The sequence below is a fragment of the Cheilinus undulatus genome, linkage group 16 (assembly GCF_018320785.1).
Source record: "Cheilinus undulatus linkage group 16, ASM1832078v1, whole genome shotgun sequence".
Taxonomy (NCBI): Eukaryota; Metazoa; Chordata; class Actinopteri; order Labriformes; family Labridae; genus Cheilinus; species Cheilinus undulatus.
This window is the reverse complement of record NC_054880.1, coordinates 18,557,216-18,679,111: the sequence shown is the minus strand read 5'-3', so window position 1 is coordinate 18,679,111 and position 121,896 is coordinate 18,557,216. Positions and strand designations below refer to the sequence as shown.

The 121,896-nt window shown below is 39.5% G+C and overlaps 9 protein-coding genes across 24 annotated transcripts in view; 5 read left to right on the top strand and 4 right to left on the bottom strand.

Moving 5' to 3' along the window:
- Positions 1–2,074: 2,074 nt before the first annotated feature.
- Positions 2,075–11,587, top strand: LOC121524281 (histone-lysine N-methyltransferase SETDB1-B-like). The gene is made up of 8 exons (XM_041809599.1): positions 2,075–2,397; positions 3,342–3,404; positions 3,847–4,182; positions 4,326–4,499; positions 4,626–4,830; positions 7,190–7,263; positions 9,486–9,676; positions 9,785–11,587. The coding sequence occupies exons 2-8, from the start codon at positions 3,347–3,349 to the stop codon at positions 9,890–9,892; spliced, it is 1,146 nt and encodes a 381-aa protein (XP_041665533.1). The 5' UTR covers positions 2,075–2,397; positions 3,342–3,346; the 3' UTR covers positions 9,893–11,587.
- Positions 11,588–15,874: 4,287 nt separating this feature from the next.
- LOC121523237 (histone-lysine N-methyltransferase SETDB1-A-like) lies at positions 15,875–23,173 on the top strand. Of its 2 annotated transcripts, none has more exons than XM_041808034.1 (9): positions 15,875–15,986; positions 16,689–16,860; positions 18,174–18,322; positions 18,448–19,281; positions 20,213–20,386; positions 20,509–20,716; positions 20,824–20,897; positions 22,636–22,826; positions 22,933–23,173. In XM_041808034.1, the coding sequence occupies exons 2-9, from the start codon at positions 16,691–16,693 to the stop codon at positions 23,038–23,040; spliced, it is 1,908 nt and encodes a 635-aa protein (XP_041663968.1). In that variant the 5' UTR covers positions 15,875–15,986; positions 16,689–16,690; the 3' UTR covers positions 23,041–23,173. The 2 variants fall into 2 exon arrangements, with proteins under 2 accessions (XP_041663968.1, XP_041663967.1); XM_041808033.1 differs by having other exon boundaries at positions 15,928–16,055.
- A 1,129-nt stretch (positions 23,174–24,302) lies between these two features.
- LOC121523246 (histone-lysine N-methyltransferase SETDB1-A-like) lies at positions 24,303–31,893 on the top strand. 2 transcript variants are annotated; one of them, XM_041808046.1, is made up of 10 exons: positions 24,303–24,434; positions 25,086–25,257; positions 25,571–25,719; positions 25,844–26,977; positions 27,440–27,607; positions 28,530–28,725; positions 28,846–28,919; positions 31,043–31,233; positions 31,341–31,452; positions 31,538–31,893. In XM_041808046.1, the coding sequence occupies exons 2-10, from the start codon at positions 25,091–25,093 to the stop codon at positions 31,540–31,542; spliced, it is 2,196 nt and encodes a 731-aa protein (XP_041663980.1). In that variant the 5' UTR covers positions 24,303–24,434; positions 25,086–25,090; the 3' UTR covers positions 31,543–31,893. The 2 variants fall into 2 exon arrangements, with proteins under 2 accessions (XP_041663980.1, XP_041663979.1); XM_041808045.1 differs by lacking the exon at positions 24,303–24,434 and adding an exon at positions 24,624–24,801.
- Positions 31,894–34,583: 2,690 nt separating this feature from the next.
- clk2a (CDC-like kinase 2a) lies at positions 34,584–47,166 on the top strand. 2 transcript variants are annotated; one of them, XM_041807950.1, is made up of 13 exons: positions 34,584–34,816; positions 36,617–36,810; positions 36,949–37,234; positions 38,333–38,423; positions 39,268–39,334; positions 40,657–40,773; positions 40,957–41,123; positions 41,626–41,720; positions 41,911–42,040; positions 42,756–42,838; positions 45,330–45,409; positions 45,532–45,622; positions 45,790–47,166. In XM_041807950.1, exons 2-13 carry the CDS (start codon positions 36,617–36,619, stop codon positions 45,976–45,978), a joined length of 1,590 nt encoding a protein of 529 aa, XP_041663884.1. In that variant the 5' UTR covers positions 34,584–34,816; the 3' UTR covers positions 45,979–47,166. The 2 variants fall into 2 exon arrangements, with proteins under 2 accessions (XP_041663884.1, XP_041663885.1); XM_041807951.1 differs by lacking the exons at positions 34,584–34,816; positions 36,617–36,810; positions 38,333–38,423 and having other exon boundaries at positions 37,096–37,234.
- A 146-nt stretch (positions 47,167–47,312) lies between these two features.
- On the top strand, positions 47,313–51,374 carry si:ch211-81a5.8 (uncharacterized protein LOC560648 homolog). 2 transcript variants are annotated; one of them, XM_041807954.1, is made up of 4 exons: positions 47,313–49,585; positions 49,738–50,009; positions 50,230–50,317; positions 50,409–51,374. In XM_041807954.1, exons 2-4 carry the CDS (start codon positions 49,798–49,800, stop codon positions 50,562–50,564), a joined length of 456 nt encoding a protein of 151 aa, XP_041663888.1. In that variant the 5' UTR covers positions 47,313–49,585; positions 49,738–49,797; the 3' UTR covers positions 50,565–51,374. The 2 variants fall into 2 exon arrangements, with proteins under 2 accessions (XP_041663888.1, XP_041663887.1); XM_041807953.1 differs by having other exon boundaries at positions 50,406–51,374.
- A 336-nt stretch (positions 51,375–51,710) lies between these two features.
- On the bottom strand, positions 51,711–57,357 carry dnajc8 (DnaJ (Hsp40) homolog, subfamily C, member 8). The gene is made up of 9 exons (XM_041807952.1): positions 57,276–57,357; positions 56,794–56,895; positions 55,014–55,070; positions 54,849–54,915; positions 54,661–54,755; positions 54,467–54,538; positions 52,744–52,835; positions 52,496–52,571; positions 51,711–52,382 (listed from the first exon to the last, which is right to left on the bottom strand). Exons 1-9 carry the CDS (start codon positions 57,345–57,347, stop codon positions 52,260–52,262), a joined length of 756 nt encoding a protein of 251 aa, XP_041663886.1. The 5' UTR covers positions 57,348–57,357; the 3' UTR covers positions 51,711–52,259.
- Positions 57,358–60,092: 2,735 nt separating this feature from the next.
- LOC121523758 (heterogeneous nuclear ribonucleoprotein R) lies at positions 60,093–68,374 on the bottom strand. Of its 10 annotated transcripts, none has more exons than XM_041808787.1 (16): positions 68,201–68,374; positions 67,389–67,549; positions 67,191–67,309; positions 66,982–67,089; positions 66,773–66,886; positions 66,393–66,569; positions 66,099–66,234; positions 65,776–65,981; positions 65,502–65,651; positions 65,290–65,411; positions 64,663–65,201; positions 61,848–61,908; positions 60,864–60,927; positions 60,731–60,762; positions 60,396–60,524; positions 60,093–60,245 (listed from the first exon to the last, which is right to left on the bottom strand). In XM_041808787.1, the coding sequence occupies exons 2-12, from the start codon at positions 67,543–67,545 to the stop codon at positions 61,874–61,876; spliced, it is 1,863 nt and encodes a 620-aa protein (XP_041664721.1). In that variant the 5' UTR covers positions 67,546–67,549; positions 68,201–68,374; the 3' UTR covers positions 60,093–60,245; positions 60,396–60,524; positions 60,731–60,762; positions 60,864–60,927; positions 61,848–61,873. The 10 variants fall into 10 exon arrangements, with proteins under 10 accessions (XP_041664721.1, XP_041664719.1, XP_041664720.1 ...); XM_041808785.1 differs by having other exon boundaries at positions 60,864–60,924; XM_041808786.1 differs by lacking the exon at positions 60,731–60,762.
- Positions 68,375–70,593: 2,219 nt separating this feature from the next.
- On the bottom strand, positions 70,594–74,540 carry LOC121524175 (ATPase inhibitor A, mitochondrial-like). The gene is made up of 3 exons (XM_041809441.1): positions 74,363–74,540; positions 72,153–72,265; positions 70,594–70,909 (listed from the first exon to the last, which is right to left on the bottom strand). The coding sequence occupies exons 1-3, from the start codon at positions 74,432–74,434 to the stop codon at positions 70,768–70,770; spliced, it is 327 nt and encodes a 108-aa protein (XP_041665375.1). The 5' UTR covers positions 74,435–74,540; the 3' UTR covers positions 70,594–70,767.
- A 26,559-nt stretch (positions 74,541–101,099) lies between these two features.
- Positions 101,100–121,896, bottom strand: part of LOC121523173 (adhesion G protein-coupled receptor B1-like) — a 22,566-nt gene continuing 1,769 nt past the window's right edge. Inside the window, exons 2-32 of one of the 3 annotated variants that reach the window (XM_041807944.1) lie at positions 119,755–120,636; positions 118,744–118,893; positions 118,557–118,649; positions 118,291–118,455; positions 117,763–117,927; positions 116,505–116,669; positions 116,266–116,430; positions 116,071–116,172; positions 115,862–115,968; positions 115,566–115,760; positions 115,352–115,420; positions 114,148–114,256; positions 113,524–113,667; positions 113,371–113,440; positions 113,123–113,225; positions 112,699–112,742; positions 110,529–110,655; positions 107,144–107,247; positions 106,939–107,041; positions 106,684–106,834; positions 106,504–106,573; positions 106,349–106,415; positions 106,151–106,236; positions 105,791–105,962; positions 105,592–105,687; positions 105,436–105,475; positions 104,656–105,278; positions 103,834–103,869; positions 103,637–103,741; positions 103,374–103,424; positions 101,100–103,146 (exon numbers count right to left, since the gene is read on the bottom strand). In XM_041807944.1, the coding sequence (XP_041663878.1) occupies positions 102,949–103,146; positions 103,374–103,424; positions 103,637–103,741; positions 103,834–103,869; positions 104,656–105,278; positions 105,436–105,475; positions 105,592–105,687; positions 105,791–105,962; positions 106,151–106,236; positions 106,349–106,415; positions 106,504–106,573; positions 106,684–106,834; positions 106,939–107,041; positions 107,144–107,247; positions 110,529–110,655; positions 112,699–112,742; positions 113,123–113,225; positions 113,371–113,440; positions 113,524–113,667; positions 114,148–114,256; positions 115,352–115,420; positions 115,566–115,760; positions 115,862–115,968; positions 116,071–116,172; positions 116,266–116,430; positions 116,505–116,669; positions 117,763–117,927; positions 118,291–118,455; positions 118,557–118,649; positions 118,744–118,893; positions 119,755–120,460 (4,581 nt within the window). In that variant the 5' untranslated portion in view covers positions 120,461–120,636 and the 3' untranslated portion in view covers positions 101,100–102,948. The remainder of the gene's footprint in view (positions 103,147–103,373; positions 103,425–103,636; positions 103,742–103,833; positions 103,870–104,655; positions 105,279–105,435; positions 105,476–105,591; positions 105,688–105,790; positions 105,963–106,150; positions 106,237–106,348; positions 106,416–106,503; positions 106,574–106,683; positions 106,835–106,938; positions 107,042–107,143; positions 107,248–110,528; positions 110,656–112,698; positions 112,743–113,122; positions 113,226–113,370; positions 113,441–113,523; positions 113,668–114,147; positions 114,257–115,351; positions 115,421–115,565; positions 115,761–115,861; positions 115,969–116,070; positions 116,173–116,265; positions 116,431–116,504; positions 116,670–117,762; positions 117,928–118,290; positions 118,456–118,556; positions 118,650–118,743; positions 118,894–119,754; positions 120,637–121,896) is intronic. The other 2 variants (XM_041807945.1, XM_041807946.1) reach the window with 2 other exon arrangements.

Genomic DNA, 121,896 nt, shown 5'->3' with positions numbered 1-121,896 from the left:
GACAAAGGTCCACACAAAACTCTGCAGTGTAAACAAGCTAAGTTGTGTCATTGTTTGGTCACACCATGAAGATTTGAGACTCATCCTAACTGGTAGAGCCAACCATGCAAACTTACCAAAATATTGTCACAGATATATTTTTTCACCTCATTTGACCAGTCAGTGAAAATCATGTTAACTTTTCTTTGCTTTTATGTGTCCTAAGAGGCTTTCCATAACTTCATCTTCTCAATTTCTGCCATCAAGGTATCATCATCTCAAGAGCACACGCCTGTCTCAACTTTGAAGAACTGCTGCTGAACTGGAAAGGAGGAAAAAACAGTTTAAGCAGGATCAGCACTCCTCTATAGTCCTTATGGATCAGACTTCTCACCCTGTGGTACAGTTTGAGGTGGATGTGGATCTGGGCTTTGCTCTCTTCTTCCTCTTCCTCCTTTGTTTTTTCCTGCTGGTGACGGTGGTGCGGTGCGCTCAGACTGTGGTGGATCCTTATGGCTCCATCTCTACCTCCACCTACCAGGAGGAGCAGATCACCTGACAAAGAGGACACACTCTCATCACTTTATAAACACTCATATTTTACATCATGCAGTCTGAAATGGAAATGAAGTCCACATCATATAAGACCACTTTGTAACAAACAGTCAACATTACACTCTCAGGATGCATTTAGCGAGCTATATGAAATATTTCTCAAAGGGACACGATACTGCAGAGCTTAAGTGATGAGAGATCTTAAAGATCCTCTTCATGAGAGGAAACATTGGGACTGTGGTGCTCAGACGGAGCACTCAACTTGTTCTTTTGCACGTCACATGAAAGTTGTTACAGTTTGACTATTATGATTTTAAACCAAGATCATGCTCTTGTTAAATAAACACTTTTTAAATGACATTGACTTGGTTATTGTGTGCAACAGTATCTTTATATGTTCTTAAAATTATTTTTCAGTGTTCATTTTATTTTCATCAGAAGTTCTCCTCCTGGCAATTTATCAGATCATGGTTTTTATTCTCCTCTACTTTTGTTATCTTCATTTTTGAGAAAATATCAACAAACTGCAGACATAAAATGGATCCAAAAATGTCCAAGGAACTTAACATCCCTCAAAGCTCTGTCAAATCCATCATCAAAGTGGCAAAGAGAAAGCTACTGTTAATGAAAACTCATTAAGTCTTGACTAGAGTTCACCAAAAGGCATGTGGAACACTCCATGGTGAAGTGGAAAAAAAAGTTTATTGGTCTTATGAGACCAGAATGTTGCTTTTTGGCCATCAGACAACACAAACTGTACATCAACACAAACACAATATCCCCACTGTGAAGCATGGTGGTGGCAGCATCAGGCTGTGGGGATACTTGTCTGCAACTGGCCCAGGAAGGTTCGTAAAGGTAGAAGGGTCAATGAATGCGGCAAAATATAGGATCATCCAGCTACTGAATACTGACTTGGAGGGGGAGAAAATTTTTGCTGTCACTTGTTTTAGCTTGTATATTGTTTAAGTTACATGACTTTGCAGACATCTGTTCTCACTTTGACATTACAGAGTTTTTTTCATCAAAAAAGCCTAATTATATTGACCAAGACTGGTTTATAAAGTCAGTGAAAGGGTAAAACATGTGAGGGGTGAATACTTTTCATAGGCCCTATAAAGGTCAGAGGAGATGTTTTGAATTGCTATTCATCTCCGACAAAGCCATTTGGATTTAGAGTGAAACCTCTTTGATAAATCATGTTTCAAAAGGTAGGTGGCTAAAAGCTTCTGATGGGCTGTTAAATGAAAAATAAAAGGAGTAATGCAATACACAATTCACATAATGGCCAATGCAAACATGTGACTGGACTCGGCTCATTACAGTGTAGGGAAAAGGAAAAGACAGGGACTGAAACAAACGTTTAAGCAGCAAAAAAAACAAACAAAAAAAAACCAGAAAGGTTAGGAAATATGGACAAACACACAAACACAGTCAACAAGAACAGAGTTAACTGACGTATTTTCTCCAGACTTCATATCACTCCCGCTCAGCAAGCGGCGGTAATGAGCAAATAAGCTCCTTTGCAAACCGCCACAACCCTCACAGGAAAGAGGAAGATGAAGAAGGAGGGATATAATACTAAAATGGTGGCTGTAGCTGACGCTAGTTTGGCTGAAAATCATTGTTAGCCAGTTATATAATTGCACACTGTTTGCATTATATTTTTAACCAAACGAAAAACCAAGACCACGGTCAAACTTTAATCGTCTGGAATTGTTCTGTTTCGCTATTAGCTACCTTGTTGCTATTTCGGCTAGTTGCATTAGCTTCATCTGCCAATTACACGACGTACCCTAAAAACAACAACTTAGTTGTGCGGTCAAACGTCTGCTTTTCAAACGGATAACATACACATAACAGGTAAGTACCGCAATGTTTAAGTTAATAAATGATTTAGTTTCGCAAGTTTCAAATTAAATATCATAAATACGCTATCTGTCCGCTTGTTCGTGTTGATGCCTCGCGAGCATTCTTCCGTTGAAAAGACGGGTTTTGCTAATCGAGACAAATGTTTAAAACGGTTAATGAGTGAAAATGTTTCCTATTCATTTATCTGGAGAAGTCGTTTCAACATTTATGCTCCCATTGTAGCTAAAATGCAAGAGAGCTTGTTTCCCTCCGTTAGCATTGTCGGCATCCCTGTCTTTATGCGGGTGTTGTGGTTCATTAGGTGACCATGCTAACTGGCGCCATGATGCGCCTTTGGTACCGTAGTTAGAGCAGATAGGCAAGAGTGTTTGAGGGCTGGAAGACGCCTATTAACGTCGCTTCTCTGTTGACCAAGACACAGAACTAGAGACAGGTAATCTCAAATTTCCTTCCATGGAGGCTCTAAATAACTCTGTTTTCATCAACGAAAGGCTTAACGATTGTGCAAGTAGTTGCTCTGTCTGTTAAATGTAAAACAGTTAAATTGCAGATATTTCTTTGCTCAATTAAATGGATGTATTCACGCTACTTTTATGGCCAAAAATGGTCCAAAACTTGGGATATCATTGTTGAAATAATTTCTAAAACAGGAAATTATTAAACCATTTATTGAGATGTTAAAACTTAAGTATCTTGTCTGTTTATAATTGCATCTCATACATAATGCCACAGGGAGACTCATTGTTTTTGTTAGAAAAGAACAACATCATATTTCCTGAAGATGCTGGATCCTATAATTTGACTTACAAGTCATATTATTATTATAATATATATAGCTTGCTGTCTCTGTAATATGTTTACATGAAGTTTAAATTGTGAAATATTTGCTTGAGTTCATAACTTTATATAAAACTTTTTTTTTCTTTTTGTTGCAGAGGTCATGGAGGAGGGGGAGATGGAGATACGAATTACTGACGTCAGAGGAGGACTTAAAGAAGGTGGTAGGCTTGTTTTTGTCTTAACTGTAAAATAAACAGCAGTTATTTTTTTTTTTAAATCTAAGTTTGAAACATAACTTTCCAAAAAGTAGATTATTTTCAGCAAACTAACAAAATAATATGCTGTTTTAAAAAATCTGTTGATATACTCTGACACTGATAATTATGACCTTAACTCAATAGAAACACTCAAAACTTCACATTATTTGGTATATTTCAATATATGAAAGATAAAACAACCCAGACATATGCTTAAATATACTTAAACTAGCTGTTTGTGTTTGTTTTGCTTTGAAAAGTAATCAAACAATATGTAACACAGTGGTTGCATTTGATTACATCTGACATAGCCTATGTTATCCATCTATCATTGCAGTTTTCTGTCTGCCATAATTAGTTATTATTAATTGCAAACCACAACTAATCCAGTATTTATTTACAGAAAATGTGTCATGTGAGACTTCTCCTTCATCAAATGAAACTCTCTGCAAGAAAAGACAATGGGAGGACCTTTCTGACACTCCAGGATTTGTAAAGAAACCAGTGGTGGTCTTGACCAGACTCCCCGACTATAAGATCAGTGCCCTGCGACCACCAACGCCTCCACAGTTCTACAGTGAAGATGAATCACTCAGCAGCTCTGAGTCCGATGTGCAATGGGAGCCAGGAAATGATTCAAGCAGCTCTGATAACCCGAGGCCAAAGAGCAAAGTGAAAAATGGACAACACGCAAATAATTCAACAAAAGCAACAGTCACACAACAAAGAGCTAACAATGGTAATTCCACAAATGTGTCTGGGTTTCCCTGATTGGGTTATAAAACATTGCTCTTTAGTTTGAGAAAAACACTTTGACCTACTCCACATTTGTAAATGAAAGGATGCTCATATTTTTCTCTCCTTGGTCTGTCTTTCCCACAGTGCCAGAAGCATCCCCTATCATCATATCAACAGCTTTTGCTCTTTCCCCTGATGAAACCAGAAATGTCAGACCAGCTTTACCTGAAGTAGAGCTCACAGTTGGCATGACTGTCCTGGCACGGAAGAAGCAGATGCGATGGCAACGGGGGGAAATAGTGGAGATATTAACAAGAGGTGAGGAAATTAATACACAACAAAAACTGTAACACCAGCAGGGTTAAAAGCCCCTCAAGTCCATGCTCTGATTCCCATCTTTTGGTGTATTTAAACAGTAAAATGTTCCCTTTTTTTAAATTTCAGAAGAGGACGGGCGAGTGAAGTACAAAGTGAATTTTGAAGAAAAGGGGAAAAGTCTTGTGTCTGGTCATCACATCGCCTTCAACAACCCACCGAAGCTGGAGGAGCTGTATGTCGGGGCTCGTGTGGTGGTCAATTGTCCCGATAGCAAGTCCCGGTTCCAGACTGCCATTTTGGCAGAACTTCCCAGCAGACGGAACCGATTAAGGTGTGCTTTTAAATTAGCATCCATCACTACATGTTATAACAAACAGATTTTTAAAAACTTTTTTTATTTTTATTTTTTTTTAACAGAGAACCCAAAATTGTCATGGGTGTTACAATAACAATCCCAGTTCTTTTCCATACATTCTGGAGTACATGGTCGTATTTTCTCAGTGTTGTTTATACATATCCATTTTTTCCAAAGTGCTATAAACTTTTCCAACTCAAGCCTTACAATGAAAGTAAGTCTTTCCAGACATTATATATTTCATCTATTGTCTCCAGCCACTGAGCTGATGTTGGAGGATCAACCTGCAACCACTTGCAGGTGATAGCTTTCCTGCTGCTTGCCAAAATAGTTTTTAATGAGTATTTATCTTTATGTGGAACAGCCTCAGGTTTTTTACTAAGGAATAGTGTGAGAAATCGTTAGTCTAGCTCCACCCCATTATCTTATGAATCTGTGTTATGACCAGTGTTAGAAGTATCACATTACAGTAACTCCATTACTTTTTATGGTTACTAGCAGTGTAACGCGTTTCTTTTTTAAAATCATTAACGCCGTTACAACTACAGGGAATTAAAGTCCCACATTACTCATTACTTTTACAGCCGACAACTCGTTGATGAAGGTTAGAAAACATCCGGTTTGGCGGACGACGTGACAGGACGTAAGCACATCAGCATCCTGTGACAGAGCCTCTGCGGACACACACAAACAAACACAGGCACTGAAGCGTGCACGCACATCATGGCTGAGCACTCGAGCATGAGCTCTCTGTCTTGGAAACACCAGCATTACCTTTCCCTCCTTGGGATAAAGGATGAAAAAGAACAGGGGAAGTAAACTTTCCCAGCGCCAAGAACAGTTATTCCAACCTTACAAAGTACTGAGTTAAACACACGCAACAGCTAAGCTAGTTTCCAGAGAGCTGGATACTACAAACACCACTAATCCAGGTACAGCTCATGTTAGCCCGGCAGACAAGCAGGGAGGAATCACTTCATGTAAGCAACCACGGCTGGATTTTAAATCCCTGCCAGCTGCAGAGTGTGTCACCAAGGTAGCACTAATGAACCAATAGCAAGGTATGTTGTTAAAGACATGCTGATATAAGATGGAGTGTCCACTGCCTTCAGAAAAATAATGAGAAAGATAAAACATAAGATGAGAGAGGCCTGTGATGCAGAGAGAAATTTAGAGAGCAGCTGGGATTTAATCTGTACTCTGTCAATAGAGTACAGCTGTTTTAGGCTTTCTAAACAGTGTGCAAATGCTCTAGTAGTGTCAGAAGTTGAGAAACATTTCTATTGAGTTCTGTTGTTTCACCACTTTACAACATAATGATAATGGCTAAAATGTTATATGAAAATAGTTATTTCATCTCACATGACCACAACAACACACATGAATGTGATGTGTAGGCTACAGTGAGAGTTGAAGTAAAAAAAGTAACGCCTGAGTTACTTTTCAAAGTAACTATTTACTTTTACAAAGCAGTAACTCAGTTACTAACTCAGTTACTTTTTGCAAGCAGTAACTAGTAACTGTAACTATTTATTATTTTTCAGTAAATTGCCCAACGCTGGTTATGACCCCCTGCCAGTATAGTTCCATTTTTGGACATTGCCAGTATATATGAAAATTATTGGCAAGGGAGGTTCCACATAGTCTCCAACAAAAGCCTTGGCTCTGTAGGCCTGTTTGTACTGCAGTCATCTTTGGAGTGATTAAAAAAGTACACAAGGTTCTTCCAGCCAAATTCCCTCAATGACCTGGAGTTTGCAGCGGCTGCCTGAGTCTCACACTTCTCCAACTAATCTCCCTCTGTTACCTGCATGCTAGATTCTTTCTCCCATTTGTGTTTAATGTAGAATGAACCTTTGAGGCCTTTGAGTACAACCTTGTGATCAACTTTTTATGTAATCCCTTTGCATAGGGCTTTGAGACTGCTAAAATGATGTTATGTTCATTTAATGTGTTTTGGAATTTTTTAATGAAGACGTCCCTTATTGCAGGTTTCTGTAGAAATCCAGTTTTTCTAGTCTGAATGCCTCTCTTAGGTCCTAAAATCTCTGTAGTTTTCCATTTGAGGTGTTGTAAGAGAGGGCTGTGATACCTTGGGCTGTGATAAGGTCTGTATTGGTAATTTCCTGTGATTTCCATTTGGGCTCACAGTTAGACGCACACAAATAAACTAAAGGTTTCAGTTGTGCAGCATTATAATAATAATATTGTAAATCCCATACCATTAAGGAAATTGTTTCTGGGGTATTTCCAGAGGTAATGGTTGGAAAAGAGTATTTGTGGTAGCAGGTTCATTTTAATGATTATTACTCTATTCTATGTTTCAACTTTCCAGGTTCCTGGTGTTTACTGATGATCACGTGCCCATCTATGTCGGTCTACCTTTACTACACCTTGTGTGCAGACCATGTAAGTTTAGCTGTTGTGTTTGAGTTCATCTTGATTCTCAATGCTCTGGGCATTTGGTTATCCCATCTATACAGAAAACCAAGTCTTTATTTGAAACACCCCTATTATTGGGCTCTCCTTTAATAAAAACTCTCATTGTTATATATTAAGTAAAAAGGAGAAGTTCAGATTTATATCTTAACTAATATTTGTGGTGTGCAGTAGTAGTGTATATGCTACACTAGCTGTTGCTTAAGTGCAACCCTTAAGTATTCACAGTGCTTCACTTTTTCCACATTACAGCCTTATTCCAAAATTGACTACATTTATTGTTTTACCTCAGAATTCCACACACAATACCCCATAATGACAAAGTGAAAAATGTTTTTTTGAAATATTTATATATATATCTTCTAAAAAAATCATATTTTCATAAGCGTTGACAGCCTTTGCCATGGCATTCAGCTCAGGTGTATCCTGTTTCCACTGATCATCCTTCCGTTGTTTCTACAACTTGATCGCTTGAGTCCGCCTGTGGTAAATTCAGTTAATTGGACATGATTTGGAAAGGCACACACTATATAACGTCCCATAGTTGACAGTACATGTCAGCACAAACCAAGCCATGAAGTCAATGAATTGTCCATAGACCTCCGAGAAAGGATTTAATTGAGGCAAAGATCTGGGCAGGGCTATAGAACAATGTCTGCAGCATTGGACATCCCAATGAGCACATTGGCCTCCATCGTCCGTAAATGGAAGAAGTTTGGAACCACCTGGACTCTTCCTAGAGCTGACTGCATGGCCAGTCTGAGCGATCAGGGTAGAGGGCCTTAGTCATGGAGGTTACCAAGAACCCGATGGTCAGTCTGACAGAGCTCCAGTGTTGATCGGTGGAGAGAGAGGAACCCACCAATCAGGCCTGTATGGTAGAGTGGCCAGACAGAAGCCACATGACAGCTCACCTGGAGTTTGACAAATGGTACCTGAAGGACTCTTAGACCATGAGAAAGGAATTCTCTGGTCTGATGAAACAAGATTGAACTCTTTAGCCTGAAAACCAAGTGCAATGTCTGGAGGAAACCAGGTACCACTTATCACCTGGCTTATACCATCCTTGCGATGAAGCATGGTGGTGGCAGCATCATGCCGTGGAGATGTTTTTCAGCAGTATGACCTGGGAGACTAGTCAGGGTTGAGGGAAAGACGAATGCAGCAATGTACAGAGACATCCTTGATTATAACCTGCTCCAGAGGGCTCTGGGCTTTGGACTGGGGCGAAGTTACATCCTCCAATGGGACAATGACCCCTAAGTACACAGCCAAAATAACAAAGGAGTGGCTTCAGGACAATTCTGTGAATGCCCTCGAGTGGCCCAGCCAGAGCTCAGACTTGAACCTGATTGAACATCTCTGGAGAGATCTGAAAATGGCTGTGCGCCGACGCTCTCCATCCATCCTGGTGGAGCATGAGAGGTTCTGCAAAGAAGAATGGAAGAAACTGCCCAAACGTAGGAGTGCCAAGTTTGTAGCATCATACTTAAAAAGACTTGAGGCTGTAATTGCTGCTCAAGGTGCTTCAACAAAATATTGAGCAAAGGCTGTAAATACTTAAGTACATGTTGTTTTGTTTTTTCTTTTTAATGAATTTGGAAAAGTTTCAAACAAACTTTTCACATCGTCATTAAGGAGTCTTATGTGTGGAATTTTGCGGTAGATATGAATTTAATCCATAAAGGAATACACATGTAACATAACAATGTGTAAAAAGTGAAGTGCTGTGAAAACCTTCTGGATGCACTGTATACAAATCTGATGGTGCTTATTATACTGCATAGCAAGGAGTGAACATTTCACAATATCTCTATCACAAATCCATGCTAAAGACTAACTTTGTACATCATTTATTACATACTTTATTTCTTTGTAGAAAACTGTTCAACATTTAACTTTTGTGCAGTGCATAGCGGAGAGTAGTGTTTACTAAATGCACTCAATAGAATAGCCCTAATTCTAATTGCTGGCCAACTAGCTCTAATTTCTCTTAGCCATCTAATTAATTTTCCAGTGCAAACCTGCAAAGGAATAGCATATAGTACAAACATGTTAAGACACTAAATGCAAACTGCAAACACACATTGTGTTTTGTGGACATCTAATGTGTTTTGAAGTGTCTCTCAATAAAGAAATGTGATGCCAGATATGAGAAGACTGACAGACTATTTCTTTGTTTTTACTGAAAGTGGAAAACGCTTTAGATGACCTTCCAGCTGGTCCACACAAGTCCTTTATGACCCGGTACCTGAGGGACTGGCCGTACCCACATTTAACTCTGTACAAGGCGGGACAGAACATCGCAGTCGAATTAGAAGGAGCCCAGCAGAGGTGTGATGTGGTGGAGATCGACTCCAGCTTGATGCAGGTCCTTTTTGTGGTCAGTATCATTTGGCACTACTTTAAAAAAAAACACTACGATGGATTTCCTTGAATATTTTCTCTGTTTTTTTTTGTTATTGATTGGATTTTTTTTGTCACTTTGCAGGAAAGCCAGAAAAAAGAGTGGATCTATCGGGGCTCCACACGACTTGAACACATGATACGAATCTTAAGATTAAGAGAAATGGAGGAGTCAAGGGATGACTCTGGCTGAAAGCCCACTGAAAACATGTAACATTTATTGCCATTATGAGGAAGACAGGAAACATCTTATTCATTTACAAAACCCACCTTTTGTTGAAGACTGGTTTTCTCATTGTGTAAATACTTTCCTTTATTTTTTTAGTGTATATAAAGTGAAACATCACCCCTTGGTCTGAGCCTAATTCCATTACATGATATGAGGAGTAGGTTCCAACCCATGTAATCCAGAGGAGTGTACTACAAAGTGAGCTCAGTATACCCAGGGTTTCTGCTACATTGCTTATAGCTCTAGTTAGAGGTATTGTGCATGATGAAGCTGAACTTTGTTCAGGTTGTGTGTGCATTAAATAAAGGGGGCAATTTGAGTTTCATTCAGCACTTTAGAAGAGAGACATTGCAGAAGACTGTTTTGATCTGTTAATGATTTTTGCTTTCCAACAAACTTTCAGTGTTTCTTGTTTGTTTCTGATGTAAAATCTTCCCTCAGCACTACTCTTAAACAATATTGATTCCAGCAGTATAAACAGGCGCTATAATTAGGTCGGACAGCTTTAATACCATAAAAACATGAATATTTGGGTTTGTTAAAGTCGAATAAGTTTACTGAAGTTATTGGAAACATGATCGTGTAATAGAGGCCACAGTCTGTGGATGATATCTTAAGACTATTCAGTTCTATTGTTTTTTTTTCTGTTAAACAGTCTGTGTCAAGCAAACTTTTCCAAATATTAATAAACATTATAACGCTTGTTTCTTAAGATGCTGGACCCTCCTTAAGCTGTCAGGGCGATTTGCTAGAATTAACTGCGTGAACACAAATGCATAGTTTTCCTCTGTACCATTACAAACAACTTTATCACTCAAAAAGTGCATAGTAACATTTTTTAAAATGATTCCACCACTGAAGAATTTTCTTATGTCAGAGCTACAGCACTTTAAAACAAATTTTAAGCTGTAACTCTAGACATACTGTTACCAGTCAGGCTATTACTCTAGAGAAAGTTACAGTGGTGATCTACTTGGGTCTGAAGAGAGCGAGCTTGGTGACAGACAACTCTGAGAGAAGGCCCATTAGACCAGGCTTGCCTTCTGACCTCACTTTGTGGTACACCCCCTGTTTTTTTATTATCATTCTTTAGAAATGAAGGAAACACCAGCATTATTGATGTTTCTTCATACTGCAGTCAATCCAAGTGATTGTCTAGATTTTCTTTCTTTTTTTGTTTGCATGTAAAGTATTTAGCCATTTCTATCCTTGCTTTTAAGTTCATGTGTCTTTTTTTTTTTTCTTTTTTTACTGGTAAACACTGAAATTGACTCCAGTGTGTCTACGTAACCATCAAATCCTACAGAATTAGGATAAACAAGACTGTTTTCTTTATAATACCCAAATCTGCTTCCCCTGGATGGACATTGAAAGGGGAGGTTCAGCCAAATTTCTTTAATTTACATTTTTCATGGCAAAGATTCACGTAGAGTCATAGTTTGGCTGCTTAAACACACCAGGATGAGATGGCCCCATTTACATGAGAGACCAAATCAGCAGAGAATAGGAAGAGGCTGAAATCACCTGTAAGTGAATGTACCTCACAGAAGCTCTAAACAGTGTATAAATCTTTTCCCTTATTTCCTTATAGTGTTCAGATTTCACTGATACTCGTATGTACAGGTTGCTCTTTGAATAAATCCCAAGTTTCAAACTGAATCAGATGTTATTTTAATGTGTAATAGTTTTTGTGTATCAAGCACACATTTTAAAACCTTTTTCTACTGTCATGGAGTCAGTATGTTAGTATACATGTAGCCAAGAGTGCACTAGTGGTGGGTGCATCGATACTAAATTATCGATATTAAATATAGATATTTATAAAGTATTAATTTGGTATCGAGTACTTTTTGAAAGTATCGATATTAAATGAGTACTTTAATAAAACTTCTAACCATGCACCACATCTGTTTGTTTGTAGTCATTCTCCTCTGTCTGTTGTCTGCTGCTGCCTTTCGTGTCACGTGACTGTAGACCATTTAGATGGAGCAGACATGAACATGCACTCAAAGCATCAGCACACACACATACATGGTTATTCAGTCCTCATTTCTGTATCAAACTGGAGAGAATGGCAGAAAAAAGCTGCTGCAGCTTTTTGGGATAACTTCACAAAAGGCGAGTCAGTATTTCCAGTGTCTTAACAACTTTTAGAAGTTAAAAAATTAATGCAAGAATAGAATGTTAGATTCACGTCTAATCTGCACTGCTCACATTCTGACTAAAGACATTGATGGCATTTTTCAGTGAGCCAAAGCCACAGCTCTTAGTCATAAAACCCAGAAGAGAAATAAGTTCTGTATCTGACTTTATTCATCCCCAAAGGACAGTTCAGTTTACAGTTTACCCTGCCTCATTACAGCTCTTTAACAGGATTAGTGCCCGTAGGCAAAGAGGCTAGTGTGCAGCCCAAGCAGACAGAGGCAGGGAAGCCAACTGAGCATGATAAGTCCAGCGAACCGAACTCTCCTGCCTTTCCATGTGACAGTTAAATCCGTTACGTTTTTTTTTGAAGTGTGGAGAATGTAACATTTGCCGCAACACAGGCCCACACCCAAATTTGAGCCGGCTCACTGGGCTTCTCTGAGAAATCAGAAATCAATCAAGCATAACATTCAAGCACTAAAACGAATTTTTCTGTTCAGGAATGCAAGTAAATAACTATAAGAAATAATAATAATGTGCTTTACTATTTTTTTTTTTCATTTTTTTTGTAAATCAGTAAATTTGAAATTTCATGGATAACAATAAAATCATATTTTAGCATTAAAAATATCATTTGGGTTAAAGAGCTTCTACATATTGGTGTATTGCAGAAACATAAAAAATGATTTTGGTAATTACCAATGATGTTAATTTAGGGCAGCTGTGGCATAAACCTTACTTTGGTTAGGGTTAGGGTGGTCTAATAAATTTGTTAAGCACTTTGGCTTAACCAACATCTCTGGTAAGTTGGGGGTGAGTGGAAATGGCAGCATCGTTCAAATTCATTGTGTCCTGGTCACTTGTGTTTGTGGTCCTTCTAATAGCCACTAACAGAATAGCAAGAGTGTTTCCAGCCTGAGCAGAATTGTAGGCCTTACAAATCAAGCTGTCTGTCTTATCAAACTCCATCTAAGGGGCAATGAGGGTCAGCTCTTACCCAATCAGGGCCAAGAGAAGTCAAAGATGCCATTTCCTTAACCACTGGTGGCATATCACCCAGTCCAGTCTCAGGTGGTTACTGAGCTTTAGCCAGCTTCCTGCAACCTGCAGTAAACTGCACCGCTAGGCGCATTCCAAGCCCGCTTCACCATCAGACAGTAGTCCTCTGCTGCCATAATCGCCACTGAGGGCCTGGCCTGAGAAATTCCTGTCCAGACACTCTGCTGGACTTGGGGATTCCACTGGGGTTGTCTATCCCACAATCTTAGCAGCCTCAGAACCCTCAAAACCATATTAATGGTACTAGATTCTTCAGTAACATTATCCACAGACAGATACCCTTCCTGGTGAGATGAGCTAAGACCCTGCATCCATGCATCTTGTGCAATGAAGTGTGTCTGATCACTCCATTAGTGAGACCTTTACCCTGCAGGACTTTAAGGAGTCAGTGTCAAGCATGCAGTGATATTCCATTATCCAGATGTTAAAATGGTTTTGTATTGTCCTATAAAGGACAAAAGGGGGAATTATGGAAGTGGAACTTTATGTCTCATTGAATGAACCCATGTATCACCTTGTCAGTTTTAAGAAAACCAAATGTTCTCTGATGACTTTCCTCTGAGCATTTTTCACACCTCTTGGTTAGCCTAGTCTCCCAGCCACCTCTCCAAGGAAACAACATAGAAATTCAAATGCTGGGTGCCAGTTGTATATCTTCCCATTGACTGCATCCCATGCTGTATGTAACCACATGTTGTCTTGTCAGTCTCTTTTGATCCTGTCAGTTTCTTCTGATTAGCCTTTTGTTATATCCATACCTGCTTAAAAACCTCCTCTCAAACCAGCCCAGCAGAGGAGAACCTTACCAGCCATGCCATGAGCTTCCTTCTCTCCACTGCGCAGTGAATAAAACTCACTTAAACCAGCCACAGAATTTGGATATTAGTTATTTCTCCATGACACCTACACAACAATGTGACAGATTACTGGTCTGAAAATCAACTTTACGGTCTCAGATAAGGCGAGAAAGGCAAAGAGGAAGAGGCGTCGGCCCCGGATGCACTATATGCTCTTGGGCCAGCCTCATAAGGTCAGTCACGTGACTTTTTTGCTATGGTCTCAAAGATAGGTAGTGCTTTATTGGTAGAAACTAATGAGTAACCTTTGTATTTGAGTTGTTTGAAGTTGTCTCTGGCTTACTGCACCAAGCTGAAAGGATGTGGACAGGAACAACCAGTAACAAATGTGTTAAAAGACTGCTGGGATACTCTGAGCAAAGTAAATGCTGGAACATTAATTCAGAAGCTGAAAAGCTTTAATTAAATTGGATAAAATATGTAGCTAATGTTGTATGGGGTAATGTCTGCGTTAATAGCAGAATTAACTGCTATTATTTTTAGATTGCAGTGGATTGAAGAGCTGAGACCAGAACGAGTGGTCATCTGCTCAGACTCAGCAGCAGCTCTCAAAAGTCTAAACTCTAAAGAAATTGCTAGAGAGGACTTACAAACGGAAATATTTATGATACTGTTAAGACTTCAAAGAAGTGGAATAAATGTACAATTTTGTTGGGCACCAGCTCACACTGGGGTAGAAGGCAATGAGAAAGCAGATGCAACTTGCAAAAAGAGTATTAAAAGAAAATGACAATGACATTGTGCAAGTTCCATTTGGAAAAGGTGAAGCAAAATCATTGAGTAAAAAGAGGGTTGAGAATTTATGGCAGAGGAGATGGAATGAAGATACTAAAGGAAAACGCTACTATAATATTCAGAAACCAGTTAACATAAAAGAAGGACATACAGGACTAAAATCAACTCTTTATTTGATGGGAAAGTGTGTATCAGGAAAATGTGATGTTTGTGAAATGAATGAAAATATTGAACATATTGTTTTAAAGTGTAGAACGTATGAAACAGAAAGAAATGCATTTAAAAACAGGATATATATAAATTAGAACAACCTTGGTGTCACAGTGGGATTTTAGGAAGAAATGATAAAATGAGAGACTGTGTATTTTACCTTTTTAAGACAACTTTAAATTGTTCTCAGAGGTCCCCAAAACATGCCTGTGAAGTTTATTGCTGAAAAAACACTCCATTATTGGATTTTTGCATGTCTGGAAACCCCTCTGTTTCAGCCCTTCTCAGAACGAGCTGTTTCTGTGGCTTTAAATGGTAATTAGCGGTATGACTCCGCCCCTGACCACACCCCTCTCAGGAAATGGATGCAGCACTCATGATATTACAGACACTTTTTTTTCAAATGTTTAGACTGGGATTCACCAATCTCCTGGATCGTAGTCAGCAGGGTAACCCACTGAGCTATCCAGCATCTCAGCTTGGTAGCTGAGAGGATCAGTAGAGGAGGGCGGAACTTTCCTCCAAGTGGGGGAGGGCCCACCAAACCTGGGGGCGGGTGCTTAGGCCCCCTGGTGAGGTCACTAGATGTAAAATCTAGGAACGGCTTGTTTTACAGCACACATTTTCTGGAAGGTGGAGAAAGAGAGGGGGAGAGGGAATGGATTTTTCTGGTACTTGAGGGGATTGTGGACAGGCCAGGGACACATATTTGTGTCAGAAAAACCTGAAAAAAAGTGATTTTTGCTTAATACGTCCCCTTTAAGCCTCTTTTAGTCTTTCTGAAAGACACAGGATTAGAGCGGAGAATATAACTGTCATTCTTTCATTATTATCTATTACGACTTTAGAAGGTAACTCGAAGTATCTGTAACCCTAAAGTTGAACACTCATGTACAGTAGGTGGCGATATGCACCTGTACAAGTTGGTAGCAAACCGCCACAAGCTTAGAGAAGAAGGAGAATAACAGGAATAAGGAGTAGACGAAGAAGACGGTAGAAGGACTACTGCTTGGTAAGGCGGTGGTGACGGTCCAAGCTAACGGCTAGGCAGGGTAAGGCTGAGGATAAATGCCCTGTTTAAATGCATGTTTCTTAGATGCTGTTGTTCCTGGATCATGGTGGTAAGTTTCAGTTTCTATTCGGCTAAAATCAGCTAACCCAAGTTTTGTTTACGAGCACCCTGAAGGTGGGGGTAAGGGGGTAGTAAAACCACAGTGTTTGTGCAGAGTTTGAAGAAAAATGTAATGTTGACAGATCATGAAACTTGTTATAATTGTGAAGCAACTGTTATTCTTTAGAAACAGTGACATGATGCACATTTTTGACAACGACATTAAATCTTGTGATGAACAGTCCTAAATAAATCCCCCAAATCGGTGGAATTCTAACTGGATATGTTACCAGTCAAAACATTGTTTAAATATGCTTCAATAACATGGCAACAGAAATACAAGTCTTTGATGCCTAATTTTGGCTAATTTCTTGGCTGTTATGCCAGAAAACGCGAGCAAGCTCCTATACCTTGACTTAATCGTACTTTGGCATTTTTTTCATGTTGAAGCTTTTGGTTAAATGTTTTAAATATCTGGTGTTCTTATAAAACTGTTGGTACTTTAATGAATACTTCAATATTCGATATCAGATACTATATCAATTCAAACCCAACAAGCTACACACTATCAGTAACTCAATGCATTTCAAACTTCCTCATTAACTGTAAACTCAATAGGATTTCAAATACTTTTGTTTTGCAGCCATGATGGAGACAGATGAGTTTGAGATGTGCAAAGATGATCTTCAAAAGTGGATCCGTGAGAGGGTGAAAAAGCAGCTGGTCTCTACAGGCTTGTCAGAGAAATACAGGTTGGTGCAATCTCTGCTGAAGAGAAGAAAAGAACAGACTACCCAACTCCTGAAGCTTTGCAAGTGAGTGTCAATCTCCATGTTCCCCTCTTCTGCTACTGGGACTGTAATCCCATTAATGTGTAATGTGCTCTTTCTCATTACAACTGAGGATCACAGATTTACATGTTGAGCTTTTTACCTTACCTATCCACTCTCCTGTCCTCTGCCTTTGTAGAGGACAGGAGAGTGGATAGTGTAAGAAATTGGGAAGAGAGAGTGGGAATGACACAGGTCAGATTTAAACCTGTGCTGCCCACTTGGAAGACTACGACTGTACATGGGACGCCACCTGACCATTAGACCATCTACGCCTGAATGTTCAAATGTTATAACAGCTGTATGTTCATTGCTTTCACTTACTGTAGAGTGATCTATATGTGAAAGGAAAATACAGATGTGGTAAAGGACTGATTTACATGCGACTGATTTAGGTACATAGATAAGACAACAGCATCTGATCCCAAACAAGTAAACAAACAAAAAAAGGACCAATCTTGACTGAGTGAATTTATGATTAGCAAAAATGTCAAACAATTCTTTTTTTTTTTTTTCTGAACCCCATAGATTTAATATTAGCCTGTACATATATTAAAACAGAAGTTTAGTTTATTTATGAATTTTATGAGATAATGCAGTGGTATTGATCATTCATATATGCCAAGTGAAAATACTTGCACCTCATTTGTATCTGTAATCCAAAATAGATTGACATACATAAAACTCCAAAATAGCAAGGACAAAACATCTAACAAGACACATTTTGATCATTATATAATATGATAAATAAATCCTACTCAGTACAAATAAAAGTAAAAGTCATCCAAAATGTTCAACAAATATAATTTTATGGATCAGTTTCAGGTGCTGAGGACTAACACAATAAATGAACAGAAGATGACCCATACTCTTGTTATAAGAAGTGCAAAAGCATGATCATAACGCAACCAGGATGCAGTAGCAGCTAAAAAGAACTACTGTGCCTTCATTTATTAAACAAAAAGTATGTCAACAATTTCTTGAATCAAAGAGAGATGGCTTCTTGTCAGCTTCCTATTTAACTCCTCTGCAATCACACCCAAAGTTAAGTAATTATCATCCTAAAACAGAATAAATTGTTTTGTTGACCATACTGTTAGAATTCAAAATGTGAAGCAAAATTAGTATTGAAAACCAAGTCCAGTCATGTCAAATGTTTTATAAAAGATTGTTTTGTAGCAAAGCTTTTGACTAGATTACTTGTATTTATTTATGTGACAAGTGCATCACTTACTGAAGTTTACATTATTTTTAAGATATTTCTTTGCTTCACTCTCTCTGTTTTTGTTTTTGTTCAGTTCTGTGGCAGCTTTTGAAGCAGTGGTAAAGAAGCAATACTCTTTGCTGGGATGGGAGTACAGAGACACAGATTCTGAAGATGACAACCGTGATGACGATGACGATGATGACAATTTTGATGATGATCATGATAAAGCCAAAAACTTTGGTAAGATGCAATTATTGGCATGCTGTACATATTTGTAAAGTTGTTTTCAAGCATGCATGGCATTCTTGCTTTTTTTAGTTTGTGTGCAAAACTCAATTTAACCTGTGCTTTTATTTCTTTTGCAGGAAATGCTTCTCCACTCCAAACCCCCAGCCCTGCATCTACTAAACTTTTATCACCAAAACTTAAATGCAATGAGAACCCAACAGTTGATATTGTTACAGGTCTCAAGAACAAACCAGTGGTGGTTTTAAAAAAACTTCCTGATTGTAAGGCCAAAACTACATGTCCACCATCTCCTCAGAGTCTCTGCAGTGAGACAGACTCCTTAATTGATGCTGATTCTGATACACATTGGGAACCAGAGGATAACTTGAGTGACTCTGATTATTCAGTATCAGGTTTCACCAGTGGAACACAGAAGAGAAGGAATGTAGAGCGAAGAAATATAAAACCTACTAAGAGATATGCAGAATTCCGAGCAAGCTCAATGACAGCTGTCAAGAGAGTCAGAAAATCTCCACCTCGAGCTTGTACAGATAGTAAGGACACAGAGAAATCCTCAGCATCTCAGTCAGCTGGAGCAAAATTCAATGCCAAGTGTGTCAGAAAATCTTCAACCCAAGCCAGTACAGATAGCAATGCTAAGGACAACAGAGAGAAATCAACAGCATCTCAATCAGCGGGTGCAAAAATCAAGGCTAAGACTGACACTAAATCTTCAGTCCAAACCAGTATGGATAGCAAAGCTAAGGATGAAAAACAGAAATCCCCAGCATCTCAGTCAGCTGGTGCAAAAACCGATCCCAAGAGTGACAGAAAATCTCCAACCCAGGCCAGTACGGATAGCAGTGCTAAGGACAAAGGAGAGAAATCATCAGCATCTCAGTCAGCTGGTACAAAAACCATCATCCAGATTAACACAGAGAAAGCATCGAAAACCCCATCAAACACAAATGGTAAAAGGCTCGAAGAACACACCTTAACATCATGAAAGCCCAGAGCATTTAGAAACTCTAACTAGTTTGGCTTGTCTTTATCTCTGCTGATTTTAAAAAACACTGGCATTTTTGCATCAAAATGTAAGATTTGTATTAAGATTTAGACTGCAGTTTTAACGAGTTACCACCATCTTCTGTCTGCCTTCAAATACCATCATAAGCATTAACATGAGTTTATTTGATGTACTTTGCTGATCTAACAATCAAACTTTTCCTTTTGCAAAAATGTGACTTTAAGGTTTAGGACCATGTTGTCTGTAACAGCTGAGCTTGCTGTTTTAATCTTGTATGCTTAGTAGGAAGCAACATGATCCTTTTATGACACATAACACTTAAGCATAAACCTTATACCTCATGACAGTTTGTCTCATCAGACATGTAGATAACTTATTTTGAAAAAAAGGAGGTATTTTCATCTGAAAAAAAAAAAAAAATCATTATAAAGGTATTGTGATAAACATAACCAGAAATTTTGGTAAAAAAAAAAAAAACTCTGTGTTTTGGTTTAAAATTGATTGGTTTACATCTGAACATACTGCTTATCATTTTTGTACAACTTTGGCCTTAAAATGTTGTACAATACATCAAATAAATCTTTGTCATTTTATGCAAGGCAGAATGTGAAAAAAATTAAATGGCAATCTCATATGAAATAATACAGTGCCTAGCAATGCAGCATAAATGAATCAGAACAAAGCAATAAAAAAATGGAAAACATGCAAATGATTCAACAAAAGCAGCTATCACACAACAAAACGAGGTCTGGATTTCCCTGATGTTGTATTAAAACATTGCTCTATAGTTTATGGGAAAAACATTTTGACCTACTCCACATGTATAAATGACCAGATGCTCTTATTTTGCTCTCCTTGGTCTATCTTTCCCACAGTGCCAGAAGCATCCCCTATCATCATATCAACAGCTTTTGCCATTTCCCCTGATGAAACCAGAAATGCCAGACCTGCTTTACCTGAAGTAGAGCTCACAGTTGGCATGACTGTCCTGGCACGGAAGAAGCAGATGCGATGGCAACGGGGGGAAATAGTGGAGATATTAACAAGAGGTGAGGAAATTAATACACAAAAAAACTGTAACACCAGTAGTGTTAAAGCCCCTCAAGTCCATGCTCTGATTCCCATCTTTTGGTGTATTTAAACTAAATAATCTACCCATTTTTGATTGTAGAAGAAGAAGATGTACGAGTGAAGTATAAAGTGAATTTTGAAGAAAAGGGGAAAAGTCTTGTGTCTGGTCATCACATGGCCTTCAACAACCAAGCGAAGCTGGAGGAGCTGTATGTTGGGGCTCGTGTGGTGATCAATTGTCCAGATAGCACGTCCCGGTTCCAGACTGCCATTTTGGCAGAACTTCCCAGCAGACGGAACCGACTAAGGTGTGTTTTTAAATTAGCATCCATCACTACATGTTATAACAAACAGATTTTTTAAAGTACTATTACACAAGGATGGAATTGAAATAAAATATGTTTCAACTTTCCAGGTTCCTGGTCTTTACTGACGATCACGTGCCCATCTATGTTGGTTTACCTTTACTCCACCTTGTGTGCAGACCATGTAAGTTTAGCTGTTGTGTTTGAGTTCATCTTGATTCTTAATGCTCTGGGCATTTGGTTTTCTCAGCTATTTACTTATTTTATTTAACCTTTATGTAACTAAGTTGGTCCTATTGAGATTAAAAACCTCTTTTTCAAGGGAGACCTGGCCAAGACAGGCAGCAGCAAAAAACACAAAGTTACAGACGGAAATACAAAAAGAGACTAAGTACAATTTACAAAGCACAACGTTTTGGATTAAAACCATCTATGAGTCATATCTGGGAATCAATTGTTCAAACAGCCGAGTTAAAACATCGACATCCTATAGAATCTGCTTCCATGTCTTTCATTTTAGATTTAAAAACATTTAAGGACACCAGTTTCTTGAGCTTTAAGTCATTCTGCAACTGATTCCAGGCTGAGGGTGCAGAGTACCCAAAGGCCCTTTTCCCAATTTCTGTCTGAGCGTTTGGGACGGAGACTATACAGAAAACCAAGTTGTTATTTGAAACACCCCTATTATTGGGCTCTCTTTAATTAAAACTCTCATTGTATATATTAAGTAAAAAGGAGAAGTTCATGTTTATATTTTAACTGAAATGTGTGGTGTGCAGTAGTAGTGTATATGCTACACTAGCTGTTACTTACAGTGCATCCCTAAGTATTCACAGTGCTTCACTTTTTCCACATTACAGCCTTATTCCAAAATTGACTAAATTCATTCTTTTACCTCAGAATTCCACACACAATACCCCATAATGACAAAGAGAAAGATGTTGTTTGAAATGGCTATATAATATACAGTGCCATGAAAAAGTATTTGACCAGACTTGTATCAGTATCAGCCAAGACTTGAATCCAATTGAACATCTGTGGAGAGATCTAAAAATGGCTGTGCACTGACGCTCCCCATCCATCCTGGTGGAGAATCAGAGGTTCTGCAAAGAAGAATGGGAGAAACTGCCCAAATGTAGAAGTGCCAAGCTTGTAGCATCATACTCGAAAAGACTTGAGGCTGTAATTGCTGCCCAAGGTGCTTCAACAAAGTATTGAACAAAGGCTGTGAATTCTTTTTGTTCATGTTGTTTCATTGTTTTTTTTTTCTTTTTTAATGAATTTGCATGTTTCAAGCAAACGTTTTACTTTATCATTACGGGGTATTGTGTGTAACATTTTGAAGTAGAAATGAATTCAATTCATTTTAGAATACGGCTGTAACATAACAAAATGTGTAAAAAGTGAAGTGCTGTGAAAACCTTCTGGATGCACTGTATACAAATCTGATGGTGCTTGTTAATGTACATGGAGATATTTTTACTATTTTACTGCATAGCAAAGAGTGAGCATTTCACAATCTTTATCACAAATCCATGCTGAAGGCTAACTTTGAACATTATCTACTACATGTTTTATTAATTTATAGAAAACTTTATAACATTTAAGTTTTGTGCAATGCATTGTGGGAAGAAGTTTTTACTAAATGCACTCAATAGAATAGCCTTAATTCTAATTGCTGGCCAAGCTAGCTCTAGTTTCTCTCAGCCATCTAATTAATTTTCCAGTGAAACCTACAAAGGAATAGCATCAAGTACAAATATGTTAAGACACTAAGTTTAAACTGCAAACACACATTGTGTTTTGTGAACATCTAATGTGTTTTGCAGTGTCTTTCAATAAAGAATGGCTTACTTTGAAAGAGGAAATATGATGCCAGATATGAGAAGACTGACAGACTATTTCTTTGTTTTTACTGAAAGTGGAAAACGCTTTAGATGACCTTCCAGCTGGTCCACACAAGTCCTTTATGACCCGGTACCTGAGGGACTGGCCGTACCCACATTTAACTCTGTACAAGGTGGGACAGAACATCACAGTCGAATTAGAAGGAGCCCAGCAGAGGTGTGATGTGGTGGAGATCGACTCCAGCTTGATGCAGGTCCTTTTTGTGGTCAGTATCATTTGGCACTACTTTAAAAAAAAAACACTACGATGGATTTTCCTGAATTTTTTTCTCTGTTTCTTGTTATTGATTGGATTTTTTTGTCACTTTGCAGGAAAGCCAGAAAAAAGAGTGGATCTATCGGGGCTCCACACGACTTGAACACATGATACGAATCTTAAGATTAAGAGAAATGGAGGGTTCAAAGGATGACTCTGGCTGAAAGCCCACTGAAAACATGTAACAGAGCGAACTTTTCCAAGTATTCATAGACATAATGCTTGTTTCTTAAGATGCTGTTCCCCCATGCCTAAGCTGTCAGAATGATTTGCTGAAATTAAATGTGTGACCACAAATGCATAGTATTCCTCTGTGCCATTACAAACACCTTTATGACTCCAAAAGTGCATAATAGCATATTCTTTAAAATGTTATATAATACCAATGAAGAACTTCTCATATAAGAGTTACGGCACTTTAAAACCAATTTTAAGCTGTAACTCTATACATACTGTTACTAAACAGGTTATTACTTTAGAGTAAGTTTCAGTGATGTTCATAAAGCAAGAATGGAAAATAATTGACCTTTCAATGTTTCAATCAGTGTCTTTAGTCCCCAGACACTTGGAGAGTGTTGTTAGAAGGAAAATTGATGTAACACAGTGGTAAACATGCTCCTGTACCAACTTTTTTGGAAGATGCTGCAGGTCTCAAATTCAGAATGTGTATATATAGTTAAAAAAAACCACACATATTAGTTGGAACATTGAATATATTGTCTCTGGGCTGTATCTTAATATAGGTTGAAAGGGATTTGCAAATTATATTCACATGTCACACATTGTCCCAACTTTTTTGGATCTTGGGTTTGTAAATGCTCATATGGAGCTCCTTCAGTTAGTGTGTTTTTAAGGGGAACCCTGCATATTATGGCTTAACAGTGTCAATGATTAATTACAATAATTCTATTATACTTCATCTTTATATGCTATGTATAATGAGATATTTTGTTTTTGATTTTAAATGTTCACAACCTGTTAGCAGTACATCTGCACTGGCACTTCAACCTCATAGGAGGAAGTCCATTTATAGTTGAGTACTCCAAATCTTTACAGTAAGCAGTAAGTCAATAACCTGACAGGCCAGATGGATTTGTTTCAGTGAAAAACAAGGAAACGGGCGTATCCATCTGCTTTGCAAGGTTAGTAAGTAGATGTTTTTACATCTACTAATACTATTTTCCCCATCTTTGGTGGTGATTGACTTCCATTGTCAGTTTTGGGTTTATAATGTGATTTATTGCAAGGAAAAATTACAAACTGTTGTCCTTAATACACAGGCAACAAGTGTGATTTCAAAAATGTGATCTCTATTATTATTCATACAAATATTTTATTTTTTAGCAAACCCCTTTTTTTCGAAAGGGTTAAATATAATCCAAAAAGCAACAGTTCCTATCTGCAGGCTCGCAGGCAAAGGCTAAAAATTGAACGGCCACAGGGGCAGCAATGAGACACGGCTCAGCGCAGCCGCGAGACACGAAGAAGTATCCATATCAACAGTCATCAACTCAACCTGGATGAGCTAATCAGAGATCATACTTACGCCGTACTGAAGGTATTTACCGGCTCAGTTTTGCAATAGAAAGACTCAGTAACTGATGAGAATAGTTTATGAGAGAAGCTAATATATAACGTATATTCTTTGCTGCCTTGCCATATGACCGTTAAATCTGTTACTTTTTTTATCAGTTCGGCTAATATGATGTTAGCCGCAACTCGAGCATAGACGCTTAATTATACAGTGGTGTAAACAACCGATTTTAGCGGTTAGGCAGGGTAAATGTTAGGATAATTGTCCCGTTTACATGCATGTTTCTCAGATTCTGTTGTTCTTGGATGGAGTCGGCTAACTTTGACATCAACTTTCAAGCTTTGTTTACGAGCATTCCGAGGGGGCGCGTTGTCATAGTGAACCCACGGAGGTTTGTGCAGAGTATTAAGACAAATGTAAGGTCGTGAAAGTTGTACATTTTTAACAACGACAGTAAATCTTTTGATGAAAGATCCTTTAAAAAGTTCCCTTACACTGGTATAAATATCTAATGGTTTTAGAAAGCTGTTGGTACTTTAATATCTTTCCTTATTTGACATCAGATGATGTATCAAATCAAACACAACAAGCTACGCACTATCAGTAACTGAATGCATTTCAAACTGCCCCATAAGCTGAAAACTTAATAGAATTTCAAATGCTTCTATTTCACAGCAACGATGGAGACAGATGAGTTCGAGATGTGCAAGGATGATCTTCAAAAGTGGATCCGTGAGAGGGTAAAAAAGCAGCTGATCTCTACAGGCGTGCCAGAGAAATACAGGTTGGTGCAATCTCTGCTGAAGAGAAGAAAAGAACAGACTACCCAACTCCTGAGGCTTTGCAAGTGAGTGTCAATATTCATGTTCCCCTTGTTTGCTACTGGGACTGTAATCCCATTAATGTGTAATGTGCTCTTTCTCATTACAACTGAGGATCACAGATTTATTTATTTATTTTTTTACAATTTTACTTTGATTTGTAGAGGACAGGCCAGTGGATAGTGTAAGAAATTGGGAAGAGAGAGTGGGGAATGACAGGCTTTTGACTCGATTACTTATATTTATTTATGTGACAAGAGCATCACTTTCTTCAGTTTACATTATTTTTAAGATTTTTATTTGCTTCACTTTCTCTGTTTTTGTTTTTGTTTTTTTTAGTTCTGTGGCAGCTTTTGAAGCAGTGGTAAAAAAGCAATACTCTTTGCTGGGATGGGAGTACAGAGACACAGATTCTGAAGATGACAACCGTGATGGCGATGATGATGATGACAATTTTGATGATGATCATGATAAAACCAAAAACTTTGGTAAGATGCAAATATTGGCATGCTGTACATGTTTGTAAGGTTGTTTTCAAGCATGCATGGCATTCTTGCTTTTTTAGTTTGTGTGCAAAACTCAATTTAACCTGTGCTTTTATTTCTTTTGCAGGAAATGCTTCTCCACTCCAAACCCCCAGCCCTCCATCTACTAAACTTTTATCACCAAAACTTGAATGCAATGAGAACCCAACAGTTGATATCGTTACAGGTCTCAAGAGGAAACCAGTGGTGGTCTTAAAAAAACTTCCTAATCGTAAGGCAAAAACTACATGTCCACCATCTCCTCAGGGTCCCTGCAGTGAGACAGACTCCTTAACAGATGCTGATTCTGATACACACTGGGAACCAGAGGATAACTTGAGTGACTCTGATTATTCAGTATCAAGTTTTACCAGTGGAACACAGAAGAGAAGGAATGTAGAGCGAAGGAATACAAAACCTACTAAGAGACATGCAGAATTCCAAGCAAGCTCAATGACAGCTGTCAAGAGAGTCAGAAAATCTCCACCTCAAGCTTGTACAGATAGTAAGGACACAGAGAAATCCTCGGCATTTCAGTCAGCTGGAGCAAAAATTAATGCCAAAAGTGACAGAAAATCTCCAACCCAAGCCAGTACGGATAAATATACTGAAAACAACAGAGAGAAATCAACAGCCTCCTTGTTAGCTGGTGCAAAAACCAATGCTAAGTGTGTCAGAAAATCTTCAACCCAAGCAAGTACGGATAGCAATGCTCAGGACAACAGAGAGAAATCATCAGCATCTCAATCAGCTGGTGCGAAAATCAAGGCTAAAACTGACAAAAAATCTTCATTTCAAACCAGTATGGATAGCAATGCTAAGGAAGAAAAACAGAAATCCCCAGCATCTCATTCAGCTGGTGCAAAATTCAATGCCAAGAGTGACAGGAAATCTCCAACCCAGGCCTGTAAGGATAAAAACACTAAGGACAAGGAAGAGAATTCATCGGCATCCTTGTCAGCTGGTGCAAAAACCGATGCCCAGAGTGACAGAAAATCTCCAACCCATGCCTGTAAGGATAAAAATACTAAGGACAAAGGAGAGAAATCATCAGCATCCTTGTCAGCTGGTGCAAAAACTGATTCCAAGAGTGTCAGAAAATCTCCAACCCAGGCCTGTAAGGATAAAAATACTAAGGACAAGGAAGAGAAATCATCAGCATCCTTGTCAGCTGGTGCAAAAACCGATGCCCAGAGTGACAGAAAATCTCCAACCCATGCCTGTAAGGATAAAAATACCAAGGACAAAGGAGAGAAATCATCAGCATCCCAGATTTGTTTTAAGATTTAGACTGCAGTTTTGATGATTTACCACCATCTTCTGTCTGCCTTCAAATACCATCATTAGCATTAACATGAGTTTATTTAATGTTCTTTGCTGCTATAAAACAATCAGTTTTATAACAGTTTTATTACAAAAACGTGCCATTAAGGTTCAGGATAACACTTTTGTGACAGCTGAGCTTGCTGAGCAATATATTCTTTTTATGACACATAACACTTGACCATGAACCTTATACCTCATGACAACTTGAGGGGTCTCATTAGACATTTTGATACCTTACTTTGAAAAATTAAAAGGTATTTTAATCTGAAAATAATCACTATAAAGGTATTGTAATGAACATAACCAGGCCTGAACTGTAATTAGGTATTTAAAAAATATTTTTCTTTTCCACACCCAGGTGCAACTTCATCAAACCAAAAAGGTGTGTGTCAGCAGTCATCAGCTGTGGCCAAAATAACTCCTGCAGACGTGCCAGAAGTGGAGCTCAGTGTCAACATGGATGTCTATGCTCGATGGAAAGCCATGAGATGGCTAAAGGGGAAAATCATGGAGATAATATCAAGAGGTAAATTGTAAAAACACTGCACAATGCGAGCCTGCCATTAATATATCAACTTAACTGGTAGGTCAAGGTAAAGACAGATTTTGAAAATTAAAAAAAACTCTGCGTTTTTGATTAAAATGGATTGAGTTCACATCTGACCATACTCTTGCAAAGCAGATGGATACTCCTGTTCTTGTGTTTCTCACTGGCAAATCCATCTTGCAAAGCTCCCATCTGAACCGTTTCGGCCTGGTTAGAAAGTGACAGGACCAATCAATATCGAGAGGCAGTACTTTGGGGCGCCAGAGTCGTGACGTAAGCAAGCAGGAACAAGACGCTGTTGCAATTATGGTGGTAGACTTTAGTGTGGATGCTTCCAGCGCCAGTTTTATTAGAACTTGACAACATTTCTTTTTTAAAAGAAGAACAAGGAACGGCATTGAGTTGTTTTCTTTTCAAAACCGACAATGATCACATACTGACATGTCTACAGTCGTCATGGTTCGTGTTATGCAGTTCTCTATTGAGTTTACTCTTTCGGTAGGGATGCAGGCGCAGCTTGTTGGCGGCTACGTCACGTTTTGTTGCTCTGATTGGCCCGTAAAGATGTGACAGACTGAATGTTCATCCCATCACCCTCTGAGTTTTTTTTTTAAAGGCATATCCCTGCTGTGTATGTATCTGGGATGGGCTGTAGAAATGCAACAACACACTTTTGGATTATCTAATGATCCTTCACAAGGCTGCACCCAAGTGAACAGCCATCTTACAAATGTTTTCCAATATCTTTTAAGCATGACATTCTTGAAATATATCTTGAGACTGTACTGGTAAAAGTAAGTGGCAGGTTTTTGTGTCAGGACAAAGAAACTGAGTTTACTTTTGTAATGTCACCTGAGATTTTACATGATCTAAAAACCATTTTGCTTGTTTGATGCCGCAGATGATCGACTGAGATACAAGATCAGTTTTGAAATGGGGAAGAAAATTCTCTCTGGTCACCACATTGCCTTGACCTCCCTGCCAAAAGTGGATCAGCTTGACATTGGTTCTCGTGTTGTGGTCTCATATTCCAAAGACCCTCCCCAGTTCTGCCCTGGTATCATAGCAGAGTTACCCAGCAGAAAAAACAGATCCAGGTTTGTGTGTAATAGATACATTTTACTGACAGGATGAGATGAATTAAATCTTTATTTTTAACAACATTAGATGTTATTTCTTTGGCCTGATGTGGTAGTAAATGTGTTTTTATTTTCCAGGTTTCTCATCTTTTGTGATGATCAAACGCCTCACTATGTCGCCTTACCTTTCTTACGCCCGGTGTCCAAACCATGTAGGTTTAGGTGTTTTCATTCACTCTCTCTCTCCAACACACACAGACATACACTTTTTGCTAAAAAATCTGCAGTCGCAAGGTTTTCTTTTCTGAAAAAATAGATATTTTGGTTGCTTCACCTGCTGCTGAGCACTACTGGCAGTTCTGTGCAGCACACACTATTTGAAATAAGCACTGCTTCCTTGTTTTGCAATTTAAAACCATTTTGTAGGCTTTGTTTTCATGTACTGATACATGTAAAATTGTCTCGTTTGGGCAAAACCATCCCTGCAAAAGCAGTATGCACAATACATTAAGAACACAAGCTTGAGGACAATAGCCTTTTTGCAGCCACGATGTATCTGAGAGGCAAAACCCATAACATAGGCTCAATCCCAATTCACCCCTTTCCCCTACCACTTAGCCCTATGCTTATGTTTCCTGATTGTCATTGGGATGGAGGGGCAGGATGAAGTAGACGGCCTTTACAGTGGAGATTTTCCAGGGGCAAACCTAGTGTTATGACTTGAAAATTGCAACAGCAATATAATATCACCATTTAATGTTTCAATGGATTGTGTCCCTTTTGACTTTGAAAAAGTATTTTTTAAAAACACCTGTAGTAGAAATTTCAGGTATTGTTGCTGTGACTGTTAACGTGATATTGTCAGTGGCCACTGATGACATATTCCATCACTAGCCCTTACTACTCTGTTTCAAGAACAGCTGTGCAGTGTCCACTTAAAAGCAGACATGATGTTTTTTACATGGATGTACACTCACTGACGACTTTATTAGGTACACCTTGCTAGTACTGGGTTGGACCCCTTTTAGCCTTTAGAACTGCCTTAATTCTTCATGGCATAGTTTCAACAAGGTGTGGAAACATTCCTCAGAGATTTTGGTCCATATTGACATCATAGCATCATGCCGTTGCTGCAGATTTGTTGGCTGCACATCCATGATGCTGATCTCCTGTTCCACCACATCCCAAAGGTGCTCTACTGGGTTGAGATCTGTCACTATGGAGGCCACTTGAGGACAGTGAACTCATGTTATGTTCACGGAACCAGTCTGAGATGATTTGAGCTTTGTGACATGATGCATTGCCCTGCTGGAAGTAGCCATCAGAAGATAGGTACACTGAGGTCACAAAGAGATTGACATGGTCGGCAACAATACTGAGGTAGGCTGTGGGATTTAAACAATGCTCAGTTGGTACTCAGGGACCCAAAATGTGCCAAGAAAATCTTCCCCACACCATTACACCACCAGCCTAAACTGTTGATACAATGATGGGTCCATGCTTTCATGTCGTTTACACCAAACTCTGACCCTACCATTTGAATGTCACAGCTGTTATCAAGATTCATCAGACCAGACAACGTTTTTGCAATCTTCTGTTGTCCAATATTGGTGAGCCCATGTGAATTGTAGCCTCAGTTTCCTGTTCTTAGCTGACAGGAATGGTTTGGTCTTCTGCTGCTGGAGCCCATCTGCTTCAAGGTTCGATGTGTTGTGCATTCAGAGATGGTATTCTGCATACCTTGGATGTACTGAGTGGTTAACTGAGTTACTGATGCCTTTCTATCATCTCAAACCATCCTCCTCTGACCTCTGACATCAGCAAGACATTTTCATTCACACAACTGCTGCTCACTGAATATTTTCCCTTTTTTGGACCATTCCCTGTAAACCCTAGAGATGATTGTGTGTGAAAATCCTAGTAGATCAGCGGTTTCTGAAAAAGTCAGACCAGGCCATCTGGCACCAACAACAAAGTCACTAAAATACCCTTTCTTCACGATTCTGATGCTTGGTTTGAAATTCAGCAAGTTGTCTTGACTATGTCTACATACTTACATGCATTGAGTTGCTGCCATGTAATTGGGCGATTAGCTATTTGTGTTAAGCAGTTTCACAGGTGTACCTAATAAAGTGGGGGTGAGTATATAAAAGAAATATTTTTAAAGAAGGGATTTTCACTTCGATCTTGAACTGGCAACAGGATACACCAGCAGCAAATTATCACACTGTCAAATACATTTTTATCATCTGAATGAACCTATTACAGGAGCATGACCTAAAGGTCAGCAACGGGCAATCATTATTAATTTTTCTCACCTTTTTTCCTGTTCTAGTGAAAGACTCCTTGGATGATATTCCAGATGGTGTCTACAAGGATTTCATGAGAGAATATTTCAGGTTGTGGCCTTTCCCGCCTCAGACTTCATACAGGGTTGGACAGACCCTAAATGTTGAGTTTGAAGGAGTCCAGCAGAAGTGTGAGGTGCTTGCGCTTGACAGCAGTTTGATAACGATTGTTTTTCAGGTCTGTACCCATACATTTTGAACCATTTTCAGCTGGATTCTTTATATTTTTTCCTTGATGTTTTTATTTAGATACTTAATGTACTTTGTGTGTGCCATCTTTCTCAGAGTGATCAACATAAGGAGAAGGTCTATCGAGGCTCCTGGCGCCTGGAACACATGGTGCATATGAAAAAGGAACAGGCAGAACGGGTGGAGAAAAAATGTGCTTCTAAAAAAGGTAAAATTAATTTGGAAGCTTATAAAAATACAAAGTTTTTCTAGTTGTTCCTGAAATACTGCTTTTCTTTATCTTTGTACTTCAGACTAATCAAAATCTTCAAATTGATGGGACCCCGGGTATGTAAGGAAGACTGGCTGCTGTGTTCCAAGCGAGGGCCAAAATGTAGCTTTTAGAGGAAGCTGTTCACCAGGTCCATGTACCTCAAGGTTTTTCAAGGTTTCTTTGTTTTTGGACCAAGTGCCTTTACAGTATCCAGCCATTGATGCTAAAGCTCACCTCTCAGTTCACCATCAGTGAGATTCACGTGGCAGCTTCAGATGATTTTACCTCATGAATTTCCTCAATGCTGTCTGTAAAGACTGAGATGCATAATTTTATAACTGTATATTATTTGTAGATATGTGTTCTTAAATGAAAATAAATATTTTTTTCTTCAAGTTTAATTTAACTCACTTAAGAAAAACTTGTGTTTCTTCATATAGTTAGTAATGAGGGTTGAAATGTCATATTATTTTCATGTTGATTAATGCTTTTTGTTAATTAATCTAACCAATTGCTTGGCTGTCGAAAGTCCAAAAATCGAATTGAAACTACTCAAAAAATACAGGAAAAATTGAAATAAGTGGTTTCCACCTGGGGGTTCAGCACCCAGAAGCAGGTTGCCTGGGATAAAAAATGTGGCATTAAGTTAATGGAGTTATGAGGCAGTCTCTCTCAACTGGTCTTTCATCTGGACCTACCACTAACTCCTTAAGAGACTGAAGAAAATACCCCAAAGCCATTTGGAAAGACTGGGATTGGAGAAAAGTTAGTACTTAACAGCTCTAAATGGACCTTTACACTACACTTATCATCTGAAGAGTTTGACATACAGTACATTAAGTATGATTCCTACACTAAACAAAACAGATTTTTTACCACAGTTTAACAGATTTACCTGACAATGAGGTGATCAAGATCACAAATTACTCAGTCCTGCAGACCTCATTGTGTCTCCCTCTAGCCAGATGAAGGGAAACGAGGGTCTTGAGGAGTCCAAGAAACTGAGCCCCTTTAACATATACAAAGCCTCTTTTTGTCAGAAACATGCTTTCAGTTAAAACGGTGATATACTGTCAACCAAATAAACCTTGTGGGGTCAGAGACCGAGTTATGACGTGCCATTCACAAATGAGCCTGTGCTACGAAACGGCTCTTTTATGTTAGCCACGGTAACTGACTCCCGTCTGAGTGCCTGTTGTCTTTCCTCCTTCCTTTGTCATTATTTAATCCACATTTAAAAAGCCAAACTGGTACCAAATGAAGAGCAGTTTGGTACACAAAAACAGCTCTGTTGTGCTCAGCCAAATGTTATGGATCTCTAAAAAGAGTTGGATTTCATATCACAACAAGCAAGGCTGGAGGTTGGTGAGACAGACCTATGCTGAGGAAACGCAGGTAAAATTGAATGTGCTAAACCATGACATAACTGTGCTGAACCAAACTGGACTGCTCTGTGGAAACAGACCATATACTGCAGCGGCTCGTCCAGGCTTTGGACAGAGTTTTTAAAAAATTCCTGCCAGCTGCTGTTTCTTTGACTTTTTGAAAATTTTTAACCCTATATTTCACTATTTTCTGGACACAAGAGTAGCTTAAGAATATAATAATAATAATAATAATAATAATAATAACTTTATTTATATAGCACCTTTAAAAACAAATGTTTACAAAGTGCTTTAACAGACAGCAAAAGCAAGAACTCAGAAATTTCACAAAAAAACAGAACAAATTAGCAATAAACTAGACAAAGTCTTGATAATCAAACAGAAAGTCAAAACAAACTGAGATACAGATGTCTAATTGCATAGTTAAAGGAAAAGGAAGGACATAGATGATGATGAATGCAGTTAAAATACTGAAAAATGAAAATATTTAGGAAAAGATGGTGATATTATATGACGGTAAAATCATGAACACACATAGGAGATGGCATATAAGAAGACGACATCACATCATTAGCAATAAAACAAGAATAAGAAAATTTATAGCAGGTAAAAAGAGAGGGAAAGGAAGGAAACTTAAAAAGAAATAAAGGAAAAATAAAATGAAATGAGAATAAATGTCAGATGATATTTAGATGGCAATGGAAGGAAAAGTCAAGGTTAATAAAAGTGATAATAAAATAGATTAAAGGAAGTGTCACATAAAAGCAATTCTGTAAAAGAGAATTTTAAGGAGTGATTTGAAAGATGTTACTGAATCTGCTAGCCTTGTCTCCTTGGGCAGGAATATAAATAATATTTTTATTTTCACGCTTTGAACATTTAGCATAGTTGTAAACAGCTCAAAACATGGCCTTTTTGGTAGGGTTTCTTTATGTTGAAATCACTCCTTGCTCCCAAGGGGTGTTCTTTGCAGCTGCCTGACGTCATCTGCAAAGAACCTATAATAACGAAAATAATAGGAAAAAGTCGAACACTTTTTCAGTTTCCTTTCTGCTGTCAAGAACTTAAAGTTCAGAAAAGTAAACATCTGAAAACATTTCATGCAGTCTGACATTTTTGATTTCCTGGTGCACATTTAGGACCCACAGAAAACAGCTCTGTGACCCACTTATGGGTTGCAACCCACCAGTTGAGAACCACTGCTCTAAGGGTACATCCATACATTTATTTTCTCTCTTTCTCATAAGTAGATTCTGATTGTTGGTAGGCTAAATCTTTTAACCGACTCTTTTTTTCCCTTGATAATGAGTTAATCATACTGCGCATGTACCACCAGAAAATGTAAAATAAAACGTATGCTGTCCTCAGTTTATACGTAATTGCCTTTTATATGTTTTAAATTATTTTGCTCAATGTCATGAAGTCTCAGGCTTGTTTGAACTTCGATCCAAACTTTTTTTTTTCCAATTACACATGTTTGAGTGGTTGCAAACAAAAATGGGTTACAATTTCTCATTGAGGAATTAATGGGGCGTCCTTGGGCTAGACCAGTTGAGAGCCACGGTTTTTCATCAACCACTCCTAAAATAAACATTGATCCTGACATATATGTCATAACATCTATTAAATGTGTTATCAATACGCCTTGGCTGCGTCTAGTCTGCCGGAAATTCAATAGAAGAAGAAGAAATGTGTTGGTGGCTCATAGCGGCTCGGGCTCTGTTGCGCTGACAGATCTGCGCTGGATGTTTTACACACTCCTCAGGCGCAGGGAGGCGTTAGCAGCGCCAGTCTGAACCAGAACTAGCTGTGCGAGGAAGGCAGCAAGCAACAGAGCCTTTACCATTGGGCTAACGAGTCGATAAAGAACGGAAAACTGGAACGCCACGACGGATTTCTTGTGGGACAAGCGTACAGGCCTCGCTGCTAAAACGGTATACATTACGAGTGTCACTTCGTTTTGTTTCCTGAGCTGTAGTCTGACCAAACTGTTATTACGAATGCTAGTGAAAGTAGCCGTTAAGCTAGCTGGTGAACGCAGCTAAGCTAAGATGGCGGCCAAATTATTTACATTAGCTAATGTTGCTAGCTAGGCATGCTAGTTGGCATTACGTCGCTCGTTGACAAAACAGTTGGATGGCTTGAGTTAAGAGCTATTTTTAAACATTTATGTACGCCAAAGCTTGGAAGGGGAGGGAAAATTGATGATAACAGCTCTAAAAACAGTCTTCATTAATATTAACCGCCTTAACGGCAGTGTCACTATCGTCTTACATGGTAGGAAAAAAACATCAGCAACGAACAGGGAACGAAGCACATTATGAACTTGGAAAGATGTGTTACAGAAGTCTAATTATCATAGTTATTATACCGTCACAAATTAATTGACAATAAGATAGAGATACAAGTATTATATTACAGCCTGAAAGCATAATTTTCTGTATAATTCGATGCAGCACTATGGTTATTTTCAGTGGGCTGTAAACTGTTAAGTAGGAACATGCAGCACAGCTACTAAAACGCACCCCTACCCCGGACCACCATTCATCTAACTCGTAGTGTTATTTCTAGGGCTGCTTCAACAGTTGTCTTATAGCTGTGCCTATTTTTGTACGAGTTCATGAGCTGCATGTTTCTTCCTGATGAAAAATGCAGTGTTGCACAGTGTGTGTCTTTGGCTGTGTACATTCAAATAAACACAACCACTGTTGTTTTTGTTTTGAACATTTCGAACTATCCTGTCCTCTTCAAATAGCTTATTTGACGCAGTTTACAGAGCAATGTATCCTATCATCAGAAGGAGTTTTTATAATTTCACAAATGTAAACATACAGTGCAACTTACTGGGAAATACCTTAGTAGTCTTTTTACTCAGGGTTCCTGCAGATCCTTGAAGTCTTAGAATATCTCAAACTGCACAACTGAAATTTAAGGACATAAAAGGTATGTTTTTAACAAATGACTCTTAAATTTTAGAAGGCACTTTGACTAGGACATGTCCTTATTCAGTATTTTCTTTCAGGCCAATCTTACCTAATTTTAATTGTATTCTTCCACTAATTGCTGTGTAAGCATTCTTCACAATTCAGAGAATTTAGTGTTTGATTTTCCAAATTTCCCAGGGGAAGACCCCAGACCTCTCTCTGATTTTATCTGATTCATTTTGATTTAATAAACTCTGTAATGTAGTGAAACACTAGTCCAGTTCTCTGATATCTAGGCTACTAGGTTGCCCACTTAAAAATCCTTGCAGCCCATCCTTATTTCAATAGGTCTTCCCAGACAAAAAGCCTTATTCTGCTTTTCATTGGTTTTAAATGTTTAGAATCAGCTCAGCACACCTGCAAAAATGTGTTATGATAGACATCAAAATACTGTATATCGATAGAATAGAGATATTAAATGTACCAGATATCATCAGATTTGGGCGGTTTTGACCAAAATCATTCTTTTGCCTTATATCTTTTTACCTTTCATAAAAAGTTCATTAAATCAGAAAACTCAGCCTTAGTACAGTATGCTGAAAAATCTCCTGTCTTTCATTTTTTGACAGCTTACTTTGCAGCAAGTTGTAACAATTTCTCTCAGTTCAGGTAGAAAAAGTCTTCAATTTAGTTTTTGAAAGTGTGTAGGAACCCGTTTACTTTTAATTCCAGTATTTTATTCCAATTTCAAACTGGACATTAAATTTGTTACTATTTTTTGTTTGTTTTTCCGTTCTGATAATCATCTAGATGCCTCACACCAGACGATACTCGTCTTCGGATAGAGACAGTCGAAGCAGCTACCAGGACCGCTACAGAGACAGGGGGCGAAGACACCGGCACAGAAGATCACCAACATACTCATCCAGCAGTGACAGAGACAGAGACCGGGACAGAAGGGGACGAGGACACAGACAGGAAGGCAGCTATGCACGTACAAGGAGGTATGTTTCTGTCTTGAACAAGATTTTCTTCTGAAAATGTATTGTAAAGGGCCAGTGCTGCCGATCTTTTTCCTGTTGTTCGGTTTAATTTGTTACCAGCCATTAAGCTCTAATGTATGCCTCTTTCTCCTCACCCAGTCGAAGCTATGACAATCGCTCTACAGAGCACCGACCATTTGACCGAAGATATTGCGAGGGATACAGACGCTTGGATCAGAGTCGAGAACGAGATCGGGATAGAGAAAGGGAGCCACATGGAGCAACAGACAGTTACTACCCACGTGACTTCTCCCCAAACATGTACGACTATAGACGTGGCCGTGAGAGGGAGCGTGAACGAGACGAGTCCTACCGGCGGAAAGGCAGCAGGCGTAAGCACAAAAGAAGGCGGCGTAGAACCAGGTCCTATAGCCCATCCTCCTCGGTGAGTACAGCCAGACCCAAGATTTTGTTTTACATCTCTTCATCTCTTTCTCTCTCTGTCTCTTTCACTCTTCTCTCTCTATCCCTGTCTTTCTTTAACAATGAATTCTTTCCAGCTCCTGGAGTTGGTAAGTAAACCAATCTTTATGATTTGTTTTTGTTTTGTCAGTGTTTTTTTTTTTTCTTTTAATGGGTTTTGCTTCTTTTGGCATTTCTTTTGGCAGAGCATTTTCATTTTGATGCAAATGCTTTTTTTCTGTAATTTAGCAAAGACAAGCCACCAATTTATTTCTATATTTTTCATCAATCAAATTTGAAAACTATTGCATCTCCAAGCCTGGTCAAACTTAATCCAGGATAAGTGTGCTATCTCTCAGCCTATAAGCCTGTGGTTACAGTTTGTTAGCCACTTGTGATTGTAAGTGTGGATAGGCTTAAAGGAGTGAAAATATTCTGCCAAACATGATACAAAGTTTATATTTTAATTAAATGCAGGGTCTTTTTTTTTTTTTTTTTTTTTTTTTTTACAATGTCGTAGCTTTTGAAATGCTTTTTGTGTGGTTACCACACCTGTGTATAAGTAGTATAAATCTAAGTGAGTAAGGGCTGGAATGGATGTAGCATATATGTTGGGGTTATGTTAATTTTTTCCCTGCTTGTTTACATATTGCCTTCTCATTTTAGTATCATCTTGTTTAACCTGAAAAGCCAAGTTAAGAGTTTTATATATTAGTTATATTATTGTTATAATAACTGGTTTGTGCGTTGATGAATGGATATGCCAGTTGCTTCCTTGTTTGTAAGCAGCTGTAGTTTAAAGGAGGTAGAGGGGGAAGAGGAGCAGAGGACAACATGTGATCTTTGACTTGTTCCCTTGCACTATATCCCTATCGTTATATATTTCCTTCACGTGGCGTCATGCGTGAATCGCCCCATGACCACCAAACCCACCTACCACCACAACTACATCATCTACCACCACCACCCTCCTCCTCCCTCCTCGTCTACCTGTGCCGCCTGACACCATGGCTGCGGCTGCCCCTGAAAACCCGCTGCTCCCTCCGGTCGTGTCGTGATGGCGGTTTGGGTGTGAAAACAGCGGAGCGACAGCCGGACGCGGGCACTGAGTGTGAGGGACGACGAGGAAGGGCACCTGATCTGTCGGAGTGGGGACGTCCTGCAAGAGAGATGTACTCACTGCCACTACTCTATCGTAACCCTTCTCCATATGAGTATAAAAGCATAGAGCATTTACATGACATGGGAGTGCCTGATGATGATGATGATGCCTTGCTAGAATGCTCTTCGCTCTAGCTGCAATAGCAGGGTGGATTGCAAGAAGGTTGAAGATTTTGAGAGGGACTTTAGGTTCCTTCTCTTTTTTGTTCTAGGATTTTAAACTGTGGAGCATTTTCTGCGTTTCACAGGTTACTTGACATTTCTAAACGTAGAAACCCATTTTCAGCTGTTTGTTTCTGTTGCACTTCAGATTAAAAACAAAGTTACAGCATATTAAATTCTTTACTTAATCAAGCTATTTTCAAATGTAGGTGTCTTAGGGATTTGATCATTTTCAGTAGAAACACTACCTATAGACTCTCTCTAAAACAACCAGCACACATATGACCAGGACATTCATGTTAATACATGTTTTTTATTGTAATAATCACGCATTGTTTAGTGGCAATGTATTTAGTTTTACACATAACCACTTTGTCCTTTTGGACATGTGCCTTTTGTTTTGATGGCTGCTAACTGGTCATCAAAGGAAGGGAGCACTTTACTTTAGCTTCCTCTGTTTTCTGTACATGTATCAGATGTTATCAATTTAGTTATCATAGATTACCTCTGAGGGTCTTGAGCCCGCCAGATTGAATAAGCAGCCGTTTGAAAAGGGGATGGGCGTTAGATTTGATCCGCCTGTCTGCACTTTTGAATAATGTATTCCTGCTTTTGTCCACACATCTAATGCTGCTGTTCTTTCTTTCCCGTGCCCTTCTCTCTCTTCCTTTTTTTCTCTGTGCTGTGTTGCAGACGAGATTGTCAGGACTTTGGGAGAAGGCACCTTTGGGAGGGTGATGCAGTGTATTGACCATCGCAGGTGAGTGTCTATCTACACAATGAAAACAACAGCTGTCGGTCTCTTGGGTGTTATTATGTCAACCCACCTGGGATTATCTTTTTTTTTGGATAAAGTATATAGTGTCCTTTCTCTGAGATGTAAACTTTTAAAAAACAAATGAGATTAGGATAAACCCATTTAATATCCACCTTCACTTTTTCATTAATTTTTTTTAGTATTGCATTAGGTTGTCCACAGCTATAAATGCTGTTTTGTTGAACTGCCTTTGCTAATCACATGATAAAGTTTACTGCAGGAAAATAAGGCCTTTTCTATCCCAGACTATTAAGTTATGCCCTCTCTCTATCAGGTTTTTTTTAATGCAATTTGTTTCTTTCTGAGAATGTTGTAGAAATGTATGTCCCAAAGTCAGGCTCTTAAGGCCTTTACACACTTAGTCCTTTTTCCCATGCAAAATTGCAGCATTTTAAAGAAACAAATTTGTGTTATGTTTGCACTTTGACTTTTTCCCTTGCTTTCCCTGCATCCATCCTATTCATTTCAATAGGCGGTTGACAGTTCAGAGTAGCGCCTGTAGCTCCCTCCTCTACCTCTCTTTCCCTTGCACTAAAACCTCATTTAAATGCAGTGATATGCCCATGTATTAGTGGATATGTACTGTTGAATGTTATAGATAAAGGCCACAATGTATACTCACAGCCACGTGACAAAGAGACTGAATTGAAAAGTAGGGCTGAATCTCTTAACCTTGGCACAGCGCCATGATAATAATAATATTACAATACATTTTATTTATAAAGTGCTTTTCATAAAACTCAAAGACACTGTACAAAGCAGAAAATGATGCATGTGCTCATGCAAACAACCTATGAAGATCTCTGTCAGGTCTGGCTGGACCCAGTGTTTCTTTTTTTTTACTTAAGTCAAAGAGCCACAAAGATCATCTTCAATGGTTTTTTGTCTTCACAGTATGAGACCATTTTGTCTGTACTGTTTATATTCATAATGAATAGAAGAAATAAAGGTGTCATATTCTGTGTACAAGGCTTGAGTACATGACATTTTGAAAGTTTGATTAAGGGTCTGAAACATGCATTTAAAAGCAATGGACTCTGTGTAAAGGCCTCAAAGATGTTACATTTAGAGATCCTTTGTCTTTTCTGATTGACAAATGTATAACTTTTATGCTGCCTGATAAGCAAAAGATTAAAAACCTAACCACTGCAGTGATATCATTAAATGTCATATCAGTGTTTTTTTTTTTTTTTGGGTGGGAGGTCAGAATGTTTTTGCAAATTTCTGAAAAATTTAACCTGCGTGTTTTTTTTGTTTGTTTTCAGAGGTGGAGCACATGTTGCGCTAAAAATCATCAAGAACGTAGAAAAGTACAAAGAAGCAGCTCGTCTGGAGATTAACGTACTAGAAAAGATCAATGAAAAGGACCCTGATAACAAGTTGTGAGTTTTGACTTGATTACATAAGAAATGTCTTAGCTGTAAGCCGTCAAAAGTTACTCCGAACAACCTGTAGAACAGGATTAACCACAGTAGCCCTGTGTCAACCAGCCTCTGAATAAGTAATTAATGTTTGCATAAAATTATCCAGTACTTACTGTCAAAACTGTTTTGTTTGTCTGGCAGCCTGTGTGTACAGATGTATGACTGGTTCGACTACCATGGTCACATGTGTCTCTCATTTGAGCTTCTGGCTCTCAGCACCTTCGACTTTCTAAAGGAAAACAACTACCTGCCATATTCCATTGGGCAAGTCAGACACATGGCCTACCAAATTTGTCTTGCTGTGAAATGTAAGTGTTTTATTTACATCCGCCTTTAGGTTGAATTTTTAATGACCATTTAACATTGAAGCTTTAACTTTTCACTAAGAGTAGAGTAGAATAGAGTATTTACTTAAGACAAAGAGCTACTCATGACTGAGACCTAAATGGTCCTGTAGCAAAGTTTTTGGTCTTGTTGCCCTTAAATTGAGCTTAAGTACTAAAAGCTTTATCTGTTTTTGAAAGAACGCTTGTAGCCACATGAGGGCATCAAAGTGCAAAGCATAGTGCCTGCTGACTCCATTAGCCTCTTAGGAGGAAAATAAATCTAATGTATGGGCTTTCTGTCTGAATAACCAGAATAAAGATTAATTTTTAATTTGTTTTTTTACTCTTAACCACTTTTCTTGTGTTCTCACTGAAAAATCACACTTGCATAATTGAGTTAACTTGCTTTAAACTAAAATTCCTTGGCTGAGTTGAAGACCTAAATTCTCAAACCATTTTTCTTATGTGTTTTCTTTCTCCGTAGTTCTCCATGACAATAAGCTGACACACACAGACTTAAAGCCTGAGAACATCCTGTTTGTTAACTCAGACTTCACAATGTCCTTTAATGTTGAGAAGGTAAGAAAGATGATACCCAACCCCCTTCACTTAAACTTATTATTGTAGATATTGCCAAGAGGTCTCATTAATGAATATAAAAACCACAGCTGCGATTGGACTTCTTACAGGTGAAATTTTAAAGATGATTTTAAGAAAAGTTTTTTCCAGTTTTGACAGTTAAGAGAACTGTTTGGGGTTTTTGTTGCAGAAGCGAGAGGAGCGGACGGTGAAGAACACAGCAGTACGTGTGGTGGACTTTGGAAGTGCAACTTTTGACCATGAGCACCATAGCACTATTGTTTCCACACGGCATTACCGTGCCCCCGAGGTCATACTTGGTGAGGATGTTTATCTGTCTGATGCAAATATAAGAAAACACTTAATTATTCGAAAGCATTTATGGTCATTTCTATACATGAACCACTCAAAATGTGGTGAAGACATCTTAAAGATGGATTAGTATGGAGATGAACAGCTGTAGCTCTTGTTGCTTACACAACTCAGAAGTTTCTTCTTTTGACTTTCTTTTAGGTTTGTATTGAAACAGGCTACATGATTAAGACGAACAAGCCCAATCTTCCATTCCAACACTGATTGTTTTTTTTTTTTGGAAATGCATAGTATGAACATTTTTGCCATCAGGGGGCTCTGAACCCAAATAATAACACAATATAACCAGTATAGACCAGCGCTGACCATCTCTGCTGTTTACTTGCTCTAAACTGAGGACTATGTTCAATAAAACCTGCTCCTAGTAAGGCTTTTATACCAAACAGAAAACCGCTGTTTTGTTTTCATTCATGAATTTCTCATAATGAGGGAGAAACACACTAAAATGGCATTTCTGGGTTCGCTCTGGAAGCAGCCCCAGAATGCCCACGTGGGCTGGAAGGGATCCTAGAGTGCATGCACATCTTCTTGCTCAAAATGAAAAATTTATGAATGAAATGTGTTATCAGCAAACATCCACTCCATACTCCATACTGAGTTTTTTTGACACATGACAAAATTTTTCCTCTGTATTTTCATTAATTTATTATGTTCTTTCTTTAGAACTGGGCTGGAGCCATCCGTGTGATGTGTGGAGTATTGGCTGTATCTTGTTTGAATACTACCTGGGCTTCACCTTGTTTCAGGTACAGTTATACCCTACTGCTTCAGTAGGGTGTCTGGCCTTGGCCAGACTTGATTCAAGTTGCGCATATATATATATGTGTGTGTGTGTGTGTGTGTGTGTATATATATATATATATATATATATATAGTTTTATGTACTTTTTCAACGATCTCTTTTGTTATTGAGTTCCAAATAGTTTCTAGCTGTTCCCACAGACTTGCTTTAGATGAAACTTCTGTGCCATCAATCTTTGAATCTATTAAATCCCAAATTTGTTCAATAGGATTCAAATCCGGACTTTGACTTGGCTAGTCCATCAGTTCCAGTTCTCCAGATTCCCTTTTCTTGGTCAAATTGTCCGCACAGCTTTGAAGTATGCTTGGGGTCATTGTCTTGTTGGTATATGAACCCACGACCAATCAGATTCAGTACAGGAGGGATTCCATGATGCACTAAGATGTTGTGGTAGATGTTGTTGTTGTTCATGATACCGTTGATTTTCACTAATTTGCCCACACCGTATCCACAAATGGAACACCATACCATAATGGAATCTCCACTGTGTTTCACTGTGTGTGCAATGCATCTGGCATCAAAACGTTCTCCAGCTTTTCTCCAGACATAAACACGATGATGCTGACCGAAGAGTTCAAACTTGGACTCGTCCGTCCAGAGTACCTTCTTCCAGTCATCAACAGTCCAGTGTTTGTGCTCCCTGGCAAATCAGAGGCATTTCTAGATGTTTGCAGGTCTCAATAATGGCTTCTTAGCAGCTATTCTTCCCTTTAAGCCTTGTTCCGTCAGTCATCTGCGTATGGTCATTCTGGAGACTTTCTCAGACTCTGATCTAGAAGCATTCATCTCTGCCTGAAGATCAGCAGTGGTCTTCCTTCTGTCTCTAGTACTTCAAATCTTGAGGTGTCTGACATCTGCTTCAGTTAACTTTGGTTTCCTGCCTCTTCCTTGGCGCATTTTGTAAGTACCAGTCTTGGCAGTTGACTCCAAAGCATACTTGACCACACTGTGAGAACACTTCATGTCTTTCCCTATTTGTCTCAGAGACCATCCAGCATCATGATGTGCTTTAATGCGAACTCTTCATTTTCAGTGAGCTCTCCACGTTACACCATTTTGAACAGGAATAAGGAATTTCAAACTGAATTCACCTTATTATACCCAAATTAGAGTCGGCTCACTGGGCTTCTCTGAGAAGTCAGAAATTAATCAAGCATAACATTCAACCACTAAAACTCATTTTTTCTGTTCAGGAATGCAAGTAAATAACTATAATTTGACATATTAATCAAGAAATAATAATGTGCTTTACTATTTTTTCAGTTTTTTTTGTAAATCACTAACTTAGAAAATTCACGGGTAACAAAAATAATTATATTTTAGCATTAAAAATATCATTTCAGTTTAAGGGCTTCTGCATATTGGTGTATAAACCATTGCGGAAACTTAAAAAATGATTTTGGTAATTACCAATGTTGTTAATTTAGGGCAGCTGTGGCATAAACCTTACTTTGGGTGGTGGTCCAATGAATTTGTTAAGCACTCTATCTATCTATCTATCTATCTATCTATCTATCTATCTATCTATCTATCTATCTATTAATCTAATCTAATCTAATCTAATCTAATCTATCTATTCTGCTTGGGCAACCCATTAACTTGTTAATTGTATTTTAGCAATGGGCACAAATACTCTTTTTGTTCAAGCAAATTAACGATGACATCTACTGACACATTGTTGGAGAATTTAACGCTGTGCGTTTTTCATTGTTACATCCGCCAAGGAGGTTATGTGATCGGGTGGGTTTGTTTGTTTGTTTGTTTGTTTGTTTGTAACATCACTCAAAAAATTGTGGATGGATTTTGATGAAAATTTCAGGAAATGTCAGAAATGGCATAAAGAAGAACTGATAAGGTTTTGGGACTGATCCGGATCACCGTCTGGATCCAGGAAGTTTTTAAAGGATTCTGTACTGTTGGGAGATGCAGTCATGGATGAAAGTATTGGTACCCCTGAAATTTTTGGCGGAGGTCTACGCTGTTACCACTTTACACCAGGAGATGGCGGACATGAGTAACTTATTCAAAGTTTTGGAGTTTATAGAGTTTGAAAGACACATGCCCGGTCGAGGAGACGAGTCGGAGTGTAACAGAGAGAAAGACAGCGAATTGTAGCGAGAATACTCACAATGCTGGGAGGAATAGAGGAATATTCACCCTCTACCATGACTTCCACATGTAGCAAAGCCAGTGCTTTGCCTCACCGTGTCTCCACCCCACCAGGGAGGGAGTCATCGGCGAATTAGGTTTTGAGAGTGATCTGGATCACTGTCTGGATCCAGCAATGTTTTTAAAGGATTCTTTACTATTGGGAGATAGGGCTAATGGTGGAGGTCTGCGCTCTCTTAGTGCTTTTCTAGTTCTGTTTGACACATGCAGCTTTAGAAGCAGCACTGATTGATCCTCAGTAATCTGTTTTCTTGTTTCTTCTTTAGACTCATGACAACAGAGAGCATTTGGCCATGATGGAGAGAATTCTGGGACCTGTGCCCTCGAGGATGATTCGCAAGACAAGGTGAGATATTTTATTTAACACAGCAAGGAGTCAAAATGGCTCCGTACACATATAAATACACCCTTTTCACGTGAAAATAAAGATATGCTCCCACTTGATTGCTGCTCTCCAAACCCCCTCAGGAAACAGAAGTATTTCTACCGTGGCCGTCTGGACTGGGATGAGAGCTCCTCAGCAGGGAAATACGTCAGAGAAAATTGCAAACCTTTACGGGTAAGATGAGTGGATTGGGAATTTGTAGAAATATGAAAATGGGCAGGGCTTGAGAGTAGAAATACAATGTTTTACAAATAGCAATAAGGCGTCTTCTCTGTAAAACTATAGCGTCCTTGAATGTTTCCCAGCATTCATCTTAATCTCCACCTTGTTTCCCCTTTTAGCGGTACCTGCTGTCGGAGGCAGAGGAGCACCACCAGCTGTTTGACCTTATTGAAAGTATGTTGGAGTACGAGCCCACCAAGAGGTTATCTTTGGCTGACTCTCTCAAACACCCTTTCTTTGAGAATGGGGGTACTGGCGAGGCAGCAGGCAGCAAGAACTGGGAGGGAAACCGGGACATCAGCCGGTGACCCCCTGAGCCTCCTAAGACTGAATTACAGAGGAAATCAAATATTTCTGTGGGTGGAGCAGATGAACTGTTTCTCATTAAAGCATGGACACGTTAATTTCTTGCTCCTCAACCTCGGCCCTCTTTGACATCCACCTCTGCAGCCACATGAGGCATGATTTTGCAGCAGAGAGACCAAAATAAGCCACAAATGACTGGAAAGAGTCCAAAAATCTTTTACTCTGGCCTCAAAGTAGCCCTCTATGCAGCTCTTGTCTTCCTTTTAACTTGTGTACATCTTCCTTTGATCCGTCCATGTATTCATTTCATCAGCATGTGAAATTTTTTTATTTTTTGTTAAAATCAGCACTACAAAATCAGTTACACACAGTATCAGTTCTTTTTACAGTTCTTAAGAGTAAGGATAGAGTATAAAGGAGGCAGAGCTGTATATGCAATGCACGTCTTCACCCAAGTAATGTTAAAACTGGAGACATGCAAAAAAGTCTATTATGTTACATCATATAAATCAAATTGAATAACTTATTTTTGAAATTGTGTCTCAAGTTTTTCAAGTGAGAACTTGCATTGCATATCACTTTTTGTTGTTGCTTTTTTATTGTTTGTTATTTTTTAATCTATTCAAGGAATATCCCTGATGTGGAGACTTATTCTCCGATTCACAGGCCTCCTGTTGTTCGCCAATGAGATGATAATGGTGATGGACACTCCTCACTCACAGGCCTCTGTGGCCTGTCTTAATAGATATATATGTTTGTTACAGAATACTTTCTGGGTGTGAGTGTGTTTGTGTAACGGTGGGATGGTGTGGGTGACATGTTTTTGTTCCTGTTTTGCTCAGTGGCTTCTTTTTAGTTCAGGTAAAACATGGAAAAATTCTCACACACTTTTGAAGATAAACATAAACTGCCTTCTCTGTTGAGGTTAAGCACACGACTCCTGGTGAGAGCCAGCAATCCACACACACAACTCTTGTTGACAGTATTTATTTTGAGTTACAGTTGGTCATAGTCCCCCTTCTCCCCACACATCCCTGTACATGACTTTTTGTATGAAATTAAAGCGTATAAAAGTGTATATATGTAACATTGTGTAGGATTAAAGTTAAGTCCTCCTTGCCAAAGGCTTGTGGTGCTCTCAGTATCAGTTTGAGCCTTTGGTAACTAAAGGGAGGCACTCTGTCTTTAAATACATTGTCTAAGTCCATCTCTAAACTCACTTAATAAAACTTTGAAGTTTATAAAAAGTGAGGACCTGGGAAGCACCGGGTTGGAGGTGACATATCGTGCCTAGGTTTTTCAGTTCTCAACCAGTGGGCCAGGACCCAAATGTGGGTCGCGAATTGGTGCCTGGAAGAAAAATGTGGCAAATAGTTCTAGGCTGACATATTCCCATTTATTTTTTATTTCTCTCTGTTGTTCTGGACAGAATGTAAATTCTGGTTGTCTTTTTTTTTTTGAGATTTTGGCTTATTTATCCTATTATTTCTGGATAGCAAGCCTTTGAAGAAAGATGATTTTCCATTGAGGATGTCTTCATTTTTTAAAATCTTAAAAAAAAAAAAAAAAAAAAACAAAATCAATGTTATCACGGTAAAACAGAATGAAACGACATGTTTACATGCGTGTCCTCCCAAAGTTTTGTCTGTTTGCTTTGTTCAGGAATATGTTTTGCCATATCAAGGTCCCAAACTGCAAATTTTTTTATTAGTAGAATTTTAGTGGTTGGAAATTTGGGTGGTGGTTCTATGGAAAGACCAGTTGAGAATCCCTGATTTAAAGTACACCAAGATCTAGTAATAAAACCCATTGCAAATGTAAACAAAGACAGAATAATGCTTACAAGGGTTTGTTTTGGTGGACCTCTAGGCAGGACACGTGTTATTACATGTGGCCTATATTTATAAATATTGGTTGTAAATATTGGCAGAAATTGTCCTATTTGCTGATACTAATAAATAACTTTATAAGACAATATCTGCTGATACTGATATGCTGATGATATGCATCTTTAAAATGTTAGGACTAAACATGTTGAATTTGATAGTAGGGATTGCCTTCCTGGCCTGCCTCACTTTTTTTCACTTGATATTCTGCAATCATATTAGGTGAACTGCTTGTATTAAGGCTTATTGATGCATTTGAACCAGTGCATCCACAGAGGAGAGGTGGTAGTGGACCTCTTATCACTCTTGGCATTGATGTCATTGTAAAGCCTTGTAATTTTGTCTTTTTATTTAGAAAATGAGTATTAAACTTATAACTTGTTTGGCTAGTTTAACTATCAGTTGTAACATTTTCACTCAAATTTGAATGAGCATGTTAATTACAATACTAACTAATTTAAGCTATGTGTTCATATTTTCTTCATAGTTGGTTGATTTTACAAGCAGAAGTGGGCTCAGAGAAGTAACTATTCTGAACAGAAAAATATGCTGCCCTTAGAAAGTGACATAGGAGAGCAGCTGTAACAGCCAGCAGCCTTTAAAATATTTACTTTTCTTTCATTTTTCAGGACTTCATCCTGGCATCTTATACCCTTTGCTTTGAGTTGGTAAATATCTCACAAACTAAATGCTGTTATTTCTCCCCAACCCTTAATCTCAGTTGTCATGCTCAAAACAGGACGACAGCTGATGCGGTGACAGAGGTCCAGATGTATTGATGCTTCGTCACACGATCTTCCACCATCTGTTGGTAAGGTGCCGGTCTACTTTATTTAGCAGAGTCACTTCTCAACCTTGACCCCATTCTGTCTTTGTCTTTGTAGTAGCAAAGGAATCTGCAACACAGGGGGACTTGTGAATGCAAAGATTTATGTAAATAAATCACAAGAAATTAGTGAGATCATGATCTGATATTTGAGTGGATATAGTACAGGACAACTGTAGAATCTTTGCATACATGCAGTAGAGTTAAGATGTGCAGACGAAGGATTGGTGTAATATTGGATTGTATTAAGACATGTAATTAAAGAAATGATGGATTTTGTGTCATCTGACCTGAATTCATTTCCAGGTTGAATTAATCCATCCAGGTCCTGGCATGAATGAATAAAACAAGTCATTCAAGTTAGTGAATGGGCCGTCTCCAGTCAATGAAGGTGAATGGCACTTAAAATGGACATGAGTGGGAAAATCTGCGTCACAGAAACGTCACCAATTCAGTCTGCCCATGCTCCATCTGTCTGACTTCCTATCTCCATTTGATCTCATCAGCTGTCACTTTAACATGAAACATGACAGTTTTATCACTAAAGTTTGACTATTCAACTATATACAGCCCTTAGTCCAACATCAAAACAGTAAAATCAATCTTGTATAAGCTGGTTTTGTGCTCAAATGTAAACAAACAGCTGTTTTCCTTACAGGTTGGTTTGGGGCTTCTCTGCTGTTAATGAGATAAACGGCTCGTGCGTCCTCCTTTAATCCTGTTTGAGGTCCAGGGAGGTCATCCCTCAGATCTCCATAAGAACAGACAGACACAAAGCATAGGTGTGCACAAGTACTTTAGCTGGAACGCTGGGAGCAATGCAACAAATGGACTCTACAACCTGCAGCTTTCTCATATGATACTATCAGCTTACTGTATCAGTTAAAAGGCGTTAAGGTGAGTCCTGTTTTTTTGTTAGGACCTGTATAGTTTGTCTTGTTTCCCTTATATATTCATTTTAAGCTGTTTTTCTTCATTCATACTTTAACAGAAATTGAAAGTTCCATGAGAATAAAAAGTTTTAACTGACTTTGTTCCTCTGGTTGCAGAAAAAGCCTAATTTCTGCTACGTATCAAAGGAGGAAGCCCAACAACTGCTCATTTTGGTCATGGATTCCATCATGTCTCTGGGTGCCCCTCTGAAGCAGTTCACCAGCTGTGTGTCGGGTAAAAATGCCCCCGCTAAAAGGAGCCAGTCTGTCCGCAGAAACAGCTTCACCCGTAGGAAGAGCGTCAGCAGGAGGAGAAGCCTTCCCTGCAGCAGTCAGAAAGTGCCGGACTCCTGGCTGCGAATATACCAGGCTGAGTTAAAGAAAGAAAGGTAGGCCACTGATGGGGAACAAAATCTGGCCTTTTTTGAATGTTTACATTTTCTAGTGTTTTCTGAAAGTGTTACAAAGTTTTCAGTCAGTACCTTATTATCCTGCTGACATTTTTGGCCAGACAGACTCAGCTTAACGGGGATAAAGCTGTTCCCTCACATGAATAAGCCTCTTGTCCATGTGCTGAGCTAAATGCTCCTTCTGTTGTGTTCACCCAAGGAAACGACAGCAAGCCAATCTTGCCAAGAAGAACGCGGAGAGAACAGTCAGAAGAACTCACTTCAGAAGCCACCACTGCCTCCCAAGGGTGAGACAGCCAAAAAACTACAGAGATATTATTTACTATTACTGCATGCCAGTTAATGGATTAAACATTTATTTTCTTCTATTTGCAGCAGACCGCATCTGCCAGAAAGTCAGCCCCGGTGAAGGACGAGTCCTTCTTTGGAGCCTTCCAAGGCCTCAGTCTGGACAGCATGATGGGAGGCAGTACTGGATCTCCTGGCATAGCTGCTACATCTGCTGCAGGTGGAGATCCATGCAAAGTGATGTGACACCACATTTTAAGGACATATAGACTGTTGAAATGATCTTTAAAATCCAAATACTTGAAGGAGAGAAGGCTTATGGAACAAAGGTGACAAAAAGGCAGGTTTCAAAACAAGAAATGGTGGAATGCAAACAAAACTTCTACTTTGATTTCTTTAGACTATCTCCTTAGAGAATATTACTTTCACTTGATACCTCAACAGTTCTGCAGGTTTTACTTTGTATCCATCTTTGCACTACTTCTGTTTACTGTTTTTAAATGTTATACACACTTATTTGTATTAAAGCAATTTTATTCATCCATTGTCCTCAATCCTGAAAATAAAAATTGTTTGAATGGGTTGCAATGCAATTAAAAACTAGTACAATCAAGTATGATTCGTGGAACAGGCCTAAAACATCGCCATTTTTTGCTAATTCATGAAAAATGGCTGGTTTCCTGTTGGGGTTAGGGTTTTGCTCCAGGAAACTTTATTGTGGATCTCCTCAAGTTGAGTCTGCCCTCCAAGTTTCAGGTCAAGCATGAATGGTAGCACTATTGAGGCAATTCCTTAGGGCCATTTGTGAAACCTTTATCAACCTTGTGTTTTTTAGACCACACGTGTGCTGATTTTCTTTAGTTTTTGAGCATGTGAAGGGGCCCAAAGGGGGAGGGGGTTGGTGATGAAAATAATGAGGAACCTGAATGATTCGAATACATCTCTCTATTGGTCTATGGCAGTAGGGTTTATCAGTATTTTCTTTTATAAAGAAAAAATGTACATTGTATTTTAAGTAATTACACATCTTCAAAATTGCAAAAAATACTCTTAAGTTTTTAGAAGAATAAAAACAAATAAAATTATATATATATTTTATATTGTCAGACTATATATCTTTGTAAAAATCAAAAAACCATTAGAAATTGTGCTAAAATCATGGTGATCCCAGTATCATGTTACACATATTATGTGTTTAATGTATTGTTTTATTCCCTCTGAAGTCCAAAGTAAAGCTAAAGGGGTGAAAGCTTTTTGTTCTTTCTTTTTGAACCAACATATTACTTCATTTGCAACAAACACCAGTCAGATGTTTGGTGTGAAATTGGCAACTTTTAATGAATACATCAACGATGTGCAGAACTAAGGAGGATTTCCAATTAATGTGTAAAATATTTCAAAATCTTAAATATCTTTCAGTTCTGCTCCCATCTGACAGCATGTATTTGTGTAACTTCGGACAGTTTTAGATTGCTTTGTAAAATAACTTCTGTCAGAACTTAAAAAAATAAAAACATACTTGAAAATATCCAAACAACACCTAGCTACTATCCTTTTCTGCAAGTTTTAAACTCAGCTTTTTAAACCACTATATGGCCTGCTTTTAAACACAAAGCTTTATTTAGTAAAAAAAAAGAAAAGGTAAACAAGAATAAAGACAAATCACATTTTTCTCATCAATTACAGAAGTGGAAGATGCTTCGTTTCTCTTGTGTGACGTACGTTTGATCCCTGGGTCCTGATCACAGATATGTACATTAGAAAACCGAGTACAAAACTACGATTTCCATGGACAACATGAGGAAGTGTTGGCTGTCGTGTGTACTGACGACTGTGTGATAACTCCACATCTGACCACAGCTGATGAGGACACAAAACTGGGAAGGGGGGGGGGGGTTGTTATAACAGTGAGTGGATTCTAATAAAAGTCCTGCTTTTACATCATTCCCTCTGCTCCATCTTCACTTTAGGTGGCTTTAAGAAAGACCGGTTCTTTTTCTCTTTGCTCTTCTTGCCTTTAGCTTGAAAGGTCCTCCAGCTGTCCACACGGCCATCTCTTGTTTCCTTTAAACACAAAAAATGAACGAACACACAAAACATTCACTATATGCAAATACAAAAAAAAGCTCTTAATGTTTACTCAAAGAAAAAAATCCCAGAGTCTGGGAGGAACTCACCTCAAAGTTTTTCTGCCATTCTCTCTCTCGCTTTGCTTTCTCAGCTGCCTCAATTTCTTCCTCTCTCGCCCTTTTCCTTGTGAAGTAAGACAGAAGTATTAAAAAATTCACGTCTCAGAATAAAAATGTGTTCCTGTTTGAACAGTGAAATGTGTGATCAAATTTCAGTCAAATCAAATGTAAAAAAATCATGACTGAAATAGAGGGCTGGAGTCAGTTCAATCCAGATATTCTTTAATGTGATTTACCTTTCATGCATTTCCTTTGCTTCCCTTTCCTTCCTCTTGATTTCAAGCTCTGCAAACAGCTTCATGGTCTGCTTGTAAACTGCTTGCCTGAACTGGTAAAGAAAAAGTCAAGTGTTATCAATGTGGGAGCAGACATGACCATGAAAAATATTTGATTTTTTTTTAACATAGGTTATCTAAAATTACACTGAAATTGAGGTTTTAGTCTAAAAATAACATATTTTAATAAAAAATCCAACTTAATGTCAGATATCATGTTTGAAGCATGTTAATCAAAACTGTAGTCTTAAGTGATCATAAGTTTTATTTTGATCAAAATATAGACTTTACGTCCAGATGTGTCACTCTTTAAGTACCACCTGTTTTCGACAAGTGGAGTGTGTACTTGTGCTAGCTGTAACACAGAAGTTAGGTTAATTGCCTTTCATTGAGAAGCCCTTTCATTTGATCCAGAGGACTTTAAGAGGTAGAAAAAATGTTTAAAAGTAGCTGCCATCTACACTGCATTGACAAAAGTATTTGGCCACAATTGTTGATTATTGGATTCAGGTGTTTAAATCAAACCACTTCCCAAAGGTGTATAAAATCAAGCATCTAGCCATGCAGTCGTCATTTGCAAACATTTGTGATAAAAAATGGATTGTTCTGAAGAGCTCAGTGACTTCAAGCGTGGTTCTGTAATTTTAATTAGACGGTTCATGATAGATATTCCACGGTAAATTGTAAGTGATATTATTAGAAGTGTTTAGGATCAACAGCAACTCAGCCACAAAAAAAAAATCAAAGACTGTGGTCAAAAATTGCTAAGGTGCATAAAAGTCACCGACACTCTGCTGATTCTATAGCGGAGGAGTTTCAAACTTCCACTGGCAGTGATGTAAGCACTAAAACTGTGTGGAGTGAAAAACCATGCTTCTCTGGCAGTCAGATAGGCAAGTCTGGATTGGCGGATGCCAGGAGAACGCCATTGTGCCAAACTGGAAGTTTGGTGGAGGAGGAAAATAGTATGGGGCTGTTTTTCAGGGTTTGGGCTAGGCCCCCTATCTCCAGTGAAGGCACTCTCAATGCTTCAGCATACCAAGACATTCTGGACAATGCTATGCTTCCAACTTTGTGGCAACAGTTTGGGGAAGGTCCTTTTCTATTCCAACATGACTGTGCCCCGGTGTACAAAGTAAGGACTATAAAGACATGGTTTTATGAATTCGGTGTGAAAGAACTTGACTGGCCCCCACAGAGCCCTGACCTCAACTCCAACGAGTACCTTTAGGATGGACTGGGGTGGAGACTGTGAGCCAGGCCTTCTTGCCTAACATCAGTGCCTGACCTCATAAATGCTTTACAGACTGAACGGGCACAAATTCCCAGAGAAACACTCCCAAAACCTTGTGGAAAGCCTTCAAGGAAGAGTAGAGGCTGTTAAAACTGCAAAAAGGGGACCACCTCCATATTAGAGTACATGTTATTTGTAAACAATGTCTTTAAAGTCCCTGTTCGTATATTGGTCAGGCAGCTAAATACTACAGTAGTGTCGGCTTGGTTGTAATGGGTTATGCTGGTGGCTCCATCTGCAGAAATGACAGCACAGGTTTGAGCATTTTATGGTGGTATATTGGTGTCACTGGTATTTAGAAGGCAGCCAGCTATCCAGATTAAAAAAGGTAATAAAGTATGCCCAGATTTGGGGGTAATTCAACTTTTAGTGCATATTTTTATGACTAACCACTTCAGGGTCATCCTCCTCCACATCCTGTTGTTTCCCATCTTTCTTCAGCTTTTTCTTTTTCTCCTTCACCTGTTTAAACAGAATGGTACAAAAATTAGACTTTAAACAATAAAACCTAACTAGAAATATGAAAAAACAGAGACTTAGGGATTTAGAATGATTGAGGGATAAGGATTGTGTTAAAAATTCACCATATGCTCCACATATTCTTTCCCTGCATGAATCACATCTAAAGCTCTCTTCTTCTGCTCTGGTTCCAGGAGCATTTTATAGGCTTTGTCCACAGCTAGAAAACAGTCAGACATTCAAGTTAAATTTAACCACTTTTCTTAATCTCATGACAACCTTAAAATGGATAACAATCAGTGCTGTACTTTACCTTCAAAGGCTTTCTGCGCTCTGTCTGGATCATCCTGATTTTTGTCTGGATGGACCAGAATTGACAACTGCATGGAAATAAGACACAATAAATTAGCAAACAGAATGTGCTCTATGCAATATACAAACAAACAGCACGCCTTTGAGACGAGATTTATGAGCTCACCGCCCGAAATCGCTTCTTCAACTCATCATCTGTAGCCTCTGGGTCAATCTGCAGCACCTGAAGATAATGTGAACATTGTGAGGTGTCTTTCACACTTCCATCTGGTAAACCTCTCAGTCAGTGTTTGGGAAAGGGCAGAAAAACTTGGAGGGTGACTGGATGAACGTTCTGTCTGTCACATCTTTACAGGCGAATCAGAGCAACAAAACACGTGATGTAGCCCCACTTCCAAGCTGCATCCCTACCGAGGAGTAAACTCCATAAAGAACTGCATAACGCAAACCATGGCGACTGTAGACATGTCAGTACACAACTTTTGTGTTTTTTTTTTAAAAGAAAACTACTCACTGCTGTTCTTTATTCTTCTTTTAACAAAGAAATGTTGTCAAATTCTGATAAAACTGGTGCTTTAGCAGCATCCACGCTAATCTCTTCTGCCATAATTGCACCGGCCTCTTGTTGCTGCTTGCTTGCGTCACAACTCCGCAGCACCCGAAAATACTGCCCCTCGTTGCTGATTGATCCTGTCACTTTCTAACCGGGCCCAGATGGTTCATATGGGAGCTTTGCAAGATGGATTCGCCAGTGAGAAAAAGGAAACAGGCGTATCCATCTGCTTTGCAAGGTTAAACACAACACTCAAATTAAAGATTCACATTAGAACTTTTGTAAGCCTATTTCTTAGTGATGAAATTTAGGGATGCACGATATTATCAGTATGATATAATTGGCAGATATCAGTTTAAATTGTGAATAACTGGCTGACAAAATCTGGCTACATCAGCTTTAAATATTGGCCTTATAAATTAAAAAGTCAGTGAAGTTTTAGGCTTGACCAAAAGACCTATATCAGCTGAAGTTTTTCCGTTGTTCATTATTATTCTTTACAACTTAAAGTGTTTTTAAGGACTGAAATTTGTGAATCTTTCAGCTTTAGGTCTGAACTACATATTAGTATAGGTATAAATATCAGTAAGTATCTGATATTGATATCGATGTGGATATTTAGATATAATTCAGACCAAAAACTTCAGTCCTTAAAACACACAATTCAAAGCTTGACAAACAGGTGAATAAAGAAAAAAACTTCAATGAAAGTTGGTCTGTTGATCCAGCCCAAAAATCCACTACATCTTCTGTTTGTATGGCCTTTATTTACGACCGATATAGACAGATTTTTATAGACAAATATCATTGTAAATGTCAGCAGAAATTCTCATATTTGCCAATATAAATATTTCACTTTTCAAGCTAATAACTGCTGATACTGATATCAAGCCAACAATACTGTGCATCCTTAGATATTGGTATCAGCTAAAATTAATCAGATATTGGCTGCAATCCAGTATCATAAATCTATGATAATATTTAATCTAATGAGGATATTATGGGGTAGTTTCTATACCAGATTACTAAATTCAAAACAATAGTAGAGACAAACTATTGGTGCTAGTTTTAATACCACAACAACAATACAATTCCTATTCATAGAAATTGAGCAAAAGTCTTGTGTTTGTTATCAAAACACGCAGCAAAACTCCCTGTTAAGACAGTACTACTGATTATTAAAGTGATCGAGATTATATCATTTAATCACACATGAAATCGTGTAAGCATGAAATTGCATCCATTAACAAAAGACAAGTGAATAAGATGCCATCAGTAAAGAATCACCTATTTAGCTACAACGTTGTAATGCACACAATTATGACTTACTACAACACAATTGCTCTGACTTTTCTTTATTTCTGGGTAGTATTTTTACAGCACCTGCACTCACCTCAAAGGGGTTGAGATTGAAGTAGGATGAACCAGGTCTGAGCAGTCTGTCAATCTGCTGCTTAGATGTTAAAACAGAGTCTCTCTTCTCAATCTGTTTCACCTGTTAAAGACATGAAAACTATTAAATCAAAACCAGATACACTAACCCTACTGGACTGCAATATTGAAAATGTTTAGCGCTGCTTTTAGATTGACCTGGATCCCTGACAAGAGGGCTAACAGCTCCTGTCCTCATAATAATTTACTTCAATCAAAATGTGATGAAATCCTATGACATGTCAACAGCGGGCAAAGGAAACTAAACCGATGTACTTCACAGTAGCATCTCACTCAACGGTAGCATGTTATCGTTAGCCGATGTTCATATTTGCGAGGCCTTGTTCATTAAATCTTGTTTTATCACTCATAACTGATTGTATTCAACCGACAGAAACTGTGCAACTCCGTCGAACGCACGAGGTCGTATTTATTTAATCGTACCTCAGAGATGAAGTTTTGAAATAATTCATCCGACATATTCTGAGTGGAAGGTTCTCCTCCGGCGGCCGCCATCTTCCCAGTGGTTTACATGTGACGTAGACGCGTCACGTGACAATACAGCAAATTAAATTTTATCAAGCTAATCGCGCACCGACAATAACTAGAGCGAATACTGATTTTTTTTTCACATATAAGATTTATTTATGGTGCACACTGATGGAATAGATTCATAAGGTTTTAACATTTTAAAATCTACGTTTTTTCTTCTCTTTAGCGTGAATGGAGAGATGATAAACAGCCGCTCCGACTAAAGCGTTCATACAAATCGAATATCAAAATTAATATTAAGCAAAATGCTTTCATTGATTATTTTTTGTTTGAAGGTATATTTAAGGCGTATTGTTAAAAAAAAGGTTTTTGAAAAAAAAACAAAAAAAAAAAACAAAAACATGTGACGTAGCTGGAGAGAATTACCGCTTTGGTACCGTTTGATACCTACCCCGCTTTCACAAAGCAACCTACAGACTGCTCATCAGTGTGATTTAAAAGAGAAATAAGCCCAGAAAAGTTTAGAATTGATCCCCAAAGTACCACGGTTTGTCGTGGAACTGATTTATGCGGCAGCTAACAATTTCTCTTCTTCAAAGCAAAAAATCCTTCACGCAAATATTAATCCTCAGTTTAATGCTGACTGCTACTAAAACGTGCAATGTTTACACTTAGATTTTTACCTTTCGTTAAACTACAAAGTATGAAGGGGCAAATTTAGTCAGCTGTTGCAGTAGCCTACTAAAGGGCCCTTGAATCATCTCCAAATATTAAGGGCCTTAAAGTCAGTACATTATGTTTTCATGCAAAATCAATTGTTGGACGTTTGCTGTAAAATAGGATTCATTTTTCACTGCAAGACCCAGTAATTTACCCAATCTATGAAGATACATTCCTCTGATACAGTATGAACCATTCAGACCACTTAAGTCAAGAGGCACCTCTTAGAGACATTTAAATCAAATCAAACTAAATTCAGGTCATTATTTTAAAAGTCCAACATTAAACTATTTTCCACAAGGCTGCCTTTTGTCTCCAGAATTTATACCAAACATGGAGAAGAAGCATCTAGTCTTTATGTACCCCCTACTTTCTGAAAAATAATTATTTTGGGACTTTTATGCTTTTATTGTGCAGATAAGACAGTGGATGGAGTTGGAAACAGGAATGAGAGAGTGGGGGAGTATCATGTGGATTCTGTGACTCTTCACTCTTCCTCCAGACTCTGGGACCTTGAATCCAAGTTGCTTGAAGTCCAGTGTGAAGTTTCCACAGTGATGATTTGGGCTGCCATGGCATCTGCTGGTGTTGGTCCACTGTGTTTTCTGAAGTCCACAGTCAACGCAGCCATCTACCAGGACATTTTAGAGCACTTCATGCTTCCTTCTGCTGACAAGCTTTATGGAGATGCTCATTTCATTTTTCCAGCAGGACTTGGCACCTGCCCACACTGCCAAAGGTACCAACAGCTGGTTCAATGGCCATGGTGTTACTGTGCTTGATTGGCCAGTAAACTGGCCTGACCTGAACCCCATAGAGAATCTATGGGGTACTGTCAAGAGGAAGATGAGAGACACCAGACCCAACAATGCAGATGACATGAAGGTCGCTATCAAAGCAACCTGGGCTTCAGTTACACCTGAGCAGTGCCACAGGCTGATCGCCTCCATGCCACACCGCATTGATGCAGTAATTCATGCAAAAGGAGGCCCAACCAAGAATTGAAGGCATAGAAATGAACATACTTTTCAGAAGCCTGACATTTCTGTTGAAAATATAATTTTTTAATTGATCTTATGGAATATTCTAATTTTTTGAGACACTGAATTTTGGGGTTTATCTGTAAGCCATAATCATCAACATTTCAAGAAATAAAGGCTTGAAATACTTCGCTCTGTGTAATGAGTCTATATATGGGTTTCACATTCAGAAACAAGACACAAAAAATATTGAACTTTTCATGATATTCTAATTTTTTGAGATGCACTAGTATACACGTGCTTCCTCTTCTGTACCCCACCTTACACTCTGTATATCACAGTGCTTTATGATTCACAACTGTATACTCATCATTGGACACTATATGAATCAGTAGGTTGGCCATCGCTAACTCTGCACAGACTACTATATTTGCAGACTTTTGTGTATAAGGCTGTGCTGAGTAAACTCCTCTCATTTATGTAGCCTCTTGTTCGAAACCTTCAGTAGTTCCAATGGTTTCTTCTTAGCTGCATAAAAGAGTCTTTGCTTATTGCTGGCTTCATTTTGTTCTTTGTCTCTCATGTTTGTTGTAATTTGGTGTTCCCCTTGTTGTAACTGGTGTACTCTTGGCCAGGTCTCCACCGAAAAAGAGATTTTAATGTTAAGGTTTAATAAAAATATAAAATTGGGTGCAACCCAACTGCTAGAGGACTTCTGCATCCCACTTAACCCTTAGTTCTAGCGATGGGCAATTCAGCACTTGTTAGTGATCTGGACCATTGGGCTCAGATCGGGAATAAGTCGACTCTTTCTGCTCCCAAACAGCTTTTCATTGTTACCAATTTTGGCTTCATTTGACCTGCTAACTTTGGTAATGTCATGACATAGTGTTTTTTTTTTTTGCCCAAATATCATCATGCCCTGTGAACTGCCTGGTTTAAATGTGCTCTGAAACCTAGCCTTGGGTTATTAAAAAGTCAAGCACACATAAAGGCTGTGTGCAGGAAATTTGTGTAAAAATGCTTCAATGTTTGAAAATAAAAACAATAAAAAAGTACACCCTGAAAATATGCATACACAACACAAATTTACTTGGGAAAGCAGCTGAATTTAACAATGACCAGCAATGTATTTCACTTTACAGTAGTTTGTCTTCAAGTAAAAGGCAGTAATCAGCTGTGCAGAGCTCTTGATGTCCAACATCCGTCTCCACCTATGCTTCTGCAGGAAAAAAGACCCAAACATTATCGTCTTTACAAGGTGTATTCTGTCTGTAATCAACATATAGGATATTTATGGAAAATTTAATAACAGAGAAACTGTGTTTTTTTCCCTATAAAAGTACCTTCACTATTTTACACTTTTTCCTACCTGTATTTAGGTTGATAGCTAGAGATCTACTGAGAACTGGTCCTTACAGTTTCATCCTGTAAGCAGGACATCCTAACAGATGAGGAATCTCAGGATGGGTCCAGCTCACACCTCATGGAGAACAGTGTCCTGAATCGAAGCAAAAGAGCAACACAGACAGCATCTATTAACAAATATGATTCTATCAGTTTATCACCACATCGGCTCTAAATATTAGCAGCAGAAGGACACTAACATAAAAGTTGCAGAACCTTTATATGATGCACTATATCTCAAATCAAATTTATGCCAGATTTGTGGCCTCATGCCAGAATAAACACAGAAAAACAACTTACAGAAGTTACTGGCTCTGGGAAGTAAGCAAATACTAAGACATAAGAAAACAATATTTTAAAATATGTAAACAAATCTAAAATAAACTGAGGGTAAGACATTCTGGGCAAAATTTCCAATAAAGAACAATCTTACCCATCAGTCCCTTCCATTTGTGTGAACTCATTCACATGGATGGGAGCAGCTCCTTTACTGCCTGCTGACAAGAGGCAACATATAAAAGACAGTTTTGACATAAGAAACTGAAAAACACTCAAACATATTGTGGTACTTAAAATAAAATCAAATTACACAACTCAATAGATTCAAATAGCTTTCTGCGTAACAGTGCCCTCTATTTCAGTCTTACCTGTGCATAATAAACACTGTTGCGGATATACTGCCATCTGGTGGCTATGAAAGGCAATAACATCAGCTTTCAGACAGTCTTTGTTCTATTAACAGCCAATTAAGCCAATATGAGAAATCATATCCCCACTGTTACTTAAATTAATTTGAAAGAAAAATCTTCTTTATAATTTTTTTATGTCAATTAATACCTTTGCAGCTCAGAAAACGGAAAACAAATGCAGCGTTGTGAAAAGGAACAATGGATCACGAGTTGTGCTTGTGTGGAACTGCTACCTCTAGCGGCATGTGGGGGGAACCACCAGCCCCATTCACAGAATTTTCCTTTTTTTTTTTTCTTTTTTTTTGCAGACAGCTGATATGATGTAGCAAGCCAAGACAGGCAGGAGGAGTTTGCAGGGGGTTTGGAGTTTATATGGCTGATATCATTGACCGTGTACATTTTTAGTGTTAAATCGAATCTTTAAAAACCTCCTGAAAAGTTGCACAGCTTTTTTGGGCTAGGTGGAATAAAATCACCTTGAGGGAAATATTCAAAACCTCAGAAATATGATGGCCGAGCCAATTTTAAATACTCCAGTGATTTTTCAACTTGGTCAACTTTTGCTCTGACCTTTTTCCACACTCCTATGGGATAAAAACAGGGTTGATTCTTTGTGTATTAAAGAGGAAAGAATAAAAAGAACAAAGCATAATGATGGCTAATATTTCACCAGTGATTACAAAAAAGCTAGAGGAGAGGAGACAGTACTCTGTGCAAGGCTAGCTCACCCTTGAGTACCGTTCAGGTGAGTTCCTCACTCTAGCGGAGCCGCTCTCAATGCTTCTCCACCTAGGCAGGTTGGAATAAGAGGACAGACACATGAAACAAAAGACAATGATACCATGGCACCAAGAGAGTAGCAGGCTAAAACAGGTCATCACTTGCTATTCTTTTTAAGAATTTTAACCCTTTGGATGGTCAGATCCTTGGTCACTTCAATGAGGAGATACAGATGGTTGAGATGAGGTGCAGATTTTGAAAACTAAGAAAATGAGACAACTAGGCAAACAAATACAATGTTAATACTTAAGTTCTTACGGATTTAAGAGTGTTAAATTTCAGGACTGGACCAGTGCAAGTGACATCTTTGCATTATCCAAGGTTGTTGAGGCGTGTTGTGTGAACAGGTAAAACCAATACAAGCTTCAGGGGATTGCTTGAGCGTAATTTACACCAAGAATAGCGCATGTTCACCCCTAATACTTCATCCATTTCACAACACGTTTCAGACATCTGCAATTCTGTCATTCAGTGCAGGAAATCAGATTCCAAATTATGCCTTTAGATCTGAATGACTGCTCTGTAAGAGGAGCCGAGACACTCTGAGTAATAGTTCATAACTGAAAGATATTAATTATGAGGTATGGCTATTAAATAATGAGACTGTGCTTGATAAGGATAAAACCACATGGGACTGTGAAACAACTGACGTAAGTTCTCAATAAGCAACGTCTTTAGTTCACTGCTAGCTACTGACTTAAATGCACGTGTTTTTGCTATGGTGTTGGAAAGTGATTAGCTTAAAAGCTGAGCAATGCATTCACTTGAAATTTTGGTCTAATGGAACCAAACAGCAGCCGAATCTTTTAGTACATTAACTGAGGTGTTTGTGGAACACTGCATGTCAAGCGTGTTTGAATGGCATGAAAGATTTTGTGAAGGCAGATGGGATGTCCAAGATCGTGAATGTTCTAGACAAACACACACATCAAAAACTTTGGAAAACATCCAAAAATCGTTCAAAATGAGCAAGTACTCAGTAGAAGAATAAAGAAATGGTCTCCTCTTTCAAAGAGACAGTTCAGAGAATTTCGCACGAAAAATTGAAGATAAAAGTGTGCGCCAAAGTTGTCCCAAAACTTATCGATCGAAAGGAAAACTGCAAGAAAATTTCTGGAGATATTTTGGAACAAATTCAAGGAAACCCACAATTTTTTGGGAATGATTACATGCGATGATACTTGGATCTGAGACAAAACGGCAGTTAAGGCATTGGAAAACTACATCGTCACCAAGGATGAAGAAAGAACGACAAAGCAAATCCAAATCCAAGGCCATGTTGTTTTCTTTGACATTAAGGGTATCATTTTGGAGGTGTGGATACCGGAAGGGTTTAACAGTGAAGCAACACCATTACAAACATGTTCTAGAAAAACTGAGAGAAAAAGTCAGAAGAGACCGCTATGAGGAAAAATGAAAACCAGAAAACCAATGAAAAATGTTTGTTCAATAAAATTGTATTACAGCATTAGTCTTGTTTTTTAATAGCCATACCTCATATACCTAATGCATTTTGTTTACCTTAGGACAATTACCTATTCACACAAGCACAGAAAGTGAGTTTCAATCATGTGTAACGCAATAAGTCAAAATTAAAGTGGGGTCCTTTGATAACTTGAAAGTTTGAATTTGGTTTGATACCTATTATTTGTGCTCCAACTGCTCTGAATATCTGTATTCCGATGCAACATGCACTGAAATTAAAGGGTTAAAATCCTCTTGAATAATTTTGTTAATTAAAAAAAATTCAAGTTCCCTTGTCTCGTTGTCCGATTGCACAATTTCAGTTTTTTTGATTGTCCTAAGAGGAATAAAATCTTTGACTTAAAACAATGATCGTCATCTAAATAAGAGAATTGAGATAGAAATCAAATCTTTAATGACAACATTGAATTTGAGTATCTGACAACTGACTGATGCTCAGCTGAGTTTTATTGAAACGGAACAAACGTAAAAGTTATAAATACAAAGAACATCAGAGAACAAACTGCTATGGCTCTTAAGGTAAGCCAAACCAAATTCTATTGGGCAAGTTCAAAGAAAACATAGGAAGTTATGGTATCAGTTTAAAAAAACACAATTTGACTACCTCTAGAAATGCTAGGCATACACTTTGAACATTACAAAACTTGATTTTTTTCCTTCCTGTGGATTCTTTTCTCCACCATTGCAAAAAATGAATATGAAGCTCTAACCATATGCGTTTATTTACAAGCAAATCCCTAAGCAACTATGACCACAAATAAAGGGAGTACAAGAAGGGGAGGGAGGAAAGGGCACGGACAAAAAACTTCCTGCAAGGCAATATTATTTAATGTCCTCTCAGACATATGAATGTCCATTTTTTGAAAATGTTCATAGTTGGCTTTAAAAGAATCAGGAAAAAACGTAACAATAAAAGTGTTTAGTGTGTTTTTTTTAAGACACGTCCCAATGTAACCGTAGGAGTATGAAATGATTCACCACAACGGTTACGCTCACTTTCTTCAGCCAAAAGGCTTTGCAGCCAATCATCTTGAGCCAATTCTGGGGTCTGTCCATTTTTTCTTTGAGATATATATGTACAGATTTTTTTTCTCATGAAGGATGATGAATAAAAAGTCAATCCAAAAATTGTGGCCAATCTCCTTTTTTTATCGTTTTTGTTGTTTTTCTTTTTTTTTGTTGTCACTTTGTCAAATACCTTTTGGTGCATCTACTTCCATTGCTGCCCATAAGAATCCTGTGAAAACTCCATGGTGTCATTACTGTAACCATAGTTACCGGAATAGTCGGCCCCCTGCTGCAGGGGCTGCTGGGCGATGGGCTGGGACCCCCAGTTCTGTTGGTTGTTGGTCTGGCGGCGCTTGGAGTCAGGCTGGTTAAACACGTCTGCCTTCCTCTTTCCGCCAACGTTGCCTCCACGGTTGCCCCTGGCCCCTCGAGGACCACGGCCCCTCTGCGGCTGGAAAGGGGCTCCGCGGCCTCCTCGGCCACCTCTCGGACCACCAAGGGGTGGCCCTCTTTGGGCATACCCCCCACGGCCTCGTGCAGGCGGTGCTCCACGGGCCCTGGGTGGAGGAGGCCCACCCCTGGCTGGACGAGTACCACGGCCCCTCATGCTGTACACATCTTCATAGCCGTAGTAAGGGTCTTCATAGCCCCCACGGTAGTCGTGATAGTCGTAGCCATAGTAGTCATCATAGTAGTCTTCGTATCCATAATAATCAGGGGGGTATGCATAGCCCCCTCGGCCACCACGGCCCCTACCTCGGCCTGGTGGGGGCATGCGTGGAGGAGGGTAGTAATAATAGTCATCATACCTGCAGAGCAGAGGACAGTGTTACACTCAATGAAATCTGAATTTGAGAAGAGGTTGGGCAACTGACCAATCATGGCTCTGTCCCTTACCCTGCATTCCTGGTGGTCTGCCGAGCTGCCTGGCGCTCTTTCCTCTTCTTGTCTGGAGGCTTTGCCAGGACGATCTCAATTTCCTCTCCCCCAAGCTCCTTCCCGTTCATTTCATCCATCGCCTAACATCAAAAAAGTCAACAATCACTCACAGCAACATGAAAAAACATACTATAAAATTCTAAATAAATCGTTCAAGACAAAACACGCACCTTTACAGCAGCATCCCTCTCCTCAAAATGCACAAAAGCGTAGTCTTTAAGTTTCTTGACTCGCTCCAACTTTCCAAACTGAGAGAAAGTCTTTTCAAGGAGCTCTTCAGTCACAGCGGTGGCCAGCTTCCTAACAAAGAGCACCTTGACCTGTCAAGTCAAAAACGAAGAAATCAGGACAACTCTAGAAGTGTTCCTTCATGAAATCTAAAACTACAACAATAAATTCTTAATACATCATGACACAACTATGATGACATCCCCAAGAGAATACCTTGGCCATAACCTCAGGGTCTGGCTCAGCAACAGGATCAGCCCACTCCACGGTGACCGGGTTGCCCCACACCTTCACCTTGCCGCTCATTAGGCGGCGGCGAGCCTGTGCTGCGGACTTGTGGTCCTCGTACTCCAGGAAACAGAAGCCACGGTTCTTCTTCTTGTCATCCGGCTGGTGGTACAGAATCACTTCCTGGAGACCCTCTGTAAGATGAAACAGTAAAATTTGAATCTTCCAAGACAGTCGTTGGGATAGTATTCCTCAGGGATTGGATTTGTTGTATTTTTTATACAAATCCGCCTTGGTGCTTCTAAACTGACCTGTAACTTTTCCAAAGTCTTCCAATATACTTTCTCTTGTTTTGTTCTTTGGAATTGATCCAACAAACAAGCGATTGTTTGCGACAGATATACACACTCCCAAGTACTTGCCCGGGCGAATTTCATGGTTATCACACTGGATATAAAGAAGGAAAAGGACAAACTTTATGAAATACACTGTAAATAAGCAGCAATGTTAACACATCTTTATCACAAAAATACTGTTTATGAATTGTAAATCACTTCCCTAATACTTTGCCCTATGAATCACACACACATCTTTGAAAAACCTACCAGTTTCACAGCCTTCTGAGCATCATCCTTATTACAGTATGTGATGAAGGCGTAGCCTCTGTTCTGACCAGAGAGAGGGTCCATCATTAACCTGAGATCCCAGATGGGACCAGCAGACTCAAAGAGCGGCACAAGCTCATCCTCATACAAATCCCTTGGGATTTTTCCAACAAACACCTGATGAAGAGGAGAGCAACAGATGTTAGTATGTGCAGATGAGCAAATACATAACAATTTCATATATATATATATATATATATATATATATATAAGGATTCTTTATGATTCAACAGCATACACCTGGCATTTTCAAGTCTCCTGAAGTGTAAGGGCACTGAAAAGTGAACAAAACAAGCCTTAACAAAAATAACACTTTCTACCTCAGTTCCAATGCCTGGTTGTGTTCCTTTGAACACGTCCTCAGGGGGTGGGCCTCCATATTTTCTCTGCCCTGTTGTGACATCCAAGGTGTATCCTGTCCGCTCCAACAAAGCCTGGAGGAAAAACAAAAATTAAACTAAACTGTACTGAACCACAGTCATAAATATAATTAATTACCTTCACTCAAACACCTTACAAAAACAAGCACCTTTATTTTTGTCTCATCAGGACCCTTGGTGGACTCCTGTACTTTACTCCCTTGTTTTTCTCTCTGCCTGTAAGTTTTCATGACTCCACAAAGGAAAGCGCTTTTATTCTACAATCAAAACAAAAGAGCAATTATTAAACTTAAATAATCTTCAACTCAAGACACCTATAAAAAAGACATAAAGGGGTGTAATCAAGCCAGGGGGTTACCTGTACATGGGACAGATCGCTCTCTTTAAACTGCTGCAGCACAGTTAGCGCTCCCTCCTCATTGAACTCCCGCAGTGCATCGATGGCTCGCTCGTCTAGGTCTACATATGCCACCAAGCCTGCAAAAGGCACATTCAATGTCAGGCTAAACACATTTTATACTCCATCCATACAACAATTCAAACAAGGACAAGCCACCTGTCTGGAAGATGTTATCTAGACTTTCAGCCACTTTCTGCGGGAGCCCAGCATCAATGAGTGTCTGGTAGTTCTCTGTGTGTGTTGTTGTCACATCCATTGGCTCTTCTTCCTCCTTTGGCAGGGCAGAACTACCGTTCACCTCAGCTGCAGCCATTCTGCTGTAACACAAAAAGAAACAGCGTTTAATCCCCCACATTCATATTAACACAAAAACTCATTTCAATCACTTTAAGGAAAATCCCTGGATTAACATAACTTTATAACGTCGAAAAATTCGTTGTGACTGCAAACATCCAATTGTTGAAGTGTAAGTAGAAATTTGAAATAATGGCCTATGTAACATAACATTTCCACTTCCATCTGAAATTATGAAAAAGGATTCAGCATATTCATCAAACAGCATTCAAATGGACTGCATGCTGTCAGAAATATTGTTAAATAATCTAAACTGATAAGAATTCATTCAGGTATAGTAAAATAATCAGGTCACTTGTGGAAACCACCGACAGCCGCCGTCCCGCCCCCCTCACATGCAGCTCGCTAACTAACGAGGTTGACACATTTTATTTTCACATAAACATGCACATATATATCACTGAACAAACGTCGATTTCTGCGGTCCGACACAATGTACACTGCTCGGACTGTATTAAATATAAGCATTATTTTCTGATCCTGCAGATATGTATATCGGTAAGCAGCCTGCTAGCTCATGAGCTTGTATGAAGGCCTCGCCGTACAGAAGACACCTTTCACAAATCAAACAGACGCTCCGTAAGTGGTGCAAACAGATAGTTAGCCAAACTTACCACTCTAATTGCGGATTCTTGTGGCGACGTGTGCTAAAATGTGAAAGGGTTGAGATTTCTGACGTAAAAAAACCCCTCTAATTTTAAGAATAGGTTCGACTCTAACACACGAGACAAAATTTCCAGACAGCCACGGTCTCGTCGTCGGCTCGCCCGAACAACGCCACCGCTCAGAAGCTATCGCGAGATTTGGACGACGAAACGCGCTCCAGGCCGGGTGTGTTCGTTTTCACGGTTGTCTGCTTCTTCTTCTGTTAAGGACGAACAGAGGTGGGCGGTGCATTACCGCCACCAACTGTTGTGTTGAAAGGACAGAACTTGTTGTAACAAGTCCTCCTTAGATCCAACAGTTCCCTCTTTACAGTTTTCAGAGACATTTTCAGTATTGCGAGCTACACTGACCTCTCCAATTAAACCACAACCAGCCTGCCATCACAGAGATGGCTAGGCCCCTGAAAAGCCAGACCCCCCACAGCAAGGTGGTCAACTAAAACTTAAAAAATAACTAAAACTAAAATGTCAATTCATTTTCATAAACAGTAACTAAAATATAACGAAGCTCTAACGAAACCTAATTAAATAAAACTTAATTATGTGCTTACAAAACGTACTAAAATGAAATATCCTCTTAGTTTCTGTCTTTGACAGAAGCAGAAAACCCAAGCCTGGAAAGAGTAAAATAGTCTGATTTGATTTGAGAAGACTTCACACACACTGACAATTTAGGTCTTGAGTTGTATACAAACATCAAAATTGAGTAAATAAAATGAAAAGAGCCCCTTTGGTCTCGCCCCTGATTAAATTAAATTATTAATAATAAAAAGTAAACTAAAATGAAGCATCTTTGCAAGATTAAAATGAAACTATCTAACCAGCAGCAAAACAAATGAAAAGTAAACAGATATTTTTTAACAAGAGACAAAAACTAAATAAAAATGAGAATTAAAAAAAAAACAATCAAAGAAAAAAAACCCAACTATTTTAACCTTACAGGTTTTATTTCTGAATATCAGCATATGTAGGTAAAATCAGTAGGTCTAATGTTTCTGCATGCTTGCTGGCTAACTTTCACTTTATTTTGGAGTTTCTGAATAATCTAGTTAACTGAACATTTACTCCTTAGTTCCTTTCTGCAGGAGTACAGAGGGAGACTTTAGGCGCTGGCCTGGGGGAAAAACTACAAGCAAGAATTATTTTTGGCATGACTTCATTAGGCTAATAAATTTCACCCTTTGATGTAAAAAAACATAGCCAGGGTTGATTGCAGACAGTAAGCTGCTAAAGCACAAAGAAGGGACTCGCACTGTTTTTTAAATCATATTTATATATATTTACTTCATTCATTGCTTTTGAGATTTCCAGAATTATTCAACAATTAATTTTGGATACACACAAGGAGCTTAGTTTATCTTGAATGTAAAAAATACTATTTTTATGTGTATTATGTATTTCTTTGGCATCAGTAAGACTGTGTAAATGCAACAAGTTTATTTTGCTTTCACCAGACTATTGCCAAAACTGCATTTTCTTGTTTAGCAGACACTCCCTGAGTATCCCCACCTTGTGGTAACAGGTTAATTTGAATAAAACAATAGTCGTTTGGGTAAACGCCCTGAAGCTGGTTTATAGCCAAATGAAAATTTAAAGATGTATTTGAGAAGCCCACTTTTAAGAATGTGTCAAATTTTTGTTGGCCATTAAGTAGGTCTATTTTGTACTATTAATATGAAAAAAAGAAAAAAAAAAATCAAAATCAAATGAGGGCCAAAGGCCCTTAATATTTATCAACGCACCTCATCAGTATATGCTGTAAATACAGCCAATGGTGTAAACCATGTTTTTTACACTTTGTTTAGATAAGGCACACCTAGAATCAAGCCAAATTTTCAAAGCACACCATATTCATGCACATAATATATAGCGTTGTGCCTAAGTTAAAGGCATGGAGGGCACTAAGGAGTCAACAAGAGATGATTTGCTTGGCAGCCAAGGCCACGCTTGACAGTCTCTCTTGTCCGGGCCTTTTCATCCCTGGATAATATGCCTTGACACACTGGCCGTTTTTTGAACCTTGGGACATCCACAGCACAACCAGGGGCTCATGGCAACCCTCCTACCTGCCTGGATAGTACCATAAGCCATGCTTACTCATCCTCACTCTGCCCTAAAGGTGTGGACTTTATTATTTTTTCAACAGATTATTTTCCCATGCCCTTTGGGAACATGCAAGACAACCAGAGCACAACTTGGCTTGTGTCAATCCTTCTTCCCGCCAGATGGTGCTGTTAGGCAGCTTACACATCTACACCTTACTTCAGCTATAACTGAAAAAGTTATTTAAAGTATAATTACCAAGAAAAGTTCATGGCAGAAAAGGACAATAAGGAACACACTTATTCAAAAATGCACTTTATTGTTATATTAGTATCTATGGAGTCAGTATGAAGTGCCATACAGGACCTGCCTTGACCAGCAGTAAATCAGTCAATATCCGTATCATAATCATTGACTGGGCAACTTAAATGGCCGGACTCTCAGGAGGGGAAACCATAACAGGCTTCTCAGCTTTAATCATCATGTGACAGCTTTCTGATTTTGCCCACGTGGCGGTCGATCTCCTTCTGTAGGCGCTCAATCTCCTTTTTGTGGTGTTCAATCTCCTCTGCATGATGCTTTCTTAGCGCCTCCATCTGCTCTTTCTCCCTCTGCCTGCAAAAACAAGGATAAAAGGACCTTTAAAAATCGATTATGAGAAAACAACAATAGACAGGAGTGAAAATCCAGCATTGTGACTTTTGGCATCATAGGCACTAGGGCAGCAGCAACAGATTCTTTTTGTAATCGAGTACTCTACCGATTCTTCTGACGATTAATCGAGTACTCTAATGACAAATATTGCATTTTTTTAATCAGTAACTTTTGCTTTTTCAAGAGAAGTAGTACTAGACAAATGAGAAAAGAAGCTGGGCCCCTTAAATGTACTACTTCCTTATTAAAATTGGTAAAAACAGGTACTCTAAAGAAAATATACTTTAAAAAGTGCAATTAAGTTCTGATGACAGATTACATTTCTTAAAGTTACAAGGAAAGGAAGTTAAATAATTACATTATATTGTGCCGTATTTGGGGTTTGGGGGATCCTCTCCCAGGAAATTTGGGGTGCTTAAACTTTATTTCTTCTTTTGTAGTTTATTTTTATTTTCCAATTTGTCATTAAAGTAAAGGGACACTTAATCATTTTAACATCCTCTACTTTATGCATGAATGTAATATTTCACATTCTAGCAACAATAAAGTTCCATCACTCACACAGGGGTCTGATGATGGCCAAAAGGTGAACCTTTAGATTACAAGAATATGGTCTATTTTTCAAAGGGTGTTCACTTTTAATTTTTGCACATTTTTGTTTGTGAGTTCATCCACCATAAAAATATGACCGTTAAGACCATCCACTGACATGGAGAACACATTTTAAAGGATAAAGCTGCTTCTGTGACCTGCTGAATCCTGACTATATGATGAGGAACTTTGACCTATCAGATCCTACGCAGATCTCCACAGATCAACTCAGAGTTCACCGGTGCAGGCGTAGTGCCATATTAGCCATAAAGTTGTGACCAGTGGATGCGTAAAAACGCAGGACAAGTGCCTGTAAGCATCACTGCGTCAACTCCTCTTCCCTCGTGATTTTCACGCGTTCCATCATGCATGTTAAGTTCAAGTAACAGTGAAAACAAGTGCATTGTGCCACACAAATAGCCGTCCGTATGAAACTGTACAGCACGCTGTGCAACACACAGCACACGATGTCCAGACTACAGCATGGGCATATGGATACAGGACTGGTTTAAGAGAAGCCTTGAGGCAGGTAATTTTCCTCGAGGAATTTTTTGATTCAAATCACCCGAATAATTTGAGGAATCATTTCAGCTCTGATAGGCACGCTTCTCACCTGAAGTACCGCTCCTCCTCTGCTACTTGTCTCTTTCCAAATGCACCACCTGCCTCCCTCACAGAGCCACCTCCACCTCCTCCTTTGCCTGCTCCCTTGCCCAACTCTCCAAGCTGAAATGAGCAGAGGAAGTACTTCATTATCACAACTCCCACATATGGAAGAATCAAAACATGAAAAAAATACTCACAATTATCTTTATGTAGAATTTTAAAGCTAGGAATCCTACTAGAAGCAACCCACCAATGTGTATTTTTGTTTCTGTTGTTTTTATATAACAGCAACAAAAAACAGAAGTCCAAGGAAATCATTATTGGGTAATATCTTGTTTTATTACCAAACACTGTAGGCAACATTGCCATTGAATTGTATTGACAATTGCAATTTAGACATGCTCTCTTGCTTACATCAGCTTTCAGTTAAATATAACAGAATGTTATTTTATAGAAACTATAGCACTTTTAAAAACAATCCATTAGGGCTAGTTGAAAAGGACCAATAATCATTCATCCATTTGGCTTATGGCTACCCCCCATGATGCCATGCATGAATTCTGGGTGTGCCTTCTGTCACTCAATGAGGAACCAGAGTTTTCCATAGTGACAAGATACTAATCCTGATTATTAGAGTGATCCCATGATGAAAATGTGTTAACTTTATGTGTTACATCTCAAACAGGATAAGATGATTAATCCTAAGCCTCCTACTATGAAGGGATGGGGGGGCAATATGAAGAACTGGCCTCAGATAAAGTACACAACTATATATGGCAAACTTGGGCCAAGTAATAGTGTAGTAGAGTTATTCAAAAGGTAACTAGAGTTAGCTCACAAGACACTGAAGAAGGGTTGCTTTCCAAAAATACCAAAGTAAAAATTAAACTAATTTCAAGTGGTATGTTATCCATTATTGTAAAAAGATATTTAAATGAGTTCAATTTGAAATAAAACCATAGTTATTACGTAATATTTGTGTTTTAATGCAAGTAATCTGTACAGAAACTCCTGGGGGACTCTGGCGCTGTTATTCGGGGATCACAGGTTGAAGAGTTTGGGGACCCCTGATATAAACAATACCATCTTATTCAGTACCTTGTTTTTTCGATATATATCATTAAAACTCTGTATTCCCCAGCCCTATCATACATGATTATAACAAAGGGTATTATTGTTTAAATCTGTACTTCTTAACCAGTCTAGCATCAAGACACTCCACCACACCCTTGATGAAAAATTACAACCAAACTTCCTTAAATTTTCAATCATAACTAAATATTTTGATGAAAAATTAGGCAATTAGGACTTGAGATAGAACAAAGGATGTGATGGAACATATCTATGAGACAAATCCTTCAAAATAAAAGCATATTGTACACTTGTTGCCACATATTTTGGTTCCAGGCTGAAGCAGTGACCCACTAACAATGGCTTTGCGACCCATTTTTTGGACCCGACCTACCAGTTGAGAACCAAGGGTTTTAATGATAATATGGGATGATATCTTTGTACCCAACGTTGACAACCAGAAGTTTTCATCTATGTAAGGAATACCCAAGCAATAAATGTGTTCAAACTTTTAAGACAACAGCAAACTTAACATCAATACCTTAAACAAGCTGCACCAGCCATTTGCAGTTAGCTATATTAACTCACAGACATTTCTCTAAAACAAACAAACAAACAAAAAAACAAACATCATTTTGTGTTATCAAGCTATAAATCATTTTTTCTTCATGGAAAACGACTCTAGACAAGGAAACTAGATCTGTAGGTTATGAACCGTACATAATGTACTCAAATGCAGACTCAACTCAAGTGATGTGCCAATTATTATGCAATAAAATATGAGTGTATTTTCATTTAAGAAAAAACATCCTTCATCACATCCCCTATTTTATTTATCTAATTAAAACACCATTGGTTGCACCTATTCGTTTAGTGCAGTAGTATTTAACCTTAGATGAACCTCTTGTGAACCATATGTCAGCAGTTTATACTGAAGCAAATCTTCAGTCTTAGCAGACATCACTTCTTGTCATTTTGGAAAGTATCAGTATGAGTAGCACCATATAATGTAGCTTACATAACTAATAAAGTTAGAAACTGGTAATGCTAGCTTTAAAAGGCTTGGTACGGTAAGAACTTAGTTGATGATAGCATGCTAATGCTAGCAGTCAAAACGTCATCAAACAGCAGCCAAACACGGTTTACCTGATCAGACATCATCCTAATCTGAGGGGCGATGCATCTCCTGAATCCTGCTCTGAGGAAAAACCGTGACATTTTTACGTGGCTGTTTTTAAGTGCTATACCTGAAGGCACGGTAAACTTTTATGAAGCGAAAGCTCCTTGCTCCAAATCAAAAATGCGGAAATTTGAAGTAAAGGTCTCCCGTGGGTGGAGACAAGGCACCTCTGGCATGAGGCCTCGCTGCTGCCACCCCGCGGTGAGGGGGTGAGACACACTCGTCATCACTTACTACCCGTTCAACAGTCTGTGCTTATCATATCCTTATAAATATATATTTTTCTGATATGGTCGGCAGGGGACGAGATGCCATAAAATACAGACAGTAAATACGATTAATAAACAAATAACTGTAACTATCTTAATACCAGGAATATATCATCAATACTTAAAGCATGCATAGAAAAAAAAACTAAAACTTGACAACAAAAATTAAAGTTAAAGAACTACACATATTGCAAATACCATTAAAATTTCTAAGTCAGGGGTTACTTGTATCAAAGTGCGATTAACAAAACCTAATATGATTATGTTTGGACTATAATAATTTGAATAACACACATACTGGTCTAAGGGCTACCCTTGAACATTTATTTATTTATTCATTTCTATTTATAGTTTCACTTATTTCTATAGGTCCCGTCTCAAATTGCTTTTACAGCACTTCTATGTTGTTATGTCTATTTTTCTCTAGCTTTAGGTTGTGTTTGCACTGCTGCTTTTACACAAATAAAGTTCTGAAAGGATGAATAGAGTTCTTTGAATTTAAAACATTCACATTATTATTCCATAGGGTTTAATGTATCTAAGTACTTAGTGTAATCAGTCAAGTAGATGTATACGTTTGGGAAGTGCTTGATAATTTTTGCTTTACATAGATTTGGATTTTTACCCCAAAAAACACTGAAATCAATTAAACCAATTTATCATGGATTATTTTGCTGTTAATTTTCTAATTCAATGTTGTTTTTGTATTATGATAATGCTCATCATGCTGTGATCCCCCAACAATGCTTCTTCTACCCTGACAAAAGCACCACATCACAAGTGATTAACGATATTCCTCCTTAATGTGCAATGTGTTTAACATTGGTATCAACTGATATCGTCTCTAATACAAACATAGGCCATCGATAAGAAATGCGGGCATGGACCAATGTCAGTCACTGATGTTTACAATCCCTATAAAACGTATTCACCCCCTTGGATGTTTTAATGACAATTTAATACAAGTATGTAATGTAAAATAAGTGACAGCATGAATATTTACCCCGTTCAAGTCAGTATTTATTAGATGCACCTTTGGCTGCAATCACAGCACTGAGTCAATCAGGCTTGCACATCTGGACACTACAGTTTTACTTCATTCTTCTTTGCAAAACTCAATCTACCCTATCAGGTTGCACAGGGATCGGATCGAGCGTAAACAGCCATTTTCCAGCCCAGCTACAAATCCCTTATTGGATTGAGGTCTGGGTTTTGACTTGGCCACTCCAAAGCATCCCTCTTTGTTGTCTTTAAATAATTTCTGTATAGCTTTCACTGTATGCCTTGGGTCATTGCATTCTGGTAAACTAATCTCCTAAACTGTAGTTCTCTTGCAGACTGAATAAGATTGTTTACCTATATTTTGCCACATTAATTTTACCGTCTACCTTCAAAAATCTTCCAGGGCTGACTGCCGAGAAGCATTCCCACAGCATGATGTTGCCACCACCATGCTGCACAGTGGGGATGGTGTGTTTGTGATGATGAGCAGTATTTGGTGTCCATCAAATATAGTGCCTTGTCTGGTCAAAAAAGCATCATTCTGGTCTCATCAGACCAAAGAACTTTCTTCCACTTGACCACCACTTGACAATATGCCTTTTGGTTAACTATAGTTGAAGCTGAAATGAATTTTCTTCAACAGTGGCTTTCTCTTTGCCACTCTCCCATAAAGCTCATCATACCCTTTTCTCTGAGTTGCTTGGAATGTTCTTTTGGCTTCATGGTGTAGTGGTAGCCAGGAATAGTGATTAACCAGTGACTGGACCTTCCAGACACCAGTGACTTTATAATACAATAACTTGAAACACGTTAACTGCACTCAGATGATCCCCATTATTGTGAGACTTCTAGCACCAATCAGCCGGTCACTCTAAAGGGGGTGAATAATTATTCAATCGCGTATCTTACATTACATATTTGTATATTTAAGTGACTATTTCGAAGAAATCTGTCTTCACCTTGAAACTGATCAAAAGCTCAGCAAAGTTATATTGATGAATTTATGAAATCCATCAAAGGATTAAACATCCAAGGGGGTGAATACTTTTTATTGGCACTGTATATTACAAGCTGTCAACAAGATTTATTTATCTCATACTTATCCCTACTTATTTGGCTTAAATTACTCATTTTTTAGTTATGCAATTTGCTACTAATCCAGATTTTCCTGCAATATTTAAAACCAAACACAACATCATCATTCATTGTTGGAACCTTAAGTGTTTTCATATGTCAAATGGGCCTTGAAAATGTTGTCACATTTTAGATTTTAATCTGACCTGCTTCTCACTGACACCAAGAAACTATTACATAAGCTAATCATTTGAGTTAATTGGAAGTGTGTGGTTGAGACAGTTTTCATTTACCCCCAATTTACCTGTTAATTGGTGAGAGCTTTCCAGTATATAAACAGGAAGTCGGAGATCAAGGAAATTATACGTTTATCTTGCAGAAGTTTATCAAACTTTACTTACTGTTTTTGTAAACAAAGTGTACAAATATTTAACACATTGTTGTTAATGATGGTATTTCAACATTTGTCCTTTAGCACTGAGGTTATGACGAGTTTGCACCATATAAAGGCAGTTGTATCTGAAGCATCAATGTTTAGGAAAAACATACAGATTTCTCTATCTCTGTGCCGATCACTCTAAAGTAGCTGTAAATTTCAAGCTCTATTTTGTAACCACAGTTTAGCGTACTCCTATGAGATAAACCCTGTGTCGCCAATTTACTGAGAAAGATGAAACCCAGTGTTCATTTTTCAAGTGCAGGATGAGACATACTCTGCAGAACAAAGGGAAGCTTTTCTGTATGAAGAGAGGTTGTGGGTGCTGTGGTACAGATGAGTCATAATGGATCCCCGGTAATGAAGAGTCCTCCCTGTCAGACAATCCTCATTCACTGCACAGAGGTGTATGATCTCACCGTCCCTGACACTTCCCCTTTTATATCGTCTGAGTCCAGTTGAGTGGATGGTCAGTGAGTAAGAGTGGGCGTGGTGCTGCTGTGATGACGTGCTAGATCCCGTCAAACAGTTTCTATAATGTAGGGGCTTCTTTGAAGAGTAAAATATGATACATTTTTGCACCACTGTGTTCTGAATGGCAAAATCCTTAAGCAGGGGTGATTTTAGAGATTTGGAGGTCACAGGTAAACACTAACAGGAGGTCCTTCCTGATTTAGCTTAAGGCAATCACAACAAGTGAACAAATATCTTAAAACATCTCTCTTCTTGTAGCAAATTCAGACATACAAGGCATACTCAAATGTGAAATATGAATACCCAACAGAACTTTCTGAAACAGCATCTGGGAGGGTACCAGGGGGTTGTGGCGACTGCGTCACAGAGTCTGGTTGTGGGCCTGGTAAGGGCTCATTCTGAATACCCTGACTGAAGCCAGGATGTTTATGAGGATCAGCTGATGGAAGTGGTGGAGAGGGCTCCCCGTATATTTGGTTCTGGCTCTAGGCTTGGCCGCTTTCCCTCAACCTAACCCCCAAGACTAAATCCATGACTGGAGGTTCAGCTGGCAGCAATACAAGTAGCCTGGCTGATACTCTTGGACAGCAGTGAAGACTGGAGGTAGTCTTAGAGAGTCTTAGTGAGTTTGATGCTCAAAAAACAGATACGTGAACTCATTGATGATCTTTAACACCACAGCTTCAAGCTGTAAAGCTTCTGTAAAACTGCAAACCAACACAGCTTCATCCTCAAAGAGTCTGCCGAGTGCATCTGCTTCATCTTTCCCTCAGTGCAGTGGGCTAAGATGTCTCTAACAAGATGGTGACCTAATGTGATCTTGTGAAAGGGTGGGGGATCACAGGACATCCACACCACAACATACATATAACATCATTCAGAGCAAAATTAGAACTGCAAATAAACAAAAATATTTATAGCAGCAATCATGAGTATTTCTTGACAAAGTGGTCTTGACTTAAAGGGTAGTGGATGAACATTTTTAGTCAAAGTTTTAGTGGTAAAAAAAAAGCACTTATTTGTGCACTGGCAGGGTACACTGGACCTTTATTCCTCTGAAAGAACACTCTTGAGGGCACTTAATCATGTTTTTATCTACCATGGGTGCATCCTTAAAAGGGCAGTTGTAGTGTTTTTTCAAACATTTAAGCACAATGTGACAATCCATCAGTCTGAATCTACCAATGCTTATTAGGGACTTTTTTGGATGACCAAAATCTATTTGACCCCACACTTTCTAACCACTGACAGTCATTTTAGATATGAAGCTTATCTGTAGTACATGCAGGACACGGTAGTCATACACCCAGCCAGCTGACAGCCAGCTGATCCTAGTGATCCTCTCCCAGCTTCCACAGCTAATCACAGCTCTTTTTCTCACACAGTGCTGCATTTGGATATACTTCTTACTAATCCCTGCTTGCATTAATGCTGATGCACCATGCTGCTGCTTTTGGCAAAGCTTGACCTCCTCCACCCAAACCTCCTTCTTTATAGCATAAGGCCTGTTGCACCCTCATTCAGATTCATGCAACTATGGAGCAGTTGCTTTTGAAGTAATTTCATTGGATTCAATACACGTTGTCATAATTGTATCTATCCATATGGGGTTTCTAGCCATGCACTCATTGGAAAATCAAAACATGCTAACCCAGGGAGCAACTTTTGAGCAGAGCCTTCTTTGCCAGTTAAAACTGTTTATCCATTTTACAACTAGAAAAGCACTCGGAGAGCGCAGACCTCCGCCATTAGCCCCATCTCCCAATAGTACAGAATCCTTTAAAAAATTCCTGAAACCAGACGGTGATCCAGATCACTCCCAAAATCTAACTAGTTCTTCCTTATGACATCATGACCTTAGGGTTATAATGGTTGTTTGGTAGTTGTATGATGAGAGTGTTCCTTAATGAAGTGTATCTCATGCTGATGCACCCATATATTGACTATATCTTTAGAAGCCCTGGAGCCATTTCCTTGAGTTACAGTAGAAAGACAAAACAGATGAGAAAGGCAGGATACTGGTACACAAGTGTACAACAGAGTACAGACAAGGTCAAAAACAAAAAAGTTTTCGCAGGAATAAAGGAGGCCATTGCTTTCCCAGGTTACATTTTAAATTCATCTTCTCTGTAGTTACACTCCTGCAACAAATGGTGGCAGTATGCTCTTGCAGAAATGGAGAGCATCTGTTTGGCATTGCTATGAATATGAATAACTTTCCATATTCACACAGCATTCTTATGAAACAATTCTTTCTTGTAATGGAGCACAGCAATACCCATTTTGTTTACAAAGAGGGTAGAAATTGAGTTTCGTATGTAACAGTTGACACTGCAGTGAGATAATTATTATTGAAGAGAAAGCTCCAGTATTTATGAGATAGCTGGTTTTGCTGCATTCATATCTTTATTTAATTGGTACAGTGTTGGAAATCAAAATAATGGTCAGTCTTTCTAAAATGAACAAAATAGCTATAGTCCTTGTTCTCTAATTAAGAACTCATAAAACTTTCATTGTAGTGTTTCTTAATCTAATATTACCTCTGAGAATATATCAAATCATGGCTGAATTGCACCAAAAGTTTTTTTTGTTATTTGCAAGAAAACTTCTGAGCCAAACTAAACTTTAGGGCTGTTTTTTCTGTGCTAATGTCTGCATGGTTTCTTTTGGTCATGTACGGACTTCCGGTCCACAAGATACACACCAGCCAGCTATCTGGATCCTTTCAGAGCCATTCACCTCGCTGGCTCAAGTGTTGCCATAGGAAATAGTATCCTGGCAACAGCACTAACCTGAGCAAAGACAAAGTAAGGTCACGCAGACAACAATGTGGTACAATGTTCCATGTTCCTGAGTGTATAATTCATTTTCATAACCTCTGCTCGCAAGGACATTACAATTCCTCATATTATCCTTTCAGCATTTTGCATTATTATTCTGTGTGATATGTAACTCACTTTTTATTTGCACGGCCCCTTTTAGCAGCTTTTTTGCTGCAGTCTCTTAAAACCCACATGTTTGGATGTTACGCATAATGTTGTAATCTGCCCTGCTCTATCCATGCACTATCAATAATTGCATGAAATAGCGCTTCCTTTTGAAATTCATGCTCACCTCTGGGGAAAAGCGTGTTGATATACCTCTAGGGATGTAAATGAACCCTTTTTGTTCAGGATTCCAACACATATTGCAGAGATATTAGCATTCTGCTGGCATGGACTCGTTGAAATGGCATGCACTCCTTTCCAAGAAACCTCTGTCTTATGCAGCACATGCAGCAATAAAACATGTAGATGTATCGTGCATGAAAGTCAGTAAATTTGAACTTGTACTGCAGGAGATTGCATTGCATTACTGAAGATATTTTGTATCTAAGCTTTGCTTGCTGCAAAGTGTTCAGACTTCTTCCTTTATGAGCATTCAGAATATCTAATTCTGCAGGTCAGTGTGTGCTGGTACTCCTCGTTGCTAACAGCTCTCCTCATGAGCCTCCTGGATGTTGCCAGTGTTGCTATGGTGACCATCAGGGTTGATAAGTGGTTGAGATTCTTTGTGTTCTATACATACAAGGTCTCTTGGCAGAAGAACAGTGGAAGACATTATTTACAGGAAGCTTGGCCATATTCAAAGGTGAATTTACTCATTTAGCAAACTGATTACTGTATGAGTAGTTAGCCAAAGAATGCTAATTGGAGACAGTGGAGGTACACTTTATTTCTCAACTTGACAGCACAGGGTGCTCTTACAGGGCGCCATGTGACATTCACTTAAAGCTGCATAATGTAAAAACAACATATTGATATATTGGCAGGTGACCACTGAGACCCTGATGTATATGAAAAAGACTGCAGCTGTAAGATAAAGTGAGTGGGGATCTGAGTTAATTGCTAAGGTCAGTATGCTCACCAGCTAGCAATGTTGTAACTCATCATGTTTATTATCCTTATTTGGTTTGTAAGCACATGCAACTGTACCATTTAGCACATACCAATTATTTACAGGCAAATTTGTAGTGAAGTGTGTGAGGGGTCTGGCTGCAGACTTCTTGCAGACCACTACTGTGAGACGTCTCCTCTGTCAGGGCGGAAGTGATGTAATTTTCCGGTACAACGTATTTGCTGTTTTCGATAAAAAAAAAAATTCTATTAATGAACAAAATCTTGCTGTTATATTAATGAAATAAGCACGTTACAAACATTACAGACTAAGCAATATTTCATAACCAAAACAGGGAAAAAATGTCATTAATCAGATGCTTTTTTCCAAAGCGACTTACATCTGGGACAGGTGTTCTTGGCATTAAGGATCCACACTGGACACGCAGATTGAACCCCCAATAAGCTTTGAACCCCCCAGTCTCCCACACCTCAGTAAACAACGTAAACCACTGAGCTATCCAACCACTTTCAGCAGTGATTACTCAAACAGTAGCCTGCTTTAGCTTTGTGAGCTTCTATGGAAGTTAACACAGCTACACCAGCTACATGATTAACATTACTATGTAAGTCAATGTAGCAACTGCTATGTAGGTAATGTAGCTAGGAAGCTAAGTTAGCATTTGTAAACATAGCATTAGCTAATGTCACTAACATAGCTCTGTTAGCTTTATCTTTGCTATGTTAGCTATTTTACTTGGATAAAATATGGGTTTATAAGATTTGCAAAACTGTAACAGGTGTAGAGTCTTCAGCTACAACTCTTACATTGTTGATGTAGCTAATGTAGCTTCATTAGCTTTAGCTATGTTAGCCTCAGAGCTATTTTACTTGAATAAAATATGAATGTATGAGATTTGCAAAACTGTAAAAGGTATACAGTCTAACGTAGCTAATGTAGCTTTTGTTAACGTCTGTTAGCTTTAGCCTTAGTTAGCTTTAGCTTTGTTAGAGCAGTTTCATGGAGGACAAACTGTTTTCCTGTAAGCAGACTTTTTACTTGGCTTTATTTATCAGTCTATAATTAGGTTTAGCAGGTCAGGCCTGGTTTTTGACTTTTAACTTTTGATATCCTACCCTTACCCTTACCCTAACCAGAAGATTAATCCGGTTTTATTCAAAAGTCTTAGTGTGCATTTCGGTCCTGACAGGGGTGGCATCTCACAGTAGTGATTAGCAAGAGTCTGAGAGCTGAGGTCTGCTGCCAGACTGTTTTGTGGAAAGTATCAGAAATTAAGCAAACTGATTGCATGTGAGGGGTTTCCTAAACAGCTCATCAGTTCTTCAGAAACAGGGGAGTAAAGTCACATTTGTACAGCAAATGGGCTGATCAGACTACATGATTTTTCTTGACTTTTACTATGGCACACGTCAAACAATGCAACAAAATTTTTTATTGTTTTGGCAAATAGACTAGCATCACACGTGTGTTTCCTACCAATCAGTGCTGCCACCATGATGCTATCTGCTGCCTTCTTGACTGTGCCTCAGTTGGTAAGTCACTGGGTTGGCAGGTCGAGGACTGTCAATGATGGCTGATTTGCTTTGTGTGTTTTGCTCTGAAAAGAAGATGACAGCAAATAAAAAACAGTTGTGGACTCGTCCCTCTGACCCTAACCCTAACCCAAACAGAACTTGAGGTAGAAATTTGATAACATATAGGGAACAAGAGCTGAGTTAGCCTAGCTGAATACTATTATGAGTGCTGTTCTATTGGTTGGCATCAGGTTAGGGCATCAGACTAAATGGGAGATACAGGTAAAATCATGACATAGCCTACCAGTCTTGTTGAATCAGGGTCACTGAGAGTCCTTTAGTCAATGTTGATGAAGCCATTCCACAAGATTGTTTTTTCATTCCTGCTGGCTTTATTTGGACCTGATATTTCATGATGGCGACAACGCAGTCAGGTCAAAATCTGACTAAAGCTTTGTCATCTGATTTGACCTTAAAGGGGACATATTTTACCCTTCAAGACAAGTTTGTATTGTTCTCAGAGGTCCCCAAAACATGCCTGTGAAGTCTGTTGCTGAAAAGACACTTCAGTATAGGATTTTTGCATGTCCTCTGCTTCAGCCCTGTTCAGAACGAGATGTTTCTGTGTCTGAGTGATCTGTCTGACTCCGCCCCTGACCCCATCCCTCTCAGGAAATGGATGTGGCACTCCTGATGTTACAATGTTATTTAGCAGACACTTTTATCCAAAGTCAAGGGCTTTGCCCAAGGATCCAAACTGAATTTGACTTATGCACTGACTGGGATTTGAACCATCAATCTCCCAGACCACAGTCAGCAGGGTATCCCACTGAGCTATCCAACACCCCAGGTGCCTGAACAAAATTATTGATGACGATAAGACTGCACAACATTTAAGAATAACAGAATATCCAATAATAGTGAGACAGTCTTATATACAGTGTGGAAACAAAATTCAGCAGTCTTACTAGTAGCTGCCAGGCTTAACTAGGGTGAGTAGTGTTCTGAGATCAATGCTAACTTCAGGCTAGCATATTTTGGTCCTCTTGTTTATCATATCTGTCTGGTGTGTTTGCAAATTCACATTTTATTTTTAGCATAAAACATTACCTATCATAACCAGGCAGTCTGGAAATAATGTGTATGCTTAAAAGTGCAAGAGTAGTGCTGAAAAAAACAATCAGTGAAATAGTAATGATCACTTTTGTGCATGTGCAGCAAGCACAAATACAAACTGTTGATCATTCAAACATGAGCTTTCTGTCTTGAAGTTATAAACTGAATTTTTCCATCTATTAGATAAAGGAAATAGCAATGAGTTGTACTATATACAGAAAAAAGAAGACTTTTCTAAGCATAGTTTTCTAACATCATGTAGCATCTAGCTAAACGACACCCTCTGCTAAACCAGTGGTCAGAGAGCTCAGGGCTGATTACATTGGTGACCCAGGTGCTGCTCACATCAGCTCAGCAGACCAAGGAGGACCCACTCTATCCAAACAGACAAGGCTGAATTTTAAATGTCTGCCAGCGCCATGGTCTATAAACCAAAGACTAAACAGACTGATACCTCGCGATATTATTAATGGCATGCTTCCATAACAACTGTTGAGTGTGCTGCCTTCAGAGATTGGGGTCATTATGTATGGAAAATAGCTCCAATGTTCAATGAAATTTAAAAGTAGTTTCTGCTCACACTAAATGAATACCTAGTTACTTTCAAACAGTCGAAACAGGTCACTGTAACTAGTCAGTATTCATGACTACCTCGCCTATCATATGTGTACCATATTTCATGTCCTACATATTACAGTTGATATATTTCGCTCAAAACCTAAGATAGAAAAATCCTGATCAAGAAAAAATAAGGTATCACATAAGTCAGAAAGAAATATCATAGAGGATCACAAATATCTCATCAAAACTTTGTACCAGTCAATTTTGTGGACCAAACAATGGCCTGCTGGCCAATTGATGAAATGTGGCATACATCAGGACATAAGGGCAAGACCGCCCATAAAGGGGGATAAAAGGGAGAGCTTTCTGGGGCCCAGCCAAATTGGGGGGGGGCTCTAATATAAAAAAAAAATATAATAATGATAATATAAAAAAATATATATCGTTTTTGGTAATATTAACAGTGTGGATGGGAACACTGGCCATGCCACTTAAAAAGTAATGTCAGACTTCAGAGCTAAGCCATGATGTGCATAAACATAAGGAGGCCAGAAAATAGAGTAGATGGACCTGATACAACTTTATGGGGAAAATAATTTAATATTTGCAAAAATGAGTTAAAAGTAGGCCAAATAGGCTAGAAATTACAAAAATTGGTAGGAAAAGTGATGAATATGGGGTAAAGAGTGGCAATAATTGGTTAAAAGAGGCAAACGAGGACACAAAGTATCAAAAATGGGTTAAGAAGTGGCATAAAAATAATAAAATTATGTTAAGAGTTACAAAAATGTTTTCAAAAATGGATGCTGGCTCCAATGCTACTCATATTACTACTTGGCTACTCCACCACACATGCATTGATATAATCAAAGGACCTTTCACTGGGGTTTTCAGGGGCCCAACTAATTCTTTGAGCAGGCCTGCATAAAGGTTGTGTTTCAAGAAAATCAACTCAATTGATTACATTTGTTAACATTTACAAACAAAAGTAAGTGGCCTCTTTGAATTTCGTTATTTTCATTTACTGTATACTGCCCTCACTTCCCCAAAAGGAATTTGTTCACATGCCATTTTCATGAGGCAATATAAATGATAAACATATCAACAACCCAAATAATAACAAAATCTCAATTTAAAACACCATAATGAATAAAGACAAAAGGATTATGGTCACAAATAGCAGCATGAATCATGCAAATGTGTTCTGCTTTGTGCTGCATCTCATGGTCTGATTTACAAAGTACATCTCACTTATCATCTTCAAATACCAACACTCGCATAAAGTTCAGAAGCTTTGTACAGTTTGCTCTTGTTTTGTGTCTAAATGTGGAGATGAGCTGTCAGCATCTCTCTCCCTGCTACACAGAGCGCTGCTCTCTTCCTGACCAGGGCTGGATCCAGTGATAGCCATGGCTGATCTGAACTCCTGAAATCCTAATCAGTGATTGGCTATTTGCCTTCTCAAGCCTGAAATCCTCTAACCACGGTGTTTCAGATGAGAACATATGCATATGGATGTTACATAGTAATGTTGATAATTTAGGGTCAAAAGCATGAAATTTTAGCACCAAGTGTTCAATATCTGCATGTTGAGTCAAAAATACAGCAACAGCTGAAATACCTGGCTCCATCAGTCAAAAATGATGTTGTGACACTCTAGAATTGTGGGTAATGTAGTGCTGTTGCTAAAGATCATGAATAAACCATGTTTTCTTATCCTAGCTTGTGTCTTCTACATCAGGGGTTTCCAAACTTTTCCACTGGTGACCCCAAAATTTGGGTACCAGAGGCTGGGGACCCTGAGCTGGAGTTTCTTAAAGCTCAGTTTAGTTGTGCACAGCTGTACACATTAAAAAATAGTCACATGAAGACTTGTAATTTCAGGGTTTTCTGAAAACATGATTTTGATTTTAGCATAAATTACACCTAATAACTGGTTTTATATTGAACTGGACTAATTTTATGCCTTTCCTCCATGGAGAGACATGGAGAATATACAAAGTTGAAGATTTGTATGTGGAGGGGGTTCTTTGCATCGTTCCAACAGTTGAGGCAAAAATATGCCCTACCATGTCAGGACTTCTTTACATATCTGCAGGTCAGAAGTTATGTGAGATCATACCTAGCAGACTTTGAACGTGTAGGGCCCAATAAATTGCGTAACTGTTTAAAACATCAGGTTGGGTCTGAGAATATAATATCCTGCCTGTATCGCACATTTAAGAATATAGCCCCAAAGTCACAGACACCCTTAAGGCAGTCTGGGAGGCAGAAAAGGTGAACAGTTATCCGAGGATACCTGGGACAAAAGCTTGATATATGTGCATACATATATATGCATACATACTCTATAAATGTACATTGTTTTTAATATAATTTAAAATATTGCAAATAACAGTTTTCAAACCAGGCATGAGTTTGCTGCGTGTTGGCTTTCTCTCTCTGCTGTCAGAGCTCCTCCTAAATTTTACCTCAGTAATCCTCCCTTCAAGTGACTGGATTCAGTGTATGGCGGAAGTGTGCCAGTAGCTTTTCAAAATAAAAGCATTATGTACATACAAAGGGAGTTTCTCCAAAGGAATGCTTAAGCAGGCTTTTACTTTGAAAAGCGCATACCAGAAGTGTTTTCATACTGGGTATATCTTCACCTGCAACATTTTGAACTGTGTGGGAAAAGAAAGCTTCACAAATAGTAGAGGTTTGGTGAACTTTATTAAGTTCAGAAAGGTAAATATGGCTCTGTATTTATCATTTTCCTGTCTAGTGTGACCAACTGGATGGAAAGACATCTTTGCCTGCTTATAAGGATTAGATGAGTTACCTTACAAATACAGTTGATTATGATGTGAGGCCTTTAAAGTTTTCATCTGTGTAAAGAAAAAAGCTAAATGTTTTTGAGGATCCTGTTTTCTTTAATAAAAGTATTTGAACCATACTTATATTTTCACATGGGTTAAATATACAATTTGACAGATTTTAACATCTTTGTTTTTTGAAAGGTATCGTGGCCCCCATCTCAATGTCTTGTGACCCCCCTGGGGGCTTCGACCCCTCTTTGGACACCACTGTTCTAAATGACCATAAACCACTTTTTCCACATTTGAACCATCTTTTGTTTAAAAAAGAACAGGTAAATTCACTAGGAGCAACTGAATGATAACTTTCGAAGGTAAAGGTGGGATCAAACAGAGACGTCGCTGTGACGCTAACATATAAACCTGTGACCTCTACGTGGCCATATATGGCACTTGGTACGTCAACCTTGAATGGCCATGACATCATGGCAAATAATCAAATCCTAAAAAGGACCATATCAGGGGTTCCCAAACTTTTCAACCCGGGCTGTGACCCTCAAAATACAGCGTCAGAGATCGGGAAACCCCCACCTTCCCTTGAGGGGGATAAAGTGCATGATATTGCATAAAGCATCATGTATAAAACTTGCATTTTAGGTAGTTTTTAAAACTTTTACTTACATTTAAGCACAAATATCACTTGATACTATGTTCTTATTTTAGACTGAACTCTTTTTAGCATTGTTTTTACAATAATATAAATTTCTGATTATAAATCTGATTAAATTTCTCCTTGTTTTTTGGAAAGCATCCCACAACCCCCCTTCACTGTCTGTCTAGTGACACCCCTAAGGGTCCTGACCCCGACTTTGGGAACCACTGGACTAAGTGATATTGTGGCCGATAAGAGACAGCAGGAAGGTGAGGTGGGTGTGTCTTATCCCCTCCCTGGCCTCCTTGACATTATTATGGCTTTTTTTAGTGGATTAAGTATTTTCAGTTACACCACAGATGTGGTATATTAAAGAGGCCCACTCTTACACAAAAACTTTCACCCTGTTGGTGTGTTTTCAAAAAAGTCTGCGAGTCAGCTGAGCTTGAGTGAGCAGAACTTTATGGATCAATGAATGTCAGCCAGAGTTAAAGTATTAGGAAACGGAGTAACTGTATAGACATTTTGTCATAAACTCAGACTTGTATAATCGTTATGCTTTTGATTCACAAGAAGTGTTCCTTTCCATGTCTCCACTACGTTTTTCAGCCTTGTCACTGACTCACTCATGTTTTAAAGCCTGGGTCCAGCTGTTTTTTTCTTGCTAAATGTCCAGTACACCTCCATATTAAATCTATTTGTATCCTATCAAAGACAGTCATTAGCCACTGCAGTCCAGTCATCCCCCAGGGTTTGCATACGGTCTGAAGGCAAGACAAGTAGTAGTACCCTCCAGGGAGCCGTTCTCAAAGTACTGCCAACATTTATGTGTGACGCACAAACGCAGCTGTAACTCCCTTCATTCAAAGCCACACAGGGGCCTTTTTCTTTGGGCACATACATCTTCATCACCCGCAATCAGGGGAAAAACTGTGTGAAGTAAGATATTGAAAAGTTGTCCTCATTAATCACTTGCTTGTGTGTTGATTCCCTGGGTGGTCTGTGATTGCTTTAAATATATGTATTGACATTCAAGGGGAATTTGCCCACCAGAAACAGACAAGCTGGTGTTTTCAGTGTCTCAGAGTAGTGCTTTCAGATCTGTTACGCTCTGGAAAACAGGAGTATCATTTGAGCTGAAGGACATGCTGTGCCGCAGTTGAAAACACTGGATGCAGCTAATCTTTAAGGCTGGAATTTTGTTTCCCCAGTAATGACTTCACACAGCACGACACAAAACCTTCAACTGGAACCAATGAAATCTGTTTTTGTTAAGGCTAAAAAGTCTAAACCCTGCACTTTAGGGGTTGGCTAATTGTTGAAATATCAGAGCTTTTGTTAGGAAATTTCTGTTCGTTATTGCAAGGACTGAATTTAATTCTAGTGCCTCAATATAACATGAAAAAGTAGACAAGACATGCAGAAACAAAATGGATTTATAATGTATTAAACACAGCATTGTATGAAATCCTTTTAGAGCTGTTTTTTATTCGATATTAAAATGTTTCCTACTCATCCTAGAACATCTCCATAGAAATGGGTAATGCTGGGTAAAGCTTTATGTAGATAAATTTTACTCTAGATACATAATTCCGTTTTTGCTGCCTTTCTACCTGTAAAGGAAGAAACAATGAGACAAGGTAGTGAGGTTAAGGAGGTTTATTTCACAAAAGAAATAGTGCAAATGGTGAGAGTGCTGGCTGGTGGTAGGCAGAAGCACTGGCAGAGAGAGACATGGGCCTTGTCCACAGGGAGATAAATTCAGGAGTATACGCAAAAGTTTTTTTGTCGTATTGGCGTTTCATCCACACGGACATGGCATTTTGGGAGGCTGTAAACACTACTTTTTGAAACCAAGTCCCAGAATGAACAAATCTGTAAACGCGTACTGTTTGGGTCCGTGTGGTCAGTCGCCTGCATCTTTCTTGAAACGATTACATCACACATAGCATAGCCCACTTAAGCTGCATGAGCAGGTCCAGTCAAAACAACAATGGTGGATTACGGGGCTGTGTTCGTGTTGCAGAAGCTACTGAGCTTATTATGGCTTTTACAGCAAAATCTGATGCTCCTTTACCACCACCAAGTACAACATACACCAGACGTTCTTAAATCCACCAGAGAGAACAACCAGAAGGGAAACCAGGAGAAAGTTTGGGGCAGTTATCTTCTTCTCTCTTTTGGTGCATTTCCATGGCAGCATGTTAGTGCCACTTACAGGCTTGGTGTATATACTACAGTGTTTTCAGTCGTTTTCAGTGGTTCTGTGCTTTAGATACTTCCTGAAACGATCCCGTGTTTACAGAAAACTTTTTCAAAATGAAACAGAAATATGTTTTTTCCGTCTCTGTGTGGACAAAGCCATAGGCACTGCAAAAAAGGACAAAAATGTGTTAGACAAAGCAAAAAAACTCACTGAAAAATCACAAATTAAGTCCACTAAATTCACAGGTTGGAGAATAAAAATCACTCTGGGGTTTAAACTCCACTATTTTCCTCTATGTTTTAGTGTATTTCTGTGGCACCATTACAGCGCCACTTTCATGCCTGGCATATATGCTAAAACATTTTCAGTCATTTTAAGTAGTAATGTTCTCATGAAGACATTTCTTGTTAATGGAAAACTTTTTAAAAAACAAAATCATTTATCTCTTCTTGTTGACAAGGTCTTAAGGTTCAACACGAGGTGATTAAAAGGAGATCTTGATTGCCAAAGATTGGCTGCAGCTGCAGCACCTAACGAGCGGCAGCTGTGACTGCCCAGTGCTCCTGCCCTCACCAACCAACATTAAGAAAGAAAGGGAAACTAAAAGCAACACAAAAACAAGAGTACAAACACAGGGAATCACACACTTTCATTGTAATATATATAAGTTCAGTCATACTAGCCAAACTAAGCTAAATCCAAGTCTCCTGTTCTGTCCAGTTAAACATATTTTACATACACAAAACTGATGCTAGTTGTTTGCATGCAGTATTAGAATCCTAATATACAGATAGACGAAACATTTTATGAAAATGCTTAAAAGTAAGCACCCATATGTTTTCAATTACTAATCCAGGTGCAGGACATTTTACTTGACTTTCTGTTGACCAGTAAACTGGTGTAATTTTGGCAAAATTAAAGCTAATACTAGCATTTGACTGTGCTATAAACTTTTGGGACGGAAAGCCTTTTGGCTCTGTTCTAATGTTTAAATATACTGACATTTTATTTCAAATTAGATTATGAAAAGTTAGTCACCTCTACTGTTTCACAGCCAGCTCTTTCCAATGCGTGATTCATGTAATGGTGGCTGAATCGAATTGGGTGTGGAAACTTGTTTTTGCTCCAACTCTGGTGGTAATAAATGCACCCAAAAAGAGTAAATTTGACTTCGAGAAAAAAATTTGAATCCTGGAAAAATGACTCCCCATATTTTCAAATGCTAAAAGGAGCTGGCTACTTTCTGTTTGCTTGTTTCCCTCAGCATTTCTTACTACCTGAAGTCAAACAACAGAAGTTATTGGTCCATGTGCAAACACGCAAGGCAAGAGTGAACCTGTGACCTACTCTGTGGTTGTTTGTCATATTGAGGAGACAATTTAATTCCTGAAATGGTTGCAAGCAGCGCAACAAAATGCGAAAGTTATGGAAGTCATGCAGCATTAAGAAGCCAGAGATCAGAGGGGTGTGATTCCCTTGTCATACTTCCTACTCATGAAGATGATGATACTCTCTGGCCACTCAATGTTAGGAATTGTCTTGATGCCACACTTGAGTATTGGCTCAGCTGGCTTGGAAAGCCACAAAGCAAGCAAGTACCAGGTTAGTGTAATGACAAAAACAAACAACTGAGGTGAGATGACTCAAGCAAGTACCATTGGACTTCCAACTAACTTGGGTGTAAAGCCTGCTAAGTGCAGTGCATTGTTCATTTTAAAGGAAGTTCATCATATCGAATAACAGATAGTTGTGGATTTCTTTGTTGAACTTTGTTCAACTTGCTATGACTGAATGCTTCAAAACAGCAACTAAATGGAGCTTGTGATAAAATTGTTCTGCTGTTTCCAAGTTTTCTGCTGGAATTGTGTATTGCTTTGTACTACACTGTACAGAACACTGCTTCCATGGTGTCCACACCTGCATGTTAATGACAACATTACATAACAGACACAGGCACAAGGCTGATGCCTCTCGTCCTCAAGTGAGTAAGCTGTTTGCACTTCAGTGCCTTGTTGCACAATATGCTGCGGGTCACAGAGTTTGAAGACACTGACTGGTTCCAGATTCAGGTCATGAATCAATCCTTTAATTGCGATCACTTGCCATTTTCAGTATCTCAGATGAAATGTGACTGTAGAGCGTCATTCGGATTTTAGATGACAGCCTGTCATTAGTAACAGAAAGACAGACAAAGCTTTTATATTCACTGCTCTCTGCAGCCTTTTCGGAGAACTTTGTTAAACATTTTGGCCATTGTGAAGTTCCTTACTACACAAAAATGATAAAACAAAGGAAAATATTAGCAATCATTATCATATTTAGGCTGATTTATTAGTCTAAGATTCATTCTCGCACGGTAGTGGTATATTTAAAACTAGAACTACCACCTGGCAGTTACAGTGCTCATTAAAAGTATTCACTCCCTTATATGTTTTACCCTTTTATTGATTTTCTAAATCAACCATGGCCAGTATAATCTGGTGCTTTTGACTATAAATAGATAAATAAAATCCTCATTGTCTTGCTTGAAAAATCTTCTCCTAAACCGTAGCTCTCTTTCAGACTGAATAAGATTGACCTCCAGGATATTCCTGTAATCTGCCAAATTCATTTTACTCTCTACCCTCACAAGCCTCCCAGGGCCTAGAAGCCAAAAAAGCATCATTTTGGTCTCATCAGACCAAAGAACTTTCTCCCACTTAACTTTGGAGTCTCCCACATGCCTTTCAATGAGCTCTAGTCAAGATTTGAGTTTTCTTCAACATTGGCTTTCTCTTTGTATGTGAGGACAGCCTGATCTAGGCAGATTTACACATGTTCATATTCCTTCCATTTCTTGATGATAGATTTAACTGAACTCTGGGGATGTTCAGAGGCTTGGAAATATGTTTGTTTCCATTCACTGACTTATATTTTTCAATAACATTTCCTCTGAGGTGCTTGGCGTGTTCCTTTGTTTTAATGGTGTAATGCTAGCCAGGAATACTGATTAACCAGTGACTACACCTTCTAGACACACTACAATCACTTGAGCCACATTTACTGCACTTGGGGGATCCCTACTTCACAAAATGTGAGATAACTAGCACCAACAGTCACTTCAAAGGGGGTGAATATTTATGAAACCACTTATATTACATCGCATATTTTTGTTTCATAGACATTGCTTTGTAGAAATTAGTTTTCACCTTGACATTGAAGAGTTTTTGTCATTCTTTTGTTCTGTCAAAAAAGTCAAATAATATTGACCTAATTTTAAAAGCAAGGATGAACATTAGGCCCAATAACATGTAACCTGTGACCTCCAAAATGTTCTCAGATCATCCTTGAAAAAGTGTGGACGTTGTTGCTGAGATTGAGTTAAAAAACAACTTCAATATACTATTACGATATATCCCATTTACAAGGATGGGATGAATGCAAAGCTCAGTGACCTGTTATCTCTGAAATGGAACCAGTTTATGCTTGAATCAGAGTGGACATTAGTGCAGAGTTTAATAAAGATCCCTCAAATGGTTGTTCAGATATCACAAGAAAGGCATGAACAGACACAATGATGGGCCGACAGATGACTTAAACACAAGACGTATACAGCTTTGGCTACCACCTAGGTACAGGCATACACTTGAAACTCTGTAGATCAGTGCAAAGTGTGCAGCTAGGAATGGTAAAAGTCAATACCAACATTTTTGTGTATCCAAGTACATATTTCTTGACAGTACTGTCTCCTAAATGCTGATATAGAAAATGTCACTTTTTGGAAGCAGTAGGAAATTACTGATTAGGATACCTACATCCTAATCAGCATTTTCCATAAATTATTCCATATTTCAGTCAATTTTCTTTATTTGAATTTGTCTCATTTCTCTCTTCTCCTTAATATATTAATATTGTTGTTAATTATAACTTCACATTAAAAAGGAATTGTCTGAGCTGAATCTGCAACTCTTCACTCTTATATAGAGCTATACAGGTGCATCTCAAAAAATTAGAATATCATGAAAAAGTTCAATATTTTTTGTCTCTCTTTTCTGAAAGTTAAGCCCATATATTATATAGACTTGTTACACAAAGAGTGAAATAATTCAAGCCCTTATTTATTGAAATGTTGATAATTGTGACTTACAGATAAGAAAACCCAAAATTCAGTGTCTCAAGAAAATTAGAATATTACATAAGATCAATAAAAAAATAAAGAATATCAATCCCATGCCGCATTGATGCAGTAATTCATGCAAAAGGAGGCCCAACCAAGTATTGCGTGCATAGAAATGAACATACTTTTCAGAAGCCTGACATTTCTGTTTAAAATATTCTTTTTTAATTGATCTTATGTAATATTCTAATTTTCTTGAGACACTAAATTTTGGATTTTCTTATCTGTAAGCCATGATCATCAACATTTCAACAAAAAAAAAGCCTTGAAATATTTCACTCTATGTGTAATAAGTCTATATAATATATGGATTTTAGTTTCAGAAAAGAGTGACAAAAAATTGAACTTTTTCATGATATTCAAATTTTTTGAGATGCACCTGTATTGAAATTTTCATCTAATAAGCATTCCTCCCAGCAGTACAGCTGTTGTGGCTCATATCACAGCAGCTATTTTCAGCAACAAAGGTGCAACAAAGAAGTGAACAAAACCTCTTCAGGACTACATGGTGGGTAAATGCTGTTATCAAACGGGGTTAACACATTAGAGATTCTGCATCTGAGTCAGAAATGACTGAAGAATTGAAGAGATATTAAGAGTGTTGGAGTTAAAAGAGCGTGAATATTGACCTTACATAACAAGGATTGTGCTAAGCATGAATCTGAATAATAATGCTGCTCCATGACTGCTGGATGTCAAAATGAGCAGCTATTATGACTTTAATATGTGACGACAGTACAACCTCCAGGGCTGAAAAATTTAGCCAACATGAAGCGGCCTAAATGGACAATTTGTCAGACAGCCATGTGAGGCAGGGTCAAAAAAGGACCCTACTAAAAGATGCCTGTTTCAAAAGACAGAAATAATACATTTATTCCTTTTTCAGAAATGCTCATTAATTATAAGAACTGAACACAAGGAGAATTTTTCCATGACTCACCTGTTGAAATATTAAGGTTCAGAGTGGTGCATAATTAAGAGCATTGTCTCTTTAAGTGATGTAGATGCTTTCAGCTGTCCTCTAGCCGTCAGCTCAGCTGTTTCCAGTCACTGAATCTGATCTCTTGGGTGCTGGACCTATGGTCGAAATATGGCTTTGAAAAGCGAAGTCACTACAAGCACATCTATGACAAAAATATGTCAACAACTGAAAACTTCCTCCAGACATAAAAAGGTTACTGCAGTTTTTTCAGTTAAATTATCGACCACAATCTATAATGATATATACAAGTTTGGAATTGAATTGTATTATACCCTAAAGCTCCTGCAAGGATGTATTAGACTTGAAACAGGCTTAAACTAGAAAAGCACTCGGAGAGCGCAGACCTCCGCCATTAGCCCTATCTCTCAATAGTAAGGAATCCTATAAAAAATTCCTGGATCCAGATGGTGATCTGGATCACTCCCAAAATCTAATCAGTTCTCCTTATGCCATTTCTGACATGTTCTGAAAATTTAATGAAAATCCGTCCACAACTTTTTGAGTTATGTTGCTAACAAACAAACTAACAAACAAGCAAACCCACCCGATCACATAACCTCCTTGGTGGAGGTAATTAAGACGGATGCCTTTTTTGACCTAAAGAGCAAATCAGACTATTAGCGACAGGATTGATAATTTCTGTATTATGATTGAACTGTTGTAGGGGTGGGGAGTTATCAGCCATAAACAGCACACTGCAGAAACAGCCTCTCCTTTTTTTCCATGGCAAATGATCTAAATCAGTGGTTCTCAACTGGTGAGTCGAGACCCAAAAGTGGGGAGGATTAGTTTTCAGTGGGTCATGACTAGGTGTCTGAAAAAATGATGGTGGCAAAAGTCCTAAAGTCCTTATTGGACATGCACCGATACCTTTTATTTTGCCTTGTTTTACTGTGAAATTGAGTATATTGAAGTGTTTGATCAATATTTCAACTAATTAATCCCCTCTTCTTGCATTAAATGGGTACTTTTCCCATTATAATGAAGTAATTACACAAGTACTCTGGAAAATTGGCAAACACTGATTGGGGAAAGAGGGTATAAAATTTGTCAGCGTTGTCCCTTTTCCTTTTTATATCGGGTGTTTTGGTCCAATCATGCCCCAAACTGCAACACATTCTATTAACTAGACATGTGCTGTTGAACATTTTTTGGAAACTTGGGTCGCGATCTGTCCTAAGTCAGATTGGTGGGTCCTGAGGCCGGACCAGTTGAGAACCACTGATCTAAATGAGTAAGCAGGATGAGATATTTTGTGAAAAACACTACTTGTGTACAGAACAAACTCAGAAAAGACATTGAAGGAAACATTTTGTCCACTGGGGGCACCAAAATAGATGCATAATGAAAGTTCCTCAAAGGACCTTTAAAGTAAGAAAAACAAACAAACAAAATAAAAAAAAAAAACAAACAAGAAAAGAAAAGTAAAAATCAGATGAAGTTCACTAAATTTAGCTGCATAGCCAAAGATTTCTGATCTTTATTTAGTTTTCAAAAACACTTGCTAATGCGATGCCACAGACTCTTAAGCGTCAGTAAAGTATGAGCAAATATTGAACTCATCGTCAATAAAGCCTTATAAACTAATTCACAGGGACCCTGTAGGGGGCACCAACAATTTCAGGAATATGCAATTCTTTGTCTGCTCTGAGTTTGCCAAAAAATAAATAAAAAAAAGATTAGCACATATTAACTGAAACTATGATGAAACTCTGATTAAATAGCAGAGGCGGAGAAAGTACGTGACCATTAAACTCAAGTAACAGTACAGTTACTCTGGTTAAAAGTAAAAGTACTGGTTTATAAATCTACTCAAGTAAAAGTAAAAAAGTATTTAATTTAAATTTTACGTTAAGTACTGAGTCCTGAGTAGATACTAAGGAATTTACAGTAAAATATGATCTTTCCGTAGAGGCAAGAACAACAAGAGAACAATTTTTACAATATGACACAGCTGCAGTAACTCTTGAGAATATCTTCTCTGGCATGAAAAAAAGCAGATTCAGCGTCATTGAAAGGCAATGCAAAATGATGAAGGTTATGCCCTGTGCATCCTTAAGGAGCACCAAAAGTTACAGGTAGAGACTCTAACTCAGTTGGTAACTTCATTCATGGTGCAAATGTGTCTCACATCAAAACAACAGTCCACCAGAAACATGAGCAAAAAATCCCCAGCAAGGATCACAGTACAACAATCTAAACACTCTGCCCAAAGGCATGAGGAACTCTGCCCACACACCCTCCTGGATTTGATATTGCAGTGGTTGGAGCTTGGATCAGTTTACGTTTTACTGAGTTGAACGAACACGAGTGGATTAACACTGTCAAATCACTCCAACACTGAAGACCATTTCCCTCACAATAGAGTTAAACAACACTTTGGGATTAAAAATCTGCTCTGCACTGTTTAACCCTGATGGGGCTTCTCCATGACATTGAGTATCTTGGCTCTACTTGGTTTGGCTTGGCACAGCAGCCCAGAGTGGCAGGGTCTTGACTTTTCCACCTCAACAAGCTACCTGTTTGGGGGGGGGTCTAGAGCTGATGATGCAATGTTTTGAGCCCTCATCGATCTCATCCGCAGTCACTAATACTGCACCTGCTGAGAGTCACAAGCAATTACAACACTACTTGATTATTGTTTCTTTATCACACGACAAAAACTGACAGAAAAAATAAGGAAAGACAGGAGTTAAGGCTGAGTATTCCTGTCTGATCTGATTGTCTTTACATCGTGTTAAAGCAAAAATCAAACTGTTTTTAAGTTCAGACTGACAGTGCTACATGCCGCTCTTCTTTCACTCTCTCTCTCTCTCACTTGGAGGAGGGGCTGGCTCGTTTGGGCCCTGCTCCAGAGTAGGACAACTCTGGGCGTGTCTTGGCATGGCCTGGTGCAGACAAACTGGTGATGGAAAAGTAAATTAGCGCAGCTTGGTTTGGCTTTGTATGGACAAAAGTCATTCTGGAAAGCCTCATGAGATATCAACACTGAGATTTTGTTGTTTTGTGAGTTATGTGGAATAATGCTCTCTTTGTGTGCTACTGTGTAGTCAACAGAAGTGGAAAAAATACAACAGCATTGCACTCAAGTAAAAGTACTTACTCTGGTTAAAACCTACTTAGGTAGAAGTAAAAGAACTGATTTCAAAATGTACTTTAGAGAGTACCCCCAAAAACTACACACTTATCCTAAATTTAATTTGTTGCTGTGCACCACTGGCTAAAATAAGGTTATTAAATTCAATAAGGATAAAAGCCTCATTAAGTTATATGAATATTATACAAATATTTTAAAATAAAAGTGCAATTATTCACCATTACACACATCCCAGAAATATCATCAAAATGTATTAGATAGAATGGTTTGATTGAGCTATCTCCATGGATGTGTCCCTAAAAAATATAATAAAATAAAAAAAAGATAATTGATTTGAATAAAACTAACCTGAAGAAGTTATGTTTCCTCCTCCTTTTGATTTAGTGTTTTAAATAAGAAACAAATGCTTAAAGGGTGAGGGTCAAGAATGCCTAACTGATGAATAGATAAAGCATTTAGCTGTTTTTATAAAAGGCATATAAATTAGTTATTAATGCTTTGTAAATGATGACGTTTTTCTGTAAAATGCTTTACTCGGGCACTTATAGCTCAGTTTAAATAATGAATAATTAATGCATTACCGATGATGCTTTACTGATGCTATGTTATGGCTGAAAGTGTGCAGCTATTATTTCTGTTTTATGGTTGATAAAACAGCACAAGGTGAAAATAAACACTTTTGCACATTCTAATTATAATTTCATGTAAATAAGTGCAAAGACATAACTGCATGTGGAAAGAAATCCTCCGTCTCTTTTCTCTCACTTATCTCTGCTGCTCTCCAGGATTAGCATCTGTTGTTTCCATAGCAACAGCTTCCAATTAAGACACAGCCAGGAACCTCAGTGTTACAGCCGGCAAGGTGTTAATTGATACTGGGTTCCTCCTCACCAGGGGAGGGGGATGTTAGATGTGTGTGTGAGTCTGTGTTGAAGGGTGGGGGGATGTTTGTCTTCGACAGCTTTAGGAGGTTATTAGCATTTTAATGCGCACACAACATCAGCAAACACTAATGACTGTGTTTATGATTGGATTTCATTTTTAAGGAGCTGACGTGGATGCAGAGGCTGCAGACTCATAGACGATCTTTGAAGCTGTAATATTTGTATTTATTGTTCATGTAGATTTGCATTATGTTTACGTAACTGGCTGCACCTTTAAGAGAAGTTTGCTCCATTAAACACTGCTTATTTTAACAGGGATAAAGTATAACAGTGTTTGCATATTTCCTCATATTTTGCATGTTTATTTTTAACTTTTGTCCATCGTTAAAGCTGTCTATCTGATTCTCACTCAGTCTGTTTTCTTGCTCACTGATTCCAACCAACTGCAGGTCATGACATGAAAAGGAAGACAAATAATGAGGGGCCACATTGACTCATGTGGTATATTTTTGGAGTCACATTTCAGTTGTTGCCAAATTAGCTCAAACATTAGTGCTCTTATTGACAAGAGCAGAGGGGGCAGACATCACAAAGATGACTTCTAGTGCGATAATACATTAACACAAGATGTTCCAAAAAAATTACAAAGAAAGAACGGGGAAAATAATGCATCTCCTACACAATGGTGACAAACATGAAATGCGGAGGGAAAAAATGGCACCGACTGTAAAAGCACCATTTGCACACAAGCCAGTCTGCTCCTCCAGCTGACCTCACGAAATGAGCAGCGGGGATGTAAATCTCCCTTTGCTTATAGCTTGCAGCAGAATTACAGCAGGCTGGTCCAATTAAAATGAAAAGAAGTGATTATAGGAGAATGTGTGAGAGCCAACACTGCAGTGTGAGCAGGCGAAACTAAATTTAAACTGTTGAAACATTTGTCCTATTTTTAAAAGAGGCCATAGTGATATTTTGGCCCCTGTCAAATTTGTTTGTTTTCTCATTACTCAGCTTCATAGATCTCCTTTTTTTCTGTAATGATTTGTCTTCCTGTGAAGCATGAAAATAGAACAGAGGAGAACTGCACTTTTATCATCTTTAGAGATTGCTTTTTTTTTTTTTTGAACCTGCAAATCACGTCTATATTTAGAGAGTGAAATGTTCGCCTGAGGCTTTAATGTGGCATGGGCTCTAAATCCATTTCTCCATGTTCTGTTTCACTTTGTGCTCATTTGCCATATGTTGGGGAGTGATTTTACTCTTAACTTTTATTTTTCGGAGGCAATTTATGTTGTTCTGGTTTATGATATCACTGTGAGACAACATGCATGCCTGACTCTGCAGGGAGTAGACTGGAAAGAACCAGATCTAGTGTCCTTTTTTACTATTAAAATGCATTCATACTGAGGAACAGTGGTTCAGGTTCTGTCTGTGGCCCCTTTCCTTCCACTCTCTCATCCCTGTTCTTACTCTATCCACCATCCTCCACTATCAATAAAGGCATGAAAAGCCCAAAAATATGTAAAAAAAAAATTATCCTTAATAAAAATCAAGGACCACATCCTTAATGTAATATAGAGGTGTTTTATTAGAAATAGTCACATTCATTTTGTGCTGTGAAAACTGTACATTTACAGGAGGTAAAACAGAACAATAAAAACAAAGCTGTGACAAGAGAATACAAATGGGTCTTTGATACGAGTAACTCGAGGTATGAATTGGGCTGGACGCAGGAATCTGAAGGGAAGGGGGGTTGGCTGGTACATACTACTGAGTTACTGACAAGGTTATCAAAAACACCGTTACAGAAGACATGAGGTTCGATTACCCCTCGCTACATAGCGGAGGGTAACCACAAATATCCTGAAGCACAGTTTAGAGATACCATTCACTCTATATAATGCTCGCTCGATAGAAGTACGATAATCTACCTGTCACTTAGAGCTCCAAATATGGAGTCCTGTGCTAACAAATCTCTAGTGAATAAATTCCTTGAATTACTAATACAGATTTGTCATATAATAGACCCATAAAGCATCTATATGCTCTGTAAATATGAGGAAGATGTTACAAAAGTTTGGAAACATTGGTAAGAAAAAATACTGCCAAAATCATAATATCAGTCTTGCTTGAGCATCAAGCGCCCATCATATTGCACTATTTCACACTGATGGCTGAAACACAAATGTGTTGAAGTCTCGAGGACCTGGCACCGCACTGGAAGTCACATTGGCGCCAGGAAGCCTCTGCTCGGTCCAAGAGTCCTGCAAGGCTGAGCGAAAACATAAGGGCGGTGATGAGAAGGTCTCTCTGAACCCCTTGAATCCACATGTACGACATGGAAGAGCCTGCATCTTGTGCCAGCTGAGAGGAGGCGCACATTCTCTGCATTTCCAACCCAGCTTTTCCTTTTTTAACCCAGAGTGCACTGCTCTTCCCTTGTGAGAGTCTGTGTTTTCTTGGTGCTGGTGTTTTGGTATCAAAGAGGAACAATCACCCCCATCATCACGCTCCATGTTTGTCCCGATGCAGTCCATCGCAACACATTACAGATGCACTAAGTCTTTACTTTGGAGCCTAATGTTGTAGTTTACTGTAAATAAATAACTTATCCTGTGCCATTTGTGATACTTATGTGGGAAATGAAAAAAATCAAAATAAATCTAGAATGACAATAACAATAATAATCATCAGATTAATAATAACCAGGTTGATAATAGCAGTGAGAAGAGCTATCAGCATGATTTAGCCTGAACTCCAGGAGAGGAGTTATATTCTCATTAAAGAGTCTCTTTTTAAGGCTTTTTGAAGCAGATCCAAGTATGAAGCAGAAAGCAGAAAAATCAAAATAACCCACGGCACTAAAGCAGAAATGCAGAGTGTTGGACTCCAAGCATGTCCCTTTTTTTTTGCTCCTTTGCCTTGTCAGAGTCTGGAAGTGAACTTGGCTGGGAGGGAATCAGCCAAGAGTTCTGGTTGGCTCCTCCCAATAAAGCAGGGAGGATGCACCGTTATTACATTATTTTACTTTTCTCCAAAGTTGAGTCGAAGGGAAAAAAAGAAGCACAGACATGTCGACCACATCTTCTGAACCCGGGCTGAAGGGTTCAGGAAACTCCCGATGAAGCGTTAATGGAACCATTAACCAGCCCTGGTCCATGGAAACCACTGACCGCTCCACGAACCCTTTGACCGTCAAAGCACTCAGACATGAGATGCCTCAAGTCCACACAGAGAAGCTACATTAAACATCCCTCTAACAAAACCTTCACTTTCCTTCCTGCTCTGGCTCATGGTTTGAAGACATCGATTCTGGGACCAACTTCTTTACTTTCTTGGTTCTCCCTCTTCCTCTATCCATTCAGGATCCTTTTTCCCAAACCAAAAAAGGTGACTAAGGTGAAATCAGGTGGCTTCTCTAGCCCCCCTCCTCCCCCTCAGACCTCTGTTTGCAGGTCAATGATGTCCTGCCCTACTAGAGGGATGGGAGTGCTGCTCTTCTCCCACTCCACAGAGTGCAGCTCCAGAGGCGAGGCGGCTAAGGGCTCCAGGTCTTTCCGCACCCATGCAGGGGGTGACTGCGGGATCCCCCGAACTCCTTCCCATGACCTCTCCATCTGAGCCTGCTGCTTGTCCTGTAAAAAAAAAAAGGGAATCAGTTTAGCTCTGGTGCCACCCATCAGCAGTGAGCAGCTCTGATTTAATCAAAATGAAATGGGTCTCATTACATCAGTGGTGATTCTCTAATAATGAAAGTCATTCTGTCATTTGGGGACATTTGGAGGCAAGTGTAATATCTGAAGGTGTGTCTTGCCGATAGGCAGTTAAATTTGAGACTGTGAGGTTGTATATAAACACTCACACTGTGGTTCGTTTTGTCACTTCCTCCTGATGACACACTCCATCTCACAGACTGTAAGAAGGAAGGAAGAGAGGACATCCTTATTCAAATGACCTCCAGCTAAACACAACCACAGTTCAATACACAGATCACTGGTTGTTTCATTGGGTCATCCTCACATCCATGAAGCTGCCTCTGTTGCTCTCCCCTTGATTTTTTATGTCCATTTAGCTCTTGTGACCTCTACTGAAATGGATGATGAGCATAAAATGACTTTAAGCTACCTTGCTGTCAGAAGCAGGAGATTCTCTGTCCTTTTCAGCGTGGTGTAGCTTCCTGTTCAGGTCCTGGAACATGTTCTGGTGGCGTTTCTTTGTGTGCATTATTTTCTAAAGAAAAGATCAAAGAATAAATAGTAAATCTCAAACTCAAGGTGTGATATGAACCATTTTTTAGAAGAGAGAATTTAAGTGGTATTTACCTCAAAGTCCAACTCTGCATAACGGGATTTCTGTCTCTGCAAAGGTCAAAAAGACAAAAAATAATAAGTTTGATAAACATTACACAAGAATGTATGAAAGGAGTGTGTCTGCAAATGTACTCTGGGTAAAATTGAGATACATGAAGTAAAATTGTTAGTCTAAAAATCAACTCAAATAAAAGTAAATAGTAGTATAGTAGTTATGATTAATCTCCTAATTTCTGTAGTTAATTACAATTAATCACACCCTTTTTAGTGAATCCTAAAATTCCCCAATTTTCTATTGAGCATTTTTTGTCACTTTTGATTTTTCTGCTGCTGTCTTAAACTAAGGAACTTGTTATAGATTGAAAGTGAAATAAGAGATCATTTCAAAGGTGCAGATGACTTTTGACTTTTCCACTGAGCTGTCGGTGAGTTTTTCAAAGTAAAATGAGACATTAAGGAGCAGCAGTGGACTCACTTTACATCATTGTGGCTGCAAAGAGACACTCATGCACCTTAACCAAAGTGTTTTCAAAGGGACAATAAAGCATGAGATTAACTGCAATTAAAATTTATGACATCTTTATAATCTTTATAATGCATCAGCTATTCTTGTATATAATGTGGACTATTCTTGCTCTATTTGCTGCTGTCTGTTGTGTAACCAAAGCTAAACTACTAACCAGTTTTATGTCATTGACAGAAAGCTTTGACCTCCTTGTTTTCACCTTTAGTTTTTATGTTTTCTACTCAGTAATGGAGGCTTTTTGAAAAATAATGAAGAACAAGACTTTCCCCAAAATAAAACTAAAGTACATGTGCACCCCTGCTCTTTACCTCCAAAGAGCTCATGGACAGTGTTGAGATGGTCTCACTCTTGGACATCATGGAGTTCATGGACTCAAATGTGTTCTCCAGGCTGCTGTGGGTGATGTGCGACTCGCTGGACATGTTGTGAATGTTCTGGATGGGCGAGTCTCTCTCCGAGTACGACACGCTGACCTGATCTGCAGGGATCGCCTTCATCCCGAACGCGGCCTGCGGCTCGGCAAACGGCCCGCTGATGTGCATCAGCCGAGCCTGTGGCAGCTGCTCCACGCCGATGTTGAACTTGCTGGTGTCATCTTTGGGCTTGGTCCTCAGGGTGGAGGTGGTGTTGGGCATAAGGACGTAGCCGCTGCCGTCAGAGAGACCGGCTTCGGCCTGAGCCCGAGCGAGATCGGCATCAAGCTGCTGGAAGAGCTCGCTCTCGCAGACGTACACGGGTTTCCCACAGGATGGGTCGACTCCTCCTGCTATGCGGCTCTTTTCTCTCTTCAGGGTGAGGGTATGGCTGGAGTACTCGGGGACGGCCTGCATGTGGCTCTTATTTGGGTTGGATGGGAGGGTGTGGAAGTTGGAGCCCATTGGAAGAGGCAGCTGAGGTGGGGGCATCTTCTCTTCAGAGGAGCTTTTCAATCCTTTGGAGAAAATGGTTGTAAAGGGTTAAAAAAAACAAGCCAGAATATAGCAGTATGTTTCCATAAATGTTTTGTTTATGATTAGAGGTCTTAGCGAAGGCCTGGAAATGTAAATGAAAATGGAAAAATGGTTAAGAGTAAAGTAAAAATTGCTTACCTTGTCTGTTTGAATCTCCATCTTTCTCGTTATCAGATGGCTGATAAAAAAATAAAAAACAGTTCTATCAGTACTTAAAATATGCACATATTCACTCAGGGATATAATGCAGGAGGCACTCAAGACATTAAAAAGGCAATAAGCCAAGAAATTTACCATATGCTGGGAGTGGCCATTGTGATGGGAGCTGCCAGAGTCTCCATTGCCGTCATCTTTGCGATCTACCACTCTACACTTTACGGCCTCTTGAACCTAATGGCCGGAGGGAAGGAAATCAGCTCATGCAACTTCATTAAGAAAAACAACCAGAAAAAGTAGGTCCATCTTCTTGCTACTTGAAAAGCTTTTTTTGTACCTCTCTACGCAGGATGCAGTGAACCATGACGATGATAAAGCCCTCCAGGGAGTCGAAAACAGCAAAGAGGATCTGGAAGAGGGCGGAGCGACGGTCGGTGATAGCGAGAACAGCGGACATCCAAGTGAGCGCCAAAAGAGGCAGAACCACGCAGGAGCTCCACAGTGACGCACTGCAGAAAAAGCAAGAAAATCAGACCAAAAGAAACTCAACGGACTTCTGTTTCTCCACTCTTTAAACACCCCTGCTGTTGGGTTGTGAGAGTTGATATCAAAGCACATTATTAATACACACATAACAGCACTGATGAGGGCGATAAGCACCACACTGAGGAGTATGGAGGCGATCAATAAGACCTACCCAGCTCTCTCCTTCAGCTTCACGTCGGTAATGCCGTCCTTGGATACCAGCTTGTTGAAGACCAGAATACCAATGACCATATTCACCTGTTTGCAGCAAAATAATAAAAAAATGGATGAGACAATCTAATAACAGGTAATTCATTTAGAAACACACAAAGTATGTTGATGGATTGGGATGTCAAAGCAGGATACGTACCAGAACAACAGCTGCAGCAGGGCCAACAAAGGAGTAGAGGAGTCCGCCCTCGAGAGACAGCCAGCAGCTAGAAAAGACAAGAAGGAATATTAATGTTTGAGCTAGGAAAGGAGCTTTTCTGGTTGATTGCAGGGGAAAAAGAAGGCTCAGCTTACTAGTTGACAGTGCCGTATCCTTTAGCTTTTGTGAAACCAACAGCCACAGCCACCACAAGAGCAGGAAGGCCTGAAAAATACACAAAAAGGAAAATTTAGAATGCAAAGAAATCCTGCATAGAAATCTTGCAGCAAAGGGGAAAAAAGGAGAGAAATTCAAGAGAAGACAAGCACCCTTACCCCAGCCCAAGCACAAGAAACGTTTGCGGATGATGCGGTTGCGCAGACGACCAGTGACAGCCATATACGACTGCCAAGCTTCAGTCAGCACCCAGCAGAAAGAGGAGAGGAAAAAGAAGTGCAGGAGAGCGGCAACCAGAGTGCACACCACCTGAAGGAAGCAGAGACAAAGAAGGGAAGTCAGAGATGCTATAAAATCCCCTATAGCGGTGAAGTTAAGAGAGGTTGCAGAGCGAGGAGGGAAGAGTGGCTTACCTTGTTGCGAGCCTGAGTTTGTCCGACGAGAATGAGAGCATTGGAGCATATTATGGAGAGGCAGAAGTTGATGAGGATGACAGAGCGCTCGGAGCGGATATATCTGGAAATATGATCAGAAATAAGAGATTTAGAGGTGAAAAATTAGAGAGAGGATATAGATTTTAAGGTTGGAATGGTCAGCTTGCCTGATGGGGTTACTTACTTCCAAACAGAGACGTAAATGATGATAAGGAGCAGGAGGGTGAGCGAGGAGACTCCACATCCAACGATGAGAGTCACAGACGGGAGCAGTGCCTTGTCCATGATCTACAGAAAGGAGACAAGAGCAAAATATGCCTTTTAGAGCTGATTGCAAACACACATCATATTCCTCCAGCGAGCACACACATATGAACGCACTAGCTGAAGCTTCAGGGGCGTGTGTGTGCTATCTGGAACAGCAGACGGCTCCCCGCAGGCGAACGGTTGAATGGCACAATCAGGCCACGGCGGAGGCAAGGTGACCTCAAGGTGAACGTGTCAGAAAGATGGAGCGGCAAACTAAACAAATGGTCAGGGTCAGTGCGTTTCTCCATCGAGCTTTTGAGTCAGCAAATGAGGCGAGGAGGATACCGCACATATATCTCGCTCAATGGAGCGAGGAGGAGGGTTGTTTGATTCCCCGGGGAGGGCTCAGTCTGTGTTCTGTCATTAGTTTGAGCTTTAAATCATTTACAGACATTCTTCTTGCTTTTAGCTGTGTTTTCTCACCTTGTTGGGTGTTTTTTTCTTTTTTTGCACCACTGCCCATCCCTGCAGCAATGAACAGGTGGACCATTATCACCTGTGCATTAATCTGCCGCCACCTGCCCCTTCTGATCTCTGACAGCAGCTTAGCGCCTGACACTGCCATCGGCGCGGACCGTCCCATGTTTCAAACAGCCCTGGCACCGATCCTCAGGTAGAGGGAACAGAGGAAGGATTGTCTTCCCTGCTGTTCTTTCACCTGCGGGGCCGCCGGGTCACCGGCAAGCACACAAATCTCACCTCCTTGAGGCACCACGATGCTAACAAAGTAGCAGATAATAGAGTGGTGTGTCTATCTCATCCCTTCCTTTTTAATAAGGTATTCTCACACTTCTGTTCAAGTTGTCTTCACCACTGGTGTTAATTGGAGCAGCTATTTTAGTCTTAGTCTTTAGGTTAAAGTATACTTCAGTTTTGGTCACACTATAGTTATTTTAAACTATTGGACTGGCTAAAATGTAAGAGTTGAATGTCCAACAGTCCAGCTCCAACATTTTAGTCTTGTTTTTGTCTCCTTGATGAAACTTAAGCTCACTTTACACCAAAGTTTTAATCACCAGATAAAATCTGTTTTTAGCTGGTCTTAGTCTAGTGTTCTTCATAGAAGAAAGTAGTCAACTAATACTCTTAGTCACAGTTTGAGTAGACATTTTTAATAATGTGTGACTGAGGAAAAAGGGGAAAAGGGCCAAAAGCAAGCAACAAAACTCGAAGAAGAGGGGAAAAATAGGCCCCACTCCAGCCTTTGTTTGATATACGGTGGTCGTAAATTCTTAATATTGCTCTCATATGTGAAGCTTGCATTGTCGACACGGTTTCAGAATTTAACAGTAGCCTTGGAGCGTTGTTCCTCTGTCTCAGTGTGTGCTCAACACAAGCTTTACTCATATCAAAGCACAGCTGGTGGAGTCCAAGCCCTACGGCAGCCAAACACTAATTCAGTGTGGCAAATTTGTTTCAGAATCTCTCCAACTACATCACAAGCGCCCCAAAACAGATGGCAGATAACAGAGCGGTGAGCTGTCTTTTCGCTTTAGCATACACCGAATCTGGGGAAGAGAGAAAAAAAATAACAAGCAATACAGTATGTTCTGTTCCCTCTCCTTTCCAATCTCCAGATCTGGGTTGATGCTTGCACCCAGGGCCTGAGTGAGATCCAGACAGCCACTTTGACCTAAATATGATGCCTATCTTCTGCCTGTCCTTGATCTGATCACTTCTCCTTTTTTTGACTTTGAAAAATATACAGAGGAAGCTTTGAGAGGCTTTTTAAAAAATTCATCACCCCAGCGGTCAAGGGCATCTGCGGCTCTAGCTGCTCCCGCTGGACCACCATATTTCCGACACACATGATGCTTCTGAAATCAGACCACATCGAAAGAGTGCTGCAGTATCTGTCTGTTTTTTTTTTTGTTGTTTTTTTTTTTTTTTTTTTTTACATCTGCTCACTCCTCTCTCTCTCTCTCCCTCTCATACAGAGAGCAGGAAGATGTTATTGAAAATGTCCACAGCACACATCAAAGGATGGATGCAGAGACGGGCAAGGAGGAGGAGGAAGAAGGGGGGCTTGAGAGAGGGGGCATCAATGCATGACCAGACGTCTGTCTCTCATTGGTCAACCTCTCTCCCTCTCTCTCTTGCATTTTCAGGCTGTGGCTGAAGAAGACGAAGAAGGAAAAAGAAGAGGAGGGGTGGGGATGAGGGGGGTAGGATGTAATCGAGACTTCAGAGATATTGGCAGACGGAATGATTGCTGCAGCTGCTTTTTTACAGCCGCGGGAGGTTGAAAGGATGCACATAAAGGAGCTGTTGAGACTGAGAACTAATGAAATGCAGGATGTAAACAACAGGTTGATAGGAGAGAAAGGACAGCAGAAAATCACTGCAGTTTCAATTTATGAGCTGCTTTGCAAGCACACAAAACTTAATAGGATTTTAGCTAAATGCATATGTAAAAAATAAAGAATTCTGCACATTTAAAGTTGATTTTTTTAGTATGTGCTGCAGATGAAGAGCAGAGAGGGAAAGGCCATTTCCTCTGTCCTGAAGTGGGGGTGTACAGAGAGCAGAGGAAGGAGGAGGAGGGGGCTCTGTGTGTGTTTTTCCCCTCAGCATCTCAGTTATCAAAAATCACACAGGCCGAGCTCGCGCTGCAGAAGCCGTTGCCACGGCAACTGGAGAGCAGAGCGAGGAAACACAGTCCACAGGGAGGAAAATTACACATTGTCTTTGCGCATGAAATACACCGATGCGTTATGACAGATTTCGGTTATCAAAGCATCCAGTGCTTTCTCAAGTTCCCCTGCACTCGCACTGCTTTACTTAGATTAACATACATTATTGAAAGAATCCGGAATTCGATGTGAAATCAGGTTATACAACAGGCTGAAAGTCAATTAGCATGATCGAATCTCCAAAACAACAAAAATATCATGCAAAAGATAGATTAGCCGTTTCAAAGTGCTGCGATAAAAATTATTTTGCCAATTACGCAGCGGATTGCAGGCATCCAATTAACACGCTCGTGCACGATCAACACGCCAATAAGCGATCCATATTTTTTTTTTCATTCAAGATAGATGTAAAATTGTATTAAATCAACGCATTTCACTGTACAACAGCCTGCAATTCTCCGATCACCTGCACGGAGACAAAGAGGAGCAGGCAGGCAGCAGACCGCTCGAAAACAACAAGTACGATCCGCTCACACTGCACCACACACACATGCACAGCACCAAACATTAACGAAGAATGGTGGATCCACAAAAAAGACAAACAATGCAATGAAATAGGATACTTACCGAGTCGAAGTTGACGCGCGATAAAATGGCGAAGGTGGAGAGGCTGTCACACACGCATTTGGTTCTGAATGAATGAACGGGCACCGCTCTGCAGCTCCGCGCAGACCACGAGCCGAGCAGAGACGAACTGCACGAGGAAGGAGGAGAGGAGAAGGCAGCGACGGGTTAGGAGAGGAGAGATCTGACAAATGTCTCATGTGCATGCCTCCTAATGGGATTTTTCTCGTAGAACTCCCATACAGAAAGGAATATATTCACAATTTTCTGCTTTTGAATGTGCCAGGGGTGCATTTAAAGCAGCTTAGCACAGAAAACTGCACTATTTTTACATTTTATATAAGACTTTAACATTTGCTCTGTAAACCAGCATGAGTTCAATAAATATTAGACTTTTCTATATGCACTGAAATTGCTCTGCTGCAACTCAGAAAAAGCCATAAGATGCCCGAATAAAAGCCATCTGTGCTATAATTAACATTATATACCCTCATAAATCTCTTTAACCATAATCTGTGTCATTTCCAGTAAAGGCCAATCTTTCTACAATAAAACATTAGATTACTGGTAATGCTTGCCCAGTGCATTGAGGACAAAAGGACAAAGTGTTCCCTCTTTTGGAAAAGGAAGGGAATATAAGGACAAGCTGAATTGAGATACCTGCTCTAAAGCCAGGAAATCTATACCTCAAATTGATTTCAACTCTTAAAGTGATGTTAACCAAAAATATAAAGGCTTATGTCACGGTTGCAGTGATTTATACCATGCCAAGCTCAATCAGGGAAATAATTAATCAATCACAGCACAAACAAGAAGTAAAATCAATAATGAGCGCCTCACTAAGGCAATCTTTCAAATGAGATCCACTTGTGATGACAAATCAGCTTCTACAAATCTGCTCAGATTTGTTCTGAGACAAACAAATGCAAGAAAGAAAGAAGCTTGTGTGCGAGCAGCCACAGAACAGGAACAGATGCCAAACAGCACAGAGGAGGAGGTTCATGCAAGGAGCAGCACCCTGAGGCTCTGACTGACGGGTGTACTCAGAGGGTTCATCATATAGCCAGCAGGTCTAGGCTGGTGCAGAGTGTCATGAAAGGGACGGGGTGAAATCAGCCGGGATGGCATTTTAAAGCAGGCATGGCTGCACAGTTTGATGTTTGCAGTGATTGAGTTGTCGTATCCTGCAGATAGTCTAAATGATTTGCTGTGAAAAATATGAGGTATTTAAGGTGCTTTTGTTTAAATGTACATTAGTTGGAGGTACAGAGAAAAGCTTTATGCTACAGGAGTTTGTTAGACAGCTCTGCAGACATGCATTAACCCAGAGTCTGCCGCTGCACCGTCTCTCTCTCCTGCAGTTAATCACATCAGCTGTCAGAAATAAATCTAATTTGACTAGAAGCACATCTTCCTCTGAAAGTAAAGGACTTGATTACACTCTCCCCCTTGATTCATTTGTCTTTTTTGCTTATGCAACAGCTCCACTTATTTGTGGCTAATGTGAGACTGTTAGTATCAAGGTGCATTTTTGTTTCTTATCTGCCCTTCACAAGTGTACAAATCTATCTAAATGCAAATGGTCCACCTGTGTATTCTTCAGGAGGGGGGCAGAGTGGACCTGAGGCTGATTGATCCAGCAGGAGCTTCTTTCATAAGTCATTCAAAAGCATCTTTAAAAAGTCCCACGTGCCACAGCCATTAACCTCGGTGCTGATATATGAGCATGACTTAAGAGGCGAGGGAGTGGGAGATGTCATTGTCTCTAGATCGACACTGTGAGATGTGACCTGTAGGGAGGCTGCAAGTGAATTTACACACTGGTGGATGTGATTAGGTTTGATGTGAGGCCTGTGTGTTTTCCCCCCATCCTAGTGAAGTGCCACTCAACTCGAATGAGTGACGACCAGTGAGATTGTCGTTTCTTTACTCTCAGTACAGTTGAGTGTGTCAGATAGCTTAGAGAGAGGCCTGCTGCCTCTGGCTGGGAGACATTATTGGGCTCTTTTTTGGTGAGTGTAGGTCTGGAGATGGGGGATGGATGTTCATATGCAGTGACAGATGCACTGCAAGGCTACAAGCGAGGGAATAAACAACAACAAGGCCACCCGGATAGGAAGAAATAGATGTGAGGGATGGCAGGAGATGAAAGACAACTGTGGTCAACACTTACGTTTCGCTCTCGTCCCATGACAGGCATGTCTCATTCATGGTACCCTGAAAAAAGAGGCAGATGGACGGATCAGTACAAGAAAAAAGGGGAAATGTGTAGGCTGGGACTTGAAACGTGTGAGATGCAACAGCTTCCTGACAGCCACCTGCCCACAATTTTTGCTCCCCTACAAAAACCCTAAAGACAGCCTCTTCTAGGTTGCAGACTTAATTACTGCACATGATTCTTCATCATTGTCGACTGACCGCTTGGTTCAGCAGCTGTGATCTTTGCAACTCACACACATTTTTAGAAAAAGTCACAGTGTCGCTGCAAATGTCAACAAAATGTCAGGCCCTGTGCACCGCGCTGAGCTAACACCCAGAGGGGGAGCTGATATGTTTTGTTCAGCTCCATTAGTTTTGGTTATCCATTAGGGACTTACATTGTGGAGGTGGGGGAACTCAATCTCGACAGGGGAGGACAGGAGGGTTGGGTTGGGGGAGACGATGACTGACACAACCTTAGAGTTGAGGAGGGTGGCGTTACTGCGGAGGAAGGAGATTACACTGTCAGAGAGGTGAGTAAAAGGTTTTGCTTAAGATTTTGTAGGAGAATGAGAAGTTTTTCAGGAAATGGCGCCATCTTGTGGTAGAAAAATATATTGCAATACAAGCAGAGAATGGCTCTTACCTCTGAAATGATAGAAAAGAAGCAAGATTTCTGTACAGGATGATGCCAGTCACAAAAGCATCGTTGCCATCTAAAAAACATAACATGCCTCCTTAGATTCAAATTCCCAAGATGCATTGCAGAATGATTGTCCTATAAAGTGCTTGATCTTACCAGCTTGTTCGATGGACAGGGCATCTCGAGACACAGAGATCTTCTCCTCTGATGTCCTGACCCAGTCCAGCATGCCCCTCCAGCCCTTCACAGGGAATGTGAAGTTGGCATTTGTGGTTGTTGGGCGCTTATGGATGCTCAGGACTAATATGGAGAGACAAAAATGAGTTTCTATCAGCACTCAGAAGTTACATAGTAGACTTTCTACTTTCATTTAGGAGACATCCAAAGCCAAGGACATTTCATGCGTCACATGTGTGCAACCAGGGTGACTTTTCCATGCTAAAATCTGCAAGTATGTCACTTACACTTAGCCAAAACAGTCACAGAAGTCACAAAAAGGGTGATTCATTGTGAAGATTACACTTACTCCCACGCTCTGTAACTGATTGATAAGTTTGTGTGAAAGCTCTGTATGTGTTGTGCCAAATATACTTGCTTGAAGATGGCACATGTCACAGTACTGGCCGCTCTGTCAAAGTGATATATCTCACTGCTGCTGTTTCTATGTACTCGGATTCACAACAAGATAAAGATTGATGCACCCTGGCTGCAGAGAGGACAAATCATCCCCGACTGCTCGACACAAGCAGGGAGCAGCTGGCAGAGGGAATTAGGACTCACCTAAATTCTCAGTGACTTCATAAATGTCCTGGAAGCCGCTCATTTGCACACCAATCATGTTCACAAAGTCCTCGACGAGGCGGAGGAACGACTTAATATTGTCGCCCATCTGGATGAAAGAAAAGAGGTGAACAAAAAAGGTCAAAAAGAAGGAAGATATGAGGCACACATTCATGCAACTCATTACATGCACTTTTATATAGTCACACTCTTTTATAGATTTTCTGCTCTCGAGTCAGTGTGGCTTGCACTTAGTCTTTCAAAGCGCTCAGCGTGTGAGAGAAAAATAAGAAGAGAAAAACACACTTCTTGCTGCTATGCAACCATAGAACTTCCTTAAGGCCATAAATGGGCAGGCTGTTGATTCATACTCAGGTTTTTTTGTCCTCCATCTCTAGCTAGGTGGAAAGAGGGAGGGAAGGCTGCATGACTTGCGTGTCTCTGACGCAGAACAGTGGGCGCAACGTGTGTGCTTGTATGTGATGTGCTATCTGTGTCCCCTTTACAACTGCTGCTGGTATGTAGGATGGCATGGACACTCACAGATTGCTAAGTGGGCGGCAGTGATTCTCCCTGATTCATTCGCACTCTTTCCCTCTCTCTCTTTCTGTATTTTTTGCTGTCACTTTGAGGTGTTCACTTTGTCTTGACACACTGGCCTTGGTAATTCACAATCCACATTTCAATTTGTGAACAATTACATTGTTTACACTCTGCAGTTAAAGACTATTTCTCTAATCCTTAAATCCCTTTTGAGGAACTTCTTCTTTGCTCATTGTTTGGATTCTACTTGTCATTAAAAGGGGAAAAAAGTGCACCAACAGGTGGTCAAATGAACCAAATTTCACTTCCTTTTGTTAATTTAAGCAGGAGTCTTTAAAAACAAGTTCAAAATTTGTGATTAATGAATTATTAGACCTGCTTCTACTGTATTTTTGTTGTCATTTTGACTTGCCTCTGATACTAATCAGCATATTCTTACTTCATTAGATTAGAATCCTGTGTTTAGGTAAGTAAAAGGGCATTTTTAATCAGTGCAAGCACATCACTCATTTATATCCATTTTCATATTTTCCAAACTATCTTCTCACACTTCTCTCCCTGAATTTATGCCGCACACTCCTCCTATCGCAAAAACATTAGCACAACAGACCTATTTTCAAAACTGCCCATATGCACTCTCACACACCCTCTTATCACATACCAGCTGTGCCTCTTCCCATTTGTCACGGTGTTCCTCCTTCAGAAGGTTGCTGATGGTCTGGACGTAGTTCTGCACATCATTATACAGAAGCAAAGGTGTGAAAAATCAAATTGATTAGACACTATATTTACCTGAGAGTTTTTCTTTTGAATGTGTACATTTAACACAATTTGAAGAATAAACTACTCCTGTCTTAGATGAATATTTGTCATACCTCGGTGTCTGCGCTACTAAGTCTCAGCCTGGTTGCTTGGTACACCTCGGTGGTATTCTTCAGGACTTCCATGACGGCCAAGAGGTCGCCGCTGTACCTGGCGCCTTCATCAGAGGAGAATCTGAGGCGAGAAATCACCTCTGCGATGCCATCTATGCTCTGCCCCATCTGTGCTTTGGAGATGTAGTCCCTTGACTGCAGGAGAAGAATCAAAGGTTAATCTATGACTTTGACTGGTTCGTCTTCACTACCGGGACGCGACAGATGGGGTGTTTAAAATTGAATTAAAGCCTCACCAGGGTCTGAATGTTCTCATAGTTCTTGGAGACACACTTGACGTGGGTTGGGTCCTCCCAGGAGGCAAGACCCACAGCGTCCAGGGTGCAGCGGCGCAGAATCAAACCTGTTATTAAGAGAGTGACTCACTTTTAATTGCATGATTAAAAAACAAAAGAAAGTCATAGGAACATGGACAAAGTAGGTCGGCTTTTCTTTTTTTTTGTACCTGAGGCATCAGCAGGGCAGGCAATGGCAGCAACATCTCCAGCAGGGGTTTTCTTCCACACAACATCACCAGTGCTCTGCTCAGGGCAGATCTCATGGGGCTCTTCAAGTTAAAAGAATAAGAAGAAGGATATATGTCTTTCTACTTGAATCTTACATGAACTCAAACTTGTTATTCTGATGTGTTGTGACTCACCTGGGCATCTTTTCTCATTGCAGCGCCTCTGCTCTCCCTTATCACCAAGGCAGGGTTCTCCACCAAAGAAGGGCCCTTCACACACTCTCTGTCTCTGCTGAATGCCTCCACCACAAGTCTTGCTGCAGCTTCCCCAGGTTGTCCATGCATGCCAGCGTCCATCAACTAAAGACAAAGAATATTATGTCTTTCCTCTTTTTGTCAGATCTTAAATATGCACACTAAGACCATTTTCTTACCAGGGCATTCTTGCAGAAAGCAGTTGTTTGTCTCTTTCCAGCTGCCGTGGCACTCTGAGCCCCCGTATGATGGACCGTTGCACTCCCGCGTCCTCTGCATGGTGCCATTGGAGCAGGAAGCAGAGCATGCACTCCAGGCGGACCACTCGTTCCAGGATCCATCCACTAGAGGGCAGCACAGGTACAACAAAGAGTTATAGGGAGCGCAATCAAGACAGATCTTCGAGCTGCAGACATAGGGACAATCGCTGACTATACCAGCATTTCACATGACCTACTTCAGCTGAGATTGGGTGAAACAGGAAGTAGACCTGTTCCTAGGCATTCCTGTCCTTAAAATTGCAGCATTCTTATGTTATGAACGATATTTTTTAGCAGTGTTCAGTACACCTGGATCAGCTGTAACAGTCTCACCTTATGAGATCATTTATGTGACTCTTTTAGAGTGCAAATAGACCTAAAGGGAATCAATTTCTGTTCCCTGGATTAAATTTTGAAGTGTTAAAGCCTTAAAAACATACACACATTTGCAATTAAAAGTTGCCTTGTCAGATGGGAAAACAGACTATATATAAATACCCCCCTGCAAGAAATTAGATACTCGAAATGAAAATTTCTATCATGCTAAAAGGCCTAGTAAGGCTGACTCAATTTTCTAAGCCTTTCTGTTTTTCAAATTAAGTGAGTAATCATCTCTCTGTAATGACTCTGCCTCAAAGCACAGCCTCTGTTCACTCACATATTACATGTAATTCAGCTGCAGAGCATGGAGACATCTGATGATGACAAGATGAAATTGCAAAAAGAGTATAGCACAGTGCATTCAAAAAGAGATCACGTTTTAAAATGACTTTGTAATGATGCTTTCCACCAGTCTCAATGTAGAAAAGTATTGAAAATTAACAGTACAAGTTGCATCTGAGATTGCAATGTTGGTTTTGGCACATGAGTAGGAGGAAGTAAAGGGAACGAAGTGATGCACTGAGTGACCATGAGTACAGTGTGAGTCACCAGTTGTTTTTGTACAGCCCTTGACTAATGCTCTCAGAGGCCTTTTATTCTCTGGATGCGTCACATTTAATATCAACCTGTCACTGCAGCTGCTGCTTGGGCTTCATGGGGAAGCCGTTAAGTGGTTTAATTACCTTTAAAATATGAATCATTTAATTGAAGGGTCAAACATTTGAGCCTGAGTCAGCTGTCAAGAAGGACTTTTTAGTGCATGAGATTTTCTGTGCATTGGTTCTTTTCATCTCACCTGGGCAGACGGCAATGTTGCAGAACTTGGTCTGTTTCGTTGGGCCGCGGCAAGGCTCTCCTCCGTTCTGGGGCTGCTTGCATACACGGGTACGGTCCCGATAACCCCGACCGCAGGTGGATGAGCACAGGCTCCAGGGAGTCCACTCATCCCATGCACCATCAACTACACATGGGGACCACAGACAGAGATTTAAATGAAAACATTTGCTCGAAATGCACAGAGCCATTTTTGAATTCAGTTAAGGTTTTGCAGACTTTTTGGAAAAGGCGTTTTCTTGTTTTTAGTCAGTTGGGTAGTCCTCTAAATGCAAGAGCTGCTTGGGGAATCTACTTGATTTTGAGTGCAACTTTTATTCCCCAGTCAAATCTGATTGTGTGAAGCCTTTCTCACTGTCTGTGTTTGCTTTCCCCTTGTGTCATTAAAGTAAACTGGCTTGTGGCTACAAAACAAAAACAAACTTCCAGTTTTTTTCCTACTATTAATCCCTGTTTCCCTCAAATTGAAGAGGGTGAAGCAGACTCTCACCGGGGCAGACGGCTGTGTTGTTGCAGGGTCGGTTCTCGCGCAGAGGTCCGGTGCACTGGGTGGTGAAGGAGGAAGTAGCACAGATGCGGGTACGGCTCTGCCAGCCCTCTCCGCAGGTGACTGAACAAGAACTCCAGGTGGACCACTCATCTGTTTTCACATCTACTATGGAAAAAATGATTTAAAGTGTCTGTCTCCTTTTTTGCATCATTACTCAAATTTCCCTTTGCAAAACCTGCATAAAATGCATCATCCTTCTCTCTCACCTGTTTGTGTTGCAACGACACCCAAGTCATCTGTGTGGTCTCTCCTCAAACCAACAATAGCTCTCAGACCTTGGCTCCTGTTGCGCTCTTTCCCTAAAAGAATTAACAAATTGCATGGTTACTGCACTGAATATGCAGCTGCCACCTACAGCTCCACACTGAATCCCTAAATGACAGGTAGTCTTACCAATGCATGGCTGAGGGTTGCAGGCCCGTCCTTCTTCAACTGTTCCCTCGCACACACTATCCTCGGGCTGGCAGCCTCGGCTGCGCACCTGGACTCCACCACCGCACTCCTGGCTGCATGCAGACCAGCGCCCCCATCCAGCCCAACCCTCTGCAAGAAGACACAAAAGAGGAGAGATGTAGGAATGCAGAAAAATGCTCTATGTTTGACCTTATTTACACAAAGAAGTACAAAAAGCATGACTCAACTGACATTGCATCCATTGTACAGTTCATACATAATTGCAGGAAGTGAGTAATATGTGTCTTATGTGCAGAGAGTGAGCAAGGACGAGTCTTTTTGAACAGAAAATGGATTTCCAGTTTTAAATGGTAATTATTTACTCTTAACTGCTCAGTGCGAACCACAGAAAAGCTCTGTATTTGTTTGTGAAGCTTGCAGGAAAGTTGGCATGACAACCGCAAGTACTGCACTTCGATTTCCGCCACTATCTGACTGTGAGGTCTTTGTGCCCCTTTCAGTCTTCCCCCCTCCCTGCCCTTGCCTGCGACACAAACATACCCTCTATCTATCTACCTCTCTCTAGAACCGATTAGCCCAGACATGTCCGCCTGGCACAGAATGTAGAGCTGCTGATGTGTCTGTGCACTCTGAGCAGACTCGCCAATAAAGCCTTAAGATTCTCCAGCAAATTTCTCTAACACCTTCGATTTACTTCTCATTACTTTGCAGCGGAGGAGTGAACAACTTCAGCTCGCTCTGCAGACATGGATCATTACCTTCAGCAGCTCCTGAGAGCAAGGCTGCAGACTCCCTGCAGTTCTGTGGGGGCTTAGAGAACATGACCCCCTGCATTAACAGGTCTCGTCTTGTGGATTACATTACAAAACTGCTCAACTAAGCCGCAGGGAACAAACTGTTTGGTTTAGTTTTACTGAGGTGTTTAGATAATGCTGTTTTTCTTTGCTTTCTTTCACGTTTTAAAAGTTTACTTAGAAGTTGCAAACTTACTGATGATCTCAGCATCGCGTCCATTGTCTTTGGGAACAGGAAGGCACTTCTCCACATAGACTCCGCCTCTGTAACAGCTTCCTGGCTTCCTCTTTGGGGCTTCCCAGCACTGGCAGGGTGTGTTCATGATGCCGCAGGGATAATCATGGGTGCTGCTGGACAGGCACTTCTCCAACCACTGGCACAGCATCTGGCAGGCAGGCATGCTTGGGTTCCTCTTTCCCACGACCAGAAATTCAGCCTTGAACTCGTTGACATCACTCTGCTCCTCCACGATCTCTGCCAGAGCATTCCTAGGAGCCACTCTACGCATCTGCAGGAACTGCTTGCTGGATTCAAGGTAGGTCACAGTGGTGGATGCATCGCACAACCTCACAACCTCGTCGAAGCTCTCCATGCCCAGGTAGGTGCGGGACGTCTCGATGAAGGAGTCGAACTGGAAAGTTCTGATCTGGCGAGGCACGCAGGATTCAGTAGGCTTGGTGATTTTCATGTAGACAGTGTAGCGGCGAGGGTCCGGATTCTGCAGGGTCCAGGAGCAAGGTGTGGAGTGCAGGATAGAGGAAGAGGTGAAAACGCCAAAGAAGCGGCTCTGCTCCAGAGTGGCACAGGTTGAAGAGGCGGGGCCGGAGGGAGTGCAGGAGGTCAAACCAAAGAAGAGCAGCAAGAGGGCCACACAGGGGCCGGTGAGAGCTGACCACGCCATTGGGTCGGCTTAGGATGGTGGTGACTTCTAGTTTTGTGAAGCTGTTTTCAACCACTTTTTAATGCAAGTTTCTGCACTTGTTTAAGATGTTCTGCTTCAGTTGATCCCTCTGAAGAAGTGCTTGATTTGTGATTTTAGTTCACCAGACAACCTGTCATGTCTGAATCACAAGGGTGCTGCAGAGAGAAAAAGAGAAAGGGGGCATAAATGTGTACAACATCTATGAAATCAGAACCAGACAGACTTCAGTCTGCAGAATAAAAGCTTTTCCCACATAAAATGCCTTTATATTCACAATGTCCATGTGATGCTTTGTAAGTGGACCCCTTGTTGACCTGATATTCATGCATTAGGGATTTGCCTATGATAAGTATCATGGTGTTTCAGGGCAGATTCAATGATCTAAAATGCCCAGTTCTCAGGGACATAATTGCTCCTGCTCTGTAATTACAGTCCTTCACAGCAGGCTGGTATCTCAGAGCTCTTGCTCTTTCCTCCCACACACCGCACTGAACAGCGATTCATGTGCGTCAGTCTGACGTCCATCGAAGCATTGCCATGGGCAACCACGGACGCTTATTAAGTCTGTTATTTGCGCTATGCACTCCTCCTATTGAGTGGAAAATAAGAGGAATGGTTTGCCTATTTTGTAAGATGTGATTATGCACCCTGCTGTGGCATCAAGAAATAGCTCTGGGAATGTTTCCTGCATCACAAATCACAAGATAGACTGAGAGAAACATGCATCCATACCGTCTGCAGATACTGCAAACTAATATGAAGGCATGCACTGTAAATATAAAGCTTCTCCAAATCTACACAAATTTTGCACATCTGCACAATATTTTTGCAGAAATGTGAAATGCATTCAAATAAATCCAAAGCAAGAGTTGCTTTAACAAAGTTACTCATCTTGCAAGCATTCCTAATGTGCATGGCAGCTAAAGGCTTATACCTTTGATGAATGCTTTGGGGAAAATTGCAGCATCAATATCAAGGTTTTGTTTAAAAAAGGCTGATTTAACAAGAGAAGCTCTGCAAAGCTCAGGAAGGGAACACTGTTGCTCAGCAACATCTTTCACAAGATTCAGGTTATTCTGCTTTCTTCACTTTCCATTTGTCACTGATTAATGTCAGTAAAACAAGCTGAGAGCATCACCAACTTCTAATGAGAACAGATAAGTATAATAAGGAATAAAATGTCTGTTTGAGAAAAATCTTTAAAACTCATTAAAATAATTAAATGCCAGCATCTCTCACTGATGAAGAAAAACCAATCATAAAGAAATGGGCAGTGCAGACATTCAGCAGCAAAAGTGGCGCCTATAGCGACATTCAGCGTTTCAAGCACCTGCTCTTTTCAGGCGGAGTACTCATAATTACCTTCCTCACATCTCCTCTCACATCCCTCTAACCCTCCCCTCTCCTGTCTGTGA

Coding starts and splice junctions, on each gene's coding strand:
- dnajc8 (XM_041807952.1), bottom strand. CDS start 57,347: ATGGCGGCCGCCGGAGGAGAACCTTCCACTCAGAATATGTCGGATGAA. Junction 54,539..54,660: donor AAGAATATGTGGAGCATATG/GTGAATTTTTAA, acceptor CTGTTTAAACAG/GTGAAGGAGAAAAAGAAAAA. Junction 52,836..54,466: donor AGGAGGATGACCCTGAAGTG/GTTAGTCATAAA, acceptor TTTCTTTACCAG/TTCAGGCAAGCAGTTTACAA.
- clk2a (XM_041807950.1), top strand. CDS start 36,617: ATGCCTCACACCAGACGATACTCGTCTTCGGATAGAGACAGTCGAAGC. Junction 39,335..40,656: donor CAGTGTATTGACCATCGCAG/GTGAGTGTCTAT, acceptor GTTTGTTTTCAG/AGGTGGAGCACATGTTGCGC. Junction 45,623..45,789: donor AAAATTGCAAACCTTTACGG/GTAAGATGAGTG, acceptor TTCCCCTTTTAG/CGGTACCTGCTGTCGGAGGC.
- LOC121523758 (XM_041808778.1), bottom strand. CDS start 67,545: ATGGCTGCAGCTGAGGTGAACGGTAGTTCTGCCCTGCCAAAGGAGGAA. Junction 67,310..67,388: donor AGATAACATCTTCCAGACAG/GTGGCTTGTCCT, acceptor TGCCTTTTGCAG/GCTTGGTGGCATATGTAGAC. Junction 67,090..67,190: donor GCGATCTGTCCCATGTACAG/GTAACCCCCTGG, acceptor TTTTGATTGTAG/AATAAAAGCGCTTTCCTTTG.
- LOC121523237 (XM_041808033.1), top strand. CDS start 16,031: ATGCTGTTGTTCCTGGATCATGGTG. Junction 20,387..20,508: donor AGTGGAGATATTAACAAGAG/GTGAGGAAATTA, acceptor TTTTGATTGTAG/AAGAAGAAGATGTACGAGTG. Junction 20,717..20,823: donor AGCAGACGGAACCGACTAAG/GTGTGTTTTTAA, acceptor TCAACTTTCCAG/GTTCCTGGTCTTTACTGACG.
- si:ch211-81a5.8 (XM_041807953.1), top strand. CDS start 49,798: ATGGATTCCATCATGTCTCTGGGTGCCCCTCTGAAGCAGTTCACCAGC. Junction 50,010..50,229: donor GCTGAGTTAAAGAAAGAAAG/GTAGGCCACTGA, acceptor TGTTCACCCAAG/GAAACGACAGCAAGCCAATC. Junction 50,318..50,405: donor GCCACCACTGCCTCCCAAGG/GTGAGACAGCCA, acceptor TTCTATTTGCAG/CAGACCGCATCTGCCAGAAA.
- LOC121524175 (XM_041809441.1), bottom strand. CDS start 74,434: ATGTCACGGTTTTTCCTCAGAGCAGGATTCAGGAGATGCATCGCCCCT. Junction 72,266..74,362: donor TTAGGATGATGTCTGATCAG/GTAAACCGTGTT, acceptor TGCTCATTTCAG/CTTGGAGAGTTGGGCAAGGG. Junction 70,910..72,152: donor GAGGAGGAGCGGTACTTCAG/GTGAGAAGCGTG, acceptor TTGTTTTTGCAG/GCAGAGGGAGAAAGAGCAGA.
- LOC121524281 (XM_041809599.1), top strand. CDS start 3,347: ATGGAGGAGGGGGAGATGGAGATACGAATTACTGACGTCAGAGGAGGA. Junction 4,183..4,325: donor ACAACAAAGAGCTAACAATG/GTAATTCCACAA, acceptor TCTTTCCCACAG/TGCCAGAAGCATCCCCTATC. Junction 9,677..9,784: donor TGATGCAGGTCCTTTTTGTG/GTCAGTATCATT, acceptor GTCACTTTGCAG/GAAAGCCAGAAAAAAGAGTG.
- LOC121523246 (XM_041808046.1), top strand. CDS start 25,091: ATGGAGACAGATGAGTTCGAGATGTGCAAGGATGATCTTCAAAAGTGG. Junction 27,608..28,529: donor CATGGAGATAATATCAAGAG/GTAAATTGTAAA, acceptor TTGATGCCGCAG/ATGATCGACTGAGATACAAG. Junction 31,234..31,340: donor TGATAACGATTGTTTTTCAG/GTCTGTACCCAT, acceptor CATCTTTCTCAG/AGTGATCAACATAAGGAGAA.